Genomic DNA, 143,605 nt, shown 5'->3' with positions numbered 1-143,605 from the left:
CTTTCTTACCTAAATTGTCTTGCCGAAGACATTCAGAATATGCTAACTCCACAAATCTCCAAATACAGAGCCAGTTTAACAAACCCTCATGTCCTTAAATTTAATGTAGAAATAAAATACCAGAACCCTGACATCGACAGATGACCCTTCTCCAGTGAGTTGCAAGATATTTTTCTTTCTTAATTGCTTCCTGAAGTTCGTTTTAATAAGCAAAAGCTGTGTAAAGAGCCAGGTGACTTATATTGCTAGTTTGTGAATATAGGATTGGCAGATGAGGTATTGTTAGTAGTAAAAACGCATGGTGCTAATCAGTGTGAGGATGGCGAGCAAGCCCTCCGTAGAAGGGGCCAGGATTTCCTCTGCTGGGGGCAAGGGAGGAGGATGTGCATTTGTGAAAAGAATACGTGTGTCTTCTTTCTGACACCAACCACTCCTTCTCCTGAGCTCTTGATTCCACCACTTCCAGGCTTTCTTAGCATTTTGTTCTTTTAATACGGTCAGTCTCTCCTTTTTCCACTGATTCCTCCTTCTTGGTGTGTAGTTCTACTCAAATCTGCCTCCCCTTGAAAAGCTTTCACTTGTTCTCAGTGCTGATCAAACGGCTCCACTGGTCCACATGCGCACCCTTCGCTTTTTTAACTTGCCACTCATTTCATAATGCCCAGAGATGTGCTTTCGCATCTGCCTCTCGATGGAAGGTACGGTCAGCAAAAACACAAATGAGCTTCGAATCTCAAATCTAGTGTCAGCTGTGTTGTGTCCTCAATCTCTTGGCCTCTCTGGGGCATTGATAGTGCTGGTGTTTTCCTCCCTGAGACCCTACTTCTTCCTCTGGCCTTGGTGGCACTCTGGGATCATGGTTCTCGGAGCTCTTTGTATCTCTGAATGACCCTTCTACCCCTTTCTTCTTCGAATTCCCCTAGATGCAGACATAAAACTGGATTAAATCCTCTTCTCTTTCTACAGTCTCTCAGAATCCACGTAGTCTCATGCCTTTCACAAATCCTTATACCTGCATGGCTATCACATCTTTCTCCCTGAGCTTGCACCCAAGAGCTAGTCTAATATTTCCAGCTGCTTGTTAGAAAGTTCCACTTGTGGGCGGGCCCAGTGGTGCAGCAGTTAAGTTCGCATGTTCCACTTTGGTGGCCCAGGGTTCACCAGTTCGGATCCAGGTGTGGACATGGCACTGCTTGGCACACCATGCTGCGGTGAGTGTCCCACATATAAGGTAGAGGAAGATGGGCATGGATGTTAGCTCAGGGCCAGTCTTCCTCAGCAAAAAGAGGAGGATTGGCAGTAGTTAGCTTAGGGCTAATCTTCCTCAAAAAAGAAAGAAAAGAAAGTTCCACTTGTATGCTCTTCTAGGAGCTCAAATTTAACACCTTTAAAACTGTATTTGTCAGCGTTCCTCCAGAACAGCTCTCACTTCTAACTTCCTTCTCTCCTTCTCTTAAGGATACCTAACAGCCTAGATGAGACATATTTATTTTTATTTCATACATTTATTTTGCCCTTGATACATTCAGTCACCAACTCCTCTCATTTTCTACCTTCCTCAGGCATTTCCCAAGCCCTCTGCTCATCTGCACTCTTACCATCTGTGGCAGTTTGTACTGTGCCAATTTGGTTACGCCGAAATTTAGTCCATTTCCCTATATGATTCCAGGTAAGACTTGACCAAGAGAAGAACGTGATGGCTGTGAGAATGATTTCCAAATACCCATTGTATTCAGATTTCCAAATGCAAGGAGTGCAATTGACTGGCCTCACCTGCTGCCCTCTGAAATCCATCACCATTTGAGCACCCTGGCCACACTTCCCACAGGTCACTCTCAGCCAGTGAGTGAGGAGGTGGGACATTCCTCTGGTAGACATTCCTCTGATTTGGCGTGAGGGCTCCTCGATGGCCTTGGCAAACTCTCTTAGAACTGCACTGATCCATCCAACCTTCCTTTCTTCCCTCTCTCGTTCACCCAGGACCAGACTTGCACCACAGTCTGCTGGCTCTTTCAGCCTCCCTCCTGCCCTGGCTCTCTCTCCGTTTTCCTTCATAGATGTTTCCCTTAAAAAGTCTCTTGCATAGCTAGTCCCATTTTGACTTCTGTTTCCCTGAGGACCTGGAGTAACACGAAGAATTTGTGCAAGTTTTGGAAGGTGAAGTGAATTATCAGCCATTATTCTCTGACGGTCATTGTGATTAGAAGTGGTGATAGACAGATGCAGAGGCACAGGTAGGTTCCAGCTTGTCCTTGTTCTCCCTTACTTGACACTTAGCTCTCCTTCCCAACTGCTGACCCTGATGACTAACAGTAACCCAGGCTCACTGCCAGATGGTTGGCTACAGACCTACAGAAACAGTAGTTACATAGAGGTGATAATTTTCTAGAATTTTCTACCACCTCTCCTTGGTTGTCTCACCCTAGAAGCTAGACATACCCATCCTCTTGATTACTCTAGAACTTTTCCACCCATGCCAGTGCTTCAGAAGGACTAGTCAGTAACTTTTCTCTGACCTTCCAACTGCCCCCACCCCTTCCAGATCTTTACTTCCATAGTTTCTTTCACAATAGTATAAGATCTATTCCTCTAATAAATCTCTATTCCATGGTATTCATGGTGGGTCTGCTTCCCCGATTAAACCATGACTGATCAACCAGCCCGACCAGTGCCTTTATTATCTACGCTCAAATCACTGCAATAATGATGACTGCTCTCTCTCTCTCACCAGTGCACCTTGACCATTGCTGCTAGATTCGTCTTTATCACTCTTCTCAAAGGATGAAGAGTAGCTTTCCACTGCCTACAAAATAAAATCTGAAGCACAGTCAGGATTCTCCACAAGCTAACTTTCTAGGTTTATGTTTCCCATTCTCCCCACACAAATCTTTCTCTCCTGCCAAATCAATCTACTCACTTCCCCCTGATATTCCTTGTTCTAACCCACTCTACCTATTTCTTGACTCCATGTCCCATCTTTCTCTTTCCCTGATCCACTTCTGATCCATTTATTCAAATCTAATACATCCTAGAGAAGCCAGTTCAAACCCTGTCTCCTCTGCAAAGACTTTCCTCTCTCAGCTGAAAATGATTGCTATTTTTGCTGAGCAACTTCCTAAAGTAATTAGGCCTTCTCTTGACACTTCTCTTCCGTCATATATGCCATGACGCTGATTCTGAAGACTCTCTCTCCATTTAACTCGAGGTGAAACTATAATACAGAATTTCATTTTTAATAGGCCTTAGTCACCAGTAAAAAGGAAACAAGCATCATTATTGTTGAAATGTATATTCAAACCAAATAAAATATATTATTTATAGGAAATTTTATAACCCCGTATCTTGTAAAATGAATTGGACTTCCCTTTCCTTTATTCAGTGCTGAGGACTCAACTAACACAGTCAGTGAAGCCAGCAGGACCAGGGCCAAGGATCAGACCAGCACAGTTGGGCTAGTGGGGCTGGAGATGAGGAGACATCTTGCATGGTCAACAGATTGCTTACATATGAGGGACAGAGAAAATAAGTAAATATATTGATGATGATAGGAGAGGGGAAGACTAGACTAAATGCATGTAATTGGTTGTAATTGGAAGTATTGGTGTGAACTCATATATTTATAAATATAGAAATAGCTCTGTGTGTGTGTGCATTTGTTGCAGACTGGGTTCTCTATAAGCAAACACTGAGATGAAATTTGGAGTATAGGGTATTTGTTAGGAATCAAAACATGTGGAAGAAAACAGATTGGGCAAAAGGAGATGTTGAGCTGCAAGGCAGGCCCAAGAGAGCCTTGGCCAGTTCCACTCTGGAGCACACGTGGCCCATCAGAGTTGTTCCTCACCACACCAAAATGACCAGCTTTATACCCTTTCCTTGACTAGTTGTTAGATGTGGGCGGGCTGCCACAGGAAAGGTGTGCCATCCAGCAAGACAGTTCTCCACAATATCTTTCCTTGAAGGGGGCCCCGAGTGGTACATTTTCACGTCTACCACAACGCACATGCACATGTGTATGAGTACATAAATGCATCTCCTAGCTCTGGGAAGGCCTGTAAGCAATGAAACTCCAATGGAATGAACACCTCTAGTGTCCAGATCTTGGTTGCTAAGTACCATTCTTTGCTCAAAGGAACAAAGGCTTCTCAGAAAATGGCTGATTTCAGAGCTGATGCAGCAAAAGTACAAGATGCAGCTGGAACATTTTGTGCCATAAACTAAGGAATTGATCCAAGAATGATGAGAACCTATCAAAAGAAAATAGACACCAACTTGCATAGATGCAACTTGGCCAAATCTGTAATATTTCAGCATCAAAATAAATAATGGCAGTAACAAATTATAAACCACTGCATAAAATATGGATCCTTGAGCACACACTAATACAAATAAAGAAACTGGGGGCAAAGGAGTGATCTGCCTGATAGTAGAAGGACAACTAAGGATTGATGGAATTAATCACCATTTGGTAATCATAATAGGAGTAATTGATTCAGGCAAGAATCATTGATGGATCCTAAAATCAGCAGGTAAATGTTCAAGAAGGAACTGGGTATTTAAGTAGTCTCAAAGTATCTCCCTACAAAATGCTTATTAATTACTTATCAAATACAGTATAAAATACTTACTGTTCATCTTTACAGTGGAGAAACCTGGTTAGACACTATTTTACCATGTGATAAAAGATTGGGACATCTCTTTTATCATCTCTAGCAATGGGACAAATCCACACCCTATGCCTCCTGATCTGATGCACTGAGAAGAGCGCAGCATCGCTTCTGTGGTATTCCTGCCACAAGGTGCATAAACTGATCTAAACATGAGGAAGTATCAGGCGAACCCAAAATGAAGGACAGAGTAATTGGCCTATACTCTTCAAAAGAATCATATCCAGGGCCAGCCCGGTGGCTGAGTGGTTAAGTTTGCACACTCTGCTTCAGCGTCCCAGGGTTCACCAGTTTGGATCCTGGGTGCGGACCTATATGCTGCTCATCAAGCAATGCTGTGGCAGCATCCCACATAGAAGAACTAGAATGACTTGCAGCTAGGATATATGACTATGTGCTGGAGCTTTGGGGAGAAAAAAAAAAGGAGATTGGCAATAGATGTTAGCTCAGGGCCAATCTTCCTCACCAAAAAAATATATATATATATATCATATTCATAAATAGTCGCGAAATACAAGACAAGACAGAGGAAGTCAGTGGTACATTGGAGCTAGCTAGTATTGGCTCAGACCCACTCTAGAAAATCCACTGATCTCTTCCTAACTCTGCAGTTCCGTGATAGTGATATCAAGCTGGTAACATGAAATTGGCCAGAATGGGAATACTTACACCGTAAAAATTGGCAACCACTACAAATCGGGGCTCTTTTTATTCTCCTAGTGAGCCAGTTTAGCAGCACGCCACTGGAACTGTTGCTGATTAAAGGAGACATAACTAAATGCAACACGTGATCCTGGGTGTGATCCTGCAATTATAAAGGGCATTATTAGGACTATCAGAGAAATCTGAGTGGGCTCTGAGGATGAGATGGTAGTATTGTATCAGTGTTCATTTCCTGATTTTGATGACTATACTGTGGTTCTGTAGGAGAATGTTCTTGTTTTTAGGACACATACATTGAAGTATTAGGGAGTAATGAGCCATCATATCTGCAACTTATTCTCATAGGTTCAAAAAAAACTCTATATGTATAAATATACATGGAAAGAGAGAGAATAACAGGGCGAACGTGGTAAAATGTTAATACCACATTAGGGAATTAGGGATTAGGGAGTGGGGTGAAGGCTATATGGGAGCTCTTCATACTATTCTTGCCACTTTTCTGTAAATTTGAAATTATTTCGGAAAAACGTGTTGAGGAATTATGCTTTAATAAATTGCTTTTAAATCAATCTGTGGCCGCCCTCCTTTTCTGCTGGGTCTGCTGGGAGCTCAGCCTCTTTCACATTCAACAAAGTTAGAGAGATACTGAGGAGGAAACCGAATGTAGTCTTTATGTGTGGTACTGTGTAACCAAATGAAATCTCTGCTGGGCTGTGGCCCCCACCTCCTGGGTCCGTGGAGAAGTGGGAAAGCTTCTTTTTCATTTCTCTCCTCAGAAACTCAGGGATTTGTGGCTACTGCAAGACTGTCCCTTCACTGCCATTACAAACAATAAGGATGAGGACATGTTAAAAGCAGAGCTTTTTGAGGGAAAGACTTTGTTTTGTTATGAGCAAAATAGGTATGAAGATATTGGTAGTGTAATGTTTGAACCCTCGTTACTAGGTATGAAATCTTGTTTCTTAAAATGCTAATGATTCATTAGTTTAAAAAATTAAACATTGAACCTCTAATAAATTAATTTGAATTCAATTTAAAATTAATGAATAGGGATCACATAGAGAGCAGTGGGGTTTGTTTCAAAATTACCTCTTTTTCCTTCCTTTTCTTTCCTTTCCCTCCCACCCCCCCTCCCCCTCCCTTCTTTCCTTCCTTCCTTCCTTCCATGGCGATTAAGCACTGTGTGTAGGTGTGGTCTTCCCAAGCAGACTCAGTGCTCCTTGAGGTGGGGATTATGGCTCACGCTTCTTTTGTCCCCTACAACACCTACAGCAGTACTAGCCTTTTCCATGGGTGATTAGGCTCCTCGATGAAACAGCGTTTACTGCTAGTGCTGAGAAAGACAGTGAGTCCTTAGTGGCCAGTAATCTGAACTGTCGCCATAGTTGATCTGAGAGTCAGGATGGAACCAAGCGCTGACAAAGAGCCCCTGTTGCTCCAACGGGAATAAAGGTCTTCACCTCTCCTGTCATCGCAAAGCAATTTATAATAGAAGGTAGGGATGTGAGGGGCTGGCTGTGAACTCATTTAGCAACGTTTTTCTCATGGGCTGTTCAGATTTGTCCAATGGCTTAACCTGACATTTTAAAGAGCCCTGCTGTGTTTCTCTTTAGGGAGGATTAATAATGCCAATCAGGAGCTTCTATGCCTGTTTACCGGTTGTCAGGTAAGTTCTATTTCTTCCTTAAATTCTAAAAGCAGCAAAGCAGAAAGTTCAGGGCTGCTTACATGAACAGCTAACAGTCTGCTGCACAGAAAGTGTGTGTGTGAGGAAACCACCGGTCACCTCCTGGGACCCGGAGGGCCTTGCCGACACCGATGCCAGCTCTCTGACTCCTCTGCTTTTTCCCAGCTTGTGGGCCTGGATATGGACAACCAGGGAAACTCGGCTTTGACCGTCAAGGTAGTGTTTCCAGCAAAAATAATAAAACTGACGCTAGCAAACTATTTTAAACTCATAAATACATATATTACATCCGCTTAATTTTTTCCGCTTTTCTCTTCGTTTTGGTGACTTCCTAGTGACATTACAACTGGGATGCTTTTACAGATAAAGAGGCCTTCCCCTAAAAGTTGCTCAGAGAGCAGAAAGAAGCATTTTGCGCTGTCATTTTCTCCCCCTCTTAGAGGCTTCCCCCTCCCCCACCTAAACATTGTACTCAAGTTGACCACCAATTAAAATTTTTAATTGAGGTATAATTTATATACAGTACAGCCAACAATTTAAAATTTTAAATTATTTTAATTATATTAAATAAACACAATAGCAAAAGGGATAAATTCAGGCATATTGGAATTTATCTTCTCAAACACCATCATCTAGTCGTCTCCAAACTTCTCTTTTCCCTTAAAATCTATACACATTAACTGGTAAATTTTTGTAAATACATTATACAGTGAACTATTGCTTTATGTAAACAAAAAAGCAAAAACTGTGGTATATAACCCTTTCTGTACACCCTAGGGATTTCATTTTAAATGTTTAACCAGGTATTTAACACATATTCTAAATACGTCTTACTTTTTAAAAATTCTTATGTTAAAATTGTTCCTCTCTGTCATCTTTTTTGTAGCCAGTCATGTTTAGTAACCGTTTGAAGCAATTTTAATTACATACAGCCAATCAAAATCTTGGCACAGTGGGCTGTGTTTTAGTCCCAGGGAAGACGACATCAGTCTTTAATTATCGCTGCATTGTTTCTAATTCCACTTCCAAAGTATATTCTCATCTGGAGTAACAAGATGTAAAAGATATTCTTACATTTCCCCCCTTTTTGCACTTAAAATCTAAACTGCACAGGACACAATGGTAATCAGACTACATTGTTTCAATCCTAAACATAACAGTAGTGGGGGACGGGGCTCCTAGTGGAAAGAATTAATCATGAGGTTTTTGATATTCAGGTAAGGGGGAGATAATCTTTCTGCAGAGTGACATCTTTTGGAGAGAGCCCAGCTTCTGGCTGTGAAACCCATTCCCATGTGATTTCTTTCTAACAAGCCAGAAAGCTGCTTTAATCTTTAAACATGAAGCATCGTGCTTATGGTATCAAAGGTAGGCAAGTTCTCCCACTGAGGTTCAAAAGCAGAGAATAATAAGAACCCGGTGCAAATGTCAGGCTGATGTCAGTTCTGAAATCACTTTTCACTTGATTGAGCCATTTTGTCCTCAGAATCACTTTGTTCTGTTCGGCTGCATTTCCTCCAGGCCCTAAGAGCGAACAGCACACCCAACACTTCCCCAGGGGCTTCTTGTCAGAAGTTAGAGCCCCGCGCAATAGACGTGTTATTTCGTATCCAAACTCACCTAGCCCGGGGACAGCTCCGTTTTTCTCCACGGAGCCCCAGGCTCACTCTTCCAGCTGCCCCACGATGCTGTCACCTTCCAGCTGTTGGGGCGACTACGTCCACTTCCACCAGGTACAGCCCCCAGGATGCCAGCCTTTCCTTTCGGCCTGAAAGGACCAGCAAAATGCTGGGTTTACAAAGATTTTCATAATTCGGTTGTATAATTTGAGGAACCATCCTGTAAAAAGTCTCCTACCAAAAACAGAGATAAGGGAAACAGAAAATAACTCTCAAAATGAAGTTCCATTAGATAGAGGCAAAGCCGAGATTAAAAGAAAGCCAAATAAATACACGCCTTCACAGACCATTAGCATCTAACCTTTTTACACACGTGACAGCAGATTTGAGAGACTGTACAGTCTGCAGTGGGGGGTGGTAATCTACGTTTTGGGAAGTCCCAAAACTTTTACCATCAGTCGCAAACTCACCTTAATTTCTTTAGCAATTAAAGTTATTGGACCCAAACATTCTGTCTCAGACTCTCTTTGGGGGCTGTTTGGGACCACGGCTGCATTCTCTAAACTTCCTGACTTGAAGAAGATCCTGGCATGGCTGCACGTCCTCCTCTCTGTCCCCTTATATCACTTCACTTCCTTGTTTATATTCGTTTCCTAGGGCTGCTATACCAAATTACCACAAATCGGTGGCTTAGAACAGCAGAAGTTCATTTTCCCACAGTTCTGGAGGCTAGAAATCCAAAATCAAGGTGTTGGCAGGGCCCTGCGCCCTCAGAGGCTCTCAGTGAGGATCCACTCCTTGCCTCTCTGGCTTCCGATGGCCGCTGGCATTCCTCAGCTTGCAGCTGCATCGCTGTAATCTCTGGCTCTGTGGCCAGCTTTGCCTTCTTTTCTTATCTGTGCAAACCTCCCTGTGCCTCCCTTTTACAAGGATACAAGTGATTGCATTTAGTGCCTACCCAGATAAGCCAGCATGATCTCCCCATCTCAAGATCCTTAATTTAATCTCATCCGCAATTTTTTTCCATATAAGGTAACATTCATAGGTTCCAAGGGTATCTTTTAGGGGGGCCATTACTCAGCTTACCATGCTGTTGCTGTTGCTAAAACATGACTTTTCTGTCACTAGAAGGCCAGGTTTGGCTAAGAGAAGAGAGCTGAGTAGTGCATCCCAGCTTGGGACACCTCATATGGCACCCCAAGCTCCTGGGGCCCTTGGGTCCTGATTTAAATCACCCAGTAGGACAGAGCGCTCAGTTTCCAGTCAGGCTGCAGTCCTCTGGACAATAGATATCAATTGCTGAAGGTTTTTCAAGCTACCTTAAAACTCCTCTTAGGAGGATCCATACAGAGCTATTTAAATTTGGCCCCTGTTTGATTTAAACAAGCTTACCATGTAAACTAAAAAAGTCACAGGCAGGGTCTACATCTAAAGGTCCTAGAGAAACTGTACCATATCGTTCCACCATCTTTCGGGTCACCCATTGTTATGAGCAAATAGTTCACGGTTCATGAAAACCTTCAACAGGTTTTCAGGGGGCTGGGTCAGAGGTTGGTGGCATCTGAATGTTTAGATTTCGTCCGTAAGTCTTGAATGGCTTCTAGCATGCCCTTAACCTAAAATCCATTCTGACCTAAATCACGCAGCTTGCTGGCCTGTGCCAACCAAATATACTGGATAATTATGCGGTATTGGACTTTGCTTCGGCTGGGTACACACATTTAGCTTATCTAATCAAGAGCAGAAATGCAGCAGTGCAACTTGGAAAAGTGGAAACACCAGACCTCAGCTCCAGCGCTGGATTTAATGGACAATGCATAAGTAATGAGAAAAGCAATACGTGAAAAATAAAAGTGAGAGACCAAGAGACCTTGCCAGGTAGCTGGTGAGACATTGGAAGCTTTCCTCATAAATTTCAAAGTCTGCTTGTTCAGCTTGCAACCCGGCCCGACCCTGAGCGGCTTCGGAGTAAAGTCTATTCTGTATTAACTCTGAACGTATGCATATTGCAAAACGTCCAATAACAACGATGCCCCTGAGCTGCTAATTGATTGTGAAATGCTTTAAGAGCTTTACAACAGAAGGAAGGTATAATTAGTTATTATTAGATCATGCAATTCATTAACTTTAAAGGGCAAACAAAACCTCAACGGCAAGTGTTTCTACATATCTCCTGTGAGAAAATAGACTTGTCAGGCCTCTCTTCTCTGCTATTAGCAATGTCACCTCCTCACCAGAATGGAATTTGCATGTTTTGTCACAAGATGAAGTTTTCTTATAAATATTGTTGGGAGCAGAGATATGAGTGTGTTAACTTAGGTGGGATGCTTCATCTAAAATGTAATTTGGCCATCATCTCTAACAAATGCTTTTCAAGCGTCTTAAATATCATTAGTTGAAAGCAAAAAGGGAAGTCGTGGGTTGGACACTGTTAGAAGCCCATCAAAGGAACTCCACATCTGTACAGAAAAAAGGTTCAAAGCTATAAGGTTACTTTAAAGAGAAATATTTAAGTGGCACTTACATAATAATTTTTCCTGTCTGAATTAATATTGATACTATCCCATTTTCTGTTCCCTAAAATATCTTCTCAAGTGAAAGGTCTGATATTTTCCTCTGAGAACCACCAGCCTGTGGCTATAGGCTAGCTGCTTCTCTAAACAGGCTTGCTACAAATTGGAGAACCATAAATAGAAAAGGATCTCGAAGGAACAAACCTAGAAATTAAAGTTTTTGGTCTGTGATTAGTTATCCCATTGATTAGGTGTAAAGTTTGCTGAAAGTGTTTATATTGCATCTATTGGGGAATTATCTGGAGTTTTTGATTGCCAATGATAGATGCCCCACTCCAACTCCTACGCTAAAGGATGTACTGGCTGATATACTCATGGAAGGAGTAAAGATGGAGCTGGTCTTAGGATGCCTACATTCAAGGACTCAAATGCTCTGGGGACTCCGTCTCCACAGTCTGTCTCTGCTCCTTTCCACATTTTGGCTTCATTCATTTTATTGCAGGTGGAATTTCTCCACATGCAAGGAACATGCCACAAGCTGCTCTGGGCTTATGGCTTTCTAGCTTAATGATCCTAAAAGAAGGAGAACTTCTGTCTCCCAGCTATAGTTGAAAAGTTCCAGAGAAGGGCTCTGGTTGGCTTAGCTTGAGCTACATGACTATACATGGGTCAATCTCTGAGGTCAGAGGAATAGTGTATTATAATTGACCCAGCCTGAGTCATTTCCTTATAATATTCCCACAATTAGTAGGGCAAGATCTGTTTATTTAAAAATAAGTAAACAAAATATAGTAATAATGAGGGGGGATAGCATAGCTACAGTCACAGCCTCAGCCACTAAGGAAATTGTTGTAAGGTAAGCACCACTCCCTTTCAACTGGTACCTATTGCATTCCCCACACACACAGAGTGGCCCCTCCTGGCAGACATCCCTATTTTGCAATGCAAAGGTCATGGTCTTTTTCTTTTTCTTTTTTTTTTTTGCTGAGAAAGACTTACCCTGAGCTAACATCTGTTGCCAATCTTCCTCTTTTTTTACGTAAGCTGCTGCCACAGCATGGCTACTGACAGAAGAGTGGTGTGGTTCTTCACCTGGGAACCGAACCTGGGCCACTGAAGCAGAGCATGCCAAACTTTAACCACTAGGCCATTGGGACTGCCCCAAAAGGGCATGGTCTTTGACATCAGACAGAACAGGGTTCAGTCAGAGGGAAAAAAACATCTTCTGGGACAACTCCCCCACTCCAGAATTCATATGTTGAAGTCCTAATCCCCAGTACCTGAGAATTTGAAGATAAGGCTTTTAAAGAGGTAACTAAGTGAAAATGAGGTCAATAGGATGGGCCCTAATCCAATATGACTGGTGTCCTTATAAGAAGAGAAAGATTTGGGCACAGGCCCAGGCAGAGGAAAGGCCATGTGAAGACACAGGGAGAAGACGGCCATTGACAAGCCAAGGAGTGGAGCCTGGAACAGACGTTCCCTCACAGCCTTCAGCAGCAACCAAACCTGCTGACGCCTTGATCTCAGACTTCTAGCCTCTAGAACCGTAAGAAATTAGATTTCTTCTAATTAAGCCCCCCAGTCTGTGGTACTCTGCTATGGCAGCCTTAGCAAACAAATGCATCTTCCCATAGTCACCTCTGTCACCAGCAAATGAGCTTCTCCCTCTCTTCCCAAGGGAAGAGCACCCGTTCAACAAGCAGTTGTTGCACAGTAACCAGTGAGATATCAGGCCTTGTACTTAAGCATAGGAGCTCCAAAGGGAAGGGAAGGGATGTAAGGGCTCGTGTTCTTTATTTTTCTTAAGCCCCTCCTATCCAGAAATAGCAAATTCAAGGCACATGTATACCTATCATTTCCCCCCAATTCTCGTAATCAACCGTTGCCCTCTACCCACTGAGCCCAGATCACTGCCTCAGAATCTTTTTTAACACAGTACTCTTGGAAATCACTAGAAACAAGCCAAAATTGCCAGTTGAGATGATATTTATTTGCCTATGAGGCAGAAGCTTCTTATTGCCTACCGGATATCTGTCTATCTTCTCTCTTAGCGAGACAGCTGTTTTTATTCAATAAAATCAACATTCTTTCACCTTCTCTTCACTCTAATACTGGTCAATGAGATATAATGAAAGATATTGACTGGAAGACTCCTCTTAAAGGACAATTGGCTGGAGTATGCTATTTTGCCTTCCCCCTTCATGTTTTCTGCTTCCTGGAATGAAATTGTGATGTCTACAACTTCAGTAGCCATTTTCAATTATGAGAATGGAAGCTAACACTGAGGATGAAGGAAAAGAAAGATAGAAGGAATCTGCTTTCTTGATGATTCCGGAGCCTCTATATCAGCCCTACATCTAGACTCTTATGTGTTTAAACTGCTATTATTTTGGTTTTCTTATTATATGTTGCCAGACCTATTACATGCTGCTAAAACTTGGTCTAAACCGACAGTATTTTAGACATATTGTAGAATGGCTTACTCAGCGCTAATCGACTTCTTCTTATTTGTGTCCTTCTATTCTAGCGTCTGGAAAGCTAAAGATACAAATACCTACTTCCCCTCCTGGCAGCTGGAAGGGCCATGTGAAATGTAAGCCAGTTCTGGCTAGTGAAATGTAAGTAGAAGTCTGCTGGTGATTTTGGGGAAAAACTCTCCCTTTTTCCCCCCTCTTCTTTCTGCATGGAATGCAGATATGTGGCTGAGTGGCTCAGTAGCCATCTTGCAATCATAAAGCAATAAGTGTGAGGTCAAAAGATGCCAGCAAGCTAGAGATGGCAGAGTGGAAATATGGGAAGAATCTGAGTCCCCTATGGCATCAAGCAACTACAAAAGCCCTGGACTGCTTATCTCTGAACCTCTTGTTACCTGAAAATAAACAAACTCTATTTGTTTAAGCCACTTTGGATGGATTTTCTGTTGTTTGTGGCTGAACATATTCCCAACACCATCCCTATACTGGGAGAACCCTTCAGTTCTCAGCGAAGGCATGGGGATCTCCTTGGGATCACCCCAAGCCAGGTGATTATATTAGTTTCCTAAGGCAGCCATAACAAATTACCACACATTGAGTGGCTTAAAACAATATAAATTTGTTCTCTCACAGTTCAAGGCCATAAATCCAAAATCAAAGTGTCAGTAGAGTTGATTGATTCTTCAAGAGCCTCTGAAGGAGAACATTTCCCCTCTCCACTCCCTAACCTCCCCACGCCACCCCTACCCTGCCCCTCACCAACCTGGCCCCATGGCTCTCTCCTAGCTCCTGGCAGCACTGGAAAACCTTTGGTGTTCCTTGGCTATAGACATTACCACTCCAATCTCTGCCTCCATCTTCACATGCTCTTCTTTCCTGTGTCTGTATCTGTGACTCTTCTCTTCTCATAAGGACACCAGCCATTGGATTGACGACCCATCCTAATCCAGTATGACCTCATTTTAACTTGACTACATCTGCAAAGACCTTATTTCCAAATAAGGTCACACTCACAGGTACTAGGGATTAGGACTTGAACATATCTTTTTGGGGGACACAATTCAACACACTGCAGGAATGGGCCTCTCCCATCACTCCCTTGGGGACTGTATTGGAAAAACCTACACAGTTTTTCCTCCTGTGTATCTCTCCTTTATTTTCACACAGAACACTTCACTCCTGACCCTCTGGTTACCAAATGTGGTGGCGGGAAGGGCGGTTTCCCCAGATCAAGCAATTTTCCATGACACCAGCTATGTGTCCTACAATTTAACTCAATTATGACACTACTTGCCTGGAGATTAAGGGCTCAGTCCCACAAGAGTCTCCCCCAAACACACTTCAGATGCCAGTCTCAAGCCCAGGTTATCACCTGTGCTTCTGACCGATGGGCTATAGATCAGAGGTTCCAACAACCCTTTCCTTGGGTTCAATTAATTTACTAGAGTGACTCACAGAACTCATGGAAACACTTAATTATGTTTATCACTTTATTAAAGGATATGATAAATGATATAGGTGAACAGCCAGATGAAGAGATACATAAGGTGAGGTGTGATAGGGTCCCGAGTGCAGGAGCTTCTGTCCCCCATGGAGTCGAAATATGTCACCCATCCAGCATGGATGTGTTCCCCTCTGGAAGCTCTCCAAATCCCATCCTTTTGGGATTTTTATGGAGGCTTCAACACGTAGAGGCAATTGATCATTAAGTCCATTTTCAGCCCTTCTCCCTTTATAAGAGATTGGGGAGCAGGGCTCAAAATTCCAAGCTCTAATCATGCTTTTGTCTTTCCAATGACCAGACCCCATCCAAGAGACGCCCAGGAGCCCACCCAGAACAAAAGACACTCCTATCATCCAGGATATTACAGGATTTCAGGAGCCCTGTATTAGGAACAAGGTCAAAGTTCAAATATTAGAACGAAAGATGCTCCTAGCGCTCTCATCACTTAGGAAATTCTGAGGGTTTTCAGAGCCCTGTGCCAGAAACAGACATGAAGACCAAATATATATTTTCGATTATAAATCACAATATCACACGGGCCCATGGTGTTACATTACCTCACATCACACTCAGTTCACCACATTGGAAAGAGCCTTAAGCTGGGGCTTCAGACCAGATTCTAGTTTCAGCCATCTCACTAATTATTTTGATGCCCTAGCCAAGTGTTTCAGGTCTTCAATGTGTCAGTTCCTTTATCAGTGACATGGGAATAAAAACACCTGCTCTGTCTACAAGCCTGATATGAAAAGCCACTGAAATAATGTAGATGACACAGCCTTGAGAAACAGAAAGCTTTTTGAAAGGGTAAGTCCTTCTGGACTTCTTCTCCTTCTACAACAGCATCATCACCATTCATCTCTGGTTTTCAAATGTCTAAGGATGAAAAGAAAAATAGGAATGAGCTTGGGTAACTGGGATCTGTAGTAGAGACAAGCAGGGCTCAACACGCTTCTGTTTGCAGAGGGTGTCGCCAAGGGTGGCTTGGGAGAGCAGGTCTAGAGAAAGAAGGAGAGAGACTAGAGCCTCGGCTGGACCAGGGCTGAGTCTGAAGGAAACGGTCCTAGGATGGAAGCTGACAGGCAACCAGGCACTTCACAAGCTGCGACTTCAAATGCAGTCTACATCCTCCAAATTGTATCTTTCCTGTTACCAGGACCTCACAGCCTAGTTATCATTCTTTAAGAGTTCTAAAAGCATCAACTTTCCAAAACACAAGAAAAATATAGTAAGTAATTTAATAAAAGCACATATTACCCCTACCCAGATTTAACACATTTCATGAGAGGCCTCATTCTGTACATATCTTCTGTGCTTGCTTTTTTCATTCACCATGATTTTGAGATTTATCCAGGTTGCTATGTATAAATCTAGTTTATTCATTTTTAACTGTTAAATATTACTATATTATATGAACAAACCAGTTTATTTTTCTATTCCCCTACTGAGGAACAATTAGGCTGTTTCTAATTTTGTATATTATAACCAATGCTTCAGTGAACGCCCTTGAGCATTCCTCCTCACGCCTATGTATGAGAGTGTCCCCAGATCTACCCATGACCCAAATGGCTGGGTTATAGGGTACGTGCATCTTCAACTGCACAGAAATTGTCAATCTTAACGTCATTTGAATTAATCATTTTCTTCAATATGTTTGAACTTTAGCATCTTATTTAAGAAATCCTTCTCTACACTTAATATCCTAGAAATAGTTGCATATTTTCTTCTCTTGTTTACTTGTAGGCCTTTAATCCACCTGCAATTTATTTTTGTGTATGGTGTGAAGTAGGGAGCTAATTTTGGACTTTTCTGTATGAATAGCTGGTGGTCCAGAACTATTATTTGAAGAGAGCATTCCTTCTCTGTTGATCCATCCTCCACCCTGTCGGTGTGACTGTTCTTCTATATGGGTGGGCTGATCTCAAGCTCCTTGTTCTGTCCCACTTGTCTACTTTGGCATTGATACCACATTTCAAAATTAATATAGCTTTATAATGAGTCTTAATAGCTTTTAGCAAATTCTCTTCTAAATTCTTCAAAATTCTCTTGACTTTTCTGGGCAAAGCGCCTGCTTAAGAAAAAATTTTAATTGGCTTAGTCAAGGCTGACAACTTAAAGGAATAACATATTTGATGGAATAAGTTTAACTAAAAACCCTTTAGTACCTTTTGTCACTGAGCGGAAAGCAGGCTTGGAAAGAGTCTAAACCCAAGAGGGCTTCAGACAGGGAAAGGAAGCAGGAGGTCTGACTGGTGTGGCCCAAGCTGATGAAGAACCAAGGTGGGGCCCTCTGGAGAGCTGAGGTGCTTGGGGGAAGCAGAGGTGGCAAAGAGAGGCAGCAAGCCCAGTGAGCATCTTTCACAGCTTGCTGCAGGGGACCACTGTGTTCCAGAGTCTCTAAGCCTCAGTTTCCTAATATGTAAGATGGCTGTAACAATACCACCCTTTCAGAGTTGTTTTCTAGAAGATAGAGATAATGCACCATTCTTAGCACACATTAAGGAGGTATTTAATGAATAGTATCTATACTTTTTACCATTACTAATTATCTATCCAGGGATCATCAGCAATACTGATAGTTCTCAATTTCCTGGAATAGCTTTTTAAGCATCAGTCAGGCTGCATTTTACCATTGTGGTGGGTGTCCCCAAAGATGGCTATAAACAAGTCCTCCCACCCTGATTGTGCACACTGTGTCTCCCACCAAAACGCGGAGTCAGTTTCCTTTCCTTGAATCAGGGCTGGCTTTGTCACTTGCTTTGACCAACAGAACGTGGTGGAAATGATACTTCTGGGCCTAGCCCTTAAGAGTGTAAGAGGTGTAGGGGAGGAAGACGTATTCCTCTACCCTTCTAGGTTCTCCTGGCCGGTCTAAGAATTAAATTGACATGAGACAGAATAACAGGAGAAAAGCAAACAAGTTTAATCATATGTATACATGGGAGAAACCCAGGAAAACTGAGTAACTCTCCAAAATGGCCAAAGCCACCACCTTAAATAACATCTTCAGCTAAAGACAAAGGAGGATGTTGGGGATAGTGGTTTGGGACTTCAAAGGAGAGGAGGGCAATTCACATGGAGATGGAAAAACAAATGTTTGGTAAACAAATGTTTGCCATACCTTGCAAAGACAATGAGACATGGAGAGAACTATGATCAAATGGGCCTTGCTGGTTCCTCCCTGTCCACCACACCAAGTTCATGTTATACTATAGTTATCTATGGTATTAGCTTCTTCCTAGGACAGGCTTTCTATCTTAAGTTCCTTTAGGAAGTTGGGGGAAGGTCAAAGTTTCTTCCTGAGTCTTTTATTCTTAAAAATAATCAAGTCAAAGAGACACATTTTGGAGTAGCAAATTCTGCTCCCCTACAGAGGTTTGGCACTCTGAGTTCACACTCTTGGAACCCAGCAGCCATGCTGTAAGGAAGTCCCAGCTATCCTGTTAGAGGTGCAGAGGCCCTGGAGGATGAGACCCATGCAGCAAGACATGGAGGAGAACAGAGGTGCCGTAAGCTGACAGTCAGCACCAACCCCCTAGATGTGTGAGACGCCTTTCTGGACCTTCCAGCCCAGTCTATCTGCCAGCTGAATGCAGCTGCATGAGTGACTCCAGACAGCACCACGTGGGGCTAAAGAACAGCCAAGTCAACCCACAGAACTGAGGAAAGTAATCAATCATTGTGGTTTTAAGACACTAAGTTTTGGGGTGCTTTGTTACCTGGCAATAGATAACAAAAACAATCATAGATGCAACTACTTAAATATGATGGTCATATTCCCCCAGGACTAGCAGGAAATCCTGTTTAATTCCTAAACATGATACATTTACAAGACATAATAGAAAATTCTACACACTGATCCAGAATGGCTAGAAAATCCAAGAAGGCCCTGGGTATTGACATGCAAATGAAGATGAGAACTCCCCATTAGAATCAGACAAACTAGAAAAGTGCAGTCTGCCTGAATTCCTATTCTTTCTCCAGGGGCAATCTGTTTTTTAAAAAGGAAAGAAGAGAGAAAGAATCATCTTTTTTTAAAAAACCCTTCAGTTCCAATCACTTTTCAAACTTAAGCAGAATGACTTTCACAGCTTCAGTCAAGTTTGTCAAAAAGTAATTTTCTACCTAATTTACTTTCACAGGACGCAGATCTTCTCAGAGGCTAGAGGAAAAATCCCTTTCCTACGAGGGTGAGAATGGAACTAGATGTCTTCCAAGGTTCCCTTCCTTCTGGCGACTTTGCACGTGTTGGGGATACCAAGGACAGGGTCGGCCTAACCCAGCAGGTGGCCCGGCTGCCAGAAGCACGGAGAATCCCTCCATGGCAGGGCCAGAAATCTGCTTTTGATTCCCTGCCATCACTGATCTGTTAGCCCCAGAGTCATGGTCAACTGGGAATAGAAATCCTGGTTTCTCGGGACTGTTACACAGCTAAGAGTTTGAAGAAATCCACTGTGGCTTCTTGTTTACACAGGGGTCAAAAGGAGATGGAACAAACTGAAAACCAATTTTGACTCCAGCTTTACTAAGTAATTTATGACAATGCAGACTGAGAGAAAAATCTTCCTAGAAAAGGAAAGCAGGCAGGTAAATTACTATCGCCGCTTTCTAAGTGATCTGTCGTTTTTTGCTTATCTTCTCTTTTTAATTTTTTTAAAGCTGCTCCTTTGCCTCATTATTTCTGTATATAAATGAGAAGACTTTTTATTAGTGAATGGCTCTGAAGGATGACACCATTTCCCAGCACAGACATCTCTGTGTGTGGTGCCCCCACTCATACCAGCACATTCCAACCTTTTCCTTTGTGCCCCAAATCCAATTGTGGGCTGTCAGGGAATGCTAGTGATTTTTAATTACAGAGGCTAATTACGGTGATAGAAATTATCAAGCAGAGAATAATTCGGCGCCTGCACCAGCACACTCAAACCTTTCCATTGTGCTTCTGTTTGCGTTCCTGGACTCCCTGATATTCCATGTGCTCTGGGGGAAAGTTGAGAAGGTGGCTGAATCCCTTGCAACCTCTGGAATTAGGATGTACAAAATCTAAGCAGTTTTGACATAGTGGAGAAAGTATGGTCTTTGCCAGACCCTAGACTCATGCTGACCCTGGGGGCGCTTACTAAGTCCAGAGCTCAGTCGTTCCACAAAGAGGAAACTCTGGGAGAGAACAGCAGGGTTGAGAGGGCGGGATGGGCCTCCTGAGCTACATAGGTCAGCACCTCTTACAGACTGGGCTAGACGCTTTATCCACAGACCCTTTCACCATCAATTCTCAGGACAGCCCTATGTTCCTAGCCCCATGTTAGGGGTGGTTCCTTCTCCTCTACCTGCAACACTCTCTTCCCCAACCAGCCCTAGCTCTCTCCATCCAGTTGCCTTCTCTTTATCCTTTAGGATTCACTCAGTCATTACCACCCGCTCTGAGAATGTTTCCCTGACCTCCCCTCCCCCCGGGCCTCTGAGCTCCCCCAGCAGCCTGCAGTTGACACTATTACAGCCTAATATATGCTGTGTGGTAATTATTTGTTTGCTTTTCTGTCAGCTTCTACTAGACTCCCGGAGGGAGGAAGTGGATCATATTCCTCTTTGAGTCTCTCAAATTTAGCGCAATGCCTGGCATATGATCTGTGCTCAGTAAATGTTTGTAACATGCTTTGAGAGAATGGCCCATAGTCATACCGTCAGTGAGGAATGGAGCTTCTGCCCCGGTTCAGGTCCATTTCCTTCTGAAGCCTTATCACAATAGCTCCTATTCAAGACTTTTTAAAAGAAGTCGTAGTATGCAGAGCATTGTTTTAGCAAAAAAAAAGGAGCGAGGAAAACGCATTATCCAAGTTTAAATTGATGTTAGAGGTCATGGGGAATCTTCCAGCGTTCTTGGAGAACGGGCATTCAGTGATCTTTGCTGGTGAGAACAAGGGTTAGTCCTTCAGCACCGTGGAGAATGAATTAGCTGCCCCCTTTCCAACCCTTCTGTGCCCCTGGGGGTCACTAAGACGAGGACAACAGCGCCCCCTGCTGCTTCTCTTTGGGGTACAAAGATTTCAGGAGAACACGCTGAGAAATCCCAAGCCCAAGAATTTAATCTTGTCCCGTGTTATGAGCTGACTTTACTCCCCACCCCTAGATTCGTATGTTGAAGTCCTAACCTCCAGTGCTTCAGAATGTGACTGTATTTGGAGATAGTGTCTTTAAAGAGGTAGTTAAGTTAAAATGAGGTCAAGGTGGGCCCTGATCCAGTATGACTTGTGTCCTTATAGGAAGAGATTAGGACTCAGATATACATGGAGGGAAGACAATATGCAGACACAGGGAGGCAAGAGCTATCTACAAGCCAAGGAGAGAGGCTCAGAAGAAACCAACCCTGCTGACACCTTGATCTCAGACTTCCAGCCTCCGGAACTGTGAGAAAATTAATTTCTGTTGTTTAGGACACTCAGTCTGTGGTGCTTTGCTATTGCAGTCCTAGCAAACTAATGCACCTCCAAAAGTAGAAACTGAGCAAACAACTTTAATCTTCAAGTTTGGGCAGGGTATTCTGAGTAGGCAGGTGGTGGCCTATAAGTGAGAGATGGCCATAATGGGTCTGGTTTTGTCTATTTCAAGAAGGCATAGGGAAAGGAACTTAGAGAGACTGACAAAACATAAGAATATAAAGTTCTACCTCCATCATGAGCAAGAGCAGTTCAGTGGGTCATGTTGCAATTAGAAATATGTTTCATTTCCTCAATATGGATTTAGATGTATTGTGTATGTGTGCATGTGTGTTGTTAGTGTGCGAGTGTATACAAGTGCCCTGACCGTTGTACACACGATCACCCAGAAGGCTGAGGAGCCCATGTGCACCTCCTCTCAGCTAAGAGATGTTGAAGAGAGGCAGTTAAAGCCTCCTGAGAGATTCTGTTGAATTAGACCAGACTGTACGACTCAGACTTTGTGGCATGTACTGATGGGATTTCTGTGTTCCTGGCTTGCCCTGGGGTGGGAAACAGATGTTAGGGATCTAGAAACAGAAAAACTGTTAATGGTAGGGAGCGGGGTTTCCCTGAACGGTGATAGCTTTGTGCACTTTGGAGCTGTGAAGAAGAACGTTTTCTCCCAGAGGATGTGCTTCACCTGAGGATGGAGAGCCTGGCTAGGAGTTGTGGCGTGCTCCTGAGTGCTCCTCGGTGAACGAGTGGGCTTTGTTCATGCTTTCCCATTGGCTTTGAGGACAGTCATTCAGATGTTTTTCTTTAAGACCCTTTCTCCTCACCCCCTCCCCCAGTTTATTATCATTCCCTTTAGTTATACCAGCTCTTCAGTAAAGTCTGATACACACACTCATTGACTCTTGGCTTATGATGTTGTGGGTAGGAAAGGGTTTGGACAGTAGAGGGGGTGTGTAAACTGCCCACTCGTACCCCACCCCTGATGCCCAGGGAAAGCATCCTATCAGGAGGACTGTACCCCAGGGGCCCAGGCAGAGCTGGGAAGCCATGACCAAGGATGGACAACACAGAAATGACAATCTGCGTGACTCAGGGGCATGACTACAAGGAAGTGGCTTTCAAGGGAGGAAATTGACTTTGGGCTTACAAATGTGAGTTGCAGATGTGGGAAAAAGGAATTGCCCCAGCAAGCCTTTTCAAAAGTGGGCTAGAACTTCCTCCTAAAGTAGTGATTAACCTGAATCCCTTTTGCATGACTGTTGATTTTCCATCTTAAATGGAAAGAGCTAGATTTAAGGTAGATTGTTTCTCCTGCACGCCTGGAAGTCTGCCACCTGGAGTTCTCAGGAGACAACTCTGTGTCAGAGAGGACCCACAGAAGCTCGTTGTTCTCTAGGACTTGTGTGTCCTGCCCTGGGGCCCTTCTGGACTCACTAACACAAGAACCAGGAAAGCATCTGCTGGACTCACACCTCAGCGATCTCCACAGCCCTGGCCCTGACCGTTAGGGAATTTGCAAAGATTTATTCTAGCTCACACTGTTCCCTAATTCTTTCTTTCCTCTTTGTCCTATAGCAAAATCTGAGTGATCTTGTGTAATTCTGGCTGTCAATAAACCAAATCTTTTCTGTCCTCCATTTTCAGGATAAAGAGGCAAATCATAGGTAAACAAGATAAGATTGGGAATTTATTATTTTAATCATTTTTTTCCAGGGCACAAAGGAGGGCAGAATAATACCTTACTTCACAAAGCCTTTACTTAACAGAGTGCTTTCAAATCTATTAACTCATAGTCTTCACCACAATCCTCCAAGATAGGAAGGTCAGATATTATCTCCACATTATAATTAGGGAAACTGGGGTTCAGAGAAATTGACTGATTTGCACAGGCCGTGTGGTTAGAAAGTAGCAAACTGGGCCTCAAATCAGCCCTTCTGACCCCGTGTTCCACACTCTTTAATATCATATTCCCTTTTTTTTTGCTGAGGAAGATTCACCCTGCACTAACATCTATTGCCAATCTTTTTTTTTTTTTGCTTGAGGAAGATTAGCCCTGAGCTAACATCTGTGCCAACTTCCTCTACTTTGCACATGGGATGCTGACACAGCATGGCTGATGAGTGATGTAGGTCTGCACCAGGCACCCAAACCTGCAATCCCAGGCCACCAAGCAGAGTACACAGAATCCTAACCACTCGGCCACGAGGCTGGCCCTCAGATTAGAATTTTTGAGGTCCTACTCTGTGCCAGGCATCACAGTGAGAGCTGTGATTTATTATCCCATTTAATTGTCCACACTTTCCATTACAAACAAAACCTCCAATCTACCTCAAAATGTCTACCTCCAAGGCGAGCAACGTTCGAAGAGCATGCCAAGGTAGGTCTCTATTCAGAAGCTTGTCTCCTGATGGCTCAGAGAAAAGAAATAACGCTGATTAGAGTGACTCCTGGGTTTTGGAAATCTATTCTTGGCATAAGATATTGAAGTTGAGCTTCAGTCAGTCTCCCATTTTAAGGCTCTAAACAGTGCTGACCAATAGAACTTTCTGTGATGATGGAAATGTCTTATATCTGCACTTTCAAGAATAGTCACTGGCCGCATGTGGCTATGGAGCCCTTGAAATGTGGTTAGTGTGACTAAGGAACTAAATTGTTAAATTTTATCTAATAAATATTACTTTAAATTTAAAAATAAATAACCCCATATGACTAGTGGCTGCCATATGGGATGGCACAGGATTCTAGACTATCAAATCAGAATTCAGATCCCAAATCTGCATGACCTAACTTCTCTTAGCACCAGTACCCTAAAACAGGCAATAAAACAGATAATAAGATCTACTTAGAAATAATGGACATAGGGGCTGGCCCTGTGGCTGAGTGGTTAAGTTCGCACGCTCTGCTGCAGGTGGCCCTGTGTTTCATTGGTTCGAATCCTGGGCACGGACATGGGCACTGCTCGTCAAATTATGCTGAGGCAGCGTCCCACATGCCACAACTAGAAGGACCCACAACAAAGAATATACAACTATGTGCCGGGGGGCTTTGGGCAGAAAAAGGAAAAAATTTTTTTAAAAATCTTAAAAAAAAATGTTTTTAAAAAAAAAGAAAGAAAGAAAGAAATAATGGACATAAAGTGTCCAGGAGAAGGCCTGGCACCTTATTTTTTGGTCACACTTGTAATCGCTGGGTTAATGTCTCTAATCCCTGCCAGACTGTAAACTCCATGAAGGTAGGGATTGTACCTCATCCACATGTGTATCCTTAGCGATTAGCACGTTCGTATTGGTGCTCAACAAACATTTCTTGAGAGGAATAGACTAAAGGCTGGCAAGCTGGACTGAAGCAAGGCCAACAATAGGTGATTGGTGCCCACTGTGACCCTTGCCCTCAAAATGCATTTTTTCTGAGTTGCACTTGAAGGTAACATCATCTGCCCATAATGGAAGATACCACAAGAAACAGTACTATAAAATTTGTGTCAGTGCCATTGTAACACTGCAGTCGAGGATGCTGTTCACTATGTGAAACAGTGAGATTTTATGGGGATTTTTAGAAAAAATTTCTCTCTTACAGTGGAATATATCTACTTGAGCGGTTACATTCTGTTTATCTCATGAGACTCTCAACTATGTAATGATAAAGTTTTCAAGTTTGCCCTGGCTGCCACAGGGCGTCTGAAAAGTCTGGAAACGTAGGATAACCTTATTTTTAAACAATACGTTAGTTACTTTTTCAGACAATATGCCTACTAATATGGATCTGCATGCAAAATAAATGCATCCCAGAATATCAGACTGCTAATCTGAAAGAAAAAGTAGAATAAATACTATCTTCCCCATATTTAGAAACTTTTTTTTTTTGCCACTCTGTTGTATACTTGTACTTTTTTCAGATTAACAATTGGACTCACTGCTTAAAATTTAGAGGTATTTCACTCGCAAAGATGTCTGGAGGTTGACCATATTATTTGAATATATAACGGACATAATGTTTAAAAATAAGCTTACTCTGCATTTCTTTGCATGACTTTGCATTACTCTGCATTACTCTGAACAACCTGTGGAAACCTCAGAGGCAAATCTGTGGCCCAGCTTTAGTCAGAATTGTTTTGTTGTGAAGAACAGAACCCACTCGAGATAACTAAGCCAAGAAGGGGGAATGTCTGGAAAGAAATATCATCGCCCTGACCCTGAGGACTGTCTCCCTCCCAGGAGAGAGAATCTGATTAGCTCTGTGCAGCCAATACTTTGTCGACTCCGCTCCCTGAATCCTGGTCCAACCAGCAGTGGCCGCAGAACCAGGCCCTTCGCAGAACAAACTTGGCCACACAGCAGGGGGAAAGGGAAGGAGTGGCTGAGACTAATTCATCCTTAAGTAATATCTCCTACATTCTTTGTATTTTAGGAGTCCTCGTAAGTATTTTAAATATTTTTGGGAAAAGATAGGAGAGAGAAGTGGCACAATGGGCTGAGGATATTGAGGAGCAAAGATGCGATTATCATTTATTTAACAAACATTTATTGAGCGCCTACAATACAAAACTGTGTAACACATAGTTCTAGTGAGCCCAATGCAAATATAGTCCTGGCGCCAACTTTGGCATGTCAAAGCTTGCCCACTCCTGCCCTTCAGCTTTTCTATTTTCAGGACTGTATGATAAAAGCCAGTGCTCAGATACCCCAAGAGCTTCCGCCGACCACAGAAAGATCAACTTCTGTGTTCAAGGAACTGTCTGAGGACGAAAAAAGGACTTGTTCATTTGGAAAGATTTTCAACAAGATCTGAACAAAAGAAGCTGCGTAGTTAATTTTAAGTTAACCCATTAATAAATAGGACACTCCGTTGCCCCATCTAAGCCCTTACTGAAAAAGATTCATGTCAATGAGTGTAGATAAGTATAAAAGAACTGGGAAAAAAAAAAAAAGAACCTCGTGATTAATTGCTGCCTATGTGATCTGCAGGTACCTGTAAAACTAACCAAAAGATATGTTAGCCCGGTGGCACAGTGGTTAAGTTCACACATTCTGCTTCGGGGGCCCGGGGTCCACCGGTTCAGATCCTGGGTGCAGACCTATACACCACTTGTCAAGCCATGCTATGACAGGCATCCCACATATAAAGTAGAGGAAGATGGGCACAGACGTTAGCTCAGGGCCAGTCTTCCTCAGCAAAAAGAGGAGGATTGGCAGCAGATGTTAGCTCAGGACTAATCTTCCTTAAAAAAAAAAAAGATATGTCAAAATAGGGAAAAACCAAACTAAGCTTACTATTTTTATGCATCTGACTGAGGAACTTAGCAAAAATCTTAGAGGGAGCCACTGCATTCTAATTATAATGATAGCTAACACGGCAGGCACCTCTATGCTAAGCACTTAGTATACAATATCTTATTTAAACAAGATACACATACATATGCACATTATATACATATACACATATATATACATGTGTGTCTTATATATAACTCTGAGAAGTACGAGTTATTATCACCTCCATTTTACAGATGAGGAAACTGAGTCTCAAAGAGAATAAACCTTTTGATTACCCAACCCAATCTGTTTTTAAGAACTTTTCGTGGCCTAATAAGTCAATAAAATAAAGCAAAAAATAAAGGTGAACGTAAATTAGGTAATAACTCAGTAGTTGTCCAGAGACCCAACCCAGATAATTCTGGCCCTGAAAGGTGTTTTGGAGGGCTTGAATTAGATGTTCACCTGAGTTTTAATTCTATGATTTAAATCAGCAACCTCTCCAACCCAAATTGTGCAGAGAGGCGATGACTATAAAAATCTGTAAGAAGTCTAACTCGAGTTCAGTTGTGGATCTTCATTAAGAGGCTTTGTAGCTCAAGCACACATGTGGCAGGGTAGCATAATCGCATTGAGTCCGGATCAAATCTGACAACAGGGAAGTCATCTACTAAAGAAAATCATTCAAAGATCACAGCAGAATTGCTTGTTAAAAGCAATCATAAACCATGGTGCAAATATTGATGCTTACCAACATTTTTATTACTGTCATTTTAAATGGATGGCTTAGCAGACTATATTTGTCTCTTCTGGGGCCCCTCAACTTGTCTCTAATGAGTTGACCTTATAAAATTAGTGAAATCAGACCATGTTGTAAAAACTGGGGCTGAGCAGCCCTGTGAGAGCTTCTCAGCAGATGAACAATCGACAAACACTGTGTTATTGGACGAGACAGTGTCCTGTGGACTGGCAGAAGGAAGGAAGTCGACTTTGGCAAGAATATACGATTAGGGAGTTTTGAAGCAACAGGAGAGGGAAAGCCTTTACATTTTCAGTTTCCCAGTCACCAATGTGGGTGACATTCTGTCCCCTGCATTCCCTTCCACTTTCTGGCTGAGATTTTCCTCCTGGCCCTACAGACCTTTAGTCCAGGTTCCTTTTTTCTTTTTGAGGAAGATTAGCCCTGAGCTAACATCTGCTGCCAATCCTCCTCTTTTTGCTGAGGAAGACTGGCCCTGAGTTAACATCCATGCCCATCTTCCTCCACTTTATGTAGGACGCCTACCACAGCACGGCTTGACAAGTGGTGTATAGGTCTGCACCCAGGATCTGAAACAGTGAACCCTGGGCCACTGCAGCAGAATGTGTGAACTTAACAGTGGTGCCACTGGGCCGGCCCCTAGTCCAGGCTCTTACACAGAAGGAAACGTCCCTTCCATTCCTCTGCCCACTGACTCCTGAATATGTATGCTCTTCTCTCTCTCCTCCTAATCAAGCCGTATAACTGTAATTTAGCATTATGTTGCTTCACTCTGGTCTACGCCACAGGGACAGAGGGGATCTGAAAGCAGGTGGGCATGGCATAAGAAGGCCCTCTGCCTAGCTGCCCAGGCCCCTCTGCACATCCTCTATGGTCCTATCTACTCCATGTTCTCCCCTTGGATGCTCCCCAAAGCACAGTGCTCCACATTTGTGAACCGCTGGCGGGGTCATAATCAGACCAACCGTGAGAGCCGTGAAAGTTCTCAAATAGTGTAAAAGGAAATGTGTAAAGTTAGTTTTTAATGCCGACTTAAAGGAGAAGGGGATATTCTGGAAAGGGGTTGCGTAGACTAGAACATTTAGAATACGTGTAAATATGTAAGAAACTAGTTGTAGTGTTTGCGTCTGGGGAGGACTGGGAGACTGGGATGTGGCGGGAAAAGGACTTACTTTTCACTGTACTGAAATCTTCTTTACATTTTGGATTTTGTATCATGTGCATTTCTTAAAAATTTGGTTTTAAAGGACCCCGAGAGTCATCTAGTTGAAGCTGAGATGTAAGGCATCATTTTTTAAAAATGGCAGCCTTGAGAACTGTGCAGCTGCGCCTCCCTTAGATCTCCCTGAAGTCCTCTCAACCCATTCGCCATTCCCCGCATTGGCGCACAGAATCGGTGCGAGAGTCGGGGGCCTCTGGACCGGTGTTCATGCTGCTCCCAGGTCACCACTCAGGCACCTTCACGTACAAACCACTCCTTCGAAGCTCCTGCCCTCTGGCTATTCCATGCGAATAATATCTACATTATGGAGCTTTTACTGAATGTATGGCACTCTGAACGCTCAGAATACTTGTCTAATTTATTCCCATTTATGAAACAAGAGAAGTTAAGTGATTACATGGCTACCTTGTGCTAACACTGGGATTCAAAGCCACATGTGTCTAAGGCCTACATTCCGAATTCCACCGCAATACTCCCTTCACTTCCTCTCCATATCGCTGGCTTCCATCACCTCCTGTCACCTCCTCATTCACTGAAGAGTTTTCCGTGTGACGTGGTATTTGTATCCTCTTCTTGCCTCACTTTTATCCTGGAGTGAGGGAAGAGAGTGTGGAAGGGCAGGTAGGGAGGAAGGTTAGAGGGCCACTCTGGGTGGGGGTGGGGAGGCAGAATGGAAACATTCGGGAAAAGCTGACCATCAGGAATATCCAAGCACCGCCTTCTCCTTGTTTTTTATCATCATATCCTCCCCCAACACACACACACACACACACACACACACACACACACACATGCTAAAGCCCTGACAACTACAGATTCTGCTGTTCAGAATTTTGCTTCTCTTCTTCCTATGACCTTGTGCTTTGTCTTTTTATTTCATCTTTTATCAGGAGCATCACTAAAGGAGTGGAAAGGAGAATAGAAAGACCTTTCTGGTGGGTGCCTGCTGAGTGGACCGAAAAGAATGGCACCTCACATGGGGAGGCTGACAGGGTTAGGGGACAGACACAATCCAGAGCGGAACAGGGCGTGGAATTGGAAACAAAGGCAGACCAGCAATGGGCTGACACAGGAAAGAGGAGAACCGGGCCCTGGGAAGTTCAGCACGACAGAAGGAGGAAAGGATATTTTTTCTCCTTCGAAATCTAAAAAGCAATCACAGAAATAAGAATGTGAGTCATCTGCCTTCCCTTGCCCCCTGCTCATCAATGGACTGAAAATAAATAACTGAATTACTGCCCTCTCAGCCATCCCAATAAGCCATCACTCAGTGAAATAACAAACTACAAGCAGAGCCTGGGTTCTGGAAAAAAAATGGAGAACTCATCTTTGGTTTTCAAGCTCAAAAACTATGGTTACCATAGTCCTACTAACAGACACACACACACACAGAACCTAAATAGGAGAAGTATCTAGATAGGTATCTTTGTATCTTTTAAGTTTCCCACTGCTTCTATCCCAGGCAGAAAAGGCGTTGTTTCAAGTTCTGACAGGGGACTGGCTTGAAAGAGAAACTCTGAAGAATTTAAATAGCTTTCTGAATAAGGCAAAACTCAAACTGTCAAGAAGATCCATATTATTTTTTTTTCTTATTTTCCCTCACCCTCCTTTCTATTTTTTTCTTTCTTTTCTTTTCTCCCTTGATGCACCCCCTGATCTTTTCCTTTTTTCTGCTCTCCCTCTCTTTTTTCCCTTTTTCACAAAAACTACAAGACAGAGCAGCCAATAACATTGCCTTAACTGTATCACAGTGTTTGGGGAATTAGAAAAAACTAAATGCCATACCAGAGAGCAGCTCCTAACACTGAGATGAGAAGCACTCCATCTTTGGGGATTTTGGTTTGTTTGTTTGTTTTTTTTTTTTTTTTGAGGAAGATTGGCCCTGAGCTAACATTGTGCCAATCTTTCTCTCTTTTATATGTGGGACTCCCGTCACAGCATGGCCTTATAAGTGGTGCTAGGTCTGCGCCCAGGATGTGAACCTGTGAACCCTGGGCCGCCAAAGTGGAGTGAGTGAACTTAACCACTAGGCCACCGGGCCAGCCCCAAGAGGATGGTCTTTCTTAATCAGCTGTGTTGATAGTGACAGATATTCGAGTACTTTCACTGAGGTTAGCCCAAAAAGCACAGGGCCAGGCCTGCAGCAGTTTTCAGTGAGTATTATTTCATTAGGATATTTTGGCAGAACGTAATAAGCAAGGTCTCTAACATTATGCCACTGATTTGCAAGCCAGTGTGACCTTTGTGTCAGAGACGATGGTGGCAAAAACAACCTTGATAATTTTTAGAGGTGTCATTTCTATGGGTTTGAGCATCCATGTGGAAACCTCAGGGGGACAGTAAAGAATCCTGGACTAGGAGTCAGGTAAAGCGAGCAACATCGACTATATGCCAAATCTATGCGAGCAAGCTCACAGTTCCTTCCCTGGAAGCCTCAAAGTCTGCTGGGGAGGTAACATACGAAAAAAAACCCAAACAAACAACATACTAAGAGAAATGGGACAATAAGCGTAAGAATATATATGGAAGAATTTACTGTGCTTTAATGAGTAGAAACAGCTTCCTAACAATCTATAGCCTCCACTTTCTTCTGCCCTAAGCAGCTGCATTCCCTTCTCGCCTCTCAGCTCCCCTCTACGGGCAAACACCCACTCAAATGCTGACATTACTCCTGCCAAGACAGCTGCAAAGATTCCTCACCTCTGAGAACTCCTAGTCTAACTCTGACCCCAGCAGCTAGTAGCCCCTTGGCCCTTTGTGGTTCACCAGCTTCTTACTTTTTGCCTATTTCTGACCAGAACGACCCATTCACTTCTTGGCTCCGGCCTAGACTTTTGAGACACTTGATTTGTGACTGTTCCTGTCCACTGATTTCCCTCTCTCGTGGGTTTTTGGCTCACCCCCACCTAGTGATCTGGCTAGTGCCCAGACTCCAGATACTTCCTACTTTACCCTCTCCTTGGCCTGTTGGAGGCCTACTCTCTGCCTCATTGGATGGAAGGTCAAGACCCAGCATTCTTGCCCCAATTCAGCGAGTTACATTATAATAATGGAAAAATGGAGAAATGGTAGATTTCCTCTTGCTATGACATGTTACCCTTGTCTCAGTGAAACTACCCAACCAGCCCCTGTAAGGTCTGAGATCCGGAAAGAGGTCTCTATGGCTTTAAGAGAGCACCAAGGGGTCACCATACCAGGGTGAGCCCTTCCTCTTCCTAGTGATAAAATGAACTAACCCCACAGAGCAAATTGGCAAGTATTATCCCCAGCTTGAAGAGCTCCAAAAAGTACTGCAGCTACACCCTCTAAATGTTCAGGAGGCACCAACATGCTGTGTTTATTAAGGTCTGATTCCTTGTGTGGCTCAGGTCTGCATGAGGAAGGAGCAGAGGAGAGCTGACAAAGGGGATGGCCCATGTCAGCTGCCTTCCTTCTCTTTCTCCTGATGTGTCCACCAGATGGGAAAATATTGCTCCTACTTGGCAGAGGGATGCTGAGGAAATACTGTCAGTCTCCCCGCTGGATTAGGACAGAGGCAGGAGCTTACTTCTCTTCATATCTCTACACTCAGGCCAGATCCTGGCACACAGTAACAGCTTGATTAATGTTTGATGAACAAATGATTAGGGCTTTATTTGACTCCATTTCTAACCTTTCAGTTCAGTATTCCTTCAATTAATACTTCTCGAATTGAATTCAAATGTTATTAACAGAGGTCAGGGGCCTTTCTGAAATGTTGGCTCAGGAGACCCAAAATGTTTAACTAAAGCAATGATTTTCCTTCTGTTTAGAAAGCATATAATCTTTGGCCAAAAACAAATTAATTTGGACCCAGTCTAATCTGGATCTTAAGGATTCCTTTCCAAAGGTTGATGTCGCTGAGCTGGGACCCTCAGATAGCAGTCTGATATTTCCAGGTTGGAGTCTCAGGTTCAACTAAGGTTGAGAGCAACCAACCGAATGGAATGGACTAGGAACTTTTCATTTGGACAAATTTCGAACATTGATATAAAAATGGTGTTGTGTTCTCTTCTAACATGGTAGGAGTCCTCTTGGGGAGATGCATGTGTCTCCCTCTCTCTCTCATTCTCTCTAAGCAGTAATTCTGAAACACTTAATTGGAATCTTGAATGACAATGGTGACTTGGATATGGCTTTCAGAAGCAGGAACAGTTCCTAAAAATCACTTACCCAAGACAAAAATGCATCTCCCTCTTCCGTGAAACCCAGACAGTGTGGCGTGTGCGCACGGGACCTACTGAAGATTTGCGGAGCCAGGACCCAATCCAAGAGGGAACATCTGTTATATTTCCCTCAAAATGTGAGTCCATTCTCCCAGAGATCATGCCAGGATCCAGGGAATTAATAAGGTGTTTTCTGAACCTCTTACTGATCTCCTAGTCCCAAGGCCATTCTCCATACAGTCTGGTCCAAGTGGTCACACCTGCTTGCCAAGACTGCCTGCTTCCTAGTGCAGACTGATGCCGTGTAAAACTGCAAAGATGTCCAAGTTTGTCTTTGTGACCCCCTACTCAACTTTCTACACCTTCCCCTACCGCCTCTGCGCCACCTCCCTCTGCCCAGCCATCCTTTAGATACTCAGGCCCTCAAGCACAGATTCTCAGGAAGGCTTGACATGTGAACTTAAAGCGACTGGAGTTCCTAGCCTAAAAAGTGTTCCCTGTGGAATGAAAGTCTTCGTCCTTTCTTATTTTGGGTGGAGGAGTGGGGAGAGATGTGTGTAGGTTGATGCGTGTGCATGGATGTGAAGCCCTTCCCAGGACCTCTCAAGTTCAACAAATGTATTCTAAGCTCTTTGGAAAGGCAGAATGGTGTGAAGCAATGGCTGTCACCCTTGACTACTCATTAGGATCACCTGGGAGACTTCTGCAACATACCAGTGTCTTGCCCTCCCTCCAATCCAGGTCATCAGACTCTCAGCCAGGGTTTAGAACCACTGGCATGATGGAAGACACTGGGCTTTGGCCCCAGCAAAGGTAGGTCCAGATTCCAGCCTTGATACTTACAAGTGGGGTGATGTTGAATGAGTTACTTGACTTTGGTATGTTGTAGTGCCTTCATCTGTAAAGAGAGGTAGTGATACCAATCTCACTGAGATGTAGGGCAGTTAAATGACCAGAAGGGCACCCAACCCACAGGAAGGGCTCAGAAACTTTGGTTCATCTTCCCTACTGTGCCAGGCATTGTGCTAGGTGCTAGAAATCACACATACAAAGAACCAAGTACTATGACAATATCTATTCTTGCTTAGACAGATACCTCCCTTTTGACCAAAAAAAAATTTCCTCTATCAGTCCCAAAAACTTCCTTCAGAGCAGTGGTTTCTCATCTCTGGATGCACATTAGAATCACTCCGAGAATTTTTTTTTTTAAAGATTGGCACCTGAGCTAACATCTGTTGCCAATCTTTCTTTTTTCTTCTTGTTCATCTTCTCCCAAAAGCCCCCTAGTACATAGTTGTATATTCTAGTTGTGGCATGTGGGACGCCGCCTCAGCATGGCCTGATGAGCGGTGCTATGTCCGCACCCAGGATCCTAAGCAGAGCACGTGAACTTAACCATTTAGCCACGGGGCCAGGCCCCCCGAATTTTTTTTTTAATGCAGATGGATATTGGCTCCGTCCCAAAGGTTCTGATTTAATAGATCTGGAATAGGGCCTGAGCATCAGTACTTTTTAAAAGCTTCTGATGCGAGTCCAGGATTGAATAGATACTGTTCTAAATCAAGAACAGCTGTATTATTGTGGAAAGGGCAATAAACAAGTGGTCAAAGACGGTTTTGCCTCAAGCTCTGCCACTTTCAGTATGACCTCGAACACATCACACAAATTCTCCAAAATTGAAAATGTAGATAATGTTATCTTAGCTTAAAGGATAATCAAAGGATCAAGTAAGATAATATAAGTGAAAGTGCTTTTTAAACCATAAAGTAGGGCACAATTTTAGCCCATCATTCTGAAGATGACAAGGTCTTGGGTTAGCAGCATGGTTGGTCGTCAACCCTTCCCGAGATTGTCCAGTCCCTGGGGTGGGGTGGAGAGTTTGAACATGGGAATGCAGAGAAATGTGATGTTGACCTAACAAGACTTTGCCCTCTTTCTCCAAATGAGAAAAGTAAAAGTTTTTCTCTAGGTCAAAAATCCATCAAACTTCAGGGCAAATTGAAACAGCATGTTTCTCATCATCCCAAACAACAATTTATCTGATATGTAAACAGTTGGTGGGACTCCTTATTTTTGCAACACAGTTTCTGCTTCCCAAATTTGGCTTCCTCCTGCTCCTACAATCCTCCTCCACTGACACGTCTTCGAGGTAGATCGGAATAGTGCATTATTCTAATCACACAGGTCCTGGGTATTGAGTTTAATTTAGCTGCCTTACGGTGGGATGCTGGGATATTTTCAAACCTTTAGCCCCTGACTATAAATCAGTCTGAATGTCAGCCGAGAAAAGTGTTGAGATGTGAGTTAACCTTGTGTCCATAAATACCACTCATTACTTCTGTAATAAGAAAGATAAATAAACGTTGCATTTAAATACTTCTTTGTGGTAGGTCTTAAATAGCAAGAAAGATGAATTGGGGAAGTTTCATAAATGCTACTCTGATTCCCCCTCCCTTCAGTGTCCAGGCTCTCTCTGGTGGCTGTCACCACATTCTGCTCCAACATTTCTTTAGACAGTGGTTCTCAACCTTGGTTCCATCCTCTGGGAGCTTGGTAGCGATCAGAATCTCGGGCCTCACTTCAGACTTAGTGATTCAGAATCTGCATTTTAACTTGTATTTCCCACAGGTGATTCCTATGCATGTTCAAGTCTGAGAGGCCCTGTCAGAATCATCTCATCAAATCCTTATAAACCAATGTGGCGGTTATTATTTCCCTATCTCCCAGAGGAAGCAACTGAGACTCAGATGGGAGCAATTACATGACCAGGTCAGGACCAAACAGCTAGTTATTGACAAACCAAGACAGGTCCCACATCTGCTGATTCCAAGAGCTGAGTGGTTTTCACCTCATAACATTGGCCTTCTTGTAGGGTTTGGGTTTTTTTAACTGTCATTGAGGACATGGTGTCTATAATTTATTCTGCATCCTCTTCCGCACAGAGCAGCTTCTCAGGGATTATTCTTAACAGATTAACCGCAAGCAGAACTAAAAAAGAAAAGTTGTGAAAGACACACCATCCAGAAACTAAAGAAGATGAAAAGTAAGATTTCCACTGATAAGGAGCTCTATAAGAAAGCCTGAGAAAGGATTCAATCTATGGATTTGTGGTAACCCTGGAAACCTGCACTTCTATAGAACAGGGATAAAAATCCTCAAAGGACTGGGATGAAGATCAGTAACATAATTAGATAGAAGGCAGATGGAACCCTCTGAGAAAGAAATCGATACCCACACAGATGCAGAATATCAGCATAGAAACACCGCTGCCCCCTCACCTGTGCTGAGGTGATGCCCTCCAGCAAAACACTGATCATGTCCTAGGTGGGGCCAAACACCGCGGCTTTGACTGGTGATGTCGCCCCCACCATCTTGCACTTCCATCCTGCCTGATCCGAGCTCCAAGCACCTGCAGTCCAGGCAGTGCTGGGGGCTGAAGAAGCAGCACTACAAAGGAAAAGCGCTGGAATGGCTATGGGAAGACGAAATAGCTGTGTGACCTTGAATGAGTCCCTTAATGTCTCCAGATCTCAGTTTCCACATCCATAGCATGGGACATAACAAACCCGCCCTGCCTCCATCGTAGACTTTTTGAATATTAACTATGTTAATCCATGTGAAAGTGCTTGGGAGTTCATGATTGATCATCATGCAGCCTGGTGATATGTATGGTGCTGTAATTACTAGTTTTTTCTTAGCCATGCAGGCGCAGGCACTTGAAATTGACATTATCTTGCTGAAAATAGCCCAGTGCTATGCAGGAACCATCAGCTTCTAAGCTGCTTGAATTGTGTGTCAAGCTGGGTGCTAACAAATATTTGAGGGTGTAATTAATACAGGTTGTTTAGAAGGGACTGGGAATAATCCAGAAAAGGCCCCCTAACAAAAGAGCTCCTCTCCCTCCACCCCGCTACCCAACAAACCACGTTGCCTCATATTCAACTATTAAGGCAGTATTTGCTTAGTCGAATTATTGTCCTTGGGAAGCTTTGAAATGCAAATATTCCTAGGAAAAGTTAACATAGTGACTGGTTACCAGTCTCTAACACTTTAGTTTGAATTAATCTAGCCACAGATTCCTCAGGTACTGCTCTTAAAGTCCCCAACCAGGAGCTCCAACCAAGGGAATTGGGGGTAATATTGATAGTGGAGAAAAGAGAGAATTTTGGAGATTGAGTCCCTGCCTTGAGAGGCAAACGTGAGTGGAGTGCTGCAGTGGGCTCCAATAGGGCCCTGGGTGCCTCATGGGAGGTAAAAGTTCTAAACTAGTGAGATGAACACTAAACAAAGGAATGGGAGAGAGCGCTGAACCAAATTCACTTTGTTTTCTCTCAAGGTCTAAAAGGGGAAGAATTAGATCCTGTGTTCCTTTGCCTGATCTGACTTCCTCTTTGGGCCAAATATTTGCCTTTTCCTCTGTGTAGCAGAGTGTAACTTGATGTTGCTCCAGGTAATGGAAAAACAAACAAAGCTCATTTAACTTCCTTGACTACTGCTCATCGTAAATCATTATTTATTCTAGACAAGTGACTATCTGCAAGGCTCTCCTAACTGTACCATCTTTTTATCAAAAGTCCTTTAAAGTGAGTTGGAAGGCTTTTGTCCAATATAAGTTACCTATTTTAAGAAAAAGCATTCAGAGTTCTAAAAAAAGATCTTCTAAGGCTGTAGACATGGGAAGTGTTCTAGAACCCTTCACTAGTGTAACATGCTGCGTCAGTTTCCCCAGAATGATCAGTGCCTGGAGAGCTGAAGACAGGACAATGAGAAGACACACTGATCCAGGCAAACCCAGAATGGATAGCTCATGCTTCTCTGATGGACCCTAATAGTTTCTCTTCCCCAAAGCTGCACATCTGTGAAACTTTAAACCAGCCAGCTCATCCACATCCCAGCCAGTCACTGGTCAGTGGACTCAAACCACCCAGGGCATCTGTGGCAATCACCCTTGACCCCACCCTTGCTTCAAATCCCTGTGTTCCTCTAGTTCTGGTGGATTCTAGCCTCACTGGTCTTCCCTTCCAATTCTGGCCTTACTCTCATCCATTGCACTTGACTCCTGAATTTAGATCCCAAATTTGATGCTCAGAACTCTACTCATTGTAGTAGATTGGATTTACTCATCAGCAAATATTCTGATACTCCTCCCTGTGAGAGGATTATGAAAGCCTACCCATGGGGCTGGCCCAGTGGCATAGTGGTTAAGTTCACACCCTCCACTTCAGTGCTCTAGGGCTTGCCCATTCAGATTCCGGGCATGGACCTACACACTGCTCATCAAGCCATGTTGTGACAGCATCCCACATACAAAATAGAGGAAGATTGGCATAGATATTAGCTCAGTGACAATCTTCCTCAAGCAAAAAGGGGAAGATTGACAATCTCCCTCAGAAAATAAATAAATGAGTAAATAAATAAAAGCCTGCCCTGTTGAACTCTGGAGTAGCTATGGGCTCACTTGGCCAATGAAAAGTGGACAGAAGTGTGGCTGGCCTGGTGGCATAGTGGTTAAAGTTCATGCATTCCACTTTGGTAGCATGGAGTTTGCAGGTTCAGATGCCAGGCACAGACCTACACACCAGTCATCAGCCATGCTGTGGCAGGCATCTCACATGTAAAGTAGAAGAAGATTGGCACAGATGTTGGCTCGGGGACAATCTTCCTCAAGCAAAAAAAGGAAGATGGCAACAAATGTTAGTTCAGGGCCAATCTTCCTCACCAAAAAAAAAATTAAAGAAAAAAAGGAAAAGTGGACAGAAATGACGCTAAGAACATGGTTTGCCATCTTTCTTTTCCCTCTGTCTCTATGACACGAAATGTTCCATGGGGAGGCTGCTCCATCAGCCTGGTCCCAGCATAGAGATACGGAACAGAGTGTCAGCTGACCATTTTAGACATAAAAAGTGAGAAATAAACCTTCATTATTATAAACATTGAGATTTGGGAGTCTTATTAGCTACTGTAGTGTAACTGATTCACACACCCTTGGATTCCTACCTCTTACAGAAACTTTAGACAGACAGACAGACTGCCAGACTGCCAGACTGCCAGACTTGACTCTGGCCCCAACACACCACAATGTTCAGAGAGGGAGGATAGACACATCAGCCAGGGAAAAGCAACATACTCTTGCATTCTACGACCATTCAGCTGGGCAGCGGGGTATAATATTCTGAGTCCCTTGATTTCATCTGTCTTTCTGGGTTTAAGGCTCTTAACAAAAATCTCATCCCAGAATCTAGCATCCCACATGATACTGGGGTCCCCTTTGGATAAACTAAGCATTATCATCTGAGAAGACCGTGATGGATCTCACAACATGGGTCTCTTCCAGCCCTTATAAGAGGAGATCACCCATCTGGCCTTGCCCAGGCCATCGACTTATCTAGAAAATTACCAAACTATATCCAACACTACAGAATTGAATCTCTAAAAACCCAGCAATAATCATTACAGGTGTTACCTTCTATGTCAAATTTTCTTCAAGTATGGGCTTTCCTTTCTTCTCTTTATCACCTTCTCAACCATGAAAATACGGTGACAAGGTCGAAAGACCGCTGCTCTAGGGCCTGACAAACGTAGGTCCTGATTAGGCCACGTTCCCCTAGTGTAACCTTGGGAACCTTTGTACCCTCCCAGAGCTTCCCCTCCTTGCCTGTAAGTCGGGGATAACTCTTCAGAGATTGTGCTTGCCATGAGGTGGGTCTGACGCTGAGACAGTGGGCCTTCCCAAAATGGGAGTTGCTCACTCTTATCCCGTTTTCCAAGCTCTGGATTTCCTCCTATCGATAACAGATAAACGCCAGGGAGATATATTTTGGAGAGGCATTTCCTTCATTAAGTTAAAATGTTAAAATTGTATATTTCTGTGTTTTCCCTCCTACCCAACCCCCTACTCCTCCAGGAGACCATCGTACCTTGAGGATGGAGGCCATGGTAAACTCAATTAGCCACCAAATGGCTCAAACTGTGATATACATACAAAACAGGCTGTTAAATAAGGTAATGAATGAATTCAAAATGGTGAGTCTTACAAAATAAGTTACTACTACTTCTTTCCCCTTCATTCTCCTTCTGTTCATACATCTATCCTGTGTTCACTTGTGGCAACCATCAAATGAAGGGGATGTGTGTGTGTGTGTGTGTGTATGTGTGTTACACCCTGAGCTCTTTAGAAGAGGCATGTTACATCAAAAAAAATGTGTTCAAGAATGTATTCCGTTGAAGTAAAATTTGAGGAGAGCTTCTGGCCCTCTGTGGCTAGTTAGTGCTCACCGCGCTTTAACTCAGCTGTGCCCCAAGGGGTTCAGCAATGAACAGACTGGTTCTGCTGTGCTGGCTGATTTTTATTGTGTTCAGGGTGTACACAATTTATTAGCAGGAGTTACAGCCATCCAGTGATCTAAATTATACATGAAATCATAATAAAAATTTTAAAAGGTAGCCAACATCTCTGCCTGCATTCGATTTTGTAGATTGTGAAAAATAACAAGCTTTGGGTTTTGTTCTTAAATAGATCTGAGATCTTTCCCTTACCTGGCCTCCATGTCTGTCTGGTGTTCTGCTGGTTCCCTGCTTTGGTACATCTGTAGTGGGACTCCTCCACACTCTCTCCCAAAGCTTGGGATGGGTTCCAGAAGCTTCCAGGGGATTTAGGTCCATGTAGGGGGGAAAAATCTTTATTATTATCAGTCAAATCCTCATTTTGAAGTGCTTTGGAAATACAGGGTAGTTCTCTTCCCAAAAGCACCTTCAGAAAGAGTAGTAAAGTGCCGTGCTTTGCAAATAGTGTTCTATGACCACCTGCCTCACCATCCCTGGGATGGATCGGAATTTCAGAAGAAGCACAGGAATCAATATTTTTAATAAGCTCCCTAGGAAAATCTTCCATGTATGAAATTGGGAGGATCACCAGTGTATCTGTTCAGAGCATGGGTTCTAGAGTCAGATGGGTCCTAGTTTGATTTCGTACTGGCTATCTGTCCTTAGGCAAGTTGCTTCACTTCCCTGGACCTCAGTGTCCACGCGTCTGAAAAACTACCCCTGTGTGTTGGAAAGATAAAATGAAATGAGATTACGCATGTAAAGCAGTGCTTCTCATACTCCACGTGCATAGGAATCACCCGGGGGTCTTGTGACAATGCCAATTCTAATTCAGTAGATGTGCATTGGAGCCTGAGATTCTGACTTTTTCTAGCAAGCTCCCCAGTAAAAGAAATGCTGCGGGTCCTCTCTCTACACTTTGCGAAATTGCCAGATACATAGTAAATTCTGAATAAATGTTAACTATTCCATTATAAGAACTGGCTTAGCAAGGATGGAAAGAGAGAGACAGTAGTGGTTTTCTGAAATCCTGATCATCCATTATAATCACTTGGGTGCTTTGAAAGAATGCAGATGCCTGGGCTCCCATGTCTGAGGATTCTGTTTCAGTATGTTTATGGTAGAGCCCAATAATCTATGTTTTTAAAATGCTGCAAGTGAGCCAGGATTTAGAATGACTGAATCTAAAGTAATAAACATCTTGGATGAAATTTATTTTGTAGCTGCTGAGAAAACATCAAAATGTACCCCTAGCACAAAACTTTTATTCACCATTGCTATTGACTGAATGTTTGTGTCTTCCCCAACATTCGTATGTCGAACTTCTAATCCCCAAGGTAATGGTATTTGAATGGGCTTTTGGGAGGTGATTGAGTCAGGAGGGTGGAACCCTCATGAATGGGATTAGTGTCCTTATAAGAAGAGGCCCAGAGAGCTCTCTGGCCCCTTCCACTATGTGAGGATGCCGTGGAAAGACAGCCATCTATGAACCAGGAAGCGGGCGCTCATCAGAAGCCGAATCTGGTGGCACCTTGATCTGGACTTCCCAGCCTCCAGAACTGTGAGAAATAAACTTCTGTTGTTTATAAGCCACCCAGTCTATGGTATTCTGTTATTGCAGCCCAAACAGACCAAGACACTGTGACGCCAGTCTAAAGTATACTGCCTGAGTCATGGCCATCAAAAGAGAGAAAACATTGGTCTTATCCCCTCTACTGCTCAAGCAATTCATTCCAGGGCCAGTCTCAGTCGCTCTTCCGTTCTTTACTGTATAGAGGAAGAAGGGGTTACAAGAGGCCAACACCATATGGAATCCAACTCCATCACTTACTAGCTGTGGGATCTCGGGCTTGGTACGTTAGTTCCCTCCTCCTCAAATGCATCTGTAAAATGGAGGCAACTTCTAGCCCACCTACCTCATAAGTTTGTTGTAAGAGACAAATGAATATTCAATAACCTTGCTACTCAAAGTATGGTCTATGAACTGGCGGTATCAGTGTCACCTGAGAGTTTACTTGAAATGCAGAATCTCAGATCCGCTGAATAAGAATCTGCATTGTAACAAGACACGCCCCTCTCCCCCGCTACCACTCAGTGATTCCAATGCAAAGTTTGCAAAACACTGCTTTATGGTACTAAAAGTTGTAAGGAAGTGTTATAAAATGAAATAGCCCTTACCTTTTAGGGTCCTACGGTCTCATTGGAAAGGAGCAAGCCTTATATAACACACAAACAATTAGAGATGGGTACAAAGCCAACAAAATCAAGTGATAAGTAGTCTCCATACTTTTCCAGAAACCAGGACTATAAAGAACAAGAGCAGCAACAACAACATTATTTGACATTTTTTCCTCTCTCTGATTATAATAATCAGTGCTCTCCAAAAGTTTTCATGATCAAGGAACAAATAAAGAATGATAATACTTGCACATCACAGTGGGATAAAAGGATGGGGTTGTTCAACACAAGAGGCAATTGTCTTGGGCATGGCTTCTGACACTTAAATGGGCAGACAATCACTTAGACATCTTGTGAAAAGGCAGATTCTGAGATGAGGGCTGAAATTCTGCATTTCTAACAAGCTCTCAGAGGATGCCCAAGCTGCTACTCCATGGACAGTACTTTGAGGAGTGAGGGTTGGGGGTTCAGGCCACCTCGGCCCCACACCAGCAGCCCTGAAGGCCAGGGAGGAATAAATATCTCACTATACCTTAACACATCCGTGGCACAATGGATGGAAGCACTATCCTCACTCATATTGATTTGAGTTAACCTATTATTTATTTTGGGACCAGAAAGTTGTTCCTGCACCAGGGACATCTTTAGTGCCTGCTACACACAGGTTAGGGTGGATGCGAAGACACCTGCCTCAGTGCATAAGTATAGCATCACTTTGTGGTGAGATATGTGTCAGCCAGTACTACAGAGAGGAAGGGAAATAGCTGGTGATTATATGGTTCTGCAAGCTGGGAAACTTGTCAAAGTAAACCTTTCTGATTCTTCGGAACTGTGTAGTTACATTCATTTGCGTGTCTCTCCTTGGAGCAGAACAACGTGAGTGCACAGCTTCCAGGAGCTGCACAATGTTCTCTTCCTGGCACTTGCTTTATGCATACATGTTTAACAGCTGTGTCAGCTTAGCCGTCTGTGAACCCCCGAGGGAGCTGGTTTCACAGCATCTTGCCTTGGGTTAGCATCCCTATCCCCCATATTCCTGAGACTGTATGTTTGATGGGCCAGGCAAGGCTGTACCACCTTCTCTACCTCGACTCAAGATATAATCCTTTAGGGGAAAATTTATCTACAAGAAAAGAATATACTTAGTCAACATTTCTAAGAAAGCCTGAGCAAGCTCAATATTCAAAGACTCATTCACGTAACTATATTCTTATTAGAGAAATAAAAAATCACCAGGGAAAAATGAATAAATTTGACTGCATAAAATATAATTAACTTCTTTTTGGCAAGAACGAGGCTGCAAGACAAATGGAAAACTGGAAAAAATATTCACAATTTAAACAAAGATTTAATACACAAAGAACAAATCAATAAGAGAAATAATCATAATAGAAAAGTAGACAAAGAGCATAATCTAGGAATTCACACAAACAATGCATGTACAAATAGTCAATAAATTTATACATAAAATATGCAAATAATCCCAAAATGCAAATGAAAAGAAAATATTTTGCCTATGAGATTACTAAAGTAAAAAAGTATTGACAAAACCCCTTTTGGTGAATGTGAAGTCAATGGTACTGTCATGTACTCTGTTGATGGAAATACAAGTTGGTCATATGTGTCAAGCACATCTTTAAAATTCGTAACCTTGGAGTCAGCAATTCCACTTCTAGAAATCTACCCTAAGGAGATAATTGCACTAGAAGATGAATATTCGTTCATTCAACAGATTCACACTGAGCCTTTATATATGTAGGCATTAGATTAGGCATTAGGGATACAGCCGAGAACAAAACAAGCAAAATTCCTGCCTTCAGGGAGCGTACACTGTAGACAGAGGAGACAGCTGACAAACAAATAAATTGTGTGTGTGTGTGTGTGTCTGTGACGGGGGTGGTGATAATGGTAAGAAAAATAAAGCAGAGTAAGGGCAATAGAAATGGAATGTGCTGCCCCTGTCGGGGCCTGGAATTGGCCACCCCAAGATATGTCTCTTTGGCATGAGGATTATTTGGGGCTGATTGCTTTCAATAAACTGCAGACAGGAAAGGAGGCTCTGAGGGATGGAACTTGCTTGCCCTTTGTTAGGAGACATTTACATTGTAAAGGAAATCTCCATCTGTAAAGGTGCCTCCCTCTCTGTACCAGGAAAAACAGGTGGGGATGACCTTATCTCTAGAAACTCTTAGTGTCAAAGGCAAGGACTTAAATCTGCATAATAATCTTATTCCTGTTTCTGGTAACCTCCTGTAACTGACTCCCCCTACCCCCAACATCCTCCTTTGTCTTTAGCTGGATAAGACATTTAAGGTGGGGGCTTCAGCCATTTTGGTGAGTTGCTCAGCTTGCCTGAGCCTCTCCCATGTGTACATGTTATAAAGCTTTGTTTAATTTTCTCCTGCTATTCTGTCTCATGTGAATTTAATTCGTTCTCCTGCCAGACGAACCCAGAGAGAGTAGAGGAAATGTCTTCCTCCCCTAGACTCCTAACAGGGTAGTTAGGAAAGCCCTCTCTGATAAGAAGACATTGAGCAGAGGAAGTAAGGAAGGAAGGAAGGAAGTAGGCAAGCCAGGCATAGGGATACCTGTGGAAAGATGCTTCCAGGCAGAGAAAAGAGCAGGTGCAAAAATGGCAGTGTGTGGTGTCTGAGGACCAGCATGGAGGCCAGTGGGACTGGAGCAGAGAAGAGGGCAGGAGAGGGTAAAGTGGTAAAAGCTGAGGGGATGGTGCTCTGAGACCACTTAGGGTCTTGTAAGTCACAGCAAGGCCAGTGGGGCTTTCTCATCATTGAAACAGGCAGAATTGGAGGGCTTTGAGCAGAGCAGTGAAGGTCTATGACTTGAATTTGTAAAGACTCTCTCTGGGTGTTGGGTGGAGAATAGGCAGGAAGTGGGCATACGCATAAGCAGGAAGACCCCTGGGGATGCAACTACAATAATCCAGGTGAGATATGATGGGGGAGGGGGACAGTGGTGATGGTTGAATTCTAGAGATGTTCTGAAGGTAGAACCATCAGGATTTCCTGACAGTAGATGTGAGGTGTAAGAGAAATAAAGTAGTCAAGGATGACTCTGAGATTTTTGGCTAGAAGTATGATATTTATTGAGATGGGGAAGCCTGTAGAAAGAGAAGTTGGGTGAGATGAAGACAGAGAAATCAAGGGCTTTCAATTTGTCAAGTTTGAGATGTCTGTTAGACGTCTGAGTAGAGATGTCAGGTAGGCACTTGGATTAGCAATCTGGAGTTCAGGGAGAGGTCTAGGCACATGAATAGGATTTAGTCTTGAGACCAGATGAGATCACCTAAGGAAGGAATGGAGATGGAGGAAGAGAAGAGCACTGATCTGAACACTGGGATGCTCCAAAATTTGGAGGTCAGGAAGACATGGAGAAACAAGCACTGTGGCCAGTGATAATCAGTGCAAATAAAATAGGAGAAGACCAAGAAAGCGGTTTTCTGGAAGGCAAGTGAAGAATTCCAAGAAAGAAAGGAGTGGTCAAAATGTCAAATGTTGCAAGAAAGATGCAGATGGAGGACCAATCATTGGGGTTGACAACATGGTGGTCACAGCTGACCTTGATAAGAGCTGTTTATGGAGGACTGTGGATGAAAACCTGATTGAAGTGGATTCAAGAGAAAGCTGGAGGATAGAAGTAAGGCTAGCAAGTAAAAACAACTCTTTCAAGAATTTTAGGTGTCTAGGGAAACAAAGAACAAAGGCCGTAGCTGGAGGTGGAGTGACATCAAGGAAGATTTTATTTTTGAAAGATGGGAGCTATTATCTGATATCTGTTTGCTAAAGAAACGGTATGGCAGAAACAAAAAAATGACAAAGGAATTAAGGTAGATGAGATGGGATCCAATTAACAAAACAGCAGATGCCTTGGATAGAAGCAGACACACAGAATTTGTTACACAATTATTTATGATGGTAAAAAAAACTGGAAATCAATTAAAAATTTATCAGTAGGAACTGGGTACGTGATTTAAGGGATCTAAGCACAATGAATAAAACACAATCATTAAAATTGATAGCGAAGATTCTGTATTTATCTACATGGTAATATATCCACAGTAAAAAACAAAACAAAACAAAAACAGTATTGTAGAATCCTGACTAAAAATGGTTAAAAGTGATTTATCTAGATAATAAGATTTGAAGGTAATTTCTGCTTTCTTATTTAGATATTCTGTGTTGGTTAATTTTTTTACAATGAATACGTATAATTTGCTTAAAGGTATTTTCTCCACATAGAGCAGCTGCCCTGACACGGTGAGGCCCTGAAGCCCTTGAAGACACTTTGCTTGGTGATTTACCATCTAATTTTAGGCCCTTTCAAGACTCCCCCTTTTCCCATTGACTCCCTCCCCAACAAAGATCAATTCAAATCTTGCGTCTGTCACTTATTTGCTACTTGCTTTTGGGCGATATATTTAACCTTGATAAGCCCATTTCTTCACTTGCAAAATAATGATTTCAAAAATGTGCCTCAGAAGGCTGTTGTAAGGATCAAGGAAGACAATGTAGGTAAAATGCCTAGCCCCGTGCCAGGCATACAACAGGTGCTAAACACTAGGCTGTTGTTACCTGGATGTGCTACCTGTTTGCTTCCCCAGGACAGGCCCAGTCTGCTATACACACTTAGAGAAGATGAGGAGAACCTGCTCTTATCCATAGCAATGCGCTGCCTTTGCTTTTTCCTATTTCTGGTGACCCTCATCTCTCTTCTCCTGTCTAATGCAGGGGGATTTGTGACAGCAAGAAAAAAAATTCCCACGGTTTCTCTATTGCCAGCAAATATTCCAAAATTTGATTAATCTGCCCTCTAGCGGTAGATATTATAATTTCCACCAGTTTTCCCCGCAATTGGTGTTGAAACAGAAAATGCCCTTACAGGGCGGCATCTGAGGTGTTTGCCTCACCTCCCACTACTGGTCCTGCCACCATCATGTAAAGGTAGGAAAGTGACTCAAACTGGCCCATTGCTCACTTCCCTGTGGTAAGGCTTTGAGGGTCCTTCTTAAAATGCAAACCTTAAAATGCAAACCTCCTATGCCTAGGAGGCAGTATCTGCCTATGAACCCTTCAACTTGAATTAAGCCAGCCTGAGGAATGGGACTCTGAGGTGAGGATCAGGAAAGTCCATGGGAAGTTAGCCATTAAACTGAGCCATAAAGGGGCCCCCTGGCTATTTCAAGGGTGACGAGCAGAAGGTACAAGTCCCCAATATGCTTCCTCTCCTACCTCAAAAATTGTAATCATCTATCTAGGAGTAATAACTCAAGACAGAGGTTAATGTAATAACACTGGAAATTAGGGCTTGAAGGAAGAGAATGCAAAACTTTCTAGCATGAAAGATGACTCTCTTTAAACGTTCATATGCATTCGCTCTGGCCTAAAGAACCTCACATTTTGGGTCAGAAGTCCAGGGATGGAGTGCCACTCTTGCCATTTACAAGATGTGTAACAGCAGGCAAGCTGTTTAGTGTTTCTGAGCATGAGATTTCTCATCTGTAGAATGGACACGATGGTGCTAATTCTGCACTCAGTGAAATGCTTGATAAACCATGGATCATTGTCATGGTTTTGTTTGTTATTTTAAGTCTCCCTGAAAATGATATGTTGTGACTAGTGTTGAAGGTGAAAGAGGGGCATGTGCTGAAAAGAGACATCCCTCTTCTGACCTGGGCCTGATGGTCCGATGATCAGGGGCTAGATTATGAAGTCCTTAGGCTCTTTAGTAAAAGCTGAGGAGTGAGTGCAGGATGAGTAGATCCCTATGAGAAGATTTTTGGGAAATTCTAGTAAAGTCCCAATAGTGAAGTCTTAGGAGCAAAGATGGGAGGGAAGGGAACGAAAAAGGGGAAAAAAGAACATAGAAGCTTGAAATCTGAGAAAGCCTATTGGAGACAAGAGACAATTCGCAGAAATAGGATAAGGGCTTTGTCTAAAGGAGAAAGATCAACATGAGCCCAAATGTGGAACCCACAGAGATGATCTGAGAGAGATGGAACCTGCTGGAAGGGGCTCTAGGAGCTCCAGAAAAGATGGTTTTGTAATGGATAATGTGTGACTAAAATGGTGATAAAACCATTCTCAACTGATTTGCCTTGAAATTTGGGCCATCAAGTGCCATTCAGTTAGGAATAAGTCAAGTAAATAGTGGTACACCAGGAAGAACATTTCATGGTCAAAATTTTATTACATCAGGGGCTGGTGCCATGGCTGAGTGGTTGGGTTCACATGCTCTGCTTTGGTGGCCCAGGGTTCATCCCTTTGGATCCTGAGCATGGACCTGTGCACTGCTCATCAGGCTGTGCTGTGGCAGCATCCCACATACAAGAACTGGAATGGCCTACAACTAGGATATACAGCTATGTGCTGGAACTTTGGGGAGGAAAAAAAAAGAGGGGAAGATTGGCAATGGATGTTAGCTCAGGGCCAAGCTTCTTCAGGGAAAAAAATATATATTTTACTACATCAGACATAGAGGGAAAAAAGAATCCCTGCTAATCAATGAATTTAAAGCCCAGACTTATTTTCGAAGCTAGATCATAATAATCAGAACACAGATCCGAAAAAAGAGTTTAATGTCTAATATGTGTGGCTGAATACATTCTTTCACTTGTTCATCTGCTATTTATTGAGGACCGTCTTGGTTCAAACATTGTACTCTACCCAGCCCTGAAGGAGTGTAAGATAAATTAGATGTGGCAGTTTCCTTCAAGGTGTTTACAGTCTACCAGGGGCTGTGGTATAGTTACAAAATGATTATGAATCTAGATAGAAGATGTCATTAATCTTGAGCAGAGGAAGTTCGGGATACAGTCTGATCACAACTGGCTGGAAGGAAAACACAGAAAGTAGAGAGCATTGTTCATACAATGCTCGAGTCATCGGGGTCGAGTGAAAAACAGTGGAGTGAACAGAGAAGAATGGGAAGAGTATGGACTTTAGTGTCAGAAATATCTGGGTAAAAAAGGGCTCTGTCAGTTAAGCCAGGTAACACTGGGCAATGTAAGGTCTCAATAAAATGGCACCTATTAGAATGTTTAAGATGACCTCAGCCTTGAAAGATGGGTAGGTTGTAGATGTGTGGAAATGAAAGGAAGGGCATTTGTATCCCATTACTTATCAAGCACACACTTGGCTTAATGCTCTAAGCAATCATCCTTCCCATGAAGAAGCTCACATTATAAGCAAGCATAGCAGCATGCTAGGAAAAACAGAGCAACCCTGGGAGTCACACGACATTGGTCCCACACTAGCGAGGAGCAAGGAATCCCACACACTTTGTACATCTATAATATTACGATTTTATGCTATATAGTTCTGAATTGTGAGCTGTGGACAAACGGAGTTGTTTTATGTACTTCACAATCCCCACGCTAGCTTCAAGAGGAAGTGTTAAGGGTTGAATTGGGCTCCCAAGAATCCATATGTGGAAGTCCTAACCCCACTGGACCTCAGAAGGTGGCCTTGTTTGGAAGTAGGGTCATTGCAGAGGTAATTAGTTAAGATGAGGACATACTGTGCAGAGTGGGACCCTAACCCAATATGACTGGTGTCCTTATAAACAGGGGAAATTTGGACACAGACATGCACACAGGGAGAACACCATGTGAAGCTGAAGGCAGGGATCCGAGTGGTGCTTCTACAAGTCGAAGAACTACCAGAAGCTAAGAGAGCAGCTTGGAACATCTTCTTCCCTGGTGTCTCCAGGGGAAACGAGGCTCTGACAGCACTTTGATCTCACACTTCTAGCCTCCAGAACAGTGAGATAATAAATTTTTGTTGTTTAAGCCACTCAGTTGGTGGTACTTTGTTATGGCAGCGCTAGGAAACTAATACAGGAAGGCTTTGAGGGTTTTGAGAAAGAGGAGACAATGTTTAGGGTAGAAATAAAGGTCAGACCCCTGCATGAGGAGTGGAAGGCAAAAAGGCTCATAGTAAAAATGCAGGGAAATGGCTGAAGAGAACCACACCCAGAGATGAGCGTCTGAGGCCTGGAGCAGACGAACAGAGGATACTAGCTGAGAGGGCGGAAGTACGAGAGATAAAATTTCCTGATAAGAATAAGTTTGGAAAGCAACGGGTAATACTGACTCTAGGAGCTAAGGATACAACAATGCACAAAAAGGCAGTGTAGACAGGTGAACAGGCTCTTAGGCTACTGAGTGTCAAGTCCAATAGCCTGTTCATTCCTTACATGCCTGTATACCCAGTCAGTGCCCTGTTCGAGCCTAAAGTGGGGTTCCCAAATAACTGGTGAACTAGTGAGGGGGCCACCAGAAGTCTGTAGGCTTCCTGAGGGCTGGGGTTAGCAGAAAGAAGGGGGCGGTGACTACTGGGGAGACAACTGATGGGTCTGCCACACCAGAGATCTAACGGATATGATAAACACTGGTAAAAGCTGGATCAGTTAAACCAGGTCAAATGATAGTAACAAAGAAACTGCAGTGTGGAAGTTGCCTGCCCTGAGCCTGGAATAGGAGACTGGAGCAGATGGGTCCACCACCATCCAACCAGAAAATAAGATCGCAGTTAGGAAATGCCATCAATTGATCTATCCATTCCAAAATGCAGAGTATAGCATCGAGCTTGTGTGTTTGACTTTGGAATAAAAAGTCCTAATTTGGAAGTCCATTGCTCTCACTTCCTAGCATGTGACCTCTCTGAGTCTGTTTCTTCCTTTGTCAAACGAGGCTAATAATAGTCCCTGTCATGTAGGGTTGTTGTGAGTTGTGAAAATTGAACACATAAAGCACTAGCTCAGTGTCCTGGATGTGGCAAAAGCTCAATAAATATTAACTGTTTTTGCTTTTCAGAAACTGTTGGTGATTCAAAGAAGCAAAGGAAAGTGACAGCATTCAGGTGTTTGTCAATTTCTAGTCATCTTTAAGCCTCAGCAAAAACTTTAGCAAATCATGGAAGCCCTTCTCTGCCAGCCTGAATTTTATCTCTTTTCTCTTCATTTCCATAGGAGCCCAGGCGTGCCTTTATCAGGGCTCCTATTACTTCCTGTCTTAGCCTGTTCAGGCTGCTATAACAGAATACAATAGACTGGGTGGCTTACAAACAACAGAAATTTATTTCTCACAGTTCTGGAGGCTGGGAACTCCAAGATCAGGGCAGCAGCACATTTGGTATCTGATAAGGGCCTGCCTCCTGCTTCAGAGGATGGTTGTCTTTCCACTGTGTCCTCACATGGTGGAAGGGGCAAGGGAGCTCTTTGGGGCCTCTTTTATAAGGGCACTAATCCCATTCATGAAGGCTCCACCCTCATGAAGTAATCACCTCCCAAAGGCCCCATCTCCAAACACCATCACATTGGGCGTTAGGATGTAACATATAAATTTAGGTGGACACAAACATTCAGTCTATAGCACTCCCATTGTAATTATCTGCTTGGTCATCTGGCCACAAATGGGAAAGTGATCATCTTTCCCAGGAACCATGAGTACTTTGGGAGAGGGTTCCTTGTCTTGTATCTCTTTATTCTCTCATTGTCTAGTAAAGAGCCTGGTAATGAAAGGTATTCATTAAATGTTGAGTTAATGCATCTAACCAGGGAGAACAATCATCTCATTCAGTAATAAACAAATAGCTAACCTGTGTGACACAGGCTCTAGGTGCAACATTTCCTAAGCGGGAGAAAACTATGGGAGAAGACTTCATGGAGGAGATAGGATGTGACCTGGACCTGAAAGACATGGTAGGGTGTGAAGAGCACATGCTACAACAGTGGCAGGAGCAACAGCAGCAGCAAACACAGAACACTTACTGCAGGCCAGGCGCCGTTCTAAGGGCTTTACACCAGTAACGCATTTCATCCTCACTAGAGCCCTGTGAGCAAGGAGTTACCATCCAGACCCCAGGCAGTCTGGCCTCAGGGTCTGTTCTCTTCCCACCATGCCGGGCAATGGCATGAGCACCGACTTGGAGATGGGAATGGTCACAGCATATTGTGGCCCAGCTGAAGAGCAGCAGAGGGGTGTCCTGAAATTAGGCTGGTTGGATAAGAGCACCACAATCACCATAACATCCGCATAGCACTTGGCGGTTTACGAAGCGCTCTCACACTCATCGTGTTAGACGCTCACACAGTTTGGCATGGTGGACGTTATTATTCCTATTTTACAAATGAAGAAACTAAGGCTCAAAGCTATTCGTGATAAACTCAAACCCTGAGCTCTGGTTCTTTTTAGTTCCAAATGATAGAGGATCCAGAAAGCTATTGAGACATCTAGAGTTGAAGTATTACGTGAAAGAGAACCACTGTACATTTTAAGCAGGGCAGAAATGCTTATAGAGGGATGTCTGGCTGAAAGATTGTCCCATGTCACCACTTTCTGGAATGTTGAGCAAAAAAACAAGTCCAAACAAACAGAGATTGAGGCAAGATAAATTTATTCTGTCGACTGTGCTTGGCAGTATTCTAGAAGAGCAGAATCCCCTTCAATATGCCTGCTTCACCAAACTATAATCATTTAAATAAATATTTTACGCCAACACACAATGAGGGCACATGCATTATATTATCAAGATACTGCTCCCTTTGAAATTGCTAGAATATCTTGGATCCCCAGCTGTCTTCTTCCTGGTGCCAAAGATTTATAGCTGGAGTTCCTCCTTTCTAGAAACGTGGAGTGTTTACCGTACCCGTTGGATCTCTGGTGTGGCAGACCCATCAGTTGTCTCCCCAGTAGTCACCGCCCCCTTCTTTCTGCTAACCCCAGCCCTCAGGAAGCCTACAGACTTCTGGTGGCCCCCTCACTAGTTCACCAGTTATTTGGGAACCCCACTTTAGGCTCGAACAGGGCACTGACTGGGTATACAGACATGTAAGGAATGAACAGGCTATTGGACTTGACACTCAGTAGCCTAAGAGCCTGTTCACATGTCTACACTGCCTTTTTGAGGGCAGGATCACGTCTACCATGTGCATTGTTGTATCTTTAATATCTGGTTAGTCACTTTATCCTCAACCAAAGTACCTGGCACTTAGTAGGTGCTCAGTGAATATCCATGAATGAATAAACATAATGCAGCTAAAATACTTATTAGTGGGTAATGACCATCTTATTAAGATGGCCAGGACATAGACACCTCCCAGGTTTCTAGGTGAGAGCTCCCATGAGGAGAAATATGACACAGCATAAAGATAACACCAACTCATCAGGTTATTACCCTCCTGGACACACACCATCAAGGGAGATGAAAAAACAATGGGTTCTCAGTTCTGTGCTCGATGCTTCGTGTAAATTACTGATATCATAATCCCCACTTTATAGGTGAGAAAATTGAGTCTCAGAGTGACTGATTTTCTAAATTAGTAAACGGCAGAGCTAGGGTAAGAACTCCAAATCTACTATACTCTTTCTACACCACATACCTTTACCATGAAGTGACCAAGGTCTACATTAGTAAAAGGAACCACTACCCTCATTTTGGATGGTGCCATGGTCTGCCTCTGTTACTTATCCATATTATGACCCATTTGCTTCCCCTTTTTCTTCTTATTGGATATAAATTACTCTGTCCTAAATTTACCTCACATGGGGCCTTGCGTAGAGCAGTGCTTCTCAAACTGTAATGTGTGTATGAACTGCCTGCAGATCGAGTTAAAACGCAGATTCTGATTCAGCAGATCTGGGGTGGAGCCTGAGAGTCTGCATTTCTGACAAACTCCTTGATGATGATGATGCTTCCGGTCCTTGGACCACACTTTGGGTAGCCAGTGTGTAGATGACTGTTATGTCCATAGGTAAATGGAAATAATTTTGGATGAAGAGAACTCTGACCAAATAGTGCTGATTCTTGTTGTGTAAAAGCTGGATCAGTTAAACCAGGTCAAATGATAGTAACAAAGAAACTGCAGTGTGGAAGTTGCCTGCCCTAAGTCTGCACTGGTGGGCAAATTGTACTATGATCTTTTATAGTTTTTATATACTTTTATGTGGGATATTTACAACTTTTTCTTTCTTTCTTTCTTTCTTTTTTTTTGAGGAAGATTAGCCCTGAGCTAACTGCTGCCAATCCTCCTCTTTTTGCTGAGGAAGACTGGCCCTGAGCTCACATCCGTGCCCATCTTCCTCTACTTTATATGTGGGATGCCTACCACAGCATGTTGTGCCAAGCAGTGTCATGTCCGCACCCAGGATCCGAACCGGCAAACCCTGGACCGCTGAAGCGGAACGTGTGAACTTAACCGCTGCACCACCAGGCCGGCCCCACAGCTTTTTCTATTTGGTCTTTACAACTGCTCTATAAGATAGCATGGGTATTAACATTCCTAGGATATACACTGCCCAATAAATGTTGGATATTTTTATCCTCATTTTATAGATAGAGACTGAGCCTCACAGAGGTTAATTATTGGTCAAGCAGATGTTCAAATCCACATTTTCTGACTCCAGCTGCAAAACCGTTCCCCACCCCACCCAATCCTCCTCAACTGTTATGTACTGTTCTGGGTTGTAAATAATCTCCTTTTTTCCCCGTTTTCATTTAGACTTCTGTGTCTTTTTAAGTATATAACTCACCATCTCCACACTATGGCTTAACAGATATTAATAATATGAATAAATATCATATTAGTAATGTGCTGCAAAAGATTTAAAAGATGAAACAAAATCAATTTCCCCATTCTCTCCTCTCATTTCTCACTCTCCTTCAATAAATGGTCCAATTCCTCCCCACACTTGGACCTACCCACACACCTTTAAAAAAATATTTATAGCTTTTGAAAGCCTTTCCCAGCCCATCTTTTCTCTCCTGCTGGATGCTCTTAATCTCACTCCTGATGGCAGCTCTAAATTATCCTTTTGAGATACTACCATTTGTTAAGCCCCGTGGTGTTTATGCCAGAGAGAGGGCAGGCGGCAGATGGTCAGATGGAAGTCTGAATATTTCTGTTCTTGCAGAGGTTCTCTTTCTTCTGGATTTTATACATGAGAATTATTGAGGGTCCCCTGGCCGACTTTAATGTCAGCCTCTTGTATTGGATGTGGATAAAGATTAAAGAGAGCTCAGAACAGTGAAACTGCTACCATCAGAGAAATGAGTTAAACGGCTCCAATCCCCAACACCTTCAGTTGCATTTTGAGAGGGGCAGCATTACATGGCGACTGCTCACGCTAATGTCGTTACTGCCTAGGGCAACTCCTCCTCCTGATCACTGCTTATTAATATTCTTCCTGGTGGGATAACCACACTGGAAGCTAAACATACATGCTTCTCCCTAGGCCTAAAAAGTACAAAAGGACCTAATTAGAAATTAAACCAAAAACACCAATAAACACATTTTTTTTGCCTCCCTATGGTCTAAAATGAATGTATTTAAAATAAAAGCCAAAAAAAGATAATATTTATTGCACACGTTGTGCCAGGCACTGGCTTAAGAGCTTTAAACCTCCCAACAACCTTTTGAATACTTTTCCTACATCCTTTTAAAGATGAGGAAACCGACTTTACAAGAGGTTCAGGAATTAGTTCAAGGCCACAGAGTTTCTAAGCCAGAAATATGAATCCAGGCAATTGGACTCAAGGTCCAAGATCTTAACTTTTATTCTATACTATTTCCCAAGATGCCCAGAAGTTGTTTGTCTATGAGAATTTAAATGTAAATCTAGAGCCTCTTTCAATTCGCAAAAAAGAGAAACTCCCATTCAAAGCAGCTTAAGAAGGGAGGATTTAATGGCTCCTATCAGCAGCTACAGAATGGGCTCACCTCAGGGACAGCTGGATCCAGGGACTTGAACACTGTCAGAACTCTCTCTCTGTGTTCTTGCTGAATGTCAGATTCGTTCTTTCAGACTAGCTTGTGGGGGGCTACATGGTGGGGAATCTCACTGGAGAAGCTCCAGTTCCAAATCCTAACATGAGCCCAGAGAGGAAAATATTCATCCCTGCTGGCTCCAGTAGGAAAAACTCCTGTGAAAGACTCTGATGGACCCCGTTTAGATTATGGACCCATCCTTGCATCAGTCCCAGTGGTGAGCAAGACAGGGAACTGTGATTTGCCCAGTCTGGGTCACAGGTCTATGGCCTGGAGGGCTGGGTCTGTACAGAAGAAGAGAGAAAGGTGCCAGACAGAAAATATAAAGTAACTGCTAAATTACCTAACATGGGTATATCTCTTTAGAGTTTATAAAGGGCTCTTGTATGATTCAGGCCTTTTGAGTCTCCAACCACCATGTGAAGAGGGCAGGTCAAGTATTACTAAGGAAACTGCGATGGCTGCAAATGCTTTATCACTCTCCCCACTGAGAGATGGAGTTCATTTCTCTTTCACTTGAATCTGGACTGGCCTTATGATACTTTAATAAAATGTGGCAGAACTTACTATTACTACTTTTCAGTCTCGCCTTTAAAAGAACTTGCAGCTTCCACTTTCTTTCTTGGGGAATGCTTACCCTTAGGACACTCCCTCTCGAAACTCAGCTAGTAAGAAGTCTAACCCACATGGAGAGACCAGAGGAAGGAACTTCATTCAACAGTTCCAGCTGAGCTTTCAGCTGTCAGCCAGCATCAACTGCCAGCCGTAATGAGTGAGCCATTTTGGACATTCCAGGGTGGTTTGGTTGGCACTGATACAGAACCAAAAGAGAAACTAAGGCTCATTGGCTTAGGGTCCCACAGCTAGAAAGTATGAATTGTCATGCTAAACCAGATCCTCTGACTCGAAACCTGCTATGCTTCCTTTGATTCCTTACTGCCAAAACCAGAATAGCCTTAATTCAAAATCTCCAACTGTAGAATTCCTGCCTAGGATGCAGGCTGCTGAAGTGGAGCATATAATTCATTCACTCATTCATTCATTTATTCATTCATTCAACAAACATTTGAGAAACTCTATGTGGCAGGCAACTGAACATAATGCATTCCCAGTTCTTGAGGAATTCAGAGTCTAATCAATAAAGAGCCCCATAAACAGCTCAGTTCAATAGGAACTGATAGGTTCCATGATGGGGAATGTGCAGGCTGCTCCTGGAAAACATAGTGGTCACTAAATGTAGCCCAAGACATGAAATAATGGGCACATTTTTCATTGAGTGTGGGAGGGTATCTCTGAGTCTGTGTGGAGGACGTTGAAGAACATGTTTAGAATGAATACAATTATTCATCAAGATAAATGTGACAGGAAATGGGAAGGGAGGCAGAGAGGAAGAATCTTAGTATTTGAGATAAGGACATGAATTCTAGTCCTGGTTCCACCCTTCACTTACATGTGCTCTTGGTCAAGTCACTAAACTTGTATTTTATAACTCAGCTTCCTCATCTGTAAAACCGAGGTGGGGTCACATTATTTCTTCATGTACTTGACAGTTCCTTTCTCCAATTCTTTTAAGTTTTGGTGTTCCTCAGAGTTTGGTCCTTAGCTCACTGCTTTTCTCACTTTGCAAATTCTAAGCGATCTCATGTACTTCTATAGGTTTGGTTATCACTTGTATAGAAAGTAAACCCAAGTCTACATGCTAGCCCAGTCCTGTGGGCTGTCTTATCACTGTATGCATCTGCTTACTGCACATCACTGGATGTTCCACAGGCATGCGAATTTCAACATGTCCAGAGCCAGTTCATCAACCTGCCCACTTAACTGACTCCCACTTCTGACTTCTCCCTCGGTTGATGGCACCACCACCACCATCGCTAGTGGCCTGTGAGGTTAACTTCACTCTCTCTTTTCCCTCAACTCACACGCAATTGTCTGTCAGTACGGCTAATTCTGCTTCCTAAATATCTCTGCAATTCATTCTTTTGTCTAGCTATCCCATAAACAGCTCAAATTCAAACTAGTCAAAGCTTAACTCATTACGTCTGCCCTCAAACTTGCTCCTCTTCCTTTGCTCCAGTAGGATGTTATCCCCATCCATTCAGTTGCCAAATATGGAACCCAGGCATCATGGTTGATTTCTCCCTCTTCTGTGCCTTCCAAAACCAATTCCTGATGTTTGGCCTTCTATTTGCCTCTTAAATCTATCCACTTCTCTCCATTCTCATTGCAATCCTCTTTCATTTCCAGGGGTAGTATCCTGATCGGTTTCCTCGCCTTCTGTCTTTTCTTAACTCCCTCTGACCTCTTCGCAAGGAAGCCAGATCTGGTCAGCAACTTCCCTCTTCCTCACTCCTCATTTTCTAATCTTTTGATTCCTTGTATGTTTCACCGCCTAGACTACCAAATCTAGGATAAGGGCGATAACCCATTTAGCCTTGTCTCCCCTGCACCTAGCACAATGGACTTGGCACATAATAGAAGCTTAATAAATATGAACCTGCCCTCATCTCCTCTCTGATTACAAGCTATTTTCAGTAGATAAATCCATGACATGTTCTAGGTGTGCCGGGCCTCTGGAGGCCCAGAGTATCATGCCACGGCTCCCTGTTGCAGGAGTTGGAGGTCTTTAATGAAAGCTATCGGACATAATGGCCTAATAGTACCAAAAGAATTGTGTAGTTACTGCCTAAAAGGATGCATATCCCAAGGCATCTTCATCATGGGGCGTAAGACTAAAGTCACTCTCACGGCTCTGGGCAAATACCTTCCTCTTCCCGTCTCTCTGTCTCCTGATCTGTAAAATGAGCACATTGAGACAGAAGACGTAAAACTTCAACGCCGCAGCAAGGATGAGAAATAATGGGGCCCTACGTAGGTGCTGGCAGGTGCGCGTGCGCGGGGAGCCGGCTCCTCTGGCGCGGCCGTCCCGGCGGCCTCCGGGGAGGCCGGACCGGGCGGATTCCCGCGGTTTGGCCCCGCCATTGGCGGGCGGTTTGAATGACGGAAGTGACGGCGGCTCCGCGATGGCCGCCCCGCAGGCGCACAAACGGCTGTCGGGAAGCGGATCGGCGGCGGTCGCCGTGGCCTTCTCTGGCTGAGCTGCGGGTCCTGACTGCAGGCTCCAGATTCTCCGGTGAGGGACGGACGCGCCGTGCAACCCGCGGCCCCGGCCGTGCGCGACTCCCTGAGGCCCGGGAGACGGGAGTGTGCTCCGAGGAAGGGGATGCCGCGAAGGCCTCGCGGGCCTCGGCAGGCCGGGTGGGCTGGAGGCTGTAAGGGGCGTCGGGGCGGGAGGGGCGTCCCGACCCAGACCCGCACGCTTCGGGCGAGAGTCTGCTCCCGGGCCTTTGGCGCGTGTGGCTCTGCGCGCCCTTGGGGTCGGCTCGCGCGGGGCGCCCAGCTTCCAGGACAGGGTGGCCGGGAGGGCCTCCGCGGGTGCTGCTGCAGTCGCTTCTCGGTGCGTCCTGCCCACCCTTCCGCCGGGTCACTCGCGGACGTGGCCTGACATCTAGTAGCCCTTTAAGACTGCCTGGAATCGTTTCCTGCAGAGCGCATGCTCTCTTCTGGGGTCTCTCTCTTGTAGTTTCTCAAGTATTAAGTCCTGCCACAAACTGAGCTTTTAAAATAATGGGGAACGTTTGGGTCTTTAATACTTAGAAGGTATTAATTAGAAGGTAGAAGTTTTACATTCATTAAGTCACATAATCATCAGAAAAACCTGTTGGGGTAGATATTATTATTCCCATTATATAGTTTAAGAAAACGAGAGCAAAGTGACTTAAGTGACTCAGCCAGTGTCTCCCTGCCATAAGTGGCATTGTTGGGTCTTGAACCTACATCTAAGTCCAGTATTAATTTTGTGGTTACAGTGTGCCAGGTGCCATTTAATCCTCAGGACAAAATCTTGTAAGATAAGTAGTATCATCTCTGTTTTTGAATAGTAATTATACCTAGAATTTAAAAATCCACATTGATACAAATAAATAACACATAAATGAGGGAGCAAGGGAAACTCTTCCTAACAGTACAAGTCCAAGTGTAGAAGGAATGATGGAAATAGAAAATACCTTTTGATAAATGCCGCAGTAGTTGTTTTAGACAACATTCATCAATGGATACTAAACTTAGTGGGCAAAAGTATGATGAGGAACATGATATTTATATAGCCTCAACTCTCTCTCCACCAGATACTTATAAAGAAAAAGTAGTAACTACAGTACAGAAACCTGGTAAGACACCACCTTAACCAAGTGATCCAAATTCATATCACCGGTAGTAAGACGTGTTACCGTGATGTACCTCCTGATGTGATGCATTGAGAAGGTACATCACTTCTGTGGTGTCCTTGCCAAAAATGCATAACCACAGTGTAACTACAAGAAGAGATTAAATGAATCCAAATTGAGGAACATTCTGCAAAATATATGGCCAGTATTTTTCAAAAATGTCAAGAGCTTGAAAAGAGAGACTGAGGAACTATCTCAGATTAGAGTCCAAGGAGAGATGACAACCTCGCCAGCAGCCATTAGAGTGTAATTCACAGACCCTCAGCACCTGTAGCCTGAAGCCCATTTACGTAGTTGCTTCCCTTGGGCTGCTCCTAGCCAGTTGACTGCCTAGCAGCCCTGTTGCTGAGAAACAAGGGATTTTGGCTTAAGGACTTCCCAGAGGTCTTGCTGCGCCTGCCTTAAACTGCATGGCAGTCTAGGAGCATTCACCCAACTTTCCCTCCCTCCTTCACTCAGTGTCAGATTTTCCTGGAAGTCTGTGCTCCCAGCTTTTACCAACTCCCTCCCCATTTTCCCTCACAACAGGCATTTGCCCTGATAAAATCTTTGTGGGTTTAATCCCATCTTGGCGTCTGCTTCTTGGAGGACCCAGGGTAACACAACAATCAAACATAATGTGTTCTCTTTGGGTTGGGTCCTGGTCCAGAAAATGGACATTAGTGGGATAATTGGCAAAATTTGAATAAAGTCTGTAGATTAGTTAAAAGTATTGTGCTAGTGTTGTTTTCCTGGTTTTGATCATTGTACTGTGGTTGACATTTAGAGAAGGTAGGGAAAGAGTATGTGGGAATGCTAAGTCTGAAATTACTTCCAAATAAGTTAAAATTAAGAAAATTATATGCAAGAAGAAAGTTATTCTGTCACATTTTGGGAGGTAAAAATAACCAATGTATGTATATTTTCCTGTAATCGTCTAGCCAGTGAGATGATGGATACTCAAAACAATCTGAAAAAATAGTTTTTTATTTTCTTATTGAGATATAACACAGAATAAAATACACAAATCTAAATGTGCCATTTGAGGAATTTTTACATATATATGCACCTGTGTGACCATCACACAGATCAAAATAGAGAAGTTTCCCAGCACCCCTGCAGGCTCCTTTGTGTCCCCTCCAAGTCAGTGACCTCCAGACACGTGACGTCTGTTTTAACCTCTCTCATCATGCATTGGTCTTGCTTGTTTTTGAACTTCATGTAAACGGAATTTTACAGTGTGTTGTCTTTTTTCTTTTTGCCTTGATACTTGATCTATGAGATTTATCGGGAATTAGTCTAATAGTTTGAATATGAGTGAATTTTCAAAGACCTTCAGATGAATTCATGAAGACATACTGTGAAGACTAAATTTAATCTTGCTCATTTTTCTTCTTTGTTCAGTTCTTCTCTGTTCGTCACTCCCTCTTGCAAAAAGTACGAGCTTAAACAAAATTTTCCTCAATGCACATTTTAGCATGTCAGGTTAGGAGCCATGTGGAATAAGGAAACCAGATTCTTCCCTTGGCTCTGCCAGTAGATATTGTCACTTAGGACAGGTTCTTCAACCCAAGAGGCTTTTGTTTCTTCATGTATAAAATGAGGGAAACAATTGGCACTTTCCCTCCTATTACCAAGCGTTGTATCAGATGAGCGAGATGCATTGGAAAAGATTTTCAAATGCAAACAGTTACTCCTTTTTGGGTCAGCGTCCTATTAAAAATATTAACAATGATCGTGTATACCTGTGTAGTACTTTGCATGAATTAACTTACTGAGTGAGTCATTCTTTCAGTCCACACACTTGCTAAAGTACCTGTTTCTGTGCAAGGCACTGTTTTTAGGCTGTGGGCATAAAACTGTGAGTAAGACCATTCTTGCCCTCATGGAGCTTACGTTTTGATGGAAAATTCACTCAGAAAGTATTAGTGTCTATTAGTTAACCTTGAATTCTCCTAGCCTTTATTGTGATTGCGCTTGAGTGAAAACAGTATCCATCCATAGTATGTGAAATATTGTCTGGTAGTTGTTATTTATTAAATGAATTTGAACATTAAAATGAAATAAAACTATATAGCCTCTATCCTTCAGTTGTTAGGAGTCTAACTAGAAAGGGCAAACTAGAGGAGGGTAATACAACACAACGTTAGATTAGTCCCCATACGAATGGAAAGATAATAATGTTTTATAGGTGGGTAAGTGGGGAATGAAGGCTTAGGCGAGCAGAGCAAGAATTGCTAGGGGACAGCTTTGTGAAGTAGTGGGGCTTAAGCTAGCTTCAGAAAGATCAAGAACTGTATCCATGTTATAATCCGGGGAGGAGAGTGAGAACACTTGAGTATAAACAGTAGCACTAGAGGAACAGATCTCAGAATCTAAACAGTTGGCTCATCCAAACGTCAGAATTGTTCTTAAAGAAATTTTTCAAATGGTCATTCATTTAAAAATCAATCACACCACTGTAATTATTGAAGAATTGTTGCGGGGTTGATGTGATTCCATACAGTACAATGACACGTGGTGATTAAGTTATGTACGACAGACTAGGAGTGGAATCTAGAGACCAACAGCTCTTGAAATTACAGCAGTCTTGCTGGTTATAAACAAGTTATCAAAGTTATGAACTGTTAAATTGTAATTGTGAAAACATTCATTCTATGCTAACACATCTTTTTAAGTCTCTGCTTTTTTACGTTTAAGCTCGGTAAACTCTGGAAATCCCAATCAGGAGTAAGTCAGGTCCCAGATAGTCTAGGTAAACAATAATCTGCTGAAGATAGGGACAGACTTCTTCAAGTAGTGCTGATTTACCCTCCACTTAACCCCTTCCCACCCATCTGAGAACCGCTGATGTAAGTGCTGAATTAATAATTGCTATTTGTAAATAAGTTGAACTTTGTTTACTCAAATTATTTTATTTGCATGTATACAGCCCTTTAAATGTCAAAGTATTAATATGTATTTTAAAAATTATTCTTTTCTACCCTAATAGACATTTTTCTTTTTTAAAATTCAGAACCTTTGTATTTAAAGTACACGGAAATGAAAAGAAAGGTAGCGAGTGCTGGCAGGCTGAGATTGAGTCCCAATGAAGAAGCCTTCATTTTAAAGGAAGATTATGAAAGAAGACGAAAACTAAGATTGCTACAGGTAAGATATATTTGGAACAAAGTTTCAAGTTCTTTGTCTTCCCCAAATTATTGGTATTTTTTACATTAGAATGTTCTAAATAAAATGTTCCTTTTCTGGCTGTACACGAGCCCTGGTTCGGCTCCTGCATATAAACTGGTTTGGGGACATTTGAAAAATAGGCTGAAATGTTAAATAGATTGAAGGAGAGTTTGAGGATAGGGATTATTTGACTCAATAATTATTGGGAAATGGTTCTTTAAATATTTTTTAAAATCATGCGTTACTGATGAAGATTAGAGCAGGAAGATTAGAATGACTTTGAAGGAGACCTACTGGAAAGATTATTAGCTGCTGAAACAAATTTATTAAGAAGTTGTAGATTATTCTTTTTAAGTAAGATGGTTAAGTCTTTGTGAAGCGTGTTTTTGGTGCCATTCTGTCTAGAATTGGTGACGATGGACCACAGATACGGAGTTTTCATCTAGCTCTGTCTGTACTCATCTGGGCTGGAAATTTTGTTGAATCATGCTTACCATTTCATGGTAGCCTCTTCATGGGTTATTAGAATGATAATGGCAGTCCCATAAGGGCTTTGCTGGTGGGGTATATTAGCTAATCCATGAGGGAACTTTAGAACTAGTATTGAAATTTTAATTTTTTCTCTATCCCTTGGATTTTCTGCTTTACATAGGTCTTATCTAATTTGTGGATTTTGAGGAGAATTGATAGACCTAAAGAGAATTCATTTAAGTTCCTGTTTACAAATGGCTTTTCAAAAAAGTTGAATTAAGATCCTTTTCTTATAATCTGTTAAATATTCATTCTTTAGGTTCGAGAACAAGAAAGAGGTATTGCTTTACAGATAAGAGAAGATATAAAACAGAGGAGAAATCAGCAATTCACTCGTTTGGCAGAGGAGCTAAGGACAGAATGGGAAGAATCACAAACTCAGAAAATAAAGAACTTGGAAAAACTATATTTGGCAAGTTTAAGAACTATAGGAGAGGGACATCAACAAGCCAAAGAAAATGTGAGCGAGCACTTACTTGACTACCTGTCTGTGCCAGTTATATTGGTTAAAAGTAAATTTAGTTGTTAAATACTTGTCTGATAAAAATGTTTTCATGTATAGAATTTGTTTTGGGCAGCCTGAACTAATTTGTGAATTTAATATATTTTAAGAATGCTGCTAGGTTCATTTCCCACTAAGAGTCACGTCAAGTGAAATCTATCTTCCTACGACGTTTAAATTAGCGTTATTCCCAGCCAGTCCTTAGCTAGCTGGGTAAATAAAATAGTAACCTTTGGAATCAGGAGTTGTTTATTTCTAGCACTTTGGACAGATTCACTGGGGTAAATTCAGATTTCCCATGTCATTATTATTCTTCATACCTCCAAAACATGTATAGCTTAATGTATATACACTTAGATTTCATTCAGACAGTAAAAATCCTTTGATGACTTTCAGGAAGGCGAAGTAGACGTGAACTCAGTGTTTAAGATTGCTCCCTGACCTTGCTTTGTTGTTTATTGTGATTCATGATTGGAAAATACTAGATTGCAGTCCCAGAGAGAGTTGCACAAAATAAGCGAGCTGGTTCTAAAGAAGGCAGGTCATTGATATCAAACTACTAGCAAGGAAAAGAAAGATCTTTAAAGAATATGGAAGTCAAATATATTCCTTGGTCCCTAGTTTAGTCTGTGTTTTTGGGGATAGCCTTTGGGTCTGGCATCAGATTGTGGTGCTGTATTTATGCCGTGATTAACTTTGTGCTTTAGTGCAGTGTCTCCCCAGACCTCAGTCATTTGAATACCACCTTCATGGTTTTTGCCCTGACTGAGGAGCCACCCGTATTATTTTATGTTTGGCATTTAATCTTGTTTAACATGACATTTTAAGTAATATATGTATTTTAGGAACCTGATTTGAATGCTCTGGCACAGCGGGCAGCAGAAAGAAAAAGAAAAGCAGAAATGAGGCATAAAGAGGCCCTGAAAGTACAGAAAAATCAAAAAGAAATATTAATGAAACAAAAAACCTGGTAAAGTAATAATGATTTTTACGACATTCTCCACTGAAACTGATATGGCTGGAAGGCAAGGGTGCATTGGGTGCTGTTTAAGCAGATATTAAGTAAAAAGCATATGGTATAACTATTGCGTTTGTTAAACTTGGTTTAAAAATAATGCAGTGGGGGAGTGTTTGCTTAGTGAACATAGTAACAAAACGAGCTTTCTCTTCTAGTCCGGCTTCTGCAGTGATTACTTCATCTCTGTAGAAATGTACCACTAGTTCAGAATACATGTCAGCCAAAATCTTTCTACCTCTGATGTAAAAAAAGAAAATGAGTGTGATAAGAACATTAAAAGAGGGTGGAAGTCATTAGTGAGTATTTCTGTATGTTGTAAAAATGAAGGTGCCTGTTACTAGTCACCAGTGGTCATTTTATACAGTGGGCCATCTTTATCAACATTTCTAGTTTTTTTCCGCTAAACAGTTCTAAACTGAGGAACATTGGATCTTTGTTGGGTCAGTCCCCACTGTAGAACGTCATGTCTTTAGATACACCTCTTTCACTTGGTAAACATTTTCTTGTTTGTCCACTGGGTATAGACTCTTTATTAAACAGCGTAGTGATCCTGTGGGATCAGACTGGAGGATTCCTTGAGATCCTATGGCTTTCATATTTTTAACCATAAGGGTTGTACTGTAGTATTAATTAAGAGATTAATTTATGACATCTTTTGTTTTTTAAGGCATATAAAAGCTCGAAAGGAAGCACTGCTTGTGGAAAAAGAGAGATCTGCCAAAATTACGAGTCTGCCACCTCCTCCTCCAACTCTTTTTGAGGTGAATTACTTGCACTGTTGAGAAGAACTAGGTTATAATAATTCTTCTTTACCATTAAAATTCAGTGAGGTCAACATATAACAGTATTTTAATTTTAAGTTTAATGTTTAAACTTTATTGTTATTTGTACAAGTAACACATTGAGCTACTTAAAACTTATTTATAAATAATAATAATAGGTGTCATTTTACCTGTGAATACTTTAGTATGTATCTCTGATGTATAAGGACTTTTTTTCTTTCTTTCTTTCTTTTTTTTGTTTGCTGAGGAAGATTTGCCCTGAGCTAACATCTGTGCCAATCCTCCTCTTTTTGCTGAGGAATACTGGCCCTGAGCTAACATCTGTGCCCATCTTCCTCTACTTTATATGTGGGACGCCTACCACAGCATGGCTTGCCAAGCAGTGCCATGTCCACATCCGGGATCTGAACAGGTGAATCCTAGGCTGCCAAAGCAGAATGTGCACGCTTAACCGCTGCACCACGGAGCCGGCCCCTATCCTCCTCTATTTTGTATGTGGGTCTCCATCACAGCATGGTCCCTGACAAGTGGTGTAGGTCCACTCCTGGGAACTGAACTTGGGCCACCTAAGCAGAGTGTGCCAAACCTAACTACTAGGCCATGGGGCTGGCCCCAAGGACTTTTTTTTTTAAGCACAATAGTAAGATTGTTTCCAATATCATCTAATACCCAGTCTGTTCAGTTTTCCCCAGTTGTCTTAAAAAATTTTTTGTTTGAAAAACTATAATGTTTTTGATTTTTTAAAAACTACCAATAGTTTGGTTGGTTTTTTTGATGCCCTTTATTTATTGGAAAAAACCCTAGATTATTTGCCCTGTAGACTTTCCCACATTCAGAATTTGGGCATTGTAAATTGTTACCATTTTACAGATAAAGAAATTAGGTTCAGATAAGTTAATAAATTTACACAAGATTACATAGCGCTGAGAGGGGTTTATTTCTTTATGGGAGTAAAATGTGTGCTTTTGTGATTTGGAGCTTATTTCTGAAAAGAACAATTTATTAAGTAAAGTGGAAATTAATTTTAAGAAGTATTTTGTTCTCTGTTGTTACTGAAATGGTTATTTGGATAATTATCAAAATTGCATAGTTATTTTTGTCTAAAAAGTTAAGTAGAAATAAAAAACTTATATAGGGATGTCTAGTTAGTTGTATATACAAGTATATTTTATGTTTATTTGGTCAGCGTAAGTACCAGATATTCGCCTCTTAAGCCTTTCATTTTGTCAGCCTTCCCGCTTTTAGATTGAGCCATCTGCTGTGTAATATTTGATCCAACATGATTCAAATGGCAGAGTCAGATTTCAGTCACTCCCTCAGTACCGTGTTAAAAGGCAGGCAGTTTTTTATCCATGGTGTCTTTTGATTACCTTTGTCTTAATTCCTAATGTTTATAACAAGCCAAGGTCAAAAATTTATAAAACGAGCAAAACATTGCGTAAGTGATTTAGCAAATATGAATTGTATGTAAATGTGTGGTTATACTTTTTTCCCTCAACTTTTTATTATGAAAAATTTCAAAATACAGAGAAGTTGAGTCTAGTGAATGTTTGCATTGTGTATAAATTTCAGATAGTTATGTGTATATATGTATACATTTGAATGTAAGCTGTAGAGATGACATTTCACCCTAATACTTTAGCATGCTCCTTGTGAGAATAAAGATGTTCTCTTATGCAACCAAAATAAGACACCAAGAATATTAACATTAATTCCTTAATACCTTTTAATATACAATCCATAATCAAAATTCTTCATCTATCCCTAAAATTGTCTTACAGCTTTTTTTCTTTTTTTCAACCGGGATCCACTCAAGATTCACACGTTGCTTCTACTTGTTTTGTCTCTTCAATCTCTCTTAATGTAGAACATTATTTCCCCCAACCCTACCCGACTTTTCTATTTGAGACTCTTTGAAGATGCTAGACTAGTTTCTCATATTCTATATTTATCTCATTTGGTTGCTCTGGTGACTATAAGAGATCTCCATCGTGAAGATACATTTTTCTCTTTTTAATTACCAAGTAATCTGGGAGATGATACTTTGGCACCAGTTAGGTGTCTGTCATCCTTCTACATTTGTTCATTGGCCTATTTCTGTTTGAGAAAAGAACTTTCTCTTATCAGTGGGCACGAATAACTGTAGCCAAATGTTCAAACTTAGTAATAGGGGAGCAACTTGCCATTATGTGCCACCTGATGTTAATCAGTAAATTGTACAGCATCAGTTATTTAGTATTCTTTCCTAAATACAATCTAGCTTTTAAATCTAAATGCCAGTTTACTGGAAATACAGTTCATGATCCCATGTGAAAAAAACGAATAAGGATAACTGGGTAAAATACAATTATTTTTTTGCTTTGGGTCCAGCTTTAAGTGGAAATTAATGCTTTTAGCTTAACACTCTATTTTCTGTGTTCCATTTTTCAGAACATTAAAGTAAAGAGCATTTCTGATGTGAAGACCAGTAGTTCTACCTACCATCATCTTTTCAATTTTGTGAATAGAGAGATGGACACAGAGCAGGTGATTGACTTATTGTTTGTTCATGACCCTCACTGTTATTTCTCTGTCCATTGAATTGAGTTATTTCTTGATTCTAGGTATGTTGTTCTCAGATGTCAAAATTTGAACAACTCTACTAACCATCTTTGGGTAATAGTGATAAAAAAATCTTTTAAATATGTTTTGAATTATCATGTGATGTTTAATATGAATGAAAGGAGTTGGCTATTTAAATGGTTATGTTTTAAAATAGCTGACTTAAACTTTTTATCATAAAATACTACATGCTTTTTGTGAAAACTTTGGATCTCTGCACATCAGCATAAACTATAGGAAAAATACCTGATTCCATCACCAAAAGTAATGTGGTTAATACATTAATGAATTCATTATTGTCTTTCTATATAAACATGTGCACACACTTTTCAAAAACATGATTTTTAATAGACACTTAAGATTTCATCATAGCATTTATTTAACCAATCTCAATTCATTTTTTTTTTGCTTGTCTAAATAATGCAAACATAATAATTGTGTACATTTCTATCTATAACTGTATAAGTTTAGAATAGATTCCTAGAAGAGAAATTATTGATTCCAAACTGTATAAGATTTTATACAGATCATTAAATTGCCTTTTAAAAAGCATCAGCAACATGAGAAAGGCATCTTATCATACCCTTGTCTGTATAGAATATTATGGTTTAAAAATTATTGCCAGTCTTGGGGCCGGCCCAGTGGCATAGCAGTTAAGTTCACATGTTCTGCTTCTCGGTGGCCTGGGGTTCACCGGTTTGGATCCCGGGTGCGGACATGGCACCGCTTGGCAAAAGGCATGCTGTGGTAGGCGTCCCACGTATAAAGTATAGGAAGATGGGCATGGATGTTAGCTCAGGGCCAGTCTTCCTCAGCAACAAGAGGAGGATTGGCAGTAGTTAGCTCAGGACTAATCTTCCTCAAAAAAAAAATTATTGCCAGTCTTAAGAGTGACAAATGATATCTCCTTGTTATTATAATTGCTGTTTCTTTGTAACAATGAGTTGTAATTTTTTTCATGTTGAATATATCTGGCTAGTAGGAAAATAAACTTCTTCAGTGTAGCATTCATGTGAGTTTAGAATGCAACAAATACACATTTTGATTGACTGCTTAATAGCAGGTGTTAAAATAGATGTGTGGTCAAGCCCTCAGATGAATATCATCATCATAGAATTAACTTGTAAAAAACAAGAATAATCTTGAGATTCGTTTAAAATTGTAAATTATTATTACGACTTCAATATGATTAAAATACAGGAACAATAACTTCAGTCTGTTGCTAACTTGCTCTTGTGGTTACTACACTGCATTTTTGCAGTAATAAATAGATGTTTATTTCCACCTAAGATTGATGAAAAGACTTTTTTTTGCCTAGCACTAGTATAGGGTTCCACTGATGGTGTTACAGTAAGTTATTAAACTTTCCTTTTTGATAGTAACTAAAAGACCAACCTCCTCTTCAACTTGAAGATTGGATCAGTGGTTATAATGCGGTTTTATAAAAGCTGTCCCACAAACTATAGCATTCTAATATTTCCTTTTATTTATTTTGTCACTCCATCACTTATGGAAAAATCTGTCCTTAAACTTTTGGTTTAAAATGTGACAATGGAGCAATGTGATTGGTTTTCCAGATAACAAAATTACCTCTGAATTTTTATCTGCATCTAGGCTTGTATCACATGTACAGTAATTTAGCATCTTTCCTGGAGTACAACAATAGGATCTTTACAGCAGGTATCATGTGAAAAATACTTGCACTCTTGGCATTTATGTTTGGTTATTATTCAGCAGCTTTCTGCAAATAAACTACTTTCATTCTTCAGTCAGCCTTTTTAACATGTGACAGCTGCTATCCTGTTTTCTTTGAATATACTGATAAAGTAGTTCTAAAATCTCTTATATGTCATAAATTTTGTCTTTGGCTGAAAGAATGATGAAAGTGGCTGGCTATATTCCTACTTAGAACCAGTTATTCTCTGGCTTCTCAAAATTATGTTTTGTGACATTTACTTTCTATACATACAACTTAAAAAAACATCATATGCTTGAAATTCCTAAATTACTCATGGCCTTCATTGTGTTTGTTCCTTTGTCAATGACAGCTGCCTAACACTTACTACAAATGGATTTTTCATCCTGGAAATATTTTTCCAGTCAGATCCACTGTATCATTTGCTGTGAAACCCAGAAATGTCGGCAGACAAGTAAAGCAGAAACTATTTAATTCATCAAATTACTCTGCTATTGTGCTTAAAAAGATTTCTGTCCAAATATCTGATGCAAATAAAGATGCAAAAGTAGCATATTTAATAATATCACATTGTTACGTGCATTGCAGGTTAATACATGGATTATGCACAAGTTCTAGGAAGTAGATGTTCTGATGATTTGGCCTTCCTGAGGCTGAAGCCAAGCATCAGATGTTGGCTGAAAACCAAAGATAAATCTTAGTGCTTCCCCTCAATGACTTATGTGACCTTTGGGTTTGTGGTTTCTTCACTACAAGCTTTGTCAGTGTTTACCTTTCAACATTGCCATTTTAATGGAATTTCTTTACTTAACAAAAAACGATGGAGGAATGTGTGTGAGTATAGCGTAATCTGGTTTAAAATGAACTTGTAAAACTTTACACTAAGAATTTGATTCTTTTTTTTCATGGATACATTCTGTTTATAATTGTGGGCATTTAAAAATATCTCTTCTTTTTGTTTAATTTTACATAAGAAGAAAAACCCAATTTTATAGTTGTTTTATTTTTTAGTTATCACTTTGTTTCACACTTCTAAACTGTGTAAAATGTTATTGATTGCTAGCCAGATCCTCATTTGGCTGCTGAAGAAGAAGCTAAAAGATCAGAAGAACTGCAAAAACAAGCAGCGCAGGAGAGAATGCAGCAGTGTGAAAAAGCACATGTTCGGGGTTTCCAAGCAATGAAAAGGATCCGTTTGGCTCAGGTAAGAATTAAGTTCTGGCTTGACCCCTTCTGATAGCCCCACCCACAGCAGAACTGGATTAGTGAATGGGCTCAAAGGACAGAGGTGTGAAGAATGTGAAAACAGAGTCTGAGTCCTAGGATTTCAAGTTTCCTAACATTCTCTTACCTCCTGATTTAAATTCAGGTTGGGTGAAGCTATTCTCACTTAGAGTATACTGCTGTTCTAAAATTTTTACTGACAATGAATTTATTAAAAGTGTAATATTTTAATCAGTTCAAAAATAGCCTGAGAAGAAATTAATCACTTTTCCACTTTAAGTATTTGAATTGCATTTGTGCCTTGCAAATTTTAGGATTCAATTCATTAAATATTTATTAAGCAAAATACTTGTCGGTTTTGCAGAGTGTTGATTCAGAGGTAGAATTAATCCTTGCTGTCAAGGAGCCTTGAAAAAGTGACTGTGGCAGAGCTGCAAAATATGTATAATGAAACCTCGCTTTCTGGTGTTAGCTTCAGTTCTGTTGTGCTTATTGTTTAGTGGTTGTTTATTTTTGAAACATACCGTGGTATGTAATTTATCTCTTTAGAAGTCTGATTTTATTTTCTGAACTTGGCTAATGCATTTGGATGTTTTAAACGCTGCTCTGAGGAATGAGTTTTTAAGTACTTCTTTGTGAATTAAGTGCCTATTTGGTACAGGTCATTTGTGTAGTTTTAACTGAATTATGACCTTGTCCCTTAAATTTTTAGCTTTTGTAAACTGGGAGTAAATTGTGACTAAAATAACTGAATGTCCAAATTATTGCCACTAATTCTCATCTGAGGCTTAAACCTATAGAAAAAAACACATAAAAAGCATTGTAAACTGAACACATTCTTCTATAAGTCATTAGTGTTTAGTGGTTAAGAAAGTGGCCTCCACAGTCTGCCTGGATTTTCTTTCCTTCTTCACTGTTTAGCTGTTTGATCTCAGGCAAGCTACCTGACCTCTCTGAGCTCTGTTTCATCAGGATTAAATGAGTTTAGTAAAACCCCTAGAACTATGCCTTGAATTTCATAAGCTCACAGTAAGTGTCAGTGGTGGTAGTAGTTGCTACTGTAAATAATTCAAGTAGAATAATATTCAACAGTTTCTGAGTCAGAAATAGTATACTTATTCAAATAACTTTGAAGTTAATTTAATGAGATGATTTAAATTGTAAGATAAATGAAATGAATCCATTCATAATTTTCAGGGCAAGGCAAAAGAAAATTCATCTCCAAATGGCATAATATTTAGAACTTCACATAAGAATAAGTCGTGTGTGTATGTTATCACTTAACAAACACTTTGTTATACAGGCTTTCCACCTTTCTGTAGCCTTAGTGTCTCTACTCAAGAATAATCATGAAAACCATGTAATTGGAGCCAGCCCTGATGACCTAGTGGTTAAAGTTCAATTGGAGCCAGCCCTGATGACCTAGTGGTTAAAGTTCAATTGAAGCCAGCCCTGATGACCTAGTGGTTAAAGTTCAATTGAAGCCAGCCCTGATGACCTAGTGGTTAAAGTTCAATTGAAGCCAGCCCTGATGACCTAGTGGTTCACCTTCCGTACTCACTTCGTTAGTGGCCTGGGTTCATTTCCTGGTTTTAGAACCACACCCACCTGTCTGTCAGTTGCCATGCTGTGGCAGCGGCTCACATGGAAGAACTAACAACTAGGATATACAACCATGTACTGGGGCTTTGGGGAGGAGAAAACAAAAACAAACAAAAAAAACCCATGCACTCTCACTACTATTAGAGGATTCCTTTCCCCTATCTGAACCTTCTTGCTGCAGACCCCATTGTGCCCTGGGATCTTATTTCCTGCTAGTTTCTGTTGTAACTAGCATTTGGCCTCTACCTGCCTCTCTCCCTTTATCTTTTTTCCTTAACCAACCCTGCCCCCCATTCCCTACCTATAATGAACGGTGTACTCTTAGCATCCCATGCCTTCATCTGCAAACCTTTGTGCTACTGTTGTTATTTCTTACTTGTACTCCTCCTCCACCCAGTTTTATCTGGCTAAATCCTTGTCCCAAGGGGATGGGAGGTCTTCCTTTATGCCCCCTCACTGTCTTCCACCGCCAAAATTCAGTTAGATAACCTCACTGATACGTTTGCTTAAACTTTCATATTAGCAAGACTTTTTGAGCTTCAAGATACACATACAGATCCCCTTTAATCATGGGGATTCCTGTGTGTGTGAAGTAACAAGAAATAGCGTCTGTTAAGCCACAGTCACTCTGGTTCTTGTTGCTTACCTGAGACTGGTATATGCTGCTGGCTATGTGGAAAACTGGCACAAAGTACACTGCAGGAGCCGTGGCAACTTATATAGAACATCACTTCATGAGTGTCCTAAGAAAGGAAAACTGTAACTGACAGATACTTTTGAAGCTCTGTGGCCTAATCAGTACCACCGTGTTATAGTGCTTACTAACAATACTACTTACCTGTTTGTTGGTCTCTAGGCTAGGGGTCAGATTGTGTCTCTAGCATCTAGCATGGTATCTTTCATTCAGTAAATATTTTTTTTGAGTGGATAAATTAATATCTTTTTGTGGCGGAACAAATGACAGGGGAGGGAAGGTAACCCAGGTCCTGTTTCTCATAATTTCTCCATTTTTCCCTCACTGTTAATGTTACTATCCAAAGTTTGTGACTCAACTATTGTTAATTAATTCTCTTTATTCTTGAAGAATCAAGAGAAACTAATGAAAGAACTCAAACAGCTACAACAAGAGGACCTGGCTCGTAGGAGACAGACTGTAGCACCAATGCCACCACAGCTAGTTGAACTTCCATACAAACGCAGTGAGATGAAAGAAGATTGGCAGAGAGAGCTGGAGTTTGCCTTTGAAGACATGTACAATGCAGACAGGAGTAAGATATTCTTAATAAACTTTCAACAGTGCTTTTAAATATTTTGGTGGGAAAGGAACATTTGTATTGATGAAGCAGTTTTTATTTTGAAATAAGTTCTCTATGTGAAAGAGGCCCTCATATTTTAGACTTATAAACTATGATGTCTTTAAAATTTTATGCTCAAGTTCTGTTTAGTCATTCTGGAATGGAAACATGTCTCTGTATTTCTTTATTGAGAGGTGAAAGGAAACCTGATTTTGCACCTCGAACCGGAGCCTTTGCCCACTGTGACTGATCAGATCCAAGATGAAGAACTGGACCTTTCGATGGAACAAGAAAATTTAGGTGAAACTGAAAACCATCCAGTGACAGAAGCTGAAGCACTATGTTCTAGTGAAGCAGACGGTAAAAACTCCTTCTGAGCTGAATGTTACAATATTTCTTAGAAAAAAGTGCTAATCATTTGCCAACAGTTAGGAAAGTCTCATCTGATTTAAGTACAAACAATGACTAATATTAAAGGGAGTGACGAAAGGAGGAAACAATATTTTTAGATTTCCATCATTAAAGATCCTTTTCACATACATAGGAGGAAAATTATTCTATTAATGTGTACATATAGTCTGAAGATTTTCAGGTTATTTCATTTAGATGCTCAATTCTGAATTCATTTGAAAGGTCAGCAGTTTTTTCAGACTTTCATCAAATCACCGAAGAGATCCTGTGTGTTAATTACTGCCAGGCAGTTCATGTATAATGATGAATAGCACAAACTTAGATCTCTCTTCTAATCTTCTCTATCTCCACCATTCTGAACTCTTTCACTTGGCAGTCGCGTGGGTACTTAAAACTCAGTGTCTAACGATAAATTTATCATCATCTCTTGCCGACTGAAACCGTGTCTTCCCTCATCTTAGTGAATGATACCATAGTCTGCAATTAATCCAAGCTAGACCAATGTGACTTACCTCTAACACTTCCTTCTCTTTTACTCCACGTCTTCTTAGAGACCAGGTCCCCTTTGTTTTGACCACTTTTTTTCCCCATACCTACTAGTATTGCCTTTGTTCCACACCATTCCGCCCTTCTTATCATCTTCGCTCTGCACTGGATAGGTAGCCCTTTAGGATTCCAGCTTTATGTGGGTCTCCTATTAGACTCCTTGGGTGAGGGCTCTAGGCTTTATCCCTGCCTTCTATGCCCACCCTGCTGTCCAAACAAAGCGTAAGCTCACTGTGGTTTGTCATAAACTTCAGAAGATGGTTTCAGGGCTCACTTGCTTTCCAGAATTCCTGCTTAAATTTCATTTCTGGCCTCTGCAGAATCTTTTATTTTCTTACCAGATCAGCAGTGCCTTTAAGAAAAGGTTTTACTATTTCATCCAGCTTTTTTAGTTTTTTCATTGGGAATATCACTCAGATCTAGTCTGTCAGAATTGCAAGTCTTGCCTTATCTAAAGAGACCTTTACTCTTCAGCTCCTGCTGATCCCATTTGGGATTGCTGGCTTGGTGTTGCCAGCTCTCTTGATTTTTCAAAAGAACCTAGGAATCTCAGTGTTTTTAAAATCTTATTTTTAAATATTGCCAACTAATTTAGTTTATCTCTTTTTTTTATTTTCATTTGTGTTTATTCAGTTGTAGTGAGGTTGAAATATTTGTCTTTCTTTCACCTGGTCATATCCTGTGCCCATGTTTCTATTCATCCTTTCCATACTGATCTGTAAGAGCTCTTTATACACCAAGGATGTTAATTCTTTGCCTTTAATATGCATTGTAAATATTTTTCTCAGAATGCAGAAAAATGTGTTCTAAAAAATATTAAAATTTATATGGTTATTTTCCTCCTAAATTGGTCTGTTCCTCTACAAGATAGATGCAAAAAAAAAAAAAATTAGGAATGTATTGTTCATTTGTGTGAGTTCTTTATATATTATGGAGATTAACCCCTTGTCAGATATATGATTTACAAATATTTTCTCCCAGTTGTTGAGTTGCCTCTTTGTATTGATCCTAGTTTCTTTTGCATTGCAGAAACTCTTTAGTCTGATGAATTCCTACTTGTTTATTTTTTTCTTTTGTTTCCCTTGTCTAAGAGGACATGGTATTTGAAAAGATCCTTTTTAGTTCGGTGTCAAAGAGTGCACTACCAATATTATCTTCCAGGAGTTCTATAGTTTCAGGACGTATCTTCAAGTCTTTGATCCATTTTGAGTTTATTTTTGTGTATGGTGTGAGACAGTGGTCTACCTTCATTCTTTGGCATGTGGCTGTTCAGTTTTCCCAGCATCATTTATTGAAGAGACTATCTTTTCTCCCATTGTATGTTCTTGGCACCTTTGTCGAAGATTAGCTGTCCGTAGATGTGTGGTTTTATTTCTGGGCTCTCAGTTCTGTCCATTGATCTGTGTGCCTGTTTTTGTACCAGTAGCATGCCATTTTGTTCACTATGGCTTTGTAGTACATTTTGAAGTCAGGGATCGTGATTCCTCCAGCTTTGTTCTTTTTTCTCAGGATTGCCTTAGCAATTTGGGGTCTTTGATTGCCCCATATGAATTTTAGTATTCTTTGCTCTATTTCCGTGAAGAATGTCATTGAGATTCTGATAGGGATTGCATTGATTCTGTAGATTGCTTTGGGTAGTATGGACATTTTAACTGTTTATTCTTCCAATCTGTGAGCAAGGAATCTCCTTCCATTGCTTTAAGTCATTATCAGTTTCTCTCAGTAATGTATTATGGTTTTCTTGGTATAAGTCCTTCACCTCCTTGGTTAAATTTATTCCTAGGTACTTTATTTTTTTAGTTGTGTTTGCAAATGGAATTATATTTTTGAGTTCTCTTTCTGTAAGTTCGTTGTTGGAGTTTAGAAAAGCAACTCATTTTTGTAAGTTGATTCTGTACCCTGCGACTTTACTGTAGTTGTTAATTAATTATTTCTATTAGTTTTCCAATGGGTTTTTTGAGGTTTTCTATCTATAAGATCATGTCATCTGCAGACAGCGAGAGTTTCACTTCTTCACTCCCTATTTGGATTCCTTTTATTCTTTTCTCTTGCTTAATTGCTCTGGCCAAAACCTCCAGTACTGTGTTGAATAAGAGTGGTGATAGTGGGCATCCTTTTCTCGTTCCTGTTCTCAGGGGGATGGTGCTCAGTTTTTGCCCATTGAGTATCATGTGGCTGTGAGTTTGTCATATATGGCCTTTATTATGTTGAGGTAGTTTCCTTCTATCCCCATTTTCTTAAGAGTTTTTATCATAAATGGCTGTTGGATCTTGTCAAATGCTTTCTCTGCATCTATTGAGATGATCGTGTGGTTTTTATTCCTCAATTTGTTGATGTGGTGTATCACGTTGATTGATTTGCGGATGTTGAACCATCCCTATGTCCCTGGTATGAATCCCACTTGATCATGATGTATGATCCTTTTGATGAATTGCTGAATTCAGGTTGCTGAAATTTTGTTGAGAATTTTTGCATCTATGTTCATCAGTGATATTGGCCTGTGGTTCTCCTTTTTTGTGCTGTCCTTGTCAGGCTTTGGTATCAGAGTGATGTTGGCCTCATAGATTGTGTTAGGAAGTGTTCCATCCTCCCTAATTTTTTGGAATAGCTTGAAAAGGATAGATATTAAATCCTCTCTGAAAGTTTGGTAGAATTCCCCAGGAAAGCCATCTTGTCCAGGGGTTTTATTCTTTGGGATGCTCTTGATTGCTGTTTCGATCTCTTTCCTTGTGATTGGTCTATTCAGATTGTCTGTTTCATCTTGACTCAGCTTTGGGAGGTTGTAAGAATCTAAGAATTTATCCGTTTCCTCTAGGTTATCTATTTTGTTGGCATATAGTTTTTCATAGTATTCTCTTACAGTCCATTGTATTTCTGTAGAGTCTGTTGTTATATCTCCTCTTTCATTTCTGATTTTGTTTATCTGAGCTTTCTGTCTTTTTTTCTTTGTAAGTCTGGCTAGGGGTTTGTCAATTTTATTTATCTTCTCAAAGAACCAGCTCTTTGTTTCATTGATCCTTTCTACTGCCTTTTTTGTTTCAATAGCATTTATTTCTGCTCTGATTTTTATTATTTCTGTCCTTCTGCTGACTTTGGGCTTTGTTCTTTTTCTAATTCAGTTAGGTGTAATTTGAGATTGCTTATTTATTTATTTTAAAAATCGCAAATATTGCCAACTAATTTAGTTTATTTCTTAAAAATGAGTGACTCACAGACTAATGGTGAGTGAAAGAAGCCAGGCAGAAAAGAATACCTGAGTGTAATTCCATATTTATATAAAGTTAAAGGGAAAATATATAATCTTGTCTCAAGGTTAGAATAGTGATTATCATTAGGGGTGTATTGACTGGGAAAGGATATGAAGGAGCCTTATAGGTGCTAGAAATGTTCCACATAATGATCTGGGTGGTATTACATGTATATGTAAAATTTGTTGAGCTGAAAAGTTAGGTTTTGTGCACTTTATTGTTTGTAAGTTATAATTCAGTTAGAAAGCTTAAAGAAAATTGTGGGTCAGACAGAACTGCAGTCTTCCAGTTTTCAACCTCTGTAGATTTCTTAAATTTTATTCCTCATTAAGCCAGGGAACTATATATTTGTGACACAGTTTTGTCCCCTTAGAGAATTGTTAGTAGTGTACTGAGTTTTGGTGTTATACCATTAGCCCATATGGAAGGATGTTTAAGGAAACAACTTAAGACTCTTTTTTTAAACTGTAGAGATCTCTTTTTTTTTTTTAAAGATTGGCACCTGCGCTAACATCTGTTGTCAATCTTTTTTTTCTTCTTCTTCTTCTCCCCAAAGCACCTCGGTACATAGTTGTATATTCTAGTTGTGAGTGCCTCTCGTTGTGCTATATGGGATGCCACCTCAGCATGGCCTGATGAGTGGTGCCATGTCCATGCCAAGGATCCAAACCAGCGAGACCCTGGGCTGCCGAAGCGGAGCGCACAAACTTGACAACTCAGCCACGGGGCCAGCCCCTATAGGGATCTCTTTATGATGATACGTGGGAGAAATTTTCCCCAGATACTACCGGAATAATTTGGGAGCACTTGATTTGCTTTTAAGGTTATAACTAGTAATGTTTTGCTCTGTAGCCTACTAGTAGAGCCATATTTGGGACCCTTCTCTAGAATAGACTATCTTATAGTGCGTATTTTGAATGCTAGTCTTACCCGCAAATTAATTAAGAGGTATGCATTCTGTCATCATTTAGAAAGCAAAATAAACATGCTTCTGATAAGTTTTTAAGCTTGAAATTTGTGTTGCATGCATATTGTAGGAAAATAGTTGAATTTCGGTGCCTTTATTTATATTTAAGTTGAAAAAACTATTCCTGATTATAAAATTGTGATTGTGGTCAAATAGCATTATATATACTGTTAAATTAAAAATATTGAGGAAAATAAAGTGCTTTTGTTTTAACTAGTGGTCATAGTGATAACTAACTATAAAGATTGAATAATTTGATATGTAAGAGGTGCTGAATAATTTCTTTCTTTTCTTTTAGCGCCCTTGTCAATGAAGACTCACCAAGTCCCTTCAAAAATTCTTTTTAAAAAATTATTAAATAAGATCCGAAGCCAAAAATCTCTCTGGACGATTAGATCCATGTCTGAGGATGAAAGTGAAATGATTTCAACTGTTAGTGAAACTGAGAGTAAAGCACCAATGGTTGAATCAGGAGCAACTGCTGCTGAAGAGGGAGCATTATCCTCGGGGCAGGAGCAAGGTGGTTCTCTCCAGTAGTCTCATTTTGTGGTACATAACCCATTCTAAGTTCAAAAATGTGCTCATTCCTGAAAAATCAAAGAATAGAGGTCAAAAGGAAGAAGACGTGTTAAAGTCCATAATGCTGCTACTTAGAGGCAATAAACGTTGAAAAGCTTAGTGAATCTTCTTGCAGAGCACTTTCAATATAGTAGTAGTATTCATATATATTAATTCCAATGTAATTGTTGAATCAGAATTAACCAGTTCCCCATTGTTGAGATATTTAGACTGTTTCTAATTTTTCTTGTGCTACAATGAGCATCCTTTTAGCAAAATCTTCTCCTACATCTTTAATCATTTCCTTAGGAACACTCTCGAAAGAAGAGTTCCTGAATCAAAGGATCTGACACATTTTAACAGCTTTTGAGTGTATTATTTTGTGTTTATTAAGAGTTTTATCTTCTGGATTTTTTAAAAAGGTGATTGGATTTGTGTGGAAATATTTTGCTACCAGGCTTCTGAAAGAAGTGTCTTTATAGTCTGTATTTGGATTTTGGAATTTATCTTAAGTACAACAGGAAGTTGTCTGGAAATAATTTCTTCCCTTGACCTCTTGACCCCATCCTCTTTTGGTTTTCCTGCCTGGCTGGCTCCTCCTTTGTGGTTTCCTTTGCTGCTTATCCTTGTCTATACAACCACTAGTCATTGCCCCCAGAGCTTGTTCCTCAGATCTTTTTTCTTTGTATCAACACTCCCTAGTTGATCTCTGATGTTGTGACTTGACTTTACCATTACATACTGAGGATTTCCCAGTGTGTCTTTCTAGGCTTGGCCTCTCCTTTGAGCACCACTCATTTAAACATCTATTTGACATCTTCCTTGTATATCTAATTACATCTTAAACTTTTCCAAAACTAAACTCTTGATATCCCCTTGGACCCTACACCGTCTTTTCCTACAATCTTCCACATTTCAGTAAATGGTAGTAAAATTCTCTTGGTCAAGCGAAAAAGCTTGTCATTCTGGTTCCCCTGTTTTATATCCTATGTCCAAACCATCAGCAGATTGTGTTGATCCTACCCTCAAAATATATCCAAAGTTCAACCATTTCCCACCACCTACTATCCTAGTTTAAGCCATGTTCATTCTCTAGTGTAGATCTTGTAGTAGCCTCCTAACTGTCTTCAGTTTTTGCACCTCCTTGCTGTAGTCTATTCACAGAGTCATCTTGTTAAAACACACATCAGCTCATGTCATTCCTCTGGGGAAAGCCCTCCAACAACTATCCATTTCACTCAGTAAAAACCAAAGTGCTTGGAGTGGCATCAAAGCCTTCTATGGTCTGCACACACACCTCTACCCCTCCACTTCTCTCACCCTCACTCTCTTTCTGACTTCATTTCCTACCACAGCTCCCTTCCGAGCCACTGCACCCTAGGCACTGGCTTCCTTCCTTGCTATTCCTCAAACACAGCAAACGTAACTCACATGGTCTTTGCAATTGCTGGTCTTTTTTGGCCGAAATGCTCTTGGATATTTCTCTGGCTCACTCTCACGTCCTTTAAACACTTGCGGAGATACCACTTTCTCAGTAAGACCTTCTCTGGCCACTCTAAAACGTCAAGCTGCTTTCCCTCTCCCCACTCCATCCCCTTCACTCCCTATCCCCTTTACCCTGCTTTTTCTCCGTAGCTCTTATCAACATCCGAGACCCTAAATTTACTTTGTTGCTTATTTGCTTCTTGTCTTGACACCTACCCCACTCTACCCTGCCTACCCTCCAATCCTGGAATATAACCTCATGAGGGTAGGAACTTGGTTTTGTTCCTTGCTTATACCAAGAGCCTAGACTAGTGCCTTGTACATGAAAGGTGCTCAGTTAATATTTGGTGAATTAATTGATTAGCTTAGAGCAAGAGAGGTAAGTTTGGAAGTCAGACATATATATGATGTTTAAAGCCATGGGCATGGAACACTCTTAGGGGAAAGAATTCAGTGAGGAGAGGGCTTAAGAGACCCTCTGAGGCCCAGCGTTTATAAGATGGCGGGAGAAGGAGCAAACAGTAAAGGCAGCAAAAAGGAGCGGCCAGAGAAGTAGGAGAGAATGTGGTGTTGGAATTCAATAAAAGGGGGTTCTTTCATCTTCAATCCATAACCAAGTTATTTTTCAAAAGCCCTGTATGAATGAGTCGGCTTTCCCTAGCCTCATCCTCTCCTTTGTCTGACATACCCCGTATACGTTGATCCTCTTTCAGTTCTTGAATGAGCCAAGTTTTTTTTATCCTCGCTGGACTTAATACCTGCTGATCTGTCTGGAAGGTCTCCTGTGCATCCTCACATTCTTTACTTGGCTGATTCCTCCTTATCCTTAGGTGTCTGCTTAAATATCATTGCCTAAGAGACACCTCATCTGAGCCCCTTGTCTAATTCAGGTTTCCCTGGAATATACTCTTGTATAACCCTTTATTTCTCTTTTATAGTACTTACTACAATTTCTCATTCTGTAATTTTTTTCTAGGATAATTATATAATGTTTCTGTCCCCATTCCCCCTGTGAAACCTCCTGGAGGCCTTTTCTTATTTACCTCGGTGTCCCCAGCATGCAGCACATTAAATAGGTGCTGAATGAAAGAATGAATGAATGCATGCTTGATGCAGAGTTTCTGGCTACCCTGATATGATTGCTTTAACTTTCTTCTCTGGTTTCATAAATAAAAAAAATCCTAATATCTAAATATGTCAGAGATACATTTAAATTTCTTTAGCTTCTCTTTTTAAACTTTAGTGCCTTGCTTATTCTGTTCCTTTTATGCTTTTCCAGTGTGTTTAAGCTCTTGTGGGCATACCTTTTTAATCAATTGTCCTTCGTTTTTTCCTTCTTGTTTACAATTTTAGTCTTGTCTTATGTTAGGCTTGGGTTTAATGGATAAAATATATGGACATCTGGAAGGTGACTGGATCCTGACTAAATAAGACGTTCAGGTGGACCAAGATTGACTTGTTAATCTGAATGCAGATTTTCGTTATTTTGTTTAGATTTAACATTGATAATATGTTCATAATGTATCTATTACAGTTGTTGAAAGTGATTCGCTAACAGTTGACTCTGGACCACTTACTAGTGAAGATAAACCACTTTCCTGCCATATAGACTCTGAGAAGGAACAAGGTATTTCTTTTTATCGCACCCTCAAATTAAACTTGCCTGGCTCTTCATATCTTTTTCCTAATAAAATTGCGTGTAATAAATGAATAAAGGGCATTGTAGTGGTGTCAAAATTCTAAATTGTTGAAATTAATTTTTGTTTTATCATTTCTCTTAGAAATAAATGAGGCTCAGCCTGTCACAACTGTAGCTCAGAGTTCAGTTCTGCTTCATCCTCAAGAAGCGGCAGCCAGAATTAGAATGGCAGCAAGGCAGAAACAGGTAATTTGAAATTTTTCTTTTTAAAGGTTCTTTTCTACCCCTAGGTACTGTACTTTTGTGTTACCGGTGAGCTTTGTCTTAATGTCTGGCTGCTTCTGATACTATTTCTTCTACCTTGTCTTTCACATTCATCTGATAGAACGCACTTCATCTTCACTTGTAGTACTCGTTTGACCCTTACTGCATTCTGCTTTGTGATTTATACTTTTGTATGTATCTTATCTTCCCTATAAAATTTGTTGAGATTTTTAAGGCAGAGAGTATCTTTTTTAAAATTCAGTTTATCCTGCATAGTTTCTGGTACAATGCCTTATACATAATAAATGTGCAGTAAATATTTGTTGAATATCTATGTCCAGTGTGGTGGCTGCTAGTTGTATGGGCTGTTGAATACTTAATATATGGCTAATGCAACTGAGGAAGTGAATTTTACATTTTATTTAATATGAATTAATTTAAGTTTAATACTTGCATATAGCTACTGCCTACTGTATTGATAGTGTAATTCTAGAGGTACTACAGAACTGTAAATGGTCTAAATTCAGTGGCTTCTATGAGTGAGGGAAAGTAAGGAAGATGAAGACAGGAACTCAGTTAGAGCCACTAGTGCCTGATTAGAAATATGTAAAGTATCAAACTGAGACATTTTTTATTTTGAAAACAAGATTATTCTTCATTATCTCTAGTAGATGTATTCCTCTTAATAAAACTTCACATACGTTCCTTTTTTTCTACGTGTTCAGTGAGTATTTATGTATTGTGTATGTTTCAGAGACTGCACTAGGTGCTGCATTTAGTAGGCAACCAGACATTCGTCCCTCAAGAAACTTACAGTTACTCTAACCTGTCTTTTTATTACTCAGATCCGTGTGTATGTGTTGGTATAATATTAGAGTTTATGTGTCATCCCTCTGCCGTTGTCTTCCTATCTGCTTCATGCCTGGCGGCAAAGATATAGACTGTTGCTCATTGTATTATTTGGCTTTTGGATAACTGTACCCCTTTATGAGTATGCCTAAGAAATCAAAGTGTTTGGGGAGGTCTCGATGTTTAATTTCTTTAGTCATTCTTACTGAGAACAATGTAAAATAAAAATATGAACACAGAATCTGGCTGAACATCGTTTGCTACTTCTCTGGGGGTGAGTCTTCAGTGGTGATCAAGGTTTCCTTGTGCTCCCAAGAAATGGAAATAGCGCGTTTATTTTTTCCTCAATTTCTGCCTCTCTTTACTTCTCTCCCTCTTTCTCCTTTTCTCTTTTCCCATCTCTCACTCCCTTCCTTCCTCTGGCAATGGCAACAACAGAAATAAAAATCACCACTTTCTTCTCGGATAATTGGTGCTTTTGGTGATAAGACCTATTTCTTTTCAATGTTATACATATAAAATTTTCTTTTGTATGAGTTTGTTGTTAATAGATCAATAGTATTTTTATTACTTAGATAATGGAAATAGAAGAGCAGAAGCAAAAGCAGTTGGAATTACTTGAACAAATTGAACAACAGAAGTTAAGATTGGAAACTGATTGCTTCAGGGCTCAGCTGGAAGAAGAAAAAAGAAAAACAGCTCAACAGACTGGGGTAGGATGTAGGAAATCTCATCCCTACGTAGATCGCTGGGGGATAAGAAAATATGAGCACTCTAAGCATTCAGAAAAGTAAAAGCATTTCTAATTCTTATTTGGTAAATTTTGTACCAAGTTTGGTAATTATATATATAAGGCAATGTAGATAATGGCTTTCTTCTTTCAGTTTATAGAGGGTGCCAGTATAAGTGACCATAATTTGTATGTAATGGGCATGTTGAGCTCTTAGACTTGGCACTAAAAGAGAATGGTGGATTCATTTCTTAATAATGGAAGTGCCAGTCTTTTTTTATAAAAAAAGAAAGCTATATGGAAGTTTACAGTTATAGAACTTGAGTTTATATAAAATGATTTAGTACTTGCTCCTGGATTTGCCTTTTAATTAGTAGCTTTGTCTTTTATTAGGTTGGCACTGCTCCAGCATCATGCACCATAGGTTCTGATGAAGATAGTCATAGGCAGATGATTCGAAACTATCAACATCAGCTTTTACAGCAAAACAGGTATTAGCTAGGATACAATCTATATGTGATAGTATGTGGCTACATCTTTAGGCTTTATTTGTTTTGTATGAAGATCTAATCAGGATTCCCTCAGAACTAGGCATATGGATTTCTCAAAGAGCATTGTGAATGTTATTCCTTTTCCACCATGATTGTGGCCAACCCTAGATTGTTGTTAAATTTAATGTATAGAAACTTGAGAATATGGGACTTTTTTAATCCAAAAAGAATAATGTATATTTGTTTTTGTGTTTCTTATTGGTAGGTTTCACAGACAATCTGTTGAAATAGCCAGGAAACGATTACTTGAATATCAGACCATGTTAAAAGGAAAGTACTCATCCATGTTAGCTACATCATTGATATCTGATTCTGTTACATCAGTACCATCGCAGAAATCTGAAAGACCCACTGTTACATCAGAGCATTGGGATCAAGGTCAGAGACCCAAGTTGAGTCCTAACAAATATCAACCTATGCAACCCATACCAATCCCCAAATTAGAACAAGATTATTTTCAGGTTCCAAGACAAAATCACTTTCCACAAAGACATGTAGAAACAACAGAAATGTTACTCACTTCAGATGTTTTATCCAAGCAATCTTTGGACTCACAAGAACAGCCAAAGCAATTCTCACAGACTGAAACACAACAGAGAGACTATAAATTGGTCCCTAAAGATTCCTCTACATTTTCAAGGGCTTTGTCATTTGATAGGCCGCTAATAGTACATGATGCTAGACAAGTAGCTGAAACATCGAGGGCAACCACTTTTCAAACTCCAGACTCCCAGCAAATGTTCCCAGAGAACAATGAAAGTATATCTTCTAAGTTAACTGAACCTTCTTCATTCCTACCACTGGTGGCTGAGCGTTCTTTTAGTTCTCTGCCTGCTAAAGTTGAATCTGGAAAAATCCAGGAACCCTTTTCAACCATGAGCAAAAGTACAGTTTCTGTAAGCCATTCTGTAATCAGCCAAATGCAGGATAAGTCTTTGCCATCCTCAGAGAATATCACAGCCCAGCAAGATAATTTGAAGGCTCTCCAAGAGCAGTTAGACCTACAGAAGGAAGTTCTTCGGTCAAGACAGAAAGCTCAGGAACAATTGCTTTTGTGCAAACAGAAAGAATTGGAAGGACAAACTGGTGTGTCTGTATTCCTTCCATTGGTATCTCTGGATTCATTTGCTTCATTGCCTTCTGCTAAAGCTGAATCAGGGAGAATCCAGGAATCTCCAACCACAAATGATACTGTAGTTTCCTCGGGCCATCCTGGGGTCGCCCAGCTTCAGGGTAGGCTTTTGAGTTTTTCACAGCCTGTCTTACCACAGCAAGATAATTTTCAATTTCTCCAAGAACAGTTAAGTATTCAGAGGGACAGCCTTCAGCCTAGACGGGAAGCCCAGGAAGTATTACGTGTACATAAACAGAGTGAATTGGATGGAAGAGTATCGTCTGAACAGACTGAGACCCCTTCTCTCCCATCTCAGGTAGCTCATAATACATTTACTTCACTACCTTCTGCCAGTACTCAATCTGGAAAACTCCAGGAGCAATATTCATCTAAGAGTGAGACGGGCCAATCTGAAATCCCAAAATTTCAGGATGGATCTTTGAGTTTCCTACAGCAGTTCCTACCTTTGCATAATAGTTTGAAGTTGCTCCAAGAACAGCTCACTACACACAGGGATGCTCTTCAGGCTAGGCATGAAGCCCAGGCAGAATTACTTTTACGTAGACAAAGGGATCTGGGGCATAATAAGTCTGGGCAGATGAGTTCTTCATTCCCACCAACGGTTGCTCAACGTTCAGTGGTTTCGCATGCTTCTGCTAAAACTGCGCCTAGAATTCAGAACCTTTATTTATCTGAGAAGGAGAGTATTATTCCCTCAAGTCGTTTGGTAATCCCAACGTTGCAGGATGAGTCTCTTAGTTTTCCACAGCATAGCCTGCCACAGCAAGAAGATTTGACAACGCTCCAAGAACAGTCATACATGCAGAAGGTAATACTTGGTGCTAAACAAGAAACTCAGGAATTTGTACGCGAACAAAGTGGATTAGAAAAAAGAACTTCTTCTGAACAGACTGGCACCTCTTCATCCCTATCCCGAGTAGCTGAATCCGATAGATTCCAGGAATTTATGTCAATCAAGAGTGATAGTACACTTCCCTTAAGCCATTCTAAGATCCCAAGATTTCAGGAAAGACTTGCGAGATTTTCACAACATATACTACCTCTACAAGGTAATTTGGAGGAACACCAAGAATGGCTAGACACAGAGAAGGAGGCCCTTCATTTTAGCCAGAAAACCCAAGGAAATACATCTTCCAAACAGACTGGCTTCTCCTCATTCATACCCCAGTTAGGACAGCTTTCATTTACTTCATTACTTTCTGCTGAATCTGGTACAACCCAGGAACCTCTTTCCACAGGGAGTGATAGTCAAATTCCTTCAAGCCGTTTGCAGATTCCACAACTGCAGGATAGGCTTTTGAGGATATCACAACTTATCCAGCCTCAACAAGATAATTTGAGGTCACTTCAAGAACAGTTAGCTACACAGAGGGAAGCCATTGTTCAGTCTAGACAGAAACTTCAGGAAGAATTACTTTTACCTAAACAGAGTGAGTGCAAGGAAAGAACTTCTCCTGAGCAGACTGGCACCTCTTCCTTATTACCCCTAGTCACACAACATTCATTTGCTTCATTACCTCTTACTGAATCTGATAGAATTCAAGAACCTTGTCCAACTGAGAGTGATAATATAGCCTCCTCAAGTCATTCTGAGATACCAATATTGCCTGATAGGCTTTTGAATTTATCACAGCCTGTTTTACCTCAACAAGATTATCTTATTGCACTTAAAGAACACTTGTCTGCACAGACAAATTCCCTTCCATTTACTGAGAAAACCCAGAAAGAAGTGGTTTTGCCCCAACAATATAAATTTGAGGAAAAGTTTTCTGAGCATTTTAGCCAACCTCACCATGGTGATTTAAAGACACTTCAACAGCAGTTAGATGTACAAAGGAAAGCCATTCGGTCTAGCCAGGAAGTCCAAGAAGAATTGCTTTTGCAAAGGCTAAGTAAATTGGAGCAAAGGGCGTCATCTGAGCAGCCTAGCTCCTCTTTATCCGTATCTCAGGTAGCACTGCCTGTTGCTGACTCTGAGAGAATCCAAAAGTCTTTTCCAACCAGAAGCAATAATGCTGTTCCCTCAAGTCATCCTGAGATCCCAGGATCACAAGACAGGCTTTTGAGTTTGTCCCAGCCCATTCTGCCTCAGCAAGATCACTTGACAGCACAGTTGGACTTACAAAGGGACGTGGTACATTCTAACGAGAAAGCCCAGGAAGAACTGCTTTTGAACAAACAAACTAAGTTGATGGAGAGTGAATCTACTGAACATGCTATGCCCTCTTTGGTTCTGCCCGAGGAAGGCGAGCATTCATTTATTCCACTACCTTTTGGCGAAGTTAAGTCTGAAAACATTTGTGAATTGTATCCATCCAAGAATGAACATGCAGTTCCTTCAGGCGACTCTATGATCCCAAGATTTCAAGATAGACTTTTGAGTTTTTCACGACCTGTCTTAGCTCAGCAAGATAACTTGGGACTTCAGAATCAGCTGAATTTACAAAAAGAAGCGCTGCACTATAGCCAAAAAGCCCAAGAAGTATTGCTTGTACAGAGACAAACAGCACTGCAGCAGCAGATACAGAAACAGAGAGAGACTTTGAAGGATTTCTTTAAAGACAGTCAGGTACGTATTAAACTTGAATATCTAAGAAACAATGCAGGTAACCCAACTCAGACAAACTAAATATTTGTTTTAATCTTAGGCCTAAATAAGTCCTTAGTTATTGAGAATAGGTGGTTTGTCCTTTTTTGTGCCTTAATTTTCTACCTTCAACAATACGGAAATTAAAACATAAAAATTGTTCTATCTTGCATGGTGTTTATAAGGTTAACAGTTATTTGAATCCAAACTAATTTCAGCCAGTAGTTTGATAGAACCAAGTGCAAACACCATTAAAACTGTAGATTGTCATTTGAAGTTTTGTTATAAAGGGTTTTGAGCTTTTTAGCAGAATTTCTCTTTAACGCCAGACCTTGTGCTTTCTGTATAGCACTTTGTTGACGTTTGTATATGAATCAAAATCAGTACCATCTTTTTCCTTAAGTGACAATATTAACACCTCTTGTAAAACTGGCGTTATTTTAGGCTGGTGGACAGCTAGACCTGCTGCTTGTTACTGAACTGTTGAGAAGACTCTGGCATACTCGTTCAGATATTCATGGTTTCTTTATATGTGAAACAAGAGTATGTTCTCAGTATGAATGTGTCTGTTTTATCTTAGAAGGCCACTTCCTAAATTTGTGATTTAGCCTAAATAGGATTCTACAGATCCTTTGATGTTCAGGAGAAACTTGAGTTGAGTTTATGAGAACTTGAATTCTAGGGATTTGCTGGTCATTTGAAGGGAAAGTAATAGGAAAAGAAAAGCAGAGGGGGATACTAAAGTATAATCTCTTATTGAAAGGTACAATGGAGGCTGAGTATTTAGGTTGAAGGTTGTGAATGGTTGTACTTATCAATGGAAATATCACTCTTTCGGTATTAGAAGCATTTCTCATTTTTCTGTTGTGCCATTGAGTCAATTCCAACTTGTAGCAATTCTGCACAGCAAAGTGGAACCCTTCTCGGTCTTTTTGCGCCATCCTCTCATCTTTCGGCACTACATCAGACAATGCTCTGCTGCTATTCATAGGGTTTTTGTGGCCAATTTTTTCAGAAGTGGGTGGCCAGGTCCTTCTTCCCAGTCTCACTTAGTCTGGAAGCTCCACTGAAACCTGTCCACTATTGGTGACCCTGCTGGTATTTGAAATACCGGTGGCATAGCTTTCAGCATCACAGCAACCTGCAGCCACCACCGTATGACAACCTAGAGACCCATAGAGTAGTTCCCTGACCGGGGAACAAACCTGGGCCATGGCGTTGTGAGTGCCGAATCGTAACCACTAGACCATTAGGGCTGGCTCTTCTCATTTTTTATCTATGAATGAAGTTGTAATAGTGTGATTAATGGAATTATTTATTTGGTTGAGGTTCTCATTTAAAAGGGAGATAAAAATCTAATAAATGCTTCATATGATCCCTGATCTTATGTCATCCCCACCCTCCTCTATCCACTGTTTTTTCAGACAAGTAAGCCTGCAGTTGAAAATGATTTTAAAACCCAGAAGCTCAGAGAGTGGCTTCCTCATCTCCACGACCTAGTAAGAGGTGATCAGGAAAACATCAGTCCTACAGATAAGAGCAACTCTGATGATAAGCAGCTGCTTTCAGAAGATAGTAGTACCAAGCAAAGTGGTAGGATAATTGTATTTTATTGTAATATTCTGCTCATTATTCTTTGTTTTCACTTCTTGCAACTTGCTGGTTGAAGAAAAGTTTGTAGTATGTTAATAGATTTGTATTGTGCCTAACTTTGTCATTGACCTGATAGGTGAGCATCTGGACAAGGAACTGGGTAGGAGAGCCTCAAAGCCACCTGTAGCAAAAGTTAAATGTGGACTGGACTTGAACCAGCATGAACTAAGTGCTATACAAGAGGTAGAATCACCAGCAAGTGCAAGAACTTCTATACTAGGTAAACAGATGGTTTGATAAAATAGGGTTTTTTAATACTTGGCCAGTTTTCTACATTTTTTTCAGGATGCTAGATGTTTTTGTTGAAGAAACTTAGGCTGTGTGTACTCATGAAAGGAAAAAAACTGTTTACATAAACAGTATTTAAAATTTGGACTTAAAGAGATGTGGCATTATGTAACTAATTTCTCCTTGTATATAGAGGGAAACCAATTTATTGTAGAAAAAAGTCTTCAGTATTCCATATTCTGACACTCTTGCTTCCCTCTGCTTCCTGTCATGCCTGCCTTCTAAACCTATGTCTTTAGGATATAACTCAGTTTTTTCTCTTTTCTTTTGCTGTTTTTCTACTTTAGTACCTTCACTGCTCTTTTCCTGTATCTTTTATGGGATAATTATTATGTTTAAAATCTTGGCTTTAAGGACAATTAGATATATTTCTTTACTATACTTCTTCCTAGATCAAATTATCTAGAAAAATTTCTGCCTGTGATCCTTAGTAAATAAATAGCCTTACTTGAATTTCATAATTATTTTTAGATTCCAGACACCAAATAATTTTCTTGATCAAATTTATCAAAGCAAAATCCTTTTCTAAGGTGGAAGATTAGCTTTGTCAATATAAAGGTATGTATAAGTGTAATATTAATATTAGCTATTTTGATCTTCAGCCATAAAATATCGTACCTTTGTTTCTGGTTCAAAGAATTAAGGAAGGTAGAGATTCAGAGTAACTCTTATGAATCACTCCCCGTTCTACTTTCTTCTTATGTCTGTGGAACTTATAACATAGAGTAATGATTTTATTTATTACTAGGCTTTGGAAGCTTTTCTCCTATTTTGCCAGATTTGGCAAACCACAGCTATTCGGGAATCGATTGGTGCTTTCCCTGATTCAGAGTGATCAGTGGGAAATTCTCACCATTGATTCTTATGACTTAATGAGTCCTGTTTGAGATTGCAAAATGTTGTCTTGTCTAGAAGGGAAAGTTATATATTCCCTCACCTCCACCTCTCTATGCCTTTAGCCTTCTTTCTTCAGTGAATAGTACCCATACGGAAGTCTTGACACTTCCTTGTCTCTGCCTCTCTGACTCCCAATAAATCAATCACCAGTTCTCAGTGCTTCTTGGACAGCTCTGGAATCTGACCACTCATTTAATTCAGGCTGTCATTTCTTTCTTGAATGGCTGCTACAACTCCCAGTGTCTCCTATTTTCACTCTAGCGTTACTCTGATTCATTCCCCGTGGTATATTCAGAGTCCTCACCCTCTTTCTCCCTGCTTAAACTCTTGAGTGGTTTCCGTCTGATTCGAGGAGCAAGCCTACACTAAGTCTAGGTCCCTGGCTTCACCTACCAGGCCTTTCATTGTCTTGCTCCTCCCTTTGGGGTTGGCTTAGTGCCTCTTTTCTGATAAACTTTTTCTAAACTACCAAGTATCCCTCTCGTGTGCTTTTTGGGAGCTTTCACCCTAGCTTTTATCACCCTTCTTTGGGTAATACTTTTAATCCAAATATTACAGGCAAATAGTTTAAAAAGGCAAATAGTGCTAAAGGGTTATAACATGAAACGGCATTTCTTCCTGCCCCTACCCATTCCTTACCCCTTAATCCCACTCACCAGAGGCTTTTCAAGTCTTTTTTCAAGTCTTTTAGGTATTTCTTCTTGTATTTACATCTACACTTGGCAATGGGTTTTAGCAAAAATTAAGCTAAATTATCATGCTGATGTATAAATATTTTTCAATGCTGAGACAATTAGTATACTATGATTATGTTTCCTTTTTGTAAAACTTTTCCTGTAGTAAATTGTCTCCTTTTTAGAGTTTGCTTGAGTTTCTGTTGAATGTCTGTCTTCCTACACTAACACTTCTATTAAATACCTCTAATATAATTTGAGACCACGCCATTTTCTCTGTTTGTGGAACAGCTTTTAGTTGGAGGTTGAATGACCTATCTGATGCATTCTCTTTTTTTTTCCTCCCCACATCCCCAAAGTACATAGTTGTGTATTTTAGTTGTGGGTCCTTCTAGTTGTGGCAAGTGGGATGCTGCCTCAACATGGCCCTATGAGCGGTGCCACGTCCGCACCCAGGATCCGAACGGGCAAAACCCTGGGCCGCCAAAGTGGAGCATGCAAACCCAACCTCTCGGCCACTGGGCCGGCCCCATATCTGATGTATTCTTATCAAAGGTATCATTGCTCCCACAGGGAACGAAAACTGGTTCTTGGGGACGTGAAACAGTCTTACTCGTTTTATGTACCAAAGCACAAATGTACATAAAAAGATATGCAGTGGGGCCAGTCCCGTGGCTGAGCAGTTAAGTTTGTGTGCTCTACTGTGGCAGCCCAGGGTTTCGCTGGTTCAGATCCTGGGCGTGGACATGACACCACTCATCAAGCCACACTGAGGCAACGTCCCACATGCCACAACTAGAAGGACCCACAACTAAAAAATAGACACCTGTGTACCAGGGGGCTTTGCGGAGAAAAAGGAAAAATAAAATCAAAAAAAAGATAAGCAGTTATTAAAATTTCATGGAGAATGTAGGCAATTAGGAAAAAAAAGGTCTATAAATAGGCTCCTTAGGGGGGTGATGATAAAAGTAATGTTGAGAAACACTGATCTGTATTGCTCTTCCAATGTTTTTTTCTTCTCAATAGTTCATTTTGTTTTCTTTTGGTTTTACTTTCTAGGAGAATCTCCTCAACTTTTCTTCTAATTTTTCTTGTGAATTTGTATTTTGACTGTCAAATTGTAGTTCCTAAAATCTTGCTCTTTTTCCTGATTTTTTTTTTTCCTTTTTCATGGCATCCTGCTATTGTTTCATGGATGCAAAATATTACCTACTTTGAATATTCATAGTTTTCTGTTTGTTTGGGTTCCTGTATTTTCTGTTTGAGTTCTTTTGTTCCTTTTTGTTGTTCTTTCTGTCTGATACTTTAGAGGCTTTTCTCCAATATCTTGCATATTTGAGTAGAATGCTAACCAGCTAATTGGAAATTCTCTGGGTAGGGGCCATATTTACTGCTGAACTTCCTTAGGAAAGGTGGCTTTTCACTGGGGACCCTCAACTTAGTATCTGTAGTTCTTTTACTTTTCCAGTTTAGTTTCTTCAAAGAAAGATCCTCCAAGCCTGGCACAAGTCCGGCTGTCGCTGTTGTGGAGCCAGACCTGGGGCATCTGGATTGAGGATGCAGACTTTCTTTTAACACCCCTGATTTCCATATGGCACTCTCTCTTCCTTTCACCCTTGCCCCTCTCAGTGCCTGATCTCCCTGAATTCAGAGGGTTTCGGGTTCAATTTCTCAGAGAAAAACCTTCAGTCTCCTCTGGGGATGATGTTCAGGGACAGGGATGTCAGGAGATGGGAGGAATATGTTTCAAGTACATATTTTTAAGCATTCTCCCTGTTTTTAATTCCCTGACATACACCTTCCTTTTGTAATACTTGGTGCCTTTAATTCCCAAGTTTTTCTGGAGTTCTGCACAGTAAATTAGCTTCTATTACTGGGTATCTCCCACTCCTTTGTTTGCCTGTTTGTTTTTATTTTTGTATCAAAGTATAACATTCAGAGAAGTGCACAAATCAGAAGTGTTTATTTCAGTGATTATCACTGTAATAACCAGACCCTGTAAACACTACCTGGTCAAGAACTGCAGCGTTAGAAAACTCCATAAACACTTCCCTCATACCCTCCCAGTTGCTGCCCCCTCAGTTCTCCCCAGGGTAAACCCCCGTCTTGATTTCTTATACCATAGACTAGCTGGGGCTATTTTTGAACTTTACGTTATGAATGCATATTATTCCTTATAATACTATTAATGGCTATAAATTCTCCAGGCATTTTCCTGGGATTAGTCAGTACTGAAGCATTATCTGGTATTAGGAAGTAGGAGTATCATTATAAACTTAGTAAAATAATTTAAAGGCCTGTATGAAAGATAAGCAGTTATTATTTTCTTGCTACACAGACCAAGTCTTTGAGAGTTTAGAATTTTACCTATAATCTAAATTGTCCTGTTAGTTTTAGCTAACTTTAGAGACCTAAGCAGAAATCTAATGAGTCAACTTTTTTTCCTCCCAGGTAAACCAGAATTTTATCAAGACAGAGACCCCTTGAGGGTCTCCATTAGCCGGGAACAGAGTTTCCTTGGGAGCCCACTGGACAGTGATTCATTTGGTGATCTTCATCCAGTTGCCCAGGAGAACGTGTCTGGTGATGACTCGGATGAAGCAGGTGAGAGAGAAAGAAATTGAAGGTGGAATTGCTGTGCACAAGGATATGTCGACAAAAGATATTTATTATAGTTTCATTTGTAGTGAAATATGGTAAATAACTTCAATGACTGTTGGTAGTGGAATCATTATGGTGCACCCACACTATGCAGTTCAGTGTGGTTGTTAAATGATGGGGGAAAATCTGTGTCCATACCCTGAAAATTGTCTGGAATGAGAATCACCAAAGTGTTGGTCCAGGTTTACCTTTATTGGAGGCTGGGTTTCACTTTCTCTTTTATAAGTTCACATACTGTAGTTGTGGGGGTTTTTTTTACAAGAAGCATGTATTATTTCTGTACATAAAAAGTTAAATGAGGGAAGTGAAGTTTATTTAAAGAAGAATTAATTTCACTTTTAAATTGTTTTACTAAATAAATGCTAATAGGAAGAGTATGAAGGTATGAGGTTTTTACATTTGGCAACCTCTATGAATTTTGTGTTTAAGCCGATTCATAACAATTCACATTTAATTAAATACTATTAAATATTATCTTTAAAAAATTCTGTCTCTAGCATTCTAAATGAGCTGCTTTATGTTTGCTTTTAAATATTTGGAAAATAGAGAATTACAAGGAATAAACCTTAAATCACTTAATTCTGCTACCCAAACACAACCAATGTTAATTTTCTCACTTTTGAATTTATGCAGGTCTCTAACAAGCTGCTTTATATGTGTAATATTGCTTACTGACCCTACAAAGCGTAGTCCTAGTACTGCTTCATTGGTTCTAAAGCACCTTTTAAGTAGTTACCTTTTCTAACCAGAGCTCTTTTTATTCTTGCTGTCACACATGCTTGGATAATTATCTTACTTGTGTCTATAGTTTAGTAGAATGAGAGATGACCGAGACTTATTCTGTTTTTGAGAGTTTATGGAAAAATTGACTTCAGCATCTCCTTTGTAAATTGGAGATTGAAATAACTGCAAAGGATCTAACTTCCAGTGAATTATAGTTTTGACCTTTTAAAATAAAACTGTTATCACTCTTTTAGATTTAGCCAGTGGATACTTATATTTCCTTTTTATTCTACCTGTGGATGTCCTATAGCCAAAGACTACCAGGAACACACCTGTGGGTGGACAAAGCTGGGTGTTTTGACTTGTTGCAGTGAAGGGGAATGCACACCTCAGGGAACCGTGAGGAGTCTCAGTAGGAGGATATTAGAGAGGACTTACTATAAGATTTGGGTTTGTATTGGGTGACTTGGGGAGGGTTCAAGGGAATGGGGTTTTGCTTATTAGCGCTGGACATTATCAGGAAGCAGGGATAATTCTGTTATTGGGCATCTAAAAAATTCTTACCTAGAAGGTAGGAATAATGGAGTGAGGCGAATTAAGGCTCTAATGTTAAAGCAGCAGCAGTCACTCATATTAGCCGGGATAGGGAGACGCTTGGTCATTTGTGTGGTTTGGACAAGATTCATGGTTTTGTCTATGTTCAGAGATAAGTATGGGTGGTCTGATTTTTGTCTTGATCCATCGCAGTCACAGAGTGGCCTTTTCTGATATTGATGTTCTGTGAAATTGATAATGTTTAGAACACCAAGGCCTAGCTGACAGTGCCAGGTCAGCTCCTGGCTCTCGGGCTGCTTTTCTGTTTCTCATAATCATCCCAGGTTCATATTGTTTCTCTCTTGGAAGCAAGAGCCTTAGTTTTGTTACTTCTCTATTCCCTCCCTACCACTTTATTCAGGTCCTCTTCACCTCACCTTGATTTCTTAATAGCTTTTTAGCTGGTATCACTAATTTCAAGCTCTGTACCCTTTGCTTTTGTAGGAAGGCAGGAAATGGTGCCTTCCCACATAGCATGGGAAGATTACTCTGTTTAAGGCATTGCTTTCATGCTGTTACTTCCCCTTTTTAGGAATCTCCTTAGTGGGTCCCTGTTATCAGTGAAACATTTCCAAATTAATAACACTTAACATCTTTTGCAACACTTTCAGAGACCTATTCATTGAATTCAACATCTTAAATAACTGACCTTTCTCCTTTCTCTATTCTTTTTTTTTTGTGAGGAAGATTGGACCTGAGCTAACATCTGTTGCCAATCCTCCTCTTTTTGCTTGAGGAAGATTGTTGCTAACATCTGTGCCCATCTTCCTCCAGTTTGTATGCAGGACACTGCCACAGCATAGCTTGATGAACAGTGTGTAGGTCTGTGCCCAGGATCCAAACCTGTAACCTTGGGCCACCGAAGTGAAGTGCACGAACTTAACCACTATGCCACTGGGCTGGCCCCTCCTCTCTCTTTTTTATTTTTCGCTTCTTATTACTACCCAATTGCTACCCTGTTCGTTCATCTCTCCTCTGAGGGAATCTTCTTGTTATGTGGCAGATAACAATATAGAATTGTGATTATAAATTGAAAAACCTGATTAACTTCTCATCTCCCAACTAGCTTTTGAAATGAGCTCCTAAGAAACAAATAACTCACTATATAATTTCACTGTCTTTTTCTCTTTTACTTAAAATTTTAGTGTGGATAGAAGCAACCAAATAACAGTTAATGATTACATTAATTATGTCACAATAAAATGTTTTTAAATGAACTAGAATAGGAGAGAGTAAAAAACTGTATTTTAAAACAAATTGTATTTAAATATAATATTTAGTATTAACTTTGTTTCTACTTCATTATCCATAATATAGATATTGTTTTACAAATAAATACATATATACACATACAGATACAGATAGGGGTGTGTGTCATGTGTGTGCCCTGGGTTACCTTTTAGGAAACATTTCTTACACAAACATTTAAGAAACATACTTTTAATGTGCATGATATCTTTTATTAATATAGTGATAATGAGAGAGAAATTTTTAGTTTATATTTGGTGGAGGAATTTTAATTTTATTCTGTTTCAGAGCCACAGACAACCATATGCTTTGGCCAGCTTTCTCACAAATGTTGGCTCTTGGGAGTAAGAGAAAAATTAATTCAGAATACCTGAATTATTAATAATGAGACAGAAAGGGTAATGTTTATATAGTTTTAATGTCAAATTAATTAGGAATGATAATTCATAATCAAAGCAGTATATGCTCATTGTGATTTTATAGAGAAGTAAAATTTCTCCTTGTCCTGTCATTCATAAGGAACTGCTGATTACACTTTGATGTTTTTCTTTCTTGTCTTTTTTATATGCATTTTTCTAAACTTTGAGATCATACTGTATTTGTGATCAAATATTCTTGCTGCTTCACTTAAAATAATGACAAAAGCATTTCCCATCACATTCTCTTTTCTAAAGGGTTTTATTCATAGAATAATAATGACAACTACAGTTCTCCAGGAAAAAGTATGTTGTGTTGACTAGTAAGTGTTTTTAGTGAATAATAAAATGACTGTTTTTTGTTTGTTTTTGTTTTGTTTTGAGATAAGGCAATTCTGCTAAGCAAAATAGGAATAAAAATTGTAGGAAAACAAAGGAAATGATGCTCTCTGGTTCTAAGAATTTGATATGCCATAATCTAAACTGTGTCGTGTGTGTGTCCTTCCCATCCCGTCCTCCGTCCCTGTCCCCCACCCCCACTCAGTCAAGGTCGAGGAGGCTGTGGTTGAGAATCATGCAGTAGTAAGTTCTGCTGTGGAGGAAGAAGCAGCTACATATCTGGGTCCAACTGTGAAGCCAGATAATAAGGTTAGTAATATCTTAATGTGTACTACGTTGTTAGAGTTGTTAGAGCTATTTGGCTTCACTTTGTCTTTAGTTTACAGAAATCGTGAACTATTAAAGTCTGTGTTCTCTGAGATCTGCTCTTACTGAAGTGGATCAATGATGAAAATAGCCAAATCTGAGCATCAGAAGACCTTTCAGTCTACCTGATGCATGATCTCTGTAGTTCTGAGAAGCAAAAGTATAGAGTAATTTAAAACAATAAGGGCTTGTGTGTGTGTGTATATATGTGTGTGTGTGTGTATGTTTGTGTTTATAAAGGTGACAGTGGATAACTGAGGACTTGTTGATGGATGAATGAGATTGGCAGGGAGTAACGTGTGTGTATGAAAGGCTAATCAGTTCTGAGCAATGATGAAAAAAGGTTTTTACCACTGACCTTTATAACTATGAAGGTTTCTACACTTGATCTGAGCTCAGAATTGATAACTGCTTATTTTGGTGATTTGGGCTTTCTTGGTATTACTTCCTGTATTGTGGTCTCATGTTCTCCTTAATTTTTAGGCTGAAACAAAAGAGATTTATCATGAGCCATTATCTTCAATAAGTATTTCTACTGGGAGCTTTTCAAGTTATGACAACACAGATTTGAGCCTTACAAATCCAGGTAATAATGTCAAAATGTTAATAAATAAATTGAAAGACCAGCACCAGTTGAGTTGCAATACAGTGGTGAGAGCAAACAGTGCTTTTCACAGTGTGCTGAGCAGGATTGTTTCTTTAAATCTCAAAAGTAAAGTATTCATGCCTGATAGAATATTGCACCCTATGATGTTCTAAACATGATAGGAAGTCACAGGCCTGCACACCCTCTGTGGATCCCCAACAACACTGAGAAGTATCCACTAATGTCACATTTCCCATTCAGTGGGACTCTATCTGAGCAAATTTCTTGGTTGCACTGATCCCATATCAATGTATATTGCTATGCCTTTTAACCAAAATTTGTCTCTAAGGAAGTACCCAGCCATTAAATATTTTCATTAAACTGAATTTTCAGAGTCATTTTCAGAGCATGTGGACCAGAGACGACAAGAATCTATCACCAGTAAAGAAAAGGAGACAAATATTTTAAGTTCTATACTTCCTTCATCACAACTTATTTATCAAAGGCAGGACTCTTGGGGATATTCATAAACTTCTGTAACCTGCAGTAGAAAGATTTACAACTGGCCAAACACACATTCAGCAGGTGATAGAGAAGTATATAAATGAAGCAAATTTGATGAGTGAAAAAACAGAGTTGTGGGGTAAAATTATTTTGAACAAATACTTTCATATAAACTAAATGTTTTCAACGTGTGGCTTTTTAGTTTTTTTATCCTTTTTGTAATGACTGTTTGAGCTTCATGTTTTTATGGCCTGCTGCAGCACAGTTATGACGTGGAAAACATTGAAGGCATTTAGTGAGAGAGGGGATCTGGAACTGACTAAAGAACATGTAAGAGATTAGCATAACTTCCTTTACTATCGCAAAAATAACAGCTTGAGGCAGTATTGCCAATATTGAGAATAAAAGCTCAGAAGTCAGACAGACCTGGATTCAAGTCCTAGTTTGACAGTTTTACTAGCTGTGAGACCATGGGCAAGTTACTTACTCTTTCATCTTCTATACAAGAGGGATGTTGGAGATTAACTGAGATATTGCACGTAAAGTACAATGCCTGGCCCATACCAACTCTCAGTACAGTGAGCTTTTCTTTTTTTAATCATTGATCCTAAAATGAGCTAAGTGAGAATAACAAACCTTATAGCAAAGCAGTGTTCCTAATAGCCTCTTACTCCCAATTAACCTCATTGGACTTTTGGCCTGTTAGAAATGGAAACATATTTGTCAAGGTTTTGATCATTAAGAGTATCCTTATTTTTTTTGTACATCAGAAATAATGATAGGAGTTAATTTGAAAGCAGCTGCTGGTAATGAAAAAACTGAAGTAATCTCGTTGAATTGGAGTTTCCTAAAAATAAACTTTTACAAATATGTTCTTAATACTACTTTTCTATGCTTTATTTTTTTTTCTTTTTCTTTTTTCTTGTGAGGAAGATTGGCCCTGAACTAACAGCTGTGCCAGTCTTCCCCTATTTTGTATGTGGGATGCCACCACAGCATGGCTTGATGAGCAGTGTGTAAGTCCGCACCCGGGATCTGAACCCACAAACCCCAGGCCACTGCCGAAGTGGCAGTGCGAACTTAACCACTACACCACTGGGCTGGCCTCTAGGTTTTATTTTTAAAATAAATTTAGCTTTTTTTCTCAAAATTCCAACAGTTGACCTCGACTTTCCAGAACTGGAACACACTTTTCCAAATTTGCATCATCAGCTGTTTAAACCCTTAGAACCACATCCAGATTTTGATTTGTCATCATCCTCTGGGATTTCTCAAGACAGCAGAGACTTTTACCAGGTATATTAAAGTAGATGTTTCATTGCAGTGAATTTCCAAGAACAGTCTGTCTTTTCTTCTGTTGGAATAATAGTTCCTTATAGTGGCTGCCAATTAGAATCCATTTGGAGAGCTTAAAGATTCCATTGCCCAGGCTACACTCCGACCAGTTGTTAGAATCTCTGGGAGTGCTCAGACACCAGGATTTCTTTTTTAAGTTCCCCCAGGTGATTCTGATTTGGAACCAAGATTGAAAACAGCTGCATTAGAATTTTGTCCTGTTAGCCTTATCTCCAGCTAATGAGTGTAACCCATAAAAGGCATGAGAATATTTTTATTGCTACTTTTTAGTATTTTGTTTTTTTAATGGAATTCAGCCTTAAACAGTTCAAGTAAATAGAATTTTGCAAGTCAAAGTCTCTCTCTTCCTATACAGTATGTACAGGAGCTAAGATTAAAACCTGGGACTTTCTGCTCCCACAGGCTGACATCCTGATATTCCAGGCTGCTCTCCATAGTTTCTGCTTATCAGAAAATGATGTTATCATGTTCTAAACTCTAACTGGTTAATTCGCAATTTCTTTTCTAAATCTTTTTTAAAAAGTTATTTTCATATTAACTGAAATGGAAGAATTGGGTTTGAATAGCAAATTATTAATGGGATAGTAAAGTAGTAATTAAGGAAGAGTAATCTCAAAGGAACATGATTATTGATTCAACCAGTAATCCATAATCAGTTTTTCAGCCTTTCCCTATTATTTTCCATCAGAGCTCAGATTCTTTGTGTGGAAGCCACCCTGCTACTGTATCACCCAAAAGTATACCTTTTATGGCACTGAGGAGGCCCAGCCTACATTCTTCTCTTAACCCAGGCCTCAACCAGCACCCTGACACTAACTTGGCTCTCGCTGCAGCTCTGAGTTTTGCTACAGAAGATATTGAGGGTATGTATGATTAAGTTAGAAAAACTTAATTAAAATCCATTACTTTTTTTCATGGTTGTTTACATCCATTTTCCTTGGAAATTGTGCTTAACAGCTCTTGATTTGTCTCCACTCCTGTTCTTACCCCTGTCCCCAGCATTAGAAGTGCTATTTCTTTGTGTATTTATTTAAGTAACAGAAGTAATACGTACTCAGTTTGCATTTTTACGGTACTGAACTTGATAAAATAAAAAGCAAAAGTGCTGCATCTTGCTCAACTTCCCTACCTCAGCCCTACAGTTAGCAGTTTAAGTATCCTTCTAAAACTTTTGTACAAATTTTATATATATATATATATATGTACACACACATACATATATACCTATATGTGATATACATGCACATTTAGTCTAAGTCCTGTTAAAATCAATATTCTGTTCTCTTATGGGGGGGATGTTCTCATCGTGTCTAACAGCCATATTTTCTTTATTAAATCATATTAGGAGAAAATACATAGTGTGAGCAGCAAAGTTACTTGAAAATCAGGACGACGATCCTTTAGCTTTCTATTCATGTTTACATACATCACTTTCACTCCTGAATTGTAGGAAGTAACCTGACTTTATTATTTGCAACTTACTCAGAGACTATTAGAGACTGTATGTGTATCGAAGTTTTACAACGTATAATTATGATGAACTGATTTCTTACAGGATGTGAACAATCTTTTCAACAGCTCCTGCCAGAATTTTCTTCACAGGAGGGGAGCCAGCATGCTGATCTACCAAGTATTTTTAGCATTGAAGCAAGAGATTCTTCCCAAGGCATGGAAAATCAGAACTGCTCTTCTGAACAGACTGAAATATTACAAAATAAGAAAAAAAGTGTTCATTTCCAGCTCTCAGTAGAAAATTTGCAAAGTTCAGTCTTCAGTTCATCTGATGAAGCTAATGTATTTCATCAGTTAAGTGTACAGCATAGCACTCCATGTGGTTCTACCTCTAGTGAGTGCTCACTACAAGACCAACTCGAAGGCAGAGGACAGGGCTTTGAAGAAGTAGCAGAAAGGGGGGTTGATACAATGTTACCAAGTCAAGGAATAACTGAAGATGATAAAAATGAAACCTGTGGGATTTTAAATATAAATCCAAATGTAGGGGAAATTGACTCTCAATTATGTGTAAGAACAGTGGAGATGGGAACTTCAATTCAGACACCATATTCATTATCTGTTCAGAATGAAAAATATTTTGAGAATTCAACTAAAGCAGAAACTCCAGAAATCATAAGAAACCTTTCTCAACTAACACAATCAGAGTTCTCTGTAAGTTCTGGATCATTTTCATTACAGAGCTCTATTCCAGTATGGGTAAGTGAAGTCTGTGTTGTCTAAGTAACATTTAGATTCATTTTCAGGAAAGACTTTTGAAACAATTGAAGGGAAGCAACAAAGCTACTTGTTAAAAGTTCCTGTTTGAGATGGTCAATCTCGTATCATTGGACGTCTCCAATGAAATGAGATAACTCCATATTTTAAGCTGACCTGTGAATTGTACAAAAGATCCTCCCTCCCATCTGGCATTGCCCTTCTCCAGCTTCCCTTTGGAATGGTGGCTCTGCCTGTGCTTTAGTACTTAACTGTTGATCCACATTTCACTGCATTGGATTAATCTGCTTGGTTTGAACTCCAGTGACCTGAATATGGTTTTTACCTTCTAGTATTGTTTATCCTTCTACAGATAAGCCTTTAAAAAGAGATTGACATAAGGGCAACATCTAGACCACAGATCTGTTTTATTTGGTTGCTTTTAGATTTTTTTTGGTGAATTCTTGTTCAGTGTTTAAAACTAAAGATATTTCCCTTAAAAAATGTAGTCTGGCAGCAGTAGCCTACATTTGGCTGCAGCACAATAGCTCCTGCAGCCTTTAGCCAGGATACACCATGGGTTCTGCACAGCTCTCAGTCAACGGACGTTTCTATTATCTGCCTAGTTTTCCTTGCAGTAGATACTTTGAGACAATTATCCCATTATCTCTCCCATCCCCAAAGTCCTCTCAGTACTTCTAAAAGTGGGTTGGAGATGGAGGCGGCACCACCTTGGTCTTCACCAACTGTTGTTCTTCCTCCATAATGTACATTATTCTCACGTTTTGAATGTTATAAGGCTATTATTTTTGGACATGGTTTCCTTTTTAATTTTACTATGCAGGAGACAGAGTCTGGCCATGGCATAATGGAAGAACCAGAACTTACATTAGTAAGCACCAGTGATATCAGTATTGCTGAAATGGATTTTGCAAATTTAAGCCTGGAAGAAAAGAGAGAGAATGAGGCAAAAAGCTGTTTTCAGGTAAATTTCATAGGTCTCATTAACATAAACACACCTCAGTTAAATAGCAACCGATAACTATTTATGAGAATTAGGGAACAGAAAAAGATTTTTTCACTTATCTTTCCACATGGCATTGTTTTCCTTACATTAGAATTGTTTGCAAACTAATTTCCTTCCCCTATATTAGATGTAAATGCAGTAAACTACATAGTGAGCAGCTTACTGTGCTCACACTAGACATTGAGGGCTGACAAGAAAAGCCTCTCAAACCTCCCTGATGGCCTTGTTTTATACCCTAATAGTCCTAAATACATATTATTTATAATGCTCTTGATTTCACTAAGACTTGGGTTGGTACTCATGCCTTCCATTCCCCAATGAAAGAAATACTTTATTCCAAAAAATTTACATGGGAGGCAGCAGAGGAGCTCTTGAAAGGTAGGTAAGGAAATTCAGATCTGAGGTGGATACAGAGCAAGTGCTATTGCTTTGGATGGAAGTTTATTTTGCACTTTTCAGTCAGGTTGCTGCCATGTTCCTTCTACATTTTTCCACTAAACTATTCCTGCCTGGCTCACAATTTAAAATCTTATAAGGTAATCATTGAAGGGAGTTCTGCCATGAATTTAATCCTAATTTAGTAAGAACTTTAATAGATGAATTCATTGATTTTAACAACACTGCAATTGAAACTTTGAGACAAATGCAGGTCACCCTCACCAGCTGTTTGATTTAATTGCATTTTGTCTTCAATCCCCACAACTTTGCAGATTAGTCCCAGATACTACATTTGTACATTGTGCTACACAGTACTATGGCAGGACCAATTGGCCTGATGCCATTGGAACGGAATTCACCTAAGACTATTCCAAGATGTTTAGAAATGGTTCTACACCAGAACTAGTAATTCTTTTTATGATTACTGACAAAGATAGTGAAGACACAAAACACACAAGTAGTAAAAATGCAGTAGAGGTGGTAGCGAAGAAAAAAGTTTCTTAATTACCAGACTTGACAGGACTCAGGTGAGGAAAAGCTTTTTGGCTAGCGTAGGAGGACAGGAAAGCAGGCTGGTTCTCTAGTAGTCAGTCAGATAAAGCATTTTAATAGGAATAAAACCATTCTAAAATCTTCCCCTTGCCAGAAAACTCAGTCCTAGTTACTGAGACATCAGGGCAGCACAAAGCAGTGAACTAGTTGAGAATGGAAGCCAAGTCAACTGGACATAGATCCCTGTATTGCAACTGGGGCCTGAGTAGTCACTCCCAAAGGGAACCAGGGTTTAGAACCTTAGCAGTAAGTCTGTACAATGAGGTGAAACATGGTAAATTCATCTGACTTTCTTGCAATTAGGTGAGTGAATTTCTGCCTCTTGTATCAGAAACATCAGAACATTCTGTGGACAAGCCAACAACAGTGTCAGCAGGTATGCCTTAACCATCTGAAAAGGTCTGAACCCAGGCACAGTGGGACTTCCCTACTCAAGTTCTCAACCTCCACATTTCTAGGAGGGAAGGAGGAACCCCATAATCTTCACATTAAACATTAAAAAGTTCAATGACATGAAAAAAGAGCTTTTGTGCTTTTTTTAACAGAAACCCTCCCAAAGTTTCCACTTATACCAGGCAGCTTGCAAGAAGCATTTGTAAAACGAAAAAAATCATTTATAGAGCGATCCTCACAGCGACAGAAAGAAATAAAAAATAAAATCCATGTCTCTGAGAATTCTCAAAGCAAAACAGTTAAGGAGAAATCTACAGGTATGTTCCTCACATTTGTGTTTTCACAAAGAGAATCTGGCATTATGTATTTAATCAAATCACTTGTTCTCTGCTCAGGCTCATCTGTGAATTGCCTAAAGGGGGTGAATAAAGTCAGAGTGTCTCTTCCTGAAGATAGAAAGACTGCACAAGCCCTCATGCACCAAAGGGCTTTAAGGTACACACATATATGTATGTATATATGAATAGTAATGCAAATTTAGGAAGTGTTTTATTCCATATAAATTTCTTACAGATTATACAATCAGTTAGCTGAAGTGAAACAGCGAAAGGAAGAAAAAGCAAAGCAAGATGCTTATGCCCAGAACAGAGCAAGGGCAAAAGAATTTCATAAGGTGAGCAGGGCCCACTACAATTTTTCATGTCTAAGGTACACTACAACTATAACTGCTCAATTTTATTTCTCTTCCTTCCACAGAAAACACTAGAGAAACTTCGAGCCAAAAGTTCAACATGCTGACTTTCTACAAAAAGCATAAAGGGTTTTTTTTTAATTAAATGTAATAGGCAAAATTATTCCAGTCAATAAATTTTTATTTAAGTAATTTCATGTTGTGATTCCTTCCATTCCTCCAAAGTTTGAGTCATATCTTCAAGACAGCCCTGTAGAAGAGAGTAGGCAGTGGTTAAACTTCAGGGACCCATCACGGATGTATCTCCTCAGGAAAACATAGCACTACTGAGTGACTATTATATCCTATGGAGAACTTCAATCTTTGGTCACAGCGTTAAGAGCTCCTGGTTTTGGTCCCACAAGCCCTCTTTGAGATGACCTACAAATTATCTTTTTCTAATATGTACATACCTTTTAAAAAATTTTGCTCAATCCATGGTTGTCATGTCAGTCAATTCTATAAGAGAATATAAACAGTAAGGTTCCATTTCCAGAGATACTCAAGTAAATTCTGAAGCCAGCCCTCCCTGTTAGTTCTATTACATTAGAAGCTGCCTGGTTTCTAGGAACTCAGAAAGATTAACCAGGCAAAAGATAGTTGCCAACACTCGAGAGATCCAGGCATGCACTGAACAACCGCCACTAGGCATGAATGGTGAGAATTTGAAAAATGACTGTCATCCAGTCTCATTCATTACCTTTGGCTATTAGATGGTGTTGTATTTATATTGGACAGTGCTGATCTAAGCAATGGAAATAAAACAAGGTTAACAAAATGTTCCCAATAGGCTGCAATGCTAGCAAGGTAGCAGGAGAAAAAGCCCAGTGGGAAATTTTTTTTCTGGTCATGTCCACAGCAAATGAGAAACTGCATTCTAAAAGCCTTGGTAATGACCATTATCCCTGACAAATAACATGCTGTGAAGATAAAAAACTAACTTGCCACAATTCTTTCAGTTGGGATTCTTTGATCTCCACTTGAATATGGACATACTTTAAAAATTCTCCACCTGCGGAAAAAGTTTGTAAAGTTTACATTGGAATACATTTTTCAAAATGAGGTTGATTAGGTTCCAAAGTATCCTGAAACCCAGTTTCCAACAAGTATGTATTAAAAACTCCAGGTTTAAAATTGCAAACAGTTGCCATAAACATCTTCTAAATCCAGTTCATTTAAACGAAATGTTGGGAACAAATATATGTTCAAATCAAGACAGATTTTAACCCATTTCCATTCACACCTGAACGTATTTGAAAAATGTGCTGATTAGCAACTCCAATGGTAGCTATGTGGAAACATGCATGTGTCCAGCTAACTTTCACCTTAGAGCTTTAATGTTTTAAAATATAGCACATATTTAATGTAGATGCATGTTCAGAAAGGCTATTTTCATTCAGCCCATTCAGAGCAGTTGAACATTTTGCCCATCATCATAACAACATACATCATTGGTAAGCAATATACACAACACAGTGTCCTTTTTAACATCTATATTTTTTTTCATTTTCTCCTAAGTGGTGATAGTAACCAGGATTATCAGCTATAAGAAGTAAAGAAGTTAAAGTCTCCTATAAAATAAGGAATAAATTAAAATCTTACCTCTAATCTTTAGGATCCAATTTCTTCAACCAATTTACTTTAGGGCCCTAGGAGTTAAATTGTAGGAAGTTCATTCCTATTTTACCAAATGATCTAATATATATATATATATATATTTTTTTTTTTTGTAAGATTGGCACCTGAGCTAACAACTGTGGCCAATTTTTTTTTCCTGCTTTTTCTCCCCAAAGCCCCCTTGTACATAGTTGTGTATTTTAGTTGTGGGTCCTTCTAGTTTTGTTATGTGGGACGTGGCCTCAGCATGACCTGATGAGTGGTGCCATGTCCGTTCCCAGGATCCGAACCAGCGAGACCCTGGGCTGTCAAGGCAGAGTGCACAAACTTAACCACACAGCCACAGGGCCAGCCCCTAAGAGATGATTCCTTAATCATTTCTAATATTGATAAGTCTTGTTACATCCAATTTTTACTCATTAGCCTAGCAAATAATGTTACAGGTCTCATTGTCACCACTGTAATACACGTACTGTGATGGAAGCATAACCTGTGTCTCAATATAGCCACATTAACAATTTCTGGACACCATGAATAAGAGTGCCCATTTTCATCTAAAATGAGGCCTCATAAAAGTTTCTCTCAAGTTTACATATACACTATACAAAAGGTTTTTGCATCTTCCTAGAAGTTCTCTTTTGCTGACCATGCTCTCAATAAACAGGAGGCTAATAGAAACAACAGAAATACAAAGCCTTACATGTTTAGGATCAGAGTCCATGGATGACTGGTTCTCCATGTCACACACCCTAGAAAAAAGAGAAGCATTAGTTCCTACTCAAGATTAGGTCCAACTAACAGTATGAGAAACTACAGAAATACTGTATCAATAAAAATACCAGGTTTAACATGCACGAAGCAAAGAAAACCAACGATGCCAGATACTGAATTTATATCGCACTGTCCTTTGAACACCCAGCAGGAATACACTGCTGAATGCAGATACCATGCAGTGCAATCATGACTGAACTGCTATAAACTTATGTTTACTAATTTCTAAAACTTGAAGTTCCTATTACAGGTAAAATAATTTCACCTTTATTCCTAATTATCATTTCAATAAGGCAACTACATTAACTGCATTTTAAACTATAAACCTAGTTGTCCTGATCTTTGCCCTCTGTTTATATACACTTACAGATGTAATTAAGTCAAATCACTAAAACAAACACCACACCAGACATAAGGATCATGATTGCTCTTATGGGCAGAATTTCTTATAAAAAATTCACAATCCCTATTCTAACATATCCAAGTATACAGGTTATTAGGATGAACCATATGGATTTGTCAGATTAGTAAAAGGGTGCAAAAAAGTAGGCATTTCATCTGGAAGCCCTAGACAGGCACTCTCCTTTTTCCCCAATTCTATATATAAATACAAATATGGCAAATATTTTGGCCAACATCTTAATAATTGTTTTGTACCTAAATAACTACTAGTCACAACAGTAATGGAGTGCTGTAGTCATAATTTACATTTTTTCAGCACTTTTGAATCCTTAATAAATTTCAATAGAAATCAATTATTCTACTTACCTCTACACATGAGTAAGTTCAAATCATATTCACTCCTACAGATAAAATGACAAATAAAAGATTAAGGACAACTTAAATGTGTGATTAAAAGCTAACACCTATACAGAGCTGAATACAGCTCTGTCAGAATTAAGTTTTAGTTCATGTCTGTATCATTCAGCAGTTGAACAGTTAAAATTCATCATATGAACTGTAATGGTACCAAGATTAACTGTCACCAATTTAAACTTACCTAAGCTGTCTCACCCTAGAACAGTATAGACCTTGGGATAGGCCAATACCTACGATAAAAAAAATTGACTATTACGTCTTTCATACTTTTAGCAGCTGTCTTGTAGTTCTTTCCCACAGATCTAACACACAGTTCTGTGAGTAAAGGAAACCACATAATTACTCTATGAGGCGTTTCCAACGATGTGGGTCTACAGAAAAAGCCCCATCGGGATAGACCTCAACCACTATTTACACCTTTTAAAAAATATAAATAAACAAAAGTCTAAATTTTCAATTATTACCAGAACTGTAATTTGCTCTAGCCTTTTGGATGAATTCAAAATTGCATAAAAACAAACATCCATTTAAAAGAGATTTAAAGAAATCATCCCATAAATTAATCACTTGGTAATGACTTTAACAATGCTGCTTAGGAACAGCTGAGTATATACTGATGAAAATATGCCAACTACCTACTACAGATGATCCAAAGGAAAAAATTTACCTGTATAAACTGAAGTCTCGATTTTTATGAACTTCAACACTGCAATGTTTTACCTTTGAAATTCCCAGATTACAGCGAAATTTTTACTTCAGCTGAACTTTTGCTTCAATTTAATAACTATATAAAATATTTTCTCATTTGGTATCAGTTATAAAAACCAAGAAAAATATTAATGTGGCTATATTTGGAAATAAGTAGAAGACAAACATATTGGGTGCTTTTTAATGAAACTTTATCATTGAGGTTTATGAAATCTTGTATCCTAGCATTACACTATTGTATCTTCTACCTCGTTAGATTATGCATTAATTAAAAATAATGTTGTATATGCTTCAAGTGGCAGCAATATCCAAGATTCTGATTATTGCTATAGCCTAAGATTGTTTGGGGACCCTTTACTCCAAAAGGGAAGATGGCACAATATCACTATAAAATGTGTGAATCCTAAGATTCATTTTCTGAAATGACATCATAAACAGAAATTAAAAGTTGGCAAAAATGTCTTTCAATAATGAGACCTGTGGACATTTAAATTACGTGACAACATACTACACTTCAACAAATCAGATACAAAAACTCACCTAAAGCATAAGACATACCTTAAGTCCAGACATTGTGTTCTCAAAATAAAAGCCTAATAAAAAAAAGGAAGCCATCTTTCATGTCAACATCAAAAACCAATAGGGCCAAGATTCCCCTTATATGCTATTTTAATTATCAATTCTATAGCCTGGAAGCAACCTTTGTTTATCAATACCCCACCCTCATCACTTTATTCTGCTTTAGATACAATGTTCCTTCTTATCTGTATCAAAACTCATACTGAACAATGAGCTCTGGGTTGCAAAAGAGGTTTTATTTTCTGCACCTGTCTCTAAGTCTTTGTCCACAAATTAAACAAAAACAAACACAAGTGCTATCATAAAATGCAGTATATATAGTAGCATAATTGACAAAATACAATAGTGAAGAAAATGGTAGTCGAAATATCCTAGGTAGTTAGGAAGGGAAAATTAGTAAGTTCTTACTACAGTATTAAACATTTGATACTAAAGGTCACTTGTCTGAATAAAACTGGGATAAAAATGGGGGGTTTCACGTACCCTAAAGAGGGTGGTTGGTTATGAATCAGTGTTTATTATAACTAACATTTCACTTTTAGGATTACAATCTCTGTACTACTTTGATCCAGTGCTCAATTGATGCCTGTAAGCTCTCTTACCCTGAAATAAACAAGTATAGGCAAAAAAAGTAGTATCTTCTCATTACTTCTTATTCTTTAGGAGTTTCTTTCAAATTTGTTCAAGTTCTTTTTATTTTCTCCTTGAAAGGTTCTTTTTCATCACAAGGATGGCGCACGCGCATGTGTATACGTATATATACATTCATCATCTTTACTTTCTCCAAATGTTCCTTTTTCTCAATTCTGCTTACCATGACATTTATATACCTATTTTCTTTTCAGGCCATTCTGTCCAATGTTTTTGGACTTTGATGCCCTCTTTTTAGACAAAGCATCTTCTCCAGTATATTCCTCTTGTTCTAAATATACACTCATCTTCTTTGGTAATTCAGAACTTATTATGAAACAACTGTCCTCCTGCATAAGAAATATAAATATTAAGCAATAAGTAAAACTTTATTGCTTTAGTAATTATACATAACTGAGCTCTAGGTTATTTCAAATAACATGGAGACTACATCGAGATGTTACAAATCCAAATTAAGTTCTGCTTATTTTCTCATTGGATATACCAGTAGCAATACCACATCTTACCTTACTTAACAATAGTATTGAAAAGTCCGTGTTCTCAACTATCCAAAAGTTCATTTTTATTTTTTCATTTCCTGTACCAAATGCATGGAGTCTTTCAAAAATTAAATACAGTCTAAGAGTAACTTTTGGATAAAATTCTTCCTGTACCAACTGCTGCTGTGCCTACATGAAATGGGATAAAAATGTCACTTACCACCAATTTGATATCACACTCATCATCATGTTCAAGATTTGCTGCAACCTCATCCTCTGCTCTGTAATAGTAAAATGTATCACTCAGATGACAGAATCTTCTAGAACCCAATTAGTAGTATACTGTCATGATATACAATTCAAACAGTAATACTAGTCAAGGAGAAAAATTATGTTATTTCTAACACCCCAAAATGGGTATCTCATGTGCCAAGCTTGTAGCTCAACTGTAAATAACCCACATGGCCTACTATATCTTTGCTCCTCACTATTAAAGTATAAACAAATCAAAAGCATAATACGGAGCACTTAACATTAACTTTAAAAATTTGCTAAAACATGATCAAAATTATTTCACAATTAAACTTACGCCAACTCTTCAATAGGAGAGAGAGATCCATCGTCATCCAAGTATTTATATCTACGACTATCAAGGTCATCTTTTTCTAAATCTTCACCAACATTCATTTGTTTCAAGGATTCCTTGAGGTGGTACTCATACTTCAGTTTTTCAAGGTAGTTGAAAAATCCTCTTGCGACTGCTTGCTGTATGTAAAAAACACCAAGACATGGCCTTACAAAATAAATTTTCTCACTCAGCAGATGCCCATATTCCAAAAGGGCAAGGATTCCCTTACCAAGAAGGCTTAGTGATACTGATTTAACTACTCTGCCACATGCAGAACACACATAATTTATCAAACGCTGGTTGTAAAAAGAATTCACTCTTCTACCTAGCAAGTTAATCAAACCTCCCTAATTAGTACCAAGGAAAATTGAAGCATAAATCTTGTATTATTTGGGAATTGCTAAAGACATTTTTAAATGCAAAAAACCAAATTTCTGACGTTTATTATCATCAACTTAAAACATAAAAGGTTAACGAGTAGTAACCCTTTCAAATAAATCAGATTCTAGAGCAAGGGATTGTAAATTCTGCGAACATTTAACTCAGATATTTGAGTCTACTACTAAGCATTAAGGCGTTTATCAGGCAAATCTGTCAGGAACTGAATATTCAACATCTGTAAGAAAATGAAGTCTATTTTTAAGTCACTTAACACGAAAGGCAGGTATGGGTTTGTCTTAGGTGACTGTAAAACATGTGAGAATCGTTTGAGTTTTAGGGATGTTGTGTAAAGACCTGATAGGATAAAATCAAGGGACTTGATAGACTCTGCCTTGGAGCACTTCATATATAGGCACGGTCCCTGAATATACACTAGTGAATGAAGATTCCACCCAGAAGCCCAAGTGAAGTTTGAGCTGAAGGACTGGATGGTCTTTAAGTGGTAAGTATGGAAGAGTATTATCAAAAGTTGCAGACTATATATTCCAGGCACATCTAAATTCTCAAGGTGACCAACAATTCACTTCGCACATTTTAGCTTTAAGTATCAGCAAATATAAAATACTGACTCACCTCAAAGGTTAAAATTTTTCTCCAAGGTAATGGTCTTCTTCCATTCTTTGATTCTAAAAATGGGAACCCAGGTCCTCTGTCTCTAATATGTTTCTTAGTTATTTGCGAGCATCTCGTGCTTCTCCTTCCTTTTGGTCTTCCCCTTGGTCTTCCTGTTGGCTTATATTTCCTCTTCTTACGTTTCTTTTTTTTGAATCTTTCAAAAATAGCTTTTAAAGTCAGTGGCCTTGGTTCAAAAGATGAGTCACTAGATGAATCTCTTGCTTGAACACTTTCAGGCGAATGAACAAATTTTCTAATAGAGTTTCTTTGCCTCCGTTTAGGTGAGTAAGGAACACACTGAGTTTTAAATAAGCTGCTACCCGAGGAAGAGTTATCACTAGAAAAAGGGGAGATAAATTACATCCTTTTACATTACTGAATGCTTATTATCAGCAGAGTACTTTTCTTCCAGCCCCAAAACACACTCAGGATAATTCTGAGAGATGGGCTCAGTCCCAGCCAACCACATAGTTCTGACCACTCTAGTAAAATGGCACATGCCACAGCACTTAAAAAAACTTCTGAGAGAAATACAAGTTCCACAAAGGCAGTCTTGTTCACTGCTAGAGCCTCCTCTAAATAAAACAAGAGTGGCCTAATAGCTACTTCCTGTGAATACACTAGAAACGCTGATTTTGATTTCCCAGTGAAATCAATAGGTGAGGTAAGTGGACATCTCCGTCACATACATAAAGCCAGCATCCTTCATAAGGCAGAACATCAGAACAAGTTGATTTTTAAGCAAGATTCCCCAGTGATGTCCATTTTCTTGTAATAAAACTAAGATAATTTAGTTAGGAAGAGATGTCAAATTGGCCGACCTAGAGAATATACTTCTGTTCCCCTGGGTTAAGAATGTGTCCCACTGTTAACCATATAACTTTCAAGGTCTGTGGACACCAGGTTTTCCCTTTCTTTCCTATTTCTTGAAAATTATATTTACCGCCACTCATTATCTACAATGGTTTATGCTTTCCCAGTTAATTCAAATACAGTAAACATTATCATCGATTCTGTTTTCCAGTATAAATCTGGTGGTGGTGATGGTGAACACAAGAAAACGCACCTACCTTTGATTTTCAATTTGCACAGCTGAATCAGATGCTGTTGCATAGTCAAGAGAATCCATTCCAGATACGTATTCTCCAAGTCCTTCTGAAAACTGTTTTATTCGTCACTGGTTCTTTGCTTTTAACAGAATTGACGATATAAATTTGTCAATGTGGTAGTTTCCCTGAACATATGAATGCCAACACAAACAGCTAGTATCCAAGTAACGCAAAGTTCCAGGTAGTCAGATTGTGCCAATATATGTAAATTAAGGCAAAATCATATACAAAGCCTTTAACACGTTCATGTAGGAACTGTATCCAAGTAACGCAAAGTTCCAGGTAGTCAGATTGTGCCAATATATGTAAATTAAGGCAAAATCATATACAAAGCCTTTAACACGTTCATGTAGGAACTGTATCCAAGTAACGCAAAGTTCCAGGTAGTCAGATTGTGCCAATATATGTAAATTAAGGCAAAATCATATACAAAGCCTTTAACACGTTCATGTAGGAACTGTCCATTTCAGATCAAATTCTAAAACCTAAAACTTTTATTCACCAGTTCACTTTCTGACTTGTGCCTCCTAAATCTATCCAACGGAACAAGAGTCCAGAAAAGCAGTGTCATTTCCAAAGAAAGTATCCGTTTTTCCGTAACAGTAAGAAACATAATTTTGTCATTAGCCATATAGTAATGTACAATTATGAGTATTATTGTACAATTAGTGGCCAAAATACAATTTCCCAAGAGCAGATAGGAACTCGGAAGAAAAATTTTTACACAGCCAGAAGGTAGACTGTGGCCCCAGTATACCAGGAAAAATCATCATCACGATTTATCATCTCAATCCAACAGGCCACTTTAAACTCCTGGTCTGGGATTTTCATTTATGGCCTCTTCCCATTCTTCCTGTGATTCATCAAAGTCACTGTGAAACTTCGTCCTCGGCATATTATCTCCATATTACCCCTTTACCACTATGCGTAGTAATTTAAAAGTTCTGAATTCTCAAACTTCTGAATGAAAGGCTAACAGACTACAACAGTGGTGCCCTTTGTGTTCCTTTCTATCTCCTTCGAAAATTTTACAATATCTTGAGCAAAATAGAAAAAAGACGATGCCTCATTTTACTACTGCATCTCCCTTAGAGGGGAAGCTATCCTTCTTCCATTTTCCACTTTTCTTCGTCTTTAGCATACTTGAGAATGACAAATGAGTAAAGAAGAAAGGAGTCCTAGGATAAAATACCAAATATTTCAAATATAGGACATCAGTAAGGTCATACAGATCTTAGACTTGCAAACCGTCCAACGGGCTCGCGGTAATTTCACGGTGTTTTATTGCAGTTTTTTAAAATACAAAATCTAAGAAATAAGTCATGAAAAAACTGCTCACAAACGAAATTCAACAAAAATTGGGTCCAATGGCACTGACGGTATACCTAAGGTTAAATATTAAATATCAAAACATTGTCAAAATAGGGGCTGGCCCCGTGGCCGAGTGGTTAAGTTCGCGCGCTCCGCTGCAGGCGGCCCAGTGTTTCGTCAGTTCGAATCCTGGGCGCGGACATGGCACTGCTCGTCAGACCACGCTGAGGCAGCGTCCCACATGCCACAACTAGAGGAACCCACAACGAAGAATACACAACTATGTACCAGGGGGCTTTGGGGAGAAAAAGGAAAAAATAAAATCTTTTAAAAAAAAAAAAAAACATTGTCAAAATAAAGTGGAGTTAACTCAAATATCACTTTTTCGGAAACTGTTTAGAAACCATTCCTACGTTAAGGGTTGCTTCCCATTCCGAGACTCAGCGATGAGAGGCCACGTGGCCAGCTAGAGCGCTCTACCTGCGCTGACAATACCTCTTCAGGCCCTCACGGGGAGTGACCTTGGGGCGAGCGTCCCCAGGAAGCACCCAACCTCATGCATGGTTACCTCGCGCTCATGAAGATTCACTCAGAAAACATGTATTTGTCTATAATACATCTTAACTTTTACATCCTAGACCAACTGATCGCGCCCACACTATAATCGCGTTAAGTGTGGGCCGCAGTCCAGGCACGAGGCCTGAAGCCCACAAGAGCGAGCCCTCCAACCTCAGGGCCTGACTTCTGCTGCTCGATGCTCCCGAGCAACGCGGGGGTCCCTGGGAAAGCTAGATGGGAAGCCCTCCCTCGCCCACCAGGCCGGGACGCCAAGTCCTCTTCCCTACCCATCCAGACTGGCAGACGGCTTGCACCAACAAGCGTTGGCTCACTACGGGCCTCAGCCCCATACTCGCTGCCCGCAACCCAGGGCTCGGTGAGCTGGGTCCATCAACCTTCCGCCCTCAGCATACCAATACGCCAACAACGACCTACCTCTACAGCCGCGCGGAACAAAAGAGTAGGCCGCCCACGCGACTCGGCTAATAGTGGGGCCGAGGTCTCGCGATAACAACTTAACTCCCGGAAGAAAATGAGAGGTGGGAGGAGGCCAGATAGCAGGGCGCCATTTTGATCGCCGCGAGAGGAGGAGCAATTAACAGGGGGCGGAGCCTGAGCGCCCTAACTCAGAAGAGGCGGAGCTGACGGAGGCAAGATCGCGTTTCAGGTGTGAGCTTCCCTGACAGATTAGGTAAGTGGAATAACCAAGAACTTTCCCGCAAATGACAAAAACGAATTTTGGGGTCAAGTGAACGGAATGTATGTAACTGCGAGAAAACAGCCCCTCAGCCTGATTTGTTTCCCGTGGTCTCGCCTTTGCTGCGCTGTCATCCGCCTTTCTGCAGCCTGGTTCTGCGTGTGTGGTGCTGGGTGTCTTTTGTCCTATTAGGTCTAGTTTTGCCTTCAGAAATCTCTTCCGTATGAAAGTATTAAAGGATCCTGCTTGCCCGTGATTGACACGTGTAACCTTTGTCCTGGAAGCCGTGCTCCCCCGAGCACACCCGGTCCCCGCCACCGTCTGGACTTGTTTTGTTAGCTCGCTCTCTCCCCCTCAGCGAAGGGTCGGCCTCCCAGAGTTGGCTCACCTGTCACAAGAGAGCCAGCAGTGGATTTTTTTTTTCTGAGTGTTTTTCCCCCTTAGTTCCCAGAAAGGTTACTAGTGAGTGTTAGGATTCAACAGTTTAAACTAGTTTAGTTTGGGGGGAGGCTGTTCCCTCCGAAGTAGTTACAAAAATGAGTGAGCTGGTTTGATTTGTCGGTTTTCAGACTTCTCGTATCATATGATCAATCCTTAGGGTGTCTAAAGTCTTAGTTTCTAGTCTGTGTCATCTCGGGATTGGACAGACCTTGGAAAGTAATCTGGCGTCTTTACTCAGCTTTGCTCTAAATATTGAACAATTCCAGGCATAAAACGTCTAATCGTGTCGCCATTTCCAGTGTCTATGAAATACTGTAGGTTCCAGGACAGGCATCCTGTCTCGTTCACTGTCCCGCTGGGAGCAGGGCCGCCCTGCCTCCCGCTCACGCGTCTACACCCTCACACGCGCTATGGGGCAGTCGGCTTGCATTTTTCTAAACCGGTTCAGGCTGTAGCCTCCCAGGGTTGCGCTTTGTTTACATTTCTGTGAGGAAAGAAAACAAAATAAACCTGAGCTTTTAAAGCTAATAAAGGATGTAAAATTAGGATTGTGTTTGAATTTAAACTTGAATCTTTATTATTCCTTCTGTAAGAAATATCTAGAGTGCTTCTATTATCCTTATTATAAATAAATACGGTATTCAGTGAGCAGATTTTGACATGCTCTTGATTAGTACTTGCTGGTTTCTGATGAAGAGAACATGATGTTACCATTTGGAAAATCTAGGTGAAGACTATATAGGAATTATTTATGTGTATTTTCTGTGCAACTGAAATTATTTCAAGTGAAAAAGTTAAAATATCTCATTCCTGAACAACTATAGATTAGTCAATTCAAAAATATGTTTGAGATAATTGAAATATGATTATATAGGTCTTGGGGCCTATTATCAACAGTTTATATTTTATTTTGGAGATCACATTATGCATATTAAGTAACTAAAGGAGAATAAAAGTCAGTATTTGGTAAAGTACTAAAGTAAATGTCAAGTCCTAAATGTATGCAGTAGCATGTGTATGGAGGATGTGTTGTTTCACATTATCAAAACTAGACACCCACTTTCTAAGAAACCTGTAAATCTTGGGAAAAAAAATTTTTTTAGTTGCTTTTGGAAGAATTTTTCAAGTGATGCTGAAGAATCATCTTTCAGTTACTAAGTAAGCATGTACCAGAGACTATTCAGATTAATGAGGTGTTCCATTAACGAATTTAGTGAGAACTCCAACGGTGCTCTTAGAAACCCTTAAAACTTTGGTCTTCATTGCTTGTTGCGGTTGGCCTACAGGGCATTCCCTGCCCACCTCGTATTACTTTTATTTGGGGTTTTTTTGGCATTTATTTTATTCATCTACCTCTGCTTGCACACCTCATCACCTGGACGCTTGAGGTGAGATACTAATTTCTGTATATATATATATATATATATATATATGCCTACTTATTGTAAAATATGCTTAACATCTTTATTTAAAATATCAAATTATAAGTGGTTAGATTATCAGAATAATTGAACATTAAAGCTGCTTACCAAGAAAGTATGTTTGTTTGTAAATGAAAATAATCATTTCAATTTCAAGAGCTAGTCATTTGTAGAAGTTTCCATTTCTGTCATTAATTTTAATTTTCTTTTGTGAAAGTGATAGTCTAAGAAACTTGTTTTAATTTATAGCTTAAATGTCAAAGATAGAATAGAAAACATAAATGATCTATTGTAGAAGTGCTTCGGCGTCCCATACTGTTATCTACACCATTTAAACACTTTTTCATAAACCTTAATAACTACCTTTTGCTGCAGAACCTATAGTCCTTAGACCAACCATCCGAAAACTGCCATGTTTGGGCCCGGCCGGGGTTCAGAGGCCTGGGGTTCACCAGTTCGGATCGCTGATGCGGACATGGCACCACTTGTCAAGCCATGCTGTGGCAGGTGTCCCACAGATAAAGTAGAGGAAGATGGGCGCGGATGTTAGCTCAGGGCCAGCCTTCCTCAGCAAAAAGAGGAGGATTGGCAGCAGTTAGCTCAGGGTTAATCTTCCTCAAAAAAGAGAACTGCATGTTTAATCCAGATATATGACTAAAGAAAATGAATCAGGTGCCCTCTTGGTTTGGGTTTTCTTCTTGTCTATTTTAACTGTCAGCTGTTCAAAGTATCAGTATTAAAAGAGGTGTTAAAAAGAAACAAGTCTCAAAATGGAGTTATTTGTCCTAAGCCCCCATCTCAGTGAACCAAGACTTAATTGCAGTTTCAGCTTCTCCCAGGAGTGGAATTTTAAACCAATCAGTCTGGAGTTTCCTGATCAACTCTAGTGAGATAATCTGCATGCCAGAACGCCGCCCTTCCCCAAGGGAAGGTGACCTAGATTAATCCATTCTTTAGAAACGTCCTTTTTGAGCCCCCTTCTTGCTAGAAAGCCTTCCATTCTGTACAGCTCCCTGGAGCTCCTCTCTATTTGCTAGGTAAGATGCTGCCTGATTCATGAACCATGGAATAAAGCCAATTAGATCTTCAAATTTACTCAGTTGAAATTTGCTTTTTAACAGAGGTTGCTTGAGTGTTTCTCACTTGGACTTTTAATACTAGAAGCTGTGATTGCCTTCCTGGGAGGGCAGAAACCTAAATGCCCCTTTTTTTTTAAAGATTTTATTATTTTTTTCCTTTTTCTCCCCAAAGCCCCCCAGCGCATAATTGTATATTCTTCGTTGTGGGTCCTTCTAGTTGTGGCATGTGGGACGCCGCCTCAGCGTGGTTTGATGAGCAGTGCCATGTCCGCGCCCAGGATTCGAACCGACGAAACACTGGGCCGCCTGCAGCGGAGCGCGCAAACTTAACCACTTGGCCATGGGGCCAGCCCCCGCTAAATGCCCTTTTGCCCTCTTTATATAATTAAACTCTTAATGTTCATTTCCAGAGCAGCAGCTGTTCATGCTTGGTGCACGGTGAACTCTGGTGATAATTAGCCTGCAATAGCTTTAGTTGTACGTCCTCGAACCAAAAGAAGAAAGAAAATGACTTGTGCTGAATATTCTTTCCATGTGCCGAGTCTAGAGGAGCTTGTTGGAGGTAAATACAATACTTACTTTGAGTTTTTAAAATTATTCTAAGGAAAAAATTAAAAAATAAGAATATTCTAAGATATAATTTATGCACTAGTACTTTTCGACACAGAACTCATTTTCCTTTTCAATATCTATTCTGTACTATGTTTATTGACAGTCCAAAATTCTGCCCCTCCAAAAAAACTAAACTCACCATTTAAAGATTCTTGATATGATACCTACTTTACAGAATGAAAATAAATTTATTAATACAAGATTTAAGTATCTGGAATGCCCAAAGTGTCGCACATTTTGCTTTATTAACTTTTTACCAGTTACAATATTCTGTCTATAATATACTGTGGTATATTAACCATGTTCCCAATATACAACTTTTTCCCCTTCTGATATGCCAATGAACTTGCTTAGATTTCTCTGTCTGTGTGTATTTTTATGTATTTCACCTTGTTTGAAAAAGAATTTAAGGCAGCTTCACAAGATTAATTAGAAGGAGAGGAGATAGATAAGAAAAAGAAAGTAAAGATAGGAATATAAAATGAAGCCAGGAATGGTACTAATCCAAAACTGTATATATAGCCTGTCATAATGCCAACCTTTGTGTAACAGCCTTTAGTTCCATTCTGATGGTGACTATAAAACCTACCCTTACTTCTCAAAAGTGTCCTGGTAGTTCATCTGTCCTCCTTATAAGATTAAGTCAAGAAGTGTACTCACGTTTTGCTTGGTTGTAGTTCATCTCTCATAACCTTCCTATTTTTTCCTAAATTGAGTAGCAGCTAGTAAACAATCTGTATTGCCCATATGTCTTTTCTATCAGTCTGTCTGTCTTCCCTGATATGACAGGACAGCTAGGAATCTTTCTGGGTGCCTTCCTACAACTTTTTAGCTTAAAAGTTATTTTCACTTTTTATAGAAAAATCTTATAGCAAGAACTTGGTCCCTTTGTAATTGATAAAAAACAGATTTTACTATATTTCCACACACTGAATCTTAATTTCTATTTTCAGAAGTCTGCACTTATTAGTCCAGGGAGGGGAATTTTCCATTTGCTTTGGCTTCGGTTTTCACATAGATAAAGATCTGGTATAGAATATCCATCTGGCTAGATTGAGGCTGACTTCATGTTTTTAGAAAGTCTGGTTCTACAAGACTTAAACTGATGGCTGACACTGCTGTGAGAGAAATTTTTATAAGAACTTTTCATCCTTAAAAGTACGTTGCTCTTAGATTTATAACTTTGAGACACCTATGTTTCTTTTTTTACTTTTTTTATTGAGTTATAACATATATACAGTAAAGAACACTAATCTTAAGTGTGCAGCTTGGTGAATTTTAACGTGTTTACACTCATGTCACTACCATCCAAATCAAGATGTAAAATATTTCTAACATCTCAGAAGGCTCCTTCATGCACTTTCCCAGTCAATGTCTCTACCCCAGCAGGTAAGCACTGTTCCAACTGCCGTCACCTTAGATTAGTTGCCTGTTTTTGAAATACCTATAGGTGAGGTCATATAGTATGTGTTTTTCTGTATCTTGCTTCTTTTGCTCAACATTTTGTCTGTAAGCGTTTAATGAAGTTGTTGGGTAATTGCTTACTTTCTAGCAGTTTAAATATTTACATTTCAGTAGACCTTTGGAATCCTCTCCCCAGAAGAAAGGCAATCCTCACCTGAGTGCAATGTTTATCTTCAATGGTTTATAATCACTATGATTTATAGTGGTATTAATGGAGGGATTTAGGTGTCTTAGTTTACATTATATCTTGTGATTAATTATGTGTCTAATGTTATTATATTCATTAATCAGACCATTTCCCCCTCTTTTTTAATTACATTAGTTTAGGTTGGGAGTGTGACACAAAACAGTTGAGGGAAGATTTACTATGTGGTGGCAGATTTTCCCTAATGTTGAATAAGCCTTTTCCTTGTCTTTACTAGTTCTGCAGAAGGGGCTAAAGGATAACTTTGCTGATGTCCAGGTCTCTGTAGTTGATTGCCCTGATTTGACCAAGCAGCCATTTACCTTTCCTGTAAGAGGTAAGCAATTTTTGCAGTTAGCTTTTGTTTTTCAGTCCTAATCTTTTTCTAAAACTAGAATTATTTTTAAGGGTTGTCTTAAACTCTACAAATAAAGGATATTGTCCCAACTTTTAGGTTAAATTGTGCTTAATTTCTGTGCTCACTGTTTTCTTATATTGGTTAAATTTCATTTTATACCCTTGTGGAAAAATACTGTGTTTTATGCAGTTTTGTAGCTTTCACAGGTTACATAGTAGATATTCACTAGGCTAGAATCCTTGATATCACGTGAGAGTTTTGTTTTTAATTCCTCAAGTGACTGTTACAGGAACTTACTTTAATTTTTATGTTTTCATTTATTTATTCAAGACCAGAAGGGATCTTAAAAGCCTTGTATTTGAATTATCTGTTAAATACTTATACCCCTTCAACAAATTTGCCAAATGATCATCCAGCCAATGTTTAAAGTGAGAAAGAAGGGAAATTAATATTGGTTGAGTAAATATAATTTGTCAGACTATGATAGATAACCTATGTTTGATGTCTTCATTTTTACAGTAACACTGCAGGGTAAGTACTGCTCCAGTTTGTAGTTGAGAAAACTGAGGCTCAGAGAGGCTAAGCAAGCTCAGTGTGAATCATAATCAGGAGCAGTCCAGGTATGGCTGCTTCCAGCGTCCAGCATTCTCCCATTATACTCTACTGTGATGAGGAATTTGGAGAGAAACACTCACACTCACTCACTGTTTTATTACATAACTGACAGCTTTGTTAAAAAATAGTTTTATGGAGAAGTCCTGGACTCTAGCTCTTTCTCTCCCACACACAGATTTCATTACCCTGGTTAAGCCAGTTAATGTATCTTGGCTTCAGATAGATGCATTAAAATTGGGGGGCATTTGGGTTAAATGTTCTTCTTGGGTGTGTCCAGTTTAAACAGTCTTTGATGTTAAGTAGATCTGTAAATACTGGAAGTTTTGTGTACCTAATGGCAATTTCTCTTCACATCTTGAAAGCATTTAGCATAATACTTTTTTATAGCCATGTTTCTTTCAATTATAAGAGTAATATATTCTCCCCCACTAAATAATTAATTAAATAATTAAAATAAAAATCAGAAAACACTGAAGAGTATGAGGAAAAAGGAAAAATGATTAATCTCAATTCTGTCCTCCAAAGGGTTATACTTTGAAAAAAAGTTTTCTGGTCAATAATTTTGAGTCTTTAAATTACAATACTAAGGAAGCCAGATATGTATGTATATGTATATGTATGAGCTTTCATAAACATGGTTAGGCACTTTCTACATGAACTGGTGTTCCTCAAGTCACCAGTGAGTTGGTATTATTTTATCCCTCCAAATATTTTATGCTGTTTGGCCATTGCTACCTAACATTCTCTCTCCTCTTGGTTCTCCTCTACTCTCCTTGGTTCTCCTGCATCTTCTTCCTGGTGCCTTTCCTACCTCCATGATATTCTTTCTTCCTCATTTTTTCTGGCTCCTTTCTCTTTCTGGAAGGCTTTTAAATGTTGATGTTTCCCAGAATTCTTTCCTCCGCCTCTTCTTATTCTGTAAAGTCTCTCTGGACTATTTCATCTACTCCTGTTGTTTTAGTTACTGCTTGGACACAACAAATTCGAAACCTGTACGTCTCACCTAGAGCTCTCTTTTTCCACTTTTCTCCAAGACATCTCCACCTCTGTATGCTAAGAACAACTTGAGGACGACAAGTCTAAAATTTAACATATTACTTCACCATAGTTGCCTATGCTCCTTTCTTTGTTCTTTTTCTTAATTTCTTCTACTCCATCTCTACAAGTCGCTGTTTTTAGCTCATTACTTGCCTATTTGCTGGACTGCTAAAATAGTCCTCTAATGGTTTCTCTGAACTTAAACATTATCACTTAATGAGAAAGAGTCTTAACCATGAGTAATTTCTGCCGATCCCATGGAAAACACTTCCAGAGTCCCTAATTTTAAATGGGACCTAAAGAAATTTTGTACATTTACCCTCTGCATAGCTGAAGAAATAGAGCAATTTAATCTACTTTACTATAGAATAATATTAGTATGAAACTGACAAGACTACCTTTTCACAAAGTTAATTTTCCACCCTATGTTTAAAAAAAAAGAATATGCTTTCTCCCAAATTGTATCTAGCTGTACCTGTTATGTTAATGAAAAATGTAAGTAGAAAGTTCCTAGCATCTGAAGTTACCTCTAATTACTTGTCATTTTTATAAACAAGCTTGGGAATAAACAACTTTAACAAGAAGATTTTCCAATATGGACTTCTAAAAGAACTAATATTCCGTGAGAGCAAAATATTTTAAATTAAAATATAATTTTGGCTAAACCCTGTCTCCACAAATGATTTTTAAAGGAATAAGTCATTATAGGCTAATTCTAGAAACCTCATCCAATCCATACTTTAGCCCCAGGTCTAGCCCTTGCCCTGTCATCAACTTTCTGTTGCCTTTATGCTACTAACTACATCAAATCATGCTAGGTTATGACAATACTGGAGATGCAGGTAGTTAGAATAGGACAGGGGTCCCAGCTACTTAAATCTTCCAACCCCTGCTATTTTAAAACTATGAGAATGGAAAAGTTTTATACTCTTAATAAATTAAATTAGTATCTTCTGGCATTTTCTATTAAAATTAGATGTTTGCCTATTTTTAAGATGGCTTATTTTTTTTAGGCATCTGTGGGAAAACTAGAATTGCAGAAGTAGGAGGTGTGCCTTACTTAATGCCTCTTGTAAATAAAACAAAAGTAAGTATACTTTTACTCTTCACATTCACGTGAAGATTATAGAAGTTGGGTTGATTCCTCTTTTTGTTATTAGAAGATCCATTGACCAATGTGGTAAGGAAGTGTTAATGGACTCAGTAATATAAAGTAAAACAGGGAATTTGATGAGTTATGATTTAAAAGTTTAAATATTTTTTCCTCTTGTATAGGTTTATGATCTAAATAAGATTGCAAAAGAAATCAAGCTTCCTGGAGCTTTTATTCTTGGAGCGGGGGCAGGCCCATTTCAGACTCTTGGGTTCAATTCTGAGGTTAGTATATATATAATTATTTTCTTATATTGATTTGACATTTGGTTTGCCTTTTTCCTTTTACTGACCTATCAGAAATCCTGCTTTCTGAATGACTTGTCAGTGGTTGATGTCATCTCTCTCTACAGTTTTGATACTGTTTCATATAGATTTGGACCATAGCACATGCTCCAATTGGTCCAACTCTAATGGAGCATTAACCTCTCATTTCAGATTGTCTTAGCTCATACTCAGTCTTAGATGAGTCTATCCAAGCTCCTACTGTGGCCTGCTGAGGACCTTGGATTGTGAAAGATTTTAATCCTTATACGTCAGAGGATTCCTAGCTTCTTTTTAAATCTTTGCTTTTCATATGAGGGCAGCTTTCAATCAGAAGATGAAAGGAATGTTTAATAATCTAGTCAACTCCCTCTTTCAGACCAAGTAGTAAGAACCTACCCCGGTAGTATGATGATTATTTATAAGAGGAAATATCTATTACTGTGTATGTCCGTTTATTTCCAACATAAAAATATCAACTGTTTGTCTTCACATCTCATGAATGGAAGAGTGAATGACCTCTTAAGCCTGCCCATTCTCTCACAATCTCTACAGATGTGACCATTAAGTCAAAAACCATACAAGTTCTTTTGCAGAAATATGGGTATAATTTGCCTAGTGTTCAAGGTAGAAAAAGAGTTTAAGATTTAAAATTAGACATTTTAAAGCAAGTGTTACAATGTTATAGAAACACTATAAGAAATACTGTGAACATTTTATAAAATGTTTTCAGTTTTTTGATATTTGTAAATCTTTTAAAATTTTGACTCTAAAATTAATATTTCCTATTTCATGTTTTCTTATTAGGTCTTGAAATAAAATGTTTTAAGTCTAGGATAAAATATTTTGTTACATTATTCAAGATACTCTCTTTGCGTAGTGATACTAGGATTGACTAATTACCTTATTTACTTTTCTTTTCAGTTTATGCCAGTTATTCAGACAGAAGGTGAACACAAACCTCCTGTGAATGGAAGTTACTTTGCCTATATTAACCCTGCAGATGGAGGGTACCTTCTAGAGAAATACAGTGAGAAATATCGTGATTTTGGGTGTGCATTACTGGCTAATCTTTTTGCCAGTGAGGGCCGACCTGGAAAGGTGATTTTGTTCATAAAAACACAATATTCTCCAAAAGTTCTCAGCTAAAAATTTGAACTTTTATTGCCACAAATATGGTTTTCTTAAGAAAATCCAAAGCTACTTAAGTCCAAGCTCTTTAAATAACCTAGTTATGAAAGATTCAGAGAGTACTACAGGCAGAATGAGTCTCATTTAAAACTGAGGTTAAGAATAATACTTAGTAAGCAATACCCTTTTTTCTGAGGAAGTAAAAGATGGCAGGATATCCATGTTGGTTGTGAGTTAGTCAAATAGATGAACCATGCAGCTGAAGTAAATAGATAATGTCTGCCTATAGTTCGTATATATGCAATTTGTTCATTCCTGACTTAAAAGACTGATTGAACTAGATAGAAATGATGGTAGCAAAACTTATAGCAAGAAGGCAGTAAGGAGAATTAATGCCTCACTTCATATTTATTTCCTCTTAGTGCACAAAAAGATGATTTCAGTTTTACCAATTGTGAGAACTCTCACATTTTGTAAATAGAGATAGCTGCTTCAGTTACTTTGAGAAATGAGGTAGTGAAGTAAAAATGCCTAATAAAGTGGAGGTAAAATAAATCCAGAATTTTCAAGGAAGTGAGAAAATGTAATCATTTCTTCTCCCCTCCAATTATCAGAGGTTAATCACTTTAAGTCAAGAAAGTCTCAAGTTTTTACCACCCTGACATATAATGCTAAGAATTTCTAGAGTTCAGTGCAGGCTTTAGCTATAATTCTTTCTCAGTCCAAGAAAGCATGAATAAGACTTTTATTAGAGTAAATGATATATAACTCATATATATTATAATATATATTACAATATGTGTATTATTAATCAAGACATAGAGGATTGAGACGCGTCAACTATCTGCGTGCTCTAAGCAAAAAAGTGAATATTTACTTGATGGCGTTAGATTATATAATGTTTCACTTGGTATTTAGTTACATTAAAATTTTGCAGCTTGGAACAGCGGTATGCATTTTTATGTCCTCTTCTAGGTCATTGAGGTGAAAGCCAAAAGAAGAACTGGAAAACTTAACTTTGTGACTTGTATGAGACAGACTCTTGAAAATCATTATGGAGATAAGCCAGTAGGGATGGGAGGCACTTTCGTAATTCAGAAAGGAAAAGTGAAGTCTCACATTATGGTAAGGGCCTGTGTGTGTGCACATGTGCTTAAGATCTTAGGATTTTTTGATATACATTGAGAAGTCTACCTTTAAAGACACCCTGAACAAATCCTTTTACTATGATGGTATTACTTTAAAATTTTAATGACAACCAACACTGTAAATCATATTGTGCGATAATGTCGTCTACCTAGAGTACTTCTTTCATGTTAATAGTTAGAACTTTGTTTTCAGTATGTTTCTTTTTGAGATCACAATAGATGTGAGTGTAAGCCTTAGAAACTGATTATTATTTTCATTGCCAGAATCCCAAACTCAATACAAAGATTTTGCTATTAAGATGGTTGTGGTTTTGGGGGAAAGAACTCCTGAAAATTATAATCTTATGGGCTAAATATAATAAGTTTATAAGATATTAAGGATGGAATACCATATGAAGACAGACCCAGGGCCTTCAGGACTTTTAAAATAATTTTTAGTAGGTGAATGAATGAAGTGTAAAGTGATTACAACTTAATTTCCTTTTCGCTTTATCCGTAAAGCTATCAGGGAATGTATTGTTTTAATGTTTTTTATCCTGATAATTTTAAATGGCAAGCCAGCTGATCCTGTATAGAGGGACACATGTGTAAAACGACTTCATTACTTTTCCAAATTATTTACAACAAAATTATAAATCTATTTGTAAATACCAAATTATTATAGGATATTTTTAAATTCAAGTACACAATACTTATTATTATCTATAGTTACCATGATGTACATTAGATCTGTAGAACTTATTTATCTTATAAGTCAAGTTTGTACCCTTTGACAAACATCTCCCCATTTCCTCCAACCTCTGGCAACCACCATTCTACTCTCTGTTTCTCTAAATTGGACTTTTTTAGATTCCACATATAAGTGATATCATGCAATATTTATCTTTCTGTGTTTGGCTTATTTCACTTAGTATAATGTCCTCAAAGTTCATCCATGTTGTTGCAAATGGCAAAATTTCCTTCTCTTGTAAGCCTGAATAATATTACATATATATATCACACTTAGATAGATACGACAATTTCTTTATCTGTTCATCTGGTGTCAGACACTTAGGTTGTTTCCATATCATGGCTATTGTGAATAACGCTGCAATGAACATAGGAGTGCAGATATCTCTTCGAGATACTGATGTCATTTTCTTTGGATAAATATGCAAAAGTAGAATTTCTGGATCAGATGGTAGTTCTATTTTTAATTTTTCGAGGAATCTCCATACTGTTTTACACAATGGTTGTACCAGTTTATATTCCCATCAACAGTGTACAGGGGTTCCCTTTTTTCCACATCCTTGCCAACACTTATCTCTTGTCTTTTTGTTTTCCTTTTTTTTTTTTTTTTTGAGGAAGATTAGCCCTGAGCTAACATCTGCTGCCAATCCTCCTCTTTCTGCTGAGGAAGACTGGCCCTCAGCTAACATCTGTGCCCATCTTCCTCTCCTTTCTGTGTGGGACCCCTGCCACAGCATGGCTTGATAAACAGTGCATAGGTCCCCGCCCAGGATCCAAACCAGCAAACCCTGGGTCACTCAAGTGGAGCACACGAACTTAACCGCTGTAGCACCAGGCCGGCCCCTCTCTTGTCTTTTTGATAAAAGCAATCCTCACTGGAGTGAGCTGTTATCTCATGGTTTTGATTTGCATTTCCCTGATGAATAGTGATGTTGAGCTCTTTTTCATATACCTGTTGGCCATTTGAATGTCTTGTTTGGGGAAATATCGAATTCAGTTCTTTGCCCATTTTTTAATTGGGTTGTTTTTTTTGCTATTGAGTTCTGTGAGTTCCTTATATATTTTGGATATTAACCCTTATCACATATGTGGTTTGCAAATATTTTCTCCCATTTCATAGGTTGCCTTTTCATTTTGTTGACTATTTCCTTTCCTTACAGAAGCTTTTTAGTTCGATGTAGAACTACTTGTTTATTTTTCCCTTTGTTGCCTATACTTTTTTTAAGTTAATTTTTATTGAGTTAATGACAGTTTACAATCTTGTGAAATTTCAGTTGTACGTTATTGTTTGTCAGTCATGTTGCAGGTACACCCCTTCACCCTTTGTGCCCACCCCCCCACACCCCCTTTGCCCTGGTAGCCACTAATGTGTTCTCTTTTTCTACATGTTTAAATTCCTCTTATCAGTGGAGTAATACAGAGATTGTCCTTCTCTATCTGGCTTATTTCACTTAACATAATTCCCTCAGGGTCCATCCATGTTGTTGCAAATGGGACGATTTTATTCTTTCTTACGGCTGAGTACTATTCCATTGTATATATATACCATATCTTCTTTATCAGTTGATGGGCATTTAGGTTGCTTCCATGTCTTGATATTGTAAATAATGCTGCAATGAATATTGGGGTGCATGGGACTTTTGGAATTGCTGACTTCAAGTTCTTTGGCTAGATACCCAGGAGTGGGATGGCTGGGTCATATGGTATTTCTATTTTTAATTTTTTGAGAAATCTCCATACTGTTTTCCATAGTGGCTGCACCAGTTTGCATTCCCACCAGCAGTGTATGAGGGTTCCTTTTTCTCCACAACCTCTGCAACATTTGTTACTTTTTGTTTTGGTTATTTTTGTCATTCTAATGAGTGTGAGGTGATATTTTAGTGTAGTTTTGATTTGCATTTCCCTGATGATTAGTGATGATGAACATCTTTTCATGTGCCTATTGACCATCCATATATCTTCTTTGGAGAAATGTCTGTTCGTGTCTCCAGCCCATTTTTTGATTGGGTGGTTTGATTTTTTGTTGTTGAGTTATGTAAGTTCTTTACATATTATGGATATTAACCCTTTGTCGGATATGTGACTTGCAAATATTTTTTCCCAGTTAGTGGGTTGTTTTTTTTTTCAATCCTGTTTTCCTTTACCTTGAAGAAGCTCTTTAGTCTGATGAAGTCCCATTTGTTTATTCTTTCTATTGTTTCCCTTGTCTGAGAAGACATGGTGTCCAAAAAGATCCTTTTAATACTGATGTCAAGGAGTGTACTGCCTACATTTTCTTCTAGAAGCCTTATGGTTTTAGGTCTTACCTTTAGGTCTTTGATCCATTTTGAGTTTATTTTTGTGAATGGTGAAAAAGAATGGTCAATTTTCATTCTTTTACATGTGGCTTTCCAGTTTTCCCAGCACCATTTGTTGAAAAGACTTTCTTTTCTCCATTGTATGCCCTCAGCTCCTTTGTTGAAGATTAGCTATCCATAGATTTGTGGTTTTATTTCTGGGCTTTCAATTCTGTTCCATTGATCTGTGCACCTGTTTTTGTACCAGTACCATGCTGTTTTGATTACTGTAGCTTTGTAGTATGTTTTGAAGTCAGGGATTGTGATGCCTCCAGCTGTGTTCTTTTTTCTCAGGATTGCTTTAGCAATTCGGGATCTTTTGTTGCCCCATATGAATTTTAGGATTCTTTGTTCTAATTCTGTAAAGAATGTCATTGGGATTCTGATTGGGATGGCGTTGAATCTGTAGATTGCTTTAGGTAGAACGGACATTTTAACTATGTTTATTCTTCCAATCCATGTACATGGAATGTCTTTCCATCTCTTTATGTCATCATCTATTTCTTTCAGAAAAGCCTTGTAGTTTTTGTTGTATAGGTCTTTCACTTCCTTAGTTAAATTCACCCTGAGGTATTTTATTCATTTTGTTGTGATTGTGAATGGTATTGTGTTCTTGAGTTCTTTTTCTGTTAATTTGTTATTAGAGTATACAAATGCTACTGATTTATGTAAATTGATTTTATACCCTGCAACTTTGCTGTAGTTGTTGATTATTTCTAAAAGTTTTCCAATGGATCTTTGGGGTTTTCTACATATAAGATCATGTCGTCTGCAAACAGTGAGAGTTTCACTTCTTCCCTCCCTATTTAGATTCCTTTTATTCCTTTTCCTTGCCTAATTGCTCTGGCCAAAACCTCCAGAACTATGTTAAATAAGAGTGGTGATAGAGGGCATCCTTGTCTCATTCCTGTTTTCAGGGGGATGGCGCTCAGTTTTTGCCCATTGAATATGATGTTGGCTGTGGATTTGTCATATATGGCCTTTATTATGTTGAGGTTATTCCCTTCTACCCCCATTTTGTTCGGTTTTTATCATAAATGGCTGTTGGATCTTGTCAAATGCTTTCTCTGCATCTATTGAGATGATCATGTGGTTTTTATTCCTCAGTTTGTTGATGTGGTGTATCACGTTGATTGATTTGTGGATGTTGAACCATCCCTGTGTCCCTGGTATAAATCCCACTTGATCATGATGTATGATCCTTTTGATGAATTGCTGAATTCTGGTTGCCAAAATTTTGTTGCGACTTTTTGCATGTGTGTTCATCAGTGATATTGGCCTGTTGTTTTCCTTTTTCGTGCTGTTCTTGTCAGGCTTTGGTATCAGAGTGATGTTGGCCTCGTAGAACGTGTTAGGAAGTGTTCCATCCTCCCTAATGTTTTGGAATAGCTTGAAAAGGATAGGTATTAAATCCTCTCTGAAAGTTTGGTAGAAGTCCCCAGGAAAGTCATCTGGTCATGGGGTTTTATTCTTTGGTATGCTTTTGATTTCTGTTTCAATCTCTTCCCTTGTGATTGGTCTGTTCAAATTGTCTGCTTCTTCTTGAGTGAGCTTTGGGAGATTGTAGGAGTCCAAGAATTTATACATTTCCTCTAGGTTGTCCATTTTGTTGGCATATAGTTTTCCGTAGTATTCTCTTATAATCCATTGTATTTCTGCAGAGTCTGTTGTTATTTCTCCTCTTTCATTTCTGATTTTGTTTATCTGAGCTTTCTCTCTTTTTTTCTTTGTAAGTCTGGCTAGGGGTTTGTCAATTTTATTTATCTTCTCAAAGAGCCAGCTCTTTGTTTCATTGATCCTTTCTACTGCCTTTTTTGTTTCAATAGCATTTATTTCTGCTCTGATTTTTATTATTTCTGTCCTTCTGCTGACTTTGGGCTTTGTTTGTTCTTCTTTCTCTAATTCAGTTAGGTGCAGTTTGAGATTGCTTATTTGGGATTTTTCTTGTGTGTTAAGATGTGCCTGTATTGTGATGAATTTCCCTCTTAATACAGTTTTTGCTGTATCCCATATGAGTTGGTATGGCATGTTATTTTCATTTGTCTCCAGATATTCTTTAATTTCTTCAATGATCCATTACTTGTTCAATAGCATATTGTTTAGTCTCCACATCTTTGTGCCTTTCTCAGCTTTTTTCTTATAATTAATTTCTAGCTTTATAGCATTATGATCGGAGAAGATGCTTGTTATTATTTCAATTTTTTTAAATTTATAGAGGCTTGCCTTGTTTCCCAACATATGGTCTATCCTTGAGAATGTTCCATGTGCTCTTGAGAAGAATGTGTATTCTGCTTTTTTAGGATGAAGTGTTCTATATATGTCTATTAAGTCCAACTGTTTTAGCTTTTCATTTAGCTCCACTGTTTCCTTGTTGATTTTCTGTCTGGATGATCTGTCCATTGATGTGAGTGGGGTGTTGAGGTCCCCTACTATTATTATGTTATTTTTGATATCTTCTTTTAGGTTTGTTAATAGTTGCTTTATGAACTTTGGTGCTCCTGTGTTAGGTGCATAGATACTGATAAGCATTATTTCTTATTGATGAAGTGTCCCTTTGATCATTATATATTGGTCCTCTATGTCTCTCTTCACCTGCCTTATCTTGAAATCTGCTTTGTCTGATATAAGCATTATGACACCTGCTTTCTTTTGTTTGCCATTAGGTTGGAGTATTGTCTTCCACCCCTTCACTCTGAGCCTGTGTTTGTCCTTGAAGCTGAGGTGTGTTTCTTGGAGGCAACAAATTGTTGGATCTTGTTCTTTAATCCATCTTGCCACTCTGTCTTTTTATTGGAGAGTTCAGTCCGTTTACACTGAGGGTGATTATTGATGCATGAGGGCTTAATGCTGTCATTCTGTCGCTCTTTTTCTGGTTTTCCTGCATTTCCTTTGTTTCTCATCCTGTGTGTTTTAGCCTACCCATTGACTTCTGCAATTTCTTATGCTGGGTTTCTTAGCTTTTTCCTTATTTATGTTTTGTGTCTCTGTTCTGTTTTTTAGTTTAGTGGCTACCCTGAAGTTTGTATTCAGAATCTTATGCATAACACAGTCCATTTTCTGGTGGCCTCTTACTTCCTTAGCCTAAAGTGATTCAGTCCCTTTCCTCCTACCCTCCTAAATTATTATTTTCATCTCTTATTCCAACTTGTGTTGTGAGTTTGTGGTTAAAGTGATAAGATTGTCTTTGTTTTTGCTGATTTCCTTACCTTTATCCTAATGCTACTGTTGAATATTTGCTATCCTATTCTGATTCTATCTATTTGTCTCCTTACTCTTGTGTTTGGTGACCCCTTTCTCCCTTTTTTTCTTTTTTCAGGTATGATGGCCTTCTTGAAGATTTCTTGTTGTGGGGAGTGGGTCTTGTGGCTATGAAGTCCCTTAGCTTTTGTTTGTCTGGAAAAGATTTAATTTCTCCCTCATATCTGAAGGATATTTTTGCTGGATAGAGTATCTTTGGCTGAAGATCTTTATCCTTTAAAGTTTTGAATATGTCGTTCCAATCTCTCCTAGCTTGTAAGGTTTCTGTAGAGAAATCCGCTGAAAGTCTGATAGGGGTTCCTTTGTAGGTTATTTTCTTCTGCCTTGCTGCCCTGAGTACTCTTTCTTTGTCTTTCATTTTTGCCATTTTTACTACTATATGCCTTGCAGTAGGTCTTTTTACATTGACAAATCTAGGCAATCTGAAAGCTTTCTCCACACACATTTCTCTCTCAATCCCTAGATTTGGGAAGTTCCCTGCTATTATTTCTTTGAGCACACTTTCTGCTCCATTTTCCTTTTCCATGCCCTCAGGAATACCGATGATTCTTAAGTTGCATTTTCTCATTGAGTCAGCTATTTCTCGGAGATTTTCTTCAGTTTTGTTTACTCTTAGTTCTCTTTCTTCCTCTGTCTGGAGCCATTCAACCTGTCTATCTTTGATTATGCTAATTTTCTCCTCTATGGTGTCCACAGGGGCATTCAGGGAATGCATATTCTGTTTTATTTTATCCATTGTATTTTTCATCTCTAGTATTTCTAATTGATTCTTCTTTATAGTTTCAATCTCTTTTGTGAAGTAACTCCAGAACTCATTGACTTGCTTCTCTATATTTCCCTTTACCTCATTGAGTTTTTTGATGATAGCTATTCTGAATTCATTGTTGCTTAGTTTACCTATTTCCAAGTCCTCAGGACATAATTCTGTGTTTTTATTGTTTTCCTTCTGGTCTGGAGCTTTTATAAATTGCTGGACAGTAGAGGAACGGTTTTTGCACATAATGCTATCATTTGGTTGCAGTTACAGCCTGTCACCACTAGATGGGGGTTGAGAGCCGCATGTTCTTAGCCCTCCGTCTTCAGCTGTGGCCACAGCACAGGTTGGGAGAGGAGGGGCACTTTCTTTTGTGTGCATACCCAGTTTCCCATCAGCTCTCGCTCTTTGGTTTCCTGGGGCCTTGGCTTGATGGGGTCCTCCCACGCGAAAGCTTTCCCCCATTAGAGGGCTTCCATCTGAACTGCAGGGGCAGTGGGAGTCCTGGAGGATCCCCCGGATGCGCAGCCCCTCCCCGACTCCTTCCCTCATGGAGCCTGCCCCAGCAGTGATCCCAGTCTGTAGGGGAGGGAGCGGAGTTCTCTCTTACCCTGTTCCAGCTCCTCCAAGGGGGGGGGCTCCAGCCTCTCCGCCCTCCGTTGTTTGGCTACTGTGGGTCTCTGAGGATACCTGTGCTATTAGGATATTTTTTCTTGGAATGTGGTTGCTCCTTTTTGTTGTATGATGGAGGGGAGAGAGTCCCGGGTGAGCTCACTCCACCATGACTCTAGCTCTTGTTGCCTATACTTTTGATGTCATACCAAAAGAGTCAAATCCAGTGTCATGAAGCTTTTCCTCTATGTGTGCTTCTAAGAGTTTTATAGTTTTAGCTCTTACATTTAGGTGTTTGATCCATTTGATTTAATTTTTGTATGTGGTGTAAAGTAACGGTTGACTTCATTCTTTTGCATGTGAATATTCAGTTTTCCCAGCACCATTTGTTGAAAAGACTACCCTTTCCTCTTGGATGGTCTTGGCACCCTTGTCAAAAATCAGTTGACCATAGATATATGCAAGGGTTTATTTCTGAGATCTCTATTCTAGTCCATTGATCTATTTGTCTGTCTTTATGCCAGTATCACACAGTTTTGATTATTATAGCTTTGTAGTTAAGTTTGAGATCAGAAAGTATGAGACCTCCAACTTTCTTCTTTTTCAGGATTGTTTGGGCTTTTCACGGTCATTTGAGATTTAATATAAATTTTAGGATTGATTTTTCTATTTATGCAGAAACATCATTAGGATTTTGATAGGAATTGCATTGAATATTTAGTTGTCCAATTCATGAATACAGAGTATCTTTCCATCTATTTGAGTCTTTTTTAAATTCCTTTCAGCAATGCTTTGTACTTTTCAGTGTACAAGTCTTTCACCTCCTTGATTAAGTTTATTCCTAAGTATTTTATTCTTTTTGATGCTTCACCTTCCAGTAGTAGTAATGACATTTAAGATTAGGATAAGGAGATATGCACAGGAAAACTGAGAGGCTATGAGAAATAAAAAATCTACTGATAGACTCATTCCTTCATTTATTCATTCATACTTTTTAGTGTGTACACATTGATTGGTGATCTTTTTGAAAACTAAGGTGTATAACTCCTTTTGATGTCAAAAATAGTGAATAGAATGTATAAGAAGGCTTAAAGTTTTTAACTTAATGAAATTATATATAATTTAAATTTTTGATTCTCAGTAATATTCAGTATGTTTACGTGTTTAATGATCTTTTATTGTAGCCTGCAGAGTTTTCTTCCTGCCCATTGAACTCTGATGAAGAGGTGAATAAGTGGTTGCATTTTTATGAGATGAAGGCTCCTTTGGTTTGTCTGCCAGTTTTTGTCTCCAGAGACCCAGTAAGTCTACCTCCGTCTTTTATATTGCAGTATACTACAATGATAATGCTCAATTTTTAGAATATTCTTTTAGACTTAGGCACTTTTTGTGTTGCTGTTTGAAAATTAAGATAGTCTCTGGAATTATCTTGAAAGATAAGGGAGCAGGTGGCTAACCACCCTACAAGTTAGGCAGAGCAGATTTTACCTTTGAGGAAATGAAGGCACAGGCATTTTAAATAACACCCAGAGTCAAGTTATTAAATGGTAGAATCATGACAGGATTCAGGTCTCCTGTCATCTTATTTGCTGTTCATTATATTCTAACTATGCATTAGAAAAAAATATAACATAGACCCTCGCTCAGAGAAAATATCTACCAAAATACTGATTAGTGTTATCTTTTGATTCAGTGATTACATATCTAGGAATTTATCCTTAAATATATGCATAAGTGTGTAAAATGATTAGTTAAAAGGTTATTCATGACAGCATTGCTGTAACACCAGAAGAATTGGAAATAATCTAAATGTCACTTGGAAAGTGGTATGTACATACAATAGAATACCATGCAAATGTGAAAGAATGAGAAAGGTCTCTTATGACCTGATACACAAAGATCTGAAAGCTATATTGTTAAATGAAGAAAAGCAATATGCAGCACAGTATGTATATAGTGCTATAGCATTTGAGGGGAAAAAAAGAAGTAAATCTTTCTGGAAGGATATAGAAGAAACTGCTTACATTGTTTGCCTGCAAGGAAAGGAAATGAGTGGTGAGGGCAGGAGATGGAAAGATACATTTTACTGAATATATCCTTTTGCACCCTTTGAATTTTGAATCATGTGAACGTATTACCTTCTTAAAAAATAAAAATAAAAATAAAAAGTATTATAAATAAAAAAGCTCTCCCTCTCCCTTAAACAAATTCTATCCAAAATTAATTTGAATATTAACAGATAGTTTGTCTATTGTCCTAGGGGTTTGATTTGCGATTGGAACACACTCATTTTTTTAGTCATCATGGAGAAGGTGGACACTACCACTACGACACTACCCCAGATATAGTGGAATATCTTGGATACTTCTTACCTGCAGAGTTTCTCTATCGCATTGATCAACCGAAAGAGACCCATTCATTTGGGCGAGATTAAATCAACTGATATTCATTTAGAAAAAAGAAATAACTAAGGTTAATTAATTGATTAACTCATTAATTGATACTAATATAAAATCCAATAGAAAGGATCTTACTACTTAAACCCTATTTTTTTGGTCTTTGAACTGAAAGGTGTGTTGACATTGTACTCTATTATTTCACAGATCTATCTGAAAAAGATTATTGGGAACAAAGATAATGGAGATGTTCTTCATTACTTTTTTATTCTAAAAATCAGTCTCATGTTTATAGCTTAAATATAAACATGATAAGGAATCGTGATTATTCCTACTGTCTAATAGTAAAAACTTACATTTGTGCAACATTATTAAATTTTTCATATTAGTCTCACAACTGCTAAGTGGATGTCTCTGGGTATTAGAAAAATCAGTGTTGGAAATGCTGATAGTTGTTGAATCTTTGTATTGAATTTTAAAAATCCATTTTAGAAGTCAGAGTACACTTTTTTCATGGAATAAGGTAGTCAGAGGGAGAAACTTCACACTTTTTGGTTAAGTTGAACCATACTCAGAAGTTCGCAACTTGCCTTTCACAGACATTAGCAACTAGGTGGTTAGGTATGATTCCTCCTCTGTTTGGATTGCCAGTGGGAAACAGTTTGTACCTTGTTGGTTATTTGTAAGAAGAGAAGGGAAAGGAAACAGCATCAGAATACAACATTGGAGTGAGTATACTCTAATTTATAAGTGAGGCTATTGCTAAACATGACTACTGTCCTTCATGAAATATAAAATTATACTCTCACCGATGGGAATGGTTGAAATTTTCCTCAGTGTCCTTTTATAATCATCATTAGCCAGAAATCAACTCTCTAATCTTACTAATGCCAACAGTGTGCAAATTAGGTACTCTTTGGTACATAATAAATCTTCAAAAAATATGCTTTGATTGTCTTCGAATGTTAACTATAATATGTCCTATGAGTATAAATTCCTAAATATTATTTTTAAATAAACACTAGTTTGTAGCAAAAAAATGAATAAAAATTTTATATTCATGATATGATATTCTGTTTCTTTTTAATATCCTACCTCCAGACAAAAATAATATTAGTAGTCATTCATTTAACAAATAGTATTGAAGACCTACCCTGCCCTCTAGAATGTAAGCTCCATGAGGGCAAGGGCTTTGATCACCACTATAGCACTGGTGCTTTTAACAGTGCCTGGCCGAAGTAGGCACTCAATAAATATTTGTTGAATGAATGAACGGGTGGATGATTATGCTTGACACTTCACTAGATGCTGGAGATCTGTCATTCAGTCACTTATATGGTAGGGGAGGAGAAATAATAAGCAGATCCATAACATGTCAGATAGTATTAAGTGCTATGAAGAAAAATAAAGGAGAGGATGGACTGTAGAGGAGGATGCTATTTTGTTGTGGCCTGGCTAAGACAGGATGGACTCCCCACCCACAATTTGGTTCAGAGGTTGAGACTGGTGAAGCCACACACACATACCAACAGGGTATTAAAGAGTTTATTACTCACATAATGAGGTTTTCTGAGGAAAGAAGGGTCGCTCCCAAGCAAGTCCAAAAATGACTTGAGAGAACAGGGAAAGGAGACTGGCTTGGGGGTTTTATGGTGTTAGGGGATAGGGCCAGGGTGATGGTTCTGCATGCAGTTTGAATTTCCCATAGGTGTCAAAGGAAGGAGCAGCCAAGCTTTCTTACAGCTTCCCCAAATGCAGGGCAGAAGGGGAAGAAGGAAGAGTAAGGCCTAATAGCTGTCAGCAGTCAAACATCCAAAATGGAAAAAAAAAATGGAATCAGACTCTACATTACTCATTTTATATAGGGAGATCAGGGAAAGCCTCTCTGATAGAGACACTGGAGCAAAGACCTGAAGAAATAAGAAAGTGAGCCATGAAGTTATTTGGAGAAACATCCTTCCTGGCAATTCAAAGGCTCAGAGGCAGAAGACGACTTGGTGTCTTGAAGAAACAGCAAGGAAGCCATTGTTAACAAAATAGGATCACCTGACTCTATGGGGCTAACATCTAGTCCATGTTCTGAGAAGCAATTTTTTAAATTATATATATATATATATAATTTTTATATATATGTATATATTCACAAAATTATATGTTAATGCCATATTCACTTTAAAATTAGGAATGTGTCAAGGATGCCAAATATCATGAACTATTAGACTATCAACCAGGAAAAAAGACAAGACAGAACAGGTATAACAACTGAAAAGGATAAAAAAAATTTTTCAGCAGAAAACATGATTGACTTCTTAGAAAATCCAAGATAATCTATGATGAAATTATTAGACTGAGTTCAAGAAGGTTCCTAAATATAAAATCAATATACAGTACAGTAGTCCCCCCTTATCCACAGGGGAGACATTCTAAGACCCCCAGTGGATACCTGAAACTGCGTTTTTTATACCATTTTTTCCTACACATACATACCTATGATAAAGTTTAATTTATAAGTTAGGCACAGTAAGAGATTAACAATAATAACTAAAAATAAAATAGAACAATTACAAAAATATTCTGTAATAAAAGTTACCACAGACCTTAGCAACCTCAGCATATGATTATTATTAATTCGAGAACTTGCACCTTTTCACTTAAAGTAAGCACATTATGGCTTTCCTTTGGCACATCAGAATTGCCAACATCACTACTCTTGCTCTTTGGGGTCATTATTAAGTAAAATAAGGGTTACTTGAACACAAGCCCTGTGATATTGTCACAACCTGATAACTGAGAGGGCTACTAAATGACTAACAGGCACTAGCATAGACAGCGTGGATACACTAGACAAAGGGATGATTCAGACCCCCAGCAGGACAGAGTGGGATGGCATGAGATTTCATCACACAACTCAGAATGGTGTACAATTTAAAACTTACGACGTGTTTGTTTCTGGAATTTTCCATTTAATATATTCAGACCAGGGTTGACCACAGGTAACTGAAACCATGGAAAGCAAAACCATGGATAAGAGGGACTATCATACAGTTCTTCCTTGACTTACAATGGGGTTACATCTTGATAAACTCATCATAAGTTGAAAATACAAGTTGAAAAAGCGTTTAATACTCCTAACCTACCGAACATCATAGCTTAGCCTAGCCTACCTTAAACGTGCTCAGAACACTTACATTAGCCTACAGTTGGGCAAAATCATCTAACACAAAGCCTATTTTATAATCAAGTGTTGAGTATCTACTGTAATCTATTGAATAGTGAACTGAAAGTGACAAACAGAACAATTGTATGGGTACAGAATGGTTGCAAGTCTGTCGGTTGTTTACCCTCATGATCGCATGGCTGACTGGGAGCTCCGGCTTGCTGCCACTGCCCGGCATCACGAGACAGTATCATACTGCATATTGCTAGCCCGGGAAAAGCTCAAAATTCAAAATTTGAAGTATAGTTTCTATGGAATGAGTATCACTTTTGCACCAGGGTAAAGTCAAAAAATCCTAAGTTGAACCATCCTAAGTTAGGGACTATCTGTGATGAGCTGTATTTCTGCATACCAACAAGAAACAGTTAGAATGTAAATTTGAAAATGCTGTTAATTCCAAAAGTACATAGAATATTTTTATTTAACAAAAACTATAATTTTTATGAAGAAAATTATAAAATTGTTGAAAACTTAAATAAGTGGTAAACAGTTATATCTGGGAATAAGTAATCTCATAGAAGTATCAATTCTTCTCAAATCTATAAATTCAATTCAACGACTGTCTAATCCTAGTAGTGCTTTTCATAGAACCTTACCAGTTAATTCTAAAATATATGGGATAGCAATGGGCCAAGATAAGCAAAGACAATTTTCAAGACAAGATCAGGGGTATTTGATATATAGATATCAAAATTTATAAACTTATTATAAGACAGTGTGGTTTGGGAACAGTGATGGACAATCAAACCAATAGAACAGAAAACCAAAGCCAGAAACAGATCCTCACATATGCAGATACTTGATTTTTTTTGGCAGAGGTGACATTAGAGATGAATGAAGA

The 143,605-nt window shown here is 39.6% G+C and overlaps 3 protein-coding genes, 1 long non-coding RNA gene and 10 other non-coding genes across 73 annotated transcripts; 4 read left to right on the top strand and 10 right to left on the bottom strand.

Moving 5' to 3' along the window:
• Positions 1-7,552: 7,552 nt before the first annotated feature.
• LOC138925021 (uncharacterized) lies at positions 7,553-9,506 on the bottom strand. The gene is made up of 2 exons (XR_011440652.1): positions 9,107-9,506; positions 7,553-8,870 (listed from the first exon to the last, which is right to left on the bottom strand). It is a non-coding gene; the product is annotated as an uncharacterized lncRNA (long non-coding RNA).
• A 49,644-nt stretch (positions 9,507-59,150) lies between these two features.
• CEP295 (centrosomal protein 295) lies at positions 59,151-107,725 on the top strand. 7 transcript variants are annotated; one of them, XM_014741729.3, is made up of 29 exons: positions 59,151-59,395; positions 63,544-63,677; positions 64,489-64,689; positions 65,577-65,701; positions 66,417-66,510; positions 68,962-69,057; positions 71,892-72,032; positions 74,739-74,922; positions 75,142-75,309; positions 80,420-80,641; positions 83,699-83,791; positions 83,946-84,049; positions 85,492-85,629; positions 86,040-86,137; positions 86,403-89,901; positions 91,344-91,512; positions 91,649-91,792; positions 95,883-96,035; positions 99,618-99,721; positions 100,262-100,364; positions 102,028-102,164; positions 102,913-103,087; positions 103,780-104,435; positions 105,277-105,417; positions 106,753-106,825; positions 106,995-107,159; positions 107,238-107,337; positions 107,416-107,515; positions 107,599-107,725. In XM_014741729.3, the coding sequence occupies exons 1-29, from the start codon at positions 59,260-59,262 to the stop codon at positions 107,638-107,640; spliced, it is 7,695 nt and encodes a 2,564-aa protein (XP_014597215.3). In that variant the 5' UTR covers positions 59,151-59,259; the 3' UTR covers positions 107,641-107,725. The 7 variants fall into 7 exon arrangements, 6 of the variants coding, with proteins under 6 accessions (XP_014597215.3, XP_023501329.2, XP_070129260.1 ...); XM_070273162.1 differs by having other exon boundaries at positions 59,174-59,395; positions 71,896-72,032; XR_011440647.1 differs by lacking the exon at positions 106,753-106,825.
• Positions 99,852-99,931, top strand: LOC111774525 (small nucleolar RNA U2-19). The gene has a single exon (XR_002809521.1). It is a non-coding gene; the product is annotated as a small nucleolar RNA U2-19 (small nucleolar RNA).
• On the top strand, positions 100,104-100,176 carry LOC111774522 (small nucleolar RNA U2-30). The gene has a single exon (XR_002809519.1). It is a non-coding gene; the product is annotated as a small nucleolar RNA U2-30 (small nucleolar RNA).
• Positions 107,697-118,433, bottom strand: TAF1D (TATA-box binding protein associated factor, RNA polymerase I subunit D). Of its 51 annotated transcripts, none has more exons than XM_070272116.1 (15): positions 118,294-118,433; positions 115,951-116,068; positions 114,839-115,217; positions 113,786-113,961; positions 113,417-113,477; positions 112,881-113,046; positions 112,046-112,080; positions 110,961-111,009; positions 110,729-110,763; positions 109,890-109,938; positions 109,175-109,221; positions 108,514-108,584; positions 108,273-108,317; positions 107,986-108,031; positions 107,697-107,783 (listed from the first exon to the last, which is right to left on the bottom strand). In XM_070272116.1, exons 2-6 carry the CDS (start codon positions 116,007-116,009, stop codon positions 112,897-112,899), a joined length of 825 nt encoding a protein of 274 aa, XP_070128217.1. In that variant the 5' UTR covers positions 116,010-116,068; positions 118,294-118,433; the 3' UTR covers positions 107,697-107,783; positions 107,986-108,031; positions 108,273-108,317; positions 108,514-108,584; positions 109,175-109,221; positions 109,890-109,938; positions 110,729-110,763; positions 110,961-111,009; positions 112,046-112,080; positions 112,881-112,896.
• On the bottom strand, positions 107,829-107,955 carry LOC111774516 (small nucleolar RNA SNORA25). The gene has a single exon (XR_002809513.1). It is a non-coding gene; the product is annotated as a small nucleolar RNA SNORA25 (small nucleolar RNA).
• Positions 108,348-108,471, bottom strand: LOC111774519 (small nucleolar RNA SNORA32). Its single transcript, XR_002809516.1, has one exon. It is a non-coding gene; the product is annotated as a small nucleolar RNA SNORA32 (small nucleolar RNA).
• On the bottom strand, positions 108,943-109,016 carry LOC111774514 (small nucleolar RNA Z40). The gene has a single exon (XR_002809511.1). It is a non-coding gene; the product is annotated as a small nucleolar RNA Z40 (small nucleolar RNA).
• On the bottom strand, positions 109,622-109,756 carry LOC111774517 (small nucleolar RNA SNORA1). Its single transcript, XR_002809514.1, has one exon. It is a non-coding gene; the product is annotated as a small nucleolar RNA SNORA1 (small nucleolar RNA).
• LOC111774515 (small nucleolar RNA SNORA8) lies at positions 110,009-110,146 on the bottom strand. Its single transcript, XR_002809512.2, has one exon. It is a non-coding gene; the product is annotated as a small nucleolar RNA SNORA8 (small nucleolar RNA).
• LOC111774479 (small nucleolar RNA SNORD5) lies at positions 110,847-110,919 on the bottom strand. The gene has a single exon (XR_002809482.1). It is a non-coding gene; the product is annotated as a small nucleolar RNA SNORD5 (small nucleolar RNA).
• Positions 111,054-111,184, bottom strand: LOC111774520 (small nucleolar RNA SNORA18). The gene has a single exon (XR_002809517.1). It is a non-coding gene; the product is annotated as a small nucleolar RNA SNORA18 (small nucleolar RNA).
• Positions 112,237-112,364, bottom strand: LOC111774527 (small nucleolar RNA SNORA40). The gene has a single exon (XR_002809523.1). It is a non-coding gene; the product is annotated as a small nucleolar RNA SNORA40 (small nucleolar RNA).
• Positions 118,368-140,611, top strand: C7H11orf54 (chromosome 7 C11orf54 homolog). 4 transcript variants are annotated; one of them, XM_014741731.3, is made up of 9 exons: positions 118,418-118,549; positions 121,912-122,058; positions 123,995-124,093; positions 126,781-126,854; positions 127,043-127,144; positions 128,108-128,284; positions 129,290-129,439; positions 138,336-138,452; positions 139,412-140,611. In XM_014741731.3, the coding sequence occupies exons 2-9, from the start codon at positions 122,004-122,006 to the stop codon at positions 139,583-139,585; spliced, it is 948 nt and encodes a 315-aa protein (XP_014597217.1). In that variant the 5' UTR covers positions 118,418-118,549; positions 121,912-122,003; the 3' UTR covers positions 139,586-140,611. The 4 variants fall into 4 exon arrangements, with proteins under 4 accessions (XP_070129264.1, XP_014597217.1, XP_001488219.1 ...); XM_001488169.7 differs by having other exon boundaries at positions 118,427-118,549; positions 121,907-122,058; XM_070273163.1 differs by lacking the exon at positions 126,781-126,854 and having other exon boundaries at positions 118,368-118,549; positions 121,907-122,058.
• The last annotated feature ends 2,994 nt before the right edge of the window (positions 140,612-143,605 follow it).

Source organism: Equus caballus, chromosome 7 (genome assembly GCF_041296265.1).
Source record: "Equus caballus isolate H_3958 breed thoroughbred chromosome 7, TB-T2T, whole genome shotgun sequence".
Taxonomy (NCBI): domain Eukaryota; kingdom Metazoa; phylum Chordata; class Mammalia; order Perissodactyla; family Equidae; genus Equus; species Equus caballus.
The sequence above is the reverse complement of the archived record's forward strand: the minus strand, read 5'-3'. Positions and strand labels throughout refer to the sequence as shown.

Coding starts and splice junctions, on each gene's coding strand:
- TAF1D (XM_070272082.1), bottom strand. CDS start 116,009: ATGGATTCTCTTGACTATGCAACAGCATCTGATTCAGCTGTGCAAATT. Junction 113,962..114,838: donor GAAAAATTTTAACCTTTGAG/GTGAGTCAGTAT, acceptor TTTTACATACAG/CAAGCAGTCGCAAGAGGATT. Junction 113,478..113,785: donor TCTCCTATTGAAGAGTTGGC/GTAAGTTTAATT, acceptor TTACTATTACAG/AGCAGAGGATGAGGTTGCAG.
- C7H11orf54 (XM_014741731.3), top strand. CDS start 122,004: ATGACTTGTGCTGAATATTCTTTCCATGTGCCGAGTCTAGAGGAGCTT. Junction 122,059..123,994: donor TCTAGAGGAGCTTGTTGGAG/GTAAATACAATA, acceptor TGTCTTTACTAG/TTCTGCAGAAGGGGCTAAAG. Junction 127,145..128,107: donor CTCTTGGGTTCAATTCTGAG/GTTAGTATATAT, acceptor TTTTCTTTTCAG/TTTATGCCAGTTATTCAGAC.
- CEP295 (XM_070273158.1), top strand. CDS start 59,260: ATGACGGAAGTGACGGCGGCTCCGCGATGGCCGCCCCGCAGGCGCACA. Junction 63,678..64,488: donor GAAAACTAAGATTGCTACAG/GTAAGATATATT, acceptor TTCATTCTTTAG/GTTCGAGAACAAGAAAGAGG. Junction 100,365..102,027: donor TTTGAGCCTTACAAATCCAG/GTAATAATGTCA, acceptor AAATTCCAACAG/TTGACCTCGACTTTCCAGAA.